Genomic DNA, 128,507 nt, shown 5'->3' with positions numbered 1-128,507 from the left:
GGTTATATTCCATGGTCTGGGTGTGGCTTATGAGAGAGAAAGAGAGAGGGACGCAGAGAAAGACAGAGAGACAGAGATGTGGGAAGAGAAAAGAGACAAGGAAAGAGGGGGAGAAGGAGAGACACACACATACAGAGAGAGAGAGCAACAAAGAGAGAGACAGAGACAGAGAGACAGTTTCCTCATCTGTAAAATGCGGGGGTTGGATTAGATGGCCTCCAAGTTTTTTTCAAGTTCTAAATCCATGATTTTGTAACCTTCCCTTGGCATTAAATTTTAAGCTGTACTCTATAAAAGACACTGATAAAAAGGGCAAAACACTCAGAGATGGCACCCTTAATTAATCCAAGCTTCACCACTCTAATGGCTAATCACAACAGTTTTGCAAACCTTAAGCCTGACTTGAGTTTGTTGTGCAACTCATTATCATTGTACTGACTACTAAAGAATACATTGTATTTCTTGTTTTCTATCACCATCTTTCTTTTGTTTTTTAAAAAAAGTTTTATATTTGCCTCCTCAACTTCTTTCATCAGGTTCATTTCCTTAAATAACCCTCAACTCCAATTGAAACTTTCTTTGTAATAAAACAAAATGAGAAGAAAAAGAATTCTAAAAAAGAATTAGGGGAAGCTAGGTGGTGCAGTGGATAGAGCACCAGCCCTGGAGTCAGAAGGACCTGAGTTCAAATCTTGCCTCAGACACTTAATACTTACTAGCTGTGTGATCTTGGGCAAGTCACTTAACCCCAATTGCCTCACCAAAAAAAAAAAATTAAAAAGTCCCTGCGCTTTTTAAAAAAATTCCACTTACATAAAAAAATCCACCAAAATTACTGGAAACAAGAACCACGTCTGATTATTGTCTACTACTAACTACTGCATACCACATCCACATCTAATCTTTTCTGGGAAGAGGGAAGTGTATTTCCCTAGAAATTTTCCAGATTGTTCATTATATTTCATAATGATTCAGTTGTTTTTTTGATTTATTTTTGTTTACCTTTGTGGAAATTTATTTTGATTTGGGGACCCTACCTTTGGGCTTAGATTAGAAAGCCTTTGGCCCTCAGGTTTTTCTTCTCTGTGTGGGAAGGGCTGGTGCTCCTCCCCCTCTGCTTCAGCTGAGCCAGAAGAGCCCCATGGGCTGTACAAGATGCCAGGTCGGATGGCTGGGGGAAAAAGCCCCAGCTCCCTCTGCCCTAGTGGGATCTATCTGAGAAATCCCGGCCTTGTCCAGGCCAGCCTCTGGTGTAGCCTGTGCAGAGGTCCCTAGGCACACAGCCCCTGCTTTGATTATTTAGTTAAGAGGCTTCTTAATCTTTTGCTTATCAATTTGGGAGCAGTGTGGAAAAATTTTTAAATGGTCTATATTAAGTTAATAGCAGTCAGATAGCCAGTGAGTCAAGAGGCCACAGATTAGTCCTCCAGTCAGATTAGTCCCCTGAAATTAGGCTAAGTCAGTTTAAAATATTTCTACACCTTACTATAGCTATTGTGCATATTGTTCTCCTGGTTTTGCTTTGTGTACTCTTTATCAAGTCATATGAATCTTCCCATGTATCTTTGAATTGCTTCTATTCCTTATGGCACAACAACATCCTGTTACAATCCATACACCATAATTTGTTCAGCCATTCCTTAATTGATGGACATTTCCCCCCACCTTTTTTTTTTCTTTCTTGATATTACAAAGAATGCTATTTTGAATATTTTCTTATCTGTAGAAACTTTTTTCTTGGACATTCTTGGGGAAGGTCATATTTCAATTTCGATTTAATTTTCTTTCTTTCTTCCTTCCTTTCTTCCTTCCTTTCTTCCTTCCTTCCTTTCTTTCTTTCTTTCTTTCTTTCTTTCTTTCTTTCTTTCTTTCTTTCTTTCTTTCTTTCTTTCTTTCTTTCTTTCTTTCTTTCTTTCTTTTTCTCTTTCTTTCTTTCTTTCTTTCTTTCTTTCTTTCTTTCTTTCTTTCTTTCTTTCTTTCTTTCTTTCTTTCTTTCTTTCCTTCTTTCCTTCTTTCTTTTTTGTGAGGCAATTGGGGTTAAGTGACTTGCCTAGGGTTGCACAGCTAGTAAGTGTCTGAGATTGCATTTGAACTCAGGTCCTCCTGACTCCAGGGCTGGTGCTCTATCTACTGCGCCACCTAGCTGCCCCTCGATTTCATTTTCATCAATTAACATTTGTTGAACACATACTGTTTGCAAGCTCTTATAAAATATAGGCTTTAAAATATAGACTATTTAGATTTATACTTTCATAAAATTTCTGAGTTAGATAGGGACCCAAATAATGTACAGTCCAACCTAACACTATTGGCAATCTCATCTTCAGCATTTCCAGTTATCCAGCATTTGCTTGAATTATTCCAGTGATGGAAAACTCATTACTTTACAGTATAGCACATTACATTTAAGGTCAGCTTTGTTTTTGTTTGTTTTAAAGTTCTTCCTTATGTTAAATATGCCATCCCACAGAGCAAAGCTTCTTCTTTTTTTAACCTATTAACTTTTTTTTTTTTGGTGGGGCAATGAGGGTTAAGTGACTTTCCCAGGATCACACAGCTAGTGTCAAGTGTCTGGGGCCAGATTTGAACTCAGGTCCTCCTGAATTCAGGGCTGGTGCTTTAACCATTGTGCCACCTAGCTGCCCCCAGAGCAAAGCTTCTTAAACTGTGGGGTTTGACTCCATATGGGGTTACACAATGTGGGGTCACAAAAATTTGACAACAGTAAAAGATTATGTATACCTATTTTATATACCTACATATCCTGGGTCATGTAAAAATTTCTTGGGTGAAAAGGGGTTTTGAGTCAAAAAAGTTTAAGAAGCCCTGCTCTAGAACCTCATACTATCAACTTTTGCAACTTTTCAGGGGTGGTGGACTATGGAAAGTTAGAGCAAGTAAATTTTTATACAGCCACAAAGACAGACTAGATTTCTCCCCAACAACCTCAGGAAGCTCAAAGTAAACAGACAAGGGTTTTTCTTAAAATTATCTTCTACAGATATAAATTATTCAAGTAGGACTATCTCCCTGGTGGACCTTAAAGAGCTGTCATCTCAAAGTAGTTTTCTTTTAGTAAACTGCTAAAGGCAAATCAATTAAGATGGACATCAGATAACTATCACACTTATCACACCAAGGTAACCAACTTCTTTTTTTTTTATTAACAATAGTTACATGTTAACTAATTAAATGCTATTTTAAATCATTTTGTTAATGTGTATTGTAAGTCTCATGTTTAGCATTTCTTTTATGTGTAGGAATAGGTTACCTGTCCCATACCTAATATCATACGTTGAATAGCTTAACCAAACCAAACCAAACCAAAAAAAACCCTATTGTAATTATTCAGAATATTAGGGAAATGGGATGTTCCGATTGTCAATTCTGGCTTACTGAAGAATTATGTTACCATATACTGTGTATAACATACATTTGTGTTAAAATTACATCCTGAGTCTCCATTCAGTACAACACTCTCTTTTAGTATACCATGAAAGACATCAATCCAAAGCAAAAAGCAGTTACTTAAGATGTCAGAACAGTGAAAGTACTCAAATAGTAGAGTCATTTCTCTGTCCTCATACACAAATGGCTGTCATCTCCCACACCTTCTCAGATGGAAAGATAATACTCACTAGATGGGGAACATGACAGAAATGTTACAGGGAGAAATTTACAAGGAATCAGGAGTCAATTAGTTCCTCTGTGTCCTTTCAGCAGCTAGCACAAAGGTATATTAACTTACAGGGACAGGTCAGAATCTGTTGCTTTCTCTCAGCTAGGCTCTTAAGTCATTAGGATTTTTCTGGGTACTCCTTGGCTTGGGGATGCCACATTAGCACTATCCCACCTACTTCCCTTTCTCATGACACCTCAGGACAATGAACCCAGTTGCTTGCCCATTTCTCCTCTACATCTCCAACTTCTTTCTTTTCTTCCCTACAACTACCTCTTTCCATGTAGTTTCCTAACTCTTTTTTTTTTAAAGTTTCTCAGTTTTTCTACTGTGAGTGAGATTTTTCCATCCCTTAGAAGTAAGTGATTTAACAATGGTAATAATCAGTTCATAGGCTACAAACTGTGATTTAACATGTTTAGGTATTCTTTTATAGCTTAAGCAAATAACAATGGAGTAAGAAAGACAGATATTAGTAGAGCTTATTAATGCTATATTGTAAATTGATCTAGAAACCACAGAACTGATACCCATCAACTGGATTCCAATTGTGGTTAAGTATCTACCAATCAGCTTAAAGGTCAAATACTAAAAATAGTAACTTCTGAGCTGAAAGGCCCCTATAAAGTTAAAGATTGGAACATCAGTATGGTGGGTCAGCTAGACAGACAGATAATGGCAATCATTGTAAACCATTAAAAACCATTATATCATCATCTTTTGTGGAGAAAAAACCAAATCCACTGGCCTAGCCAACTGGATGATGACAGACTAATGGTTTCTTTCTCTCTACTTCATACTTATTGTACTTGGATTGTGTTAATATTGTGGGAGGAGCTTATTGTGTATAAATATCCGTGGATCCTGAGGCTCAGAGTCTTTGGGTCCTAGACCTGAGACCAGCTCTCTCAATAAACCTATTTTCTTCAGCTTGAAGACTTTGGTTTTTCTTTGTTTAACCCTGCGACTTAGAAATTGTTCCAACACTACTAAGAGACCTTAGTTCAGGACTCATATGGACCAGGTTCAGTCCTGGGGATTTCTGACCCTAAAAAGAAGGGATCAGGCTTTTCTCAAACTTCATAACTCATTATGTCTCTTCCCTGAGATAAAATCTCTTAAACAAAGCTGAGTTTTGCCTCATGTTTAGGATCTCCCTAAAAGGAATTAACAGGGTTTCTTTTTGAAAGGTGACTCTTTGTGTAAGTAAATATCATTCTATACATAATTCTATTTATCAGTTCTTTCCATGGATGCAGATAGCATTTTCCTTCATATGAGATATTGCATATTCATCTCAGATCAATACTATCTGAGTAGCAACACAAGATCCATATCTTCTGGCCAGTGAGGCATGTATGGCTCATGTTCTTGGTGGTAGTCATCTCCTCCAAGTAGAGAAGAGTTACTTTAGGACTCTTAAGGTCACTAGGTGTCTACTTTATCCAGAAACATACATACTAAGTTTACCATGTGGTCACCTGTGCTCAGAAAAAGAAAAATAAAGCAGTAAAAGCAGACAGGGACTTGAAGTCAAGTCTCAGGCTCACTTAGGCAAGCACCTACTTTCACTGCCATTTATGTGTAGTCACCATTCCTGCTCTCAGGATAAGGGAGGGGAGAGAAATTTCTCTTCTTCCCATGTCACTCACCTGAATGGAATGCTCTGAGAGAGAGCAGATGTTGGCTGTGTCCCAACAAAGAGGCCAGCTCAAAAAAGAGAGCAGGCTTTCTTCCCTTCCTTATCTAGTTTACTGAAGAGGTCTTCTTCCTGGCTTAGACATTTACTGTTTTTGATGTAGCCTTTTTCCATCATAGGGACTAGGACTAACAAGGAGGTTCTAGTCATGCATGCCTTTTAACAAGGTCCTAGGAAGTGCTCAAATCCAACTCCCTGCTACACATTGGAATTATCTGATACACTATCCAAGCCTAGAGATTTCTAAGTGTGACATTCCCTGCCCATATCATGCATATGCTATTGAATAGTTTTTAGAGAACAAGAATAACAAAAAGTACACATAAACCAAAATCTTACTAAACTAGTACTAATGGACACTTGAATTCAAGAACATATTACTCCAATATTTTACCCAAACCTATCCCATATCTAAACTTCCCAATTTTTATTGGTAGTCCAATAACCCCTTCAGTCATCTATGTTCATAACCTTGGAGTCATTCTTGCTTTTCCCTTTCCCTCAAATTCCATATCCAATTAGTTGTCAGTTCTTATCCAATATACCTCCCAAAACATTTGCTTCTTCACAAATTGTCTTCCATTTCTGGACATATTCTGTCCTCACCTCAGCCTTATAGAATTCTTAAGATTTCTTTCAAGTATAGCCCAGTTATTAATTCCTACATGGCATCTTTCCTGGTCCCTAGTTATAGTATTCTTTACTTCTTGAAATTACATTGAATTACTTTATAATCGGAGCAGTATTTAGTGGACTTCTCAAGACACAGGGGATTTTGATTCTCCATTTTAAATTTGTTCTCAGATTTCAATTCAATCAAATGAAGATACACTTGACTTGGAGTTAGAATACTCAGAAGACCTAATCGAATCCCACTTTTGACATTTATCAGCTGCATGCTCTTTTCAAATCACCTTTCCCCCTTTGACCCTCAGTTTCCTCATCTGTAAAATTAGGGAACTGGATAATATGATCTTTTCAATCCCTTAATATTCTTAGGCTTTGAGCTCTCCCCAACTTGACTACCTAACTAACCGTTTTCTTGATCTTGTGTTCTTCGTGTATGAGTCTTGTCTTCCTGCTAATTTAAGCTCTTCGTGAGCAAGGGAGATCTTCAGATCTAACAGAGTGCTCTATCCACTCCACCTTCCAGAAACAGACACAGCAAATTACTCTAGGATGTTTACTTACGCACATACTTTTTATTACCTAGTAACCCCTCTTTCTTTTTTTGGTGGTGGTGGTGGGGGATAATCTCTCAGAATTTGCAATTTTGCAGGCACCTGCCAAAGTCAAAGCCCACAGGAGGCGCAAATGTTTCTTCAAAGCTAGGGGAAAGTCACACACTGTTAGAAAGCTAAGAAAGGACGCACTAACACTCAAAACCTGAATCTTGCCACATCTTGCCACAGCAACCCCACACGCGAGCCTCAGAGAGGCGACAACGTTTAGGAAAAACATACTCCTAGAGGAGGGCGGGGTAAAACTAGTCTGCCCTCTATTGGCTGTAGCGACAGGGATAGGCCGGGCCTTGCTGACCAATCCACGACTGCGTGTGTGGACACGTGTCTTCACGTTTGGCCTCCGAGGGGGGCGTTGCCGCGCACGCGGTGGTTCTGCTAGTTCCCTTCTCCCCGCTTCCCAGCTATGCTGTCCGCCCTGAGGTCTGGTGTTCGGGTGCTGCTCCCAGGCCGCGCCGCGGCCCCGAGGCTGCGCCCCTACCATGGGGACGCGGTGGCCGCGCTGGGCTCCCAACTCGATACGGGCTCCGCGCTCTACCAGGTAGGCCGGGCGGGGCGAGGGCCGGCCCGGGCCTTGTCGCCGCGCCCCGGGGGTCCTGGCGGCCCCTCCTTCCCTCCAGTCACGGGCCAGCTGGGGAGCCAGCACAGTGATCAGGGCCCCCGGGATCTCCCGGTCTCATTCACTGTGTGGCGTTCCCAGCCTCAGGCCAGGCGTGCACGTCTAAAGTTCCCCTTGTGGGTTGATTTGAGATTCCCTCCCAGTGAACTTCAAACAAACTACGAACAAGCAATAGAAAGCCAACCCCGCACTTGTCCATTCCTAGGGAAGGAATGTAAGGTCTGTTACTTTATATATGACAGGGTGGCAGTGGACAAACCACTTTGCCCCCCCCCCCCCCTCCCCGCTTCCTAATCGGTAACATAATGTACTAGATTTCCCGGCCAAAACACTGAATGTTTCCCCTTGGAAACATTTGCCCCCCCCATCTCTCATCTTTCATTTCTCGTTATATCTTTGCCCTATTTCTTTTCTCTTTTTTTCTCTTTCTCAATCTATCTTTCTCCTTTTCTTCCTCTCTTATCTTTTTCATCTCTACTTATCTATATAGTTATATATCTCCTCTCTTCTCTCCTGTCTCTCTCACTTTATCTGTCTTTATCTTCCTCTATCTCTTTCTTTCTCTTAATTTCATCTTTCTTCTCTCTCAGAATAAACAGACCCTGAAGTGAATTGACTATAGTCACATAACTATTAAATAGCACAGCAGGATTCAGATTTCAAATCTAAGACTCATTATCCATTAATTTCAGCTCCTATAATTGTGTCATATTCATCTGCATATCACCTGTAATGCTTAGTACACTGATTTGCATAGGTAATAAATACCAACTCTTTTTTATAAAGTCCTTTTTTGATGGGATCTGTGATTTCAGTATCAACAGAAGTAATAATAATCATTATAATGATGATAATGATAACTAGCATTTATATAGCACTTTAAAGTTTGCAAAGCACTTTACAAATAATCTCATTTTATCCCCACAACAACCGTGGGAAGTAGTTTCTATTATTAAACATCTGTTCTGTAACCTATAGCCTTTTTTCTTCATGTTTCAATAATTATTTATTTTTAACATTAAAAAATTTTGACTTCCAAATTCTTTCTCTCCCCCCAGTACCTCCCCTAACCATTGAGAAGGCAAGCAATATGATATCAGTTATGCATGTGAAGTGAAAAATATTTCTATATTGGTCAGGTACAACTTACAGTCTTTTTTTTTTTTTGGGTAGGGCAGTGAGGGTTAAGTGACTTTCCCAGGGTCACACAGCTAGTGTCAAGTGTATGAGGTCAGATTTGAACACCATGTTACTGCCCCCCACTAGCTCTCACTTAGCGCTCTATGGTTACAAATCCAATTCAACAAACATTTATTATTCTTTTTTTTTTTTAGTGAGGCAATTGGGGTTAAGTGACTTGCCCAAGGTCACACAGCTAGTAAGTGTTAAGTGTCTGAGGCCGGATTTGAACTCAGGTACTCCTGAATCCAGGGCCGGTGCTCTATCCACTGCGCCACCTAGCTGCCCCAACAAACATTTATTATTAAATACCTACTACTGGGGGCAGCTAGGTGGTGCAGTGGATAAAGCACCGGCCCTGGATTCAGGAAGACCTGAGTTCAAATCCGGCCTCAGACACTTGACACTTACTAGCTGTGTGACCCTGGGCAAACCACTTAATCCTCATCGCCCCTCCCCTCCAAAATAATAAAAAATAAAAAAATGTAAATGCCTACTATTTGGCAAGGTGGGAGACACTGTGGCATAATGGTAGAAAGCTGCCTTTGAATCAGAAAGAATTGGGTTCAAGTCCTGCTTCTGACATATAAATTGGCTTTGTGACCCTAGCCAAATCTCTTGACCTTTGAGTGGCCCAGGGAACTCTAAGACTAAGTTGCAGAGCAGTTAGTTACCTGTTTGCATTGTTAGAGGTGGTTTTTCTCATTAGGAATTCCATATACCAATGAAATCACAAATGTGGACCAAAAAAATGATATGGCAATATGTAGACATATAAGGTGCAAAGACAAAAACAAATCAGTCCCTATTATTAGGAGTTTACATTCTACATGCTGTTGTTTTTAGAGCAAGTTAGAAGGGTCTGCAAGTTTTTGGTGCTTCCAAGGTGGTATGATCTAAGGTGTGAGATTAAAATTGGATATTAGATCATAAATCTCCCTTACTTAACCTTTCCCTTAATTTATCTCCCAGACTAGTAAATGGAAGAAGCTTCTGGTTTTCTAGATAGAGCTTTTATTGTATGGTAGTCATAAGGTGATGTTGATTAGAAGGATAGGAAAGTAGAAATACAATACAAATCGTCTTAAGTCTAGGCTTAGTCTATATTCCGTATAAAACTCACCAAAACCCAAGGCCACCTTTGGGGAGAGAGACCGAGCGCGTGCTGTTAACGGAGAGCCGGGCCGAGTCAAACTCCAGTCCGCGTCTGTCTGTGCAGTGCAGCCAGGAGACCAGCGGAGCAGGAAAAAGGCTAAGTAGGGGAGATTTATGATCTAATACCCAATTTTAATCTCACAGAGGAGAGATATAGTCACCGCTCTCTTGGCCTGTGCTTTAGTATTTATATAGAAAGGGACCTTATCCCCTTGTAGCCACAATTGCTGGTGCTCCTCTTGACCTTGGGACTGAGACCAGGGCATCTTCTCCCTTGTGAGTGATCACAAGCACTGTTTTCTTCTCTGAACTGTGACCAGGGCCCCTGCTTTCTTGTAACCACAAGTGATATCTCTCTTTTTGGCCCTTAGTCACAAATATTAGTGTGCCTCTTCACCCTGGACAGCAAAGAATCCCCTGTAATCTCTTTGTGACCAGTTATCTGACCACCTTATCTTAACCTCATACATCCTCTTGGGCTGGAAAATTGTTTCACTCCAATCTTTTGTTGGTTCTGCTGCTCCAGAATATGATTTTTTTTTGGGGGGGGGCAGGGCAAAGAGGGTTAAGTGACTTGCCCAGGGTCACAAAGTTAGTAAGTGTCAAGTGCCTGAGGCTGGATTTGAACTCAGGTCCTCCTGAATCCAGGGCCAGTGCTTTATCCACTGTGTCACCTAGCTGCCCCCAGCTGCCTTCCAGAATGTGATTTGAGGCATTATTTTTAAGTTGTTTGGAGGGAAGTTTGGGAGAGTTTACATGAGTTCCTGCCTTAACTCTGCCATCTTGGCTTCCTGGAATCATTTATTTCTGTTTGACCTATTCTAATTTTAGGGATTCTATTACTTAGGAAATACTTAATACTTTTTATTCTATCAATGCCTTTAAAAAATAAGAAAAATAAAGAAAGTTAAAAAAATTGCCCTTTAATTTACACTCAGAGTTCATCAGCTTGCTCTCCGGAAGTGGATGGCATTTTTCATTATGAGTTTTTTGGAATTGTTTTAGATTATTGTATTGATCCGAGCCAAAGCTGTGGCATTCTTACCCCTTTTGGGGCTTTCTCTAAGAAACTCTTTATTCTTGTTGCCTCTGGATACAGTCTTCTACTGGCTGCACATGTCTCTGGCTCATCTGTGAGTATACAGGTAGGCTGCTGGCTTGCTTGCCTGTCCTGTCCACTTTAGTTCAGACAGTAATCTTGGCTGTAAGCCCTATATTCAATCCTAGAAGCAATAGGGATCCATTGGAACTGATTGAATAGGAGAGTCATGTGGTCAGATTTGAGCTTAAGGAAAATCATTTTGGTAGCAGTGTGAATAGATTGAGGAAGTGAAGCTTGTGGAAGGAAATGAAAGAAAACATAAAGCTTTCCTGTGGTCAGATCATGACTGTACACCAGGTGGGAATAGGCAGAGATGCCATCTGTTTTCTGAGTTGGTTAATAGGCTTTGTAGGGGTGTCTTATGCAGTTCCTATACAAATAACTTATAGAATAGTTTCTTTCATTAAAAACTTGTTTGCCCTTGTTCTAGTAGCAGCATTTTAATCAGGTAACCTTGTTTAGAAATGGAAAATCACTGAGGGCATTTAATAGTTAAAATGCTAATTGCTCTTTTCTGGGATGTCTTTCCCCCTTTCTTCTCTATATCTAAAAAGTTTGTCTCATCTCAAATATCATCATCTTTATGAAGCCCTTCCACAATAATTCCAACTAGCGATCTTTTCCCTTTTCAAAAGCTCATACCTCTTAGCAACAAAAAGCACTGGACTTTTAAGTAAATAAATGTCTAAGAAATAATCATTTCTAATCTGGAAGAATTAAGTTCAGGTTATTACATTGCCACTAGATATGTGAGCTTTGTCAAACTAGGTACAGTTTCTTTGTAAAATTAGCATAATATTTATATGGTATAAGAGGCAGTATATTGGGTTTTTTTTGAATAGAATTTTATTTTCCAAAATATATGTAAAAACAAATTTTAGCATCAATTAAAAAAAAAAATTGTTCCAACTTCTCTTCCTCCTCCATTTCCACCCCCCACCCACTAGAACTCAAGCATTTCAAAATAAGTTATACATGAGTAGTCATGGAAAACATTCCCACATTAGCTAGGTTGTGAGAGAAAACAGTCAAAAAACTCCCAAAACTTAAGACTGAGGAATTGTCAAAGAGAAAAAAAATTTTTTTTTTAAATGTGTTTCCAGGAGCAGCTAGGTGGTGCAGCGGACAGAGCACCGGCCCTGGAACCAGGAGCACTGGAGCCCAAATCCAGCCCCAGACACCCAACACCCACCAGCCGCATGACCCCGGGCAAGCCACCCAACCCCAATTGAGAGGCAGTATATTGAAATGGATACCAGATTACTGGAGATGAGTGGAGTCAGGCAGACATGGGTTCAGTCTTGCCTTCTAATACTTAAAAGTTGGATAAGGCGTTTTACCTTTGTGCCTTAGATAACTCCCTAGGGTTTGCTTATTAAACATAAAACATAGGCTGTTCCCTCTCCCCTCCCCCCCCCCCAAAAGGTCCTGCTGGTATTAGGTAATACTTGTTCTTCTTACCTCCTGGGGCTTATTCAAAGATCAAATGACTATATATATATACATATATATATATGTATATATATCCCTTTATATCGTTGAAATCTATATTTATTAGTACTTGATTTTATTTATTTTTAAAAAGTTTTATTAATGTCTTTGTTTTTTTATATTATAGTTTCTTCTGGATCCACCTCTTCCCCTTTCTTTTATAGCAAAGGCAGTAGTTAAACAGAACTAACTTGATCCCTACCACCACCAAATAGAAAAGTGTTTCATTGTGTATTCTCTGGGATCAATATTGATTAGTTGATCAGAGTTTAGTTATCTTTTGGTGTTTTTATTTACATAGTTGTGGTCATTTGTATTTATTGTTGTCTTAGTTCTTATTTCATTCTGAATCAGTTCATCCAAATCTTCCTATGTTTCTCTAAATTTTTAGCGTGTCATTTCTTTCTTTCTTTTTTTTGGTGGGGCAATGAGGGTTAAGTGACTTGACCAAGGTCACGCAGCAGCTAGTAAGTATCAAGTGTCTGAGGCAGGATTTGAACTCAGGTCCTTCTGAATCCAGGACCAGTGCTTTATCCACTGTACCACCTAGCTGCCCCCTAGCATGTCATTTCTTATGACAAATAGAATTTTATTAGTATGTCAGTTTGTTCATCTACATCCCAGTTAATGGACACCCACTTTGTTTAGGCTTTTGTTTGTTTGCTTTTGGCTACTACAAAAAATACTGCTATAACTAGATGGTTAATAGGGAATGGCAGGGCCTCAGAATCACAGAATTTCAGAATTGGAAGGAACCTCCAAGGCTGTCTAGTCCAACATATACTTCTTTTTTTTCATAACAGTATTTTATTATTTTCCAGTTACATGGAGAGAGAGTTTTCAACATTTGTTTTTATAAGATTTCTAGTTTCAAATTTTTCTCCTTCCCTTCCCTCCCTCCCCCCTTCCCAAGACAGCAAGTAATCTGATATAGGTTATACATGTAAAATCACATTAAACATATCTCTGCATTAGCCATGCTGTGTAAGAAGAATCAGAGCAAAAGGGAAAAACCTCAAAAAAGAAAAACAAAAAAAGTAGAAATATTATGGTTCAATCCGCATCTAGATTCCATAGTGTTTTTTTTTTCCTGGATTTGGAGAGCATTTTCCATCTTGAGTCCTTTGGACTTATCTTGGACCGTTGTATTGCTGAGAAGAGTCAAGTGTATCACAGTTGATCAACACACAGTGTTGTTGATACTGTGTGCAGTGTTCTCCTGGTTCTGCTCATTTCACTCAGCATCAGTTCATGTAAGTCCTTCCAGGTTTCTCTGCCTGCTCATTGTTTCTTTCTTCCTTTTTTTTTTTTTTTTGGTAAGGCAATTGGGGTTAAATGACTTGCCCAGGGTCACACAGCTAGTAAGTGTCAAGTGTCTGAGGCTGGATTTGAACTCAGGTCCTCCTGACTTCAGGGCTGGTGCTCTATCCACTGCACCACCTAGCTTCCCCTGCTCATCATTTCTTACAGCACAATGGTATTCCATTTATATTCAATATACCATAACTTGTTCAGCCATTCCCCAGTTGATGGGCAGCCCCTCAATTTCCAGTTCCTTGCCACCACAGAAAGAGCAGCTATAGGGGCAGCTAGATGGCGCGGTAGATAGAGCATGAGCCCTGGACTCAGGAGGACCTAAGTTCAAATCTGGCCTCAGACACTTGACACTTACTAGCTGTGTGACCCTGGGCAAGTCACTTAACCCCAATTGCCTCACAAAAGAAAGAAGAAAGAAAGAAAGAAAGAAAGAAAGAAAGAAAGAAAGAAAGAAAGAAAGAAAGAAAGAAAGAAAGAAAGAAAGAGCAGCTATAAATATTTTTGTACATGTGGGTCCTTTTCCCTTTTTTATGATCTGTTTGGGAAAAAGACCTAATAGTGGTATTGCTGGGTCAAAGGGTATGCACAGCTTTATAGCCCTTTGGGCATAGTTCCAAATTGCTCTCCAGAATGGTTGGATCCCAACATATATTTCTAAAACAGTATCTTCTGCAGTCTGCTCAACAAATGGTTAATTAACCTCTTCTGGAAGACATCTAATGCAGGAGGGATTCATTACCATGCAGACAGCTCATTTTTGGAAACTCATTGTTAGGAAGTTTTTCCTAAATCAAGTCTACATTTGTCCCTTTACAACTTTCACTCATTAATAATAGTTCTGCCTTATGGGAGCTATATGATTATCCTTCAGATACTTAAAAAGATAGTTGTCATATCTCTCCCTCTGTCCCTTCTAGCCTCCTGGTTTCTCTTTTTCACGTTAACTTTTGGGTTCCTTCCACCAGCCCCATGGTATTGACTTAAAGCTTTGCTTATCTTATTGCTGCCCAAAATTACTTTAGCATCACATTCTTTTGCATCATAGTGGATTTGTAGACCACTAAAACCTTCAGATCTTTTTTAGGCAAACTCCTTCCCAAATCTTGCCTCCTCTCTCTTCTACTTTTAAAATTGAATTTTTGAATCTGTGTGTAAGACTTTTCATTAATCTCTCTTAAATTCATCTTATTAGATTCAGCTCAGTGTTGTAGCTTTTCAGTTTCATTTTGGTTCCTGACTGTTCCCCAGTTTAGCTCTCTCTCCCAGATTTGAATTATTTGCAAAGGTGATAAGTATGCCATCCCATCTATGTTTTTATTTAAGTCATTGAGAAAAACATTAAACATTCCAGGGCCAAGCCCTGACCCTTGGTGGAGGGCACTCGTGGAGGCCTCTCTGTAAGCTGTCTTGGGATCATTCATAATGACTTTTTGGGTCCAGCCATTGAACCCGCTCAGAATCCATTTAGTTGTAGTTTTGCCTTGCCCACGTCTATATTTTTCTTTCTTTCTTTCTTTTTTTTTTTTTTTGAGGGAGGGGGCAGGGTAGTGAGGGTTAAGTGGCTTCCCAAGGTCACACAGCTAGTGTCAAGTATCTGAGGCTGGATTTGAACTCAGGTCCTCCCGAATCCATGACCGGTGTTTTATCCACTGTGCCACCCAGCTGTCCCTACCATGTCCATATTTTTCAGAAAAATATTATAAGCTATTTTACCAAATGCTATCTTAATGGGTAAATAGAATCTTTAGCATTTACCTGATCTACCAGGTTAGAAATCCTTTTAAAACAAGGACATACATTTAGTTTGGAATGATGTGTTCTTTTTTAAAAAATCTCATTTTAATTAATCTCTTTTGTTGGTACATCACCTAAAAATCTGAATATATCCTTCCCTCCTTTCCTATTCAGAGAGCCATCCATTGTAACAAAGATTAAAAAAGAGGGGGAAAAAGCAGTTCAGCAAAATCATCAATCATCAAATCATCCAGACTTCAATCATGTCTGACAATATTTACAGTATTCTATACCCATAGTCCCCACTTCCTTAAAGAGGGGAGCTTATTTTTTCCATTCTTGTAGGGTCATACTTGGTTGTAATTACACAGTACTCAGTTTCTTTTTTCTTTGTTTTTCCACTTATATTGTTATAGCATTGTATACATTGTTCTTCTGGATTTTCCTATTTTCTTCACTCTGTTAGGCATATAAATTCCATGCTTTTTTGAATACTTTGTTTCTTAGGACTATGCGATATTTAATTATATTCATGTACAACAATTTACTTGGCCAGTCTTTTTCACTTGGGTATCTACTTTGTTTCCAGCTCTTTGCTACCATAAAACAAATATTTCTATTGTTATAAGTATTTTGGTGTATATGGGACGTTTCCTTTATGTGTTTGTCTTTCTTGACATATAACCAACAGTGGGATTTGGATAAAATGGCATGGACATACTAGCTGCTTTATTAGTTACTAATCCCTCTTTTATTATCTTTTTTTTTGTTTTTTTTGGCAGGGCAATGAGGATTAAGTGACTTGCCCAGGGTCACACAGCTATTAAGTGTTAAGTGTCTGAGGCCAGTTTTGATCTCAGGTCCTCTTCAATCCAGGGCTGTTGCTTTATCCCCTGCATCACTTAGCTGCCCCCCCCTCTTTTATTATCTTTGCAAATTAACTGAGAATAAGGTAAACTTCAGAGTTTGTTTTTTTTTTTTTTGGTGAGGCAATTGGGGTTAAGTGACTTGCCCAGGGTCACACAGCTAGTAAGTGTTAAGTGTCTGAGGCCGGATTTGAACTCAGGTACTCCTGACTCCAGGGCCAGTGCTCTATCCACTGCACCACCTAGCTGCCCCAGAGTTGTTTTTAATGAGACTTATTTATTAGGGCAAATTTGCTTTTAATTTTGATTCCACATCCTGTTTATTACACTTCATAAGCATTAAGATGTAGTTAGGTTGGTGACTGGGTCTTTCTGGTGCTAGAAAAAACAAAAGAGTTGCTGTGACAGACTGAAGCACTAATTGTAGAATCATAAAATTTTATTAGATTGTGAGAGGTTTTGTTATCTTGATTATTTAAAATATCTTGATATATTTAAAAAATATAACTATCTTAGAAATATAGCTTAAAATATCTGTCTTAAAAAATTCTCTGCAACCTCTCTTCATGATATATTCCATTAATTTCTAAAAACTATAAAGATTAGTTACTTGAAAAATATTATTTGGATAAATGGAATTTTAAAGCTGGAGTGAACCTAAGAAATCATTTAACTGCAATCCTTTCGTTTTGTGAATATCTCATAGAGGTTAAGTGATTTGGCTAAGGTCAGGTTTCTTAAGAATCAAAGAATCACAGGGGCAGCTAGGTGGTGCAGTGGATAGAGCACTAGTCCTGGATTCAGGAGGACCTGAGTTCAAATTTTGGCCTCAGACACTTGACACTGACTAGCTGTGTGATCCTGGGCAAGTCACTTAACCCTCATTGCCCTGCAAAAAAAAAAAAAAGGAAAAAAAAAGAATCAAAAGATTCCCTTGAGTAAAAGAAGCTGTTTTATCATGGGAGAGAAGTTATAGAAACAGCCCCAGTTTTTTCTCTTTCCTTTCTCAAAAAGGGTGAAATGAGCACATGTAACAAATAGGATACTTCTTTCTCTAACTTTCTGTATAGCACTCTTATCTTAGTAGAAAGGCAAATGTTTTTCTTTGGGCCTTTGTGGGGCTATTAAACCGATAATGGAAACACACTGCTTACCTTTGCCCTTGTTTCATACTTTTGACTGGGCTTGTACTCACTCAAGGATAGGTTTATTTAATCTGTAATTGGTACATACTTCCTACCCCTGAAGCTTCTGTACTTTCTGGCCTCTTGTCCTCTTTGTCCTGCTTTTTAGTCCGGCTCTCTCAACCCTTGGGGACTGATCTTTGCCTTTCTGTGCCCTTGGAAAACTATTTCTGACTCTTCTTCCACCCCCTCACCTCTTGCCTTAATCTTCTGGTGCCTTCCATGGGGCACCGTGGTTTGGTATCAAAAGTGGTGGTCGGAAGACTTAATTTAAGGCCTGTTTCTGAGACTTATTAGTTGGGACTGGTATTGGGAATGACCCTGACAAAACTGTACCTATTTGTTATATGTAAAGTGGGGGTAACATGCCAGCTACTTCACAGTGTATGTGTGATGAAAATATTTTGTTAACCTTTAAAGCACTAAGTACAAGTTGTTTTGTTCTGCTCATTTGACCTGTCTAAGTCCTTGATTAATGTCCGCCTCTCTCTCACACACACACACACACATACACACACACACCACCTTGTAAACTACAGCATGTTTACCAAAGCCTTTTAGCCATATAACTAAATGATAACTTAGCTTAGTACTATAGTAATAGAATGAAATAGAGTGATGTTTCAGGGAGAAAGAAGTGACATGGCTCTTTTGGTTTGCATTTTACTTATTATTAGTGATTTGAAGCATTCTTTCATATGGTTGTTATTATAGTAGTCAGTAATTCTTTTAATGAGTGTTTAGGTAGGTGGAGTAGAGCTAGCATCAGACTTGGAATTAGACCTGAGTTCAAATCCTGCCTCTGACACTTCCTAGTTGTGTAACTTTAAGTCAAATCATTTAAGCTTCAGTTTCTTCATCTGTAAGATGGGCATAATAATAGTGCCTGCCTCAGAGGGTTGTTGTGAGGATCAAATGAATTAACATGTAAAGAACTTAGCAAACCAGTGATGGTGATGATGTCTGCTGCTGCTTCTGCTGCTAGTTCTGTTACCACTACCATTACTACTACAACTGTTATTAAACCTTTGACCATTTATCCATTTCCATATAACTTAAAAATTTTTTTTTCAATCTGTTCTAGGAGAACTATGAACGAATGAAAGCTCTAGTAATTGAACTTCATGAGCGAGCAGAGCATATCAGACTAGGTAAATATAGTGACATTTATTTTATTTTAACATTTAATTTTATGCCTCTATAATTCATCCTGGGAAGATTTGCCAAAGTGATATTCCAGAAGTACAAGTCTGATCATGGTTCTCCCTTGTCCAAAAGTTGAAGTGACTTCCTGTTGTCCCTATGATGAAATTCCTGTTTGACATTTAAAGCCCTTTATAATTTCTCCCTAGATTTACTTTCCAAGTTTATTATGCTGTATGCCCCTTTACAATCTCTATCTTAATCCATCTGCCCTTCTTGTTCTTCCCTGACACTTAACACTCCTTCTCTGTGTGCTTTCTCCTAACCTTTGCTTCTTGTAATCTTCAGCTTCCTTAAAAGCTTAGATGAAGTGCCACTTCCTACATGAGGCTATTCTTGATTTTCTCCAGTTACTAATATTTCTCTCCTCTTCCCAGATAATTTGTACTTTTTAAAATGTTTTGCATTTATTCATCTGGTTACGTGTTGTTTCTGTCAATAGAATGTAAGCTCTTTGTGGGCAGGAACTGTTTTTGATTTTGTTTTTGTATTCCCAATGCCTAGTACAGTGCCTGGCACACTATCAATCAGTCAGTTGATCAACAAACTTTTAAGTGCCTGTTGTATGCCAAATACTTCGCTAGGTGTTGGGGATGCAAACAAAGTTGATGAAATAATCTCTACTCCAATGGAACTTATTTTCTGACAGGTACTTGATAAATGCTTGTTGATTAGTTTATTGGTCAGAAAAGAAATTATAATTTTTTTAAAGGCTGGCCTATTCCTAGGTAGAGTAAGAGGTGTATTTCATGATATAATTTGAAGAGGTGTCTGCCTGCCTCTTTGGTTTACTAGGTTCTTCAACTAGCACCATAAAAGTCCTTATGAGTAACGTGTTGCACTGGAAAGAATGCTATTGGAGGATCTGGGTAACTTGTATTACCTTGGGCACATCATTCCTCTGTGGGCCTCGATGGTCTCATGTGTAAATGAGAGTGTTAGGCTGGATAACTGATAAGGGACATTCCATCTCAAATACTGTGCTTTTATAATCTGTACTTTGGAACAAGTCATCGTCTCCAAAAAACCCCCAAACAAACTGTTAATTTCTTAGGATGGGTCATTAACCTATTAACCTATCCATAGTTTTGCCTTATTATTTGGTCTTTTGGATAGCAACATGGAACTCTCTAGGGGAGAGCACACTTAGTGCATGACCAAGGTGGGTGAGGAACTCTGCAGTCCTAGATGAGAATGGTATTGGTTGCTTTCTAGGTGGACACCAAATTAGGGAAGAAAGATGATCTAATAAGAGGAAGGAGCAAAACATTTTAAAGACTTATACTTTTTGCCCATTGCTGATATGGTTAATGTCCTTAAAATAGTTGTAATTTGTCAACATTTTTTTGGGGAGTTGATAGGGTTGTGGGGTTCCTACTATGTTCTTAGCCTTTTCTGTTTTACTTTGTATTTTTCTTTTTATACACATATAGGACAAGAGATGAAAGTGTAATTTATTTTGGCCTATTTTTTCCCCTTTTCCTATTACTGCAGGGCATGAATTTTCTAATTTCAACAAAAAAACTTTTCCTATTAATTTTTTCTTTCTTTTTAAAAAAATAATAAACATTTTTCTTTAAAAGTTTTGAGTTCCAAATTTTAGGCCTCCTTCCCTCCTTCCCCTCCCCCCTCCCCGAGGCTGTAAGCAATCAGAATTAGGTTATACATAGGCAATTCTGTAAAATATTACCATAGGTTGATTTTTTAAGAAAATAAAGAGAAAAAAAGAAAAAAAAAGAGGTATTAGAAGTATCAGAGTTTCAAGGATTCACTTCAGAATAATGAACTAAAATGTTCTTGTCAAATGGAAAGCCTGGTTAATTGAAAAGGATTGTGAAGAATAGCTAACGTTTTCTCACGTTTTGTTCTCTTCGTTTCTCCCCTTTATTTTTCCGCCCCCAATTTTGTCATTTTTGCCTTTGTTTCTGATTTCTTTTGAATTTTACAGTCTTTAAGTTCCCTTATGTTTCAGCTTTTAGTATTGCTTTTTGGAGAGTATGGAACTTTTTGTAGCTTTATTATTAATAAAGCCTTAAGTACTAAAACTAAGCATATTATTTAATTTCATTTACTGAAGTGCTACACATATATTAATGTATGTTGAATGCTGAATGACCATTTTATGTATCAGTAGTATGGTTGTAGGGAGATCAAAAAAATTCTGGTTATTTTCTGAAAGAGGATTTTTTTTTAGTGGACGCCAGCCATATCACAGACTTTGACATTTATGAAGTTCAAAATTTAAGAAGGCTACTGATTCTTTAGATTTGCTGCCTAATTCTCCTGAACAAAGTTTAGGCTTAGAAGGGGTAATTCTGCCCAGTCATTCAGTTGGCAAACATTTATTAAGCATCACCTGTGTACATTGCCTTCACAGAGTCCAGTCATAATACCTTATCATGGTATGTACGTGAGGTGGAGTTCTCAAAGACTATACCAGCAGAGTGCATGTTCTTTCTTTATTAATTTATTTAAAGTTTTGAGTTCCAAATTCTATCCCTCTCTCATTCCCTGCCTCCCCTACCCCATCCCTGAGATGGTAAGCAATCAGATATAGGTTATACATGAGCAATTATGTAAAACATTACCATTAGAGTGCATATTCTGACATTTTTTACTATGGTACCAAGACTGAGTATAACATGCTATATCTGTTTTCTGAGGACCACTCTAAGTAGATTGACACCTTGAAAGTGAATTCTTTGATCTTAAAAGAAAATCCATTCAGTAAGCATTTAGCAAAATGCCTACTGTATGCAAGGCATTATGCTCTCTCAAGGAGTTTACCTTCTTTTGGAGAGCAATAATGCTTACATAGATCAATCAGTATAAAATATGTACAAACAAATAGGGGAGTAGACATAAGGCCCTGAAAATGTGAAGGGATCAGGAAAGGCACTTGTGTAGGAGGTAGCACTTGTGTTGAGTTTCAAGGGAATGTAGGGATTCTTGGAGGTAAGGCTGAAGAGGGGAGACTTCCAGGAATGGTGAACAGTCTTGTATTCCAGTGGCACAGACATGAGGAATGGAATGTCACGTCTTGGCAATAGCACATAGGCCAGTTGAACTGGAAAGTGTTCAGTGTGTGCAATAAGCCTAAAAAGAGAGGCTAGGAGTCTTTTCGAAGAAGTTTTCAGTGCCAGGGAGGAGTTTGTATTGACTCTTACAGGCAAGAGAGAACCACTGGAGCTTTTTTTTTTTTTTTTTTTAGTGAGGCAATTGGGGTTAAGTGACTTGCCCAGGGTCACACAGCTAGTAAGTGTTAAGTGTCTGAGGCCGGATTTGAACCCAGGCACTCCTGGGTTCCAGCAACTCAATGTACAATTGGAGGACAAATCATATTAGTCTTTATATTCTTGGCACAAGTTAATTCAGAAGACAAAAGAAAGTTATAGTATGGTGGAGGGACAGTTCACAGGCTAGAGAGGTTACTAGCATTATTTTGTTGTGTGTCCAGAGACAGGAAGAAATATCCTTTCATATCTTGGAGTGTTTATGATCAGCATTTGCAAAATTACCACTCCAGGGCCGGTGCTCTATCCACTGCGCCACCTAGCTGCCCACTGGAGCTTCTTGAATTGTGGAATGACATGGATCTGTGCTTTAGGAATATTGCTTTCGGAGTTGAATAGGGAAGGGAAAGACTTGAGGCAGGGAGCTGTTTTGTAATAGTCCAGGTTAGAGCTGATCAGAGTCTGAAATAGGCTTGTATCTGTGAATGGAGAAAAGGGGATGGATAGAAGAGCTGTTATGGTGGTGGAATCAGCAAGACTTAGCAAATGATTGGAGATGAGAAGTGAGGGTGCTGAGGTTGTGAAGTCTGTCTGGTGTTTGTAAGGATGATAGTGCCCTTGATGATAAATTCTTTGATCACCAAGAAATTTTGTTCATTCAATAAGCATTTAGTAAAAATGCTTACTATGTACAAGGCACTGTGCTTTCTCAAAGACTTTACCTTCTCTTGGAAGAAACATTATTTACATAGATCAATCAATACAAAGTATGTACAAACAAAGCTTGGTGTTTGTAAGGGGGATAGTGATAGTACTTTCTTCAGAGATAAGAAGGTTAAGAAGAAGTACACATTTTGAGAGAAAGATGATGAGTTATGTTGAATTGGAGCTGTCTGTGGAACATTCAGTTGGAAATGCCCAATAGGCAATTGCTGATGATGAGGGACCGAAGTTCACAAGAGAGAATAGAGATTGATATGTAGATGTGTAGATCATCTGCCTACAGCTGATAAATGAATCCATGGGAGCTGGTGAGATTTCTAAGGGAGAAAGTATACTTCGAGGAAAGATCATAGGATCATAGATTTAGAGTTGGAAGCGATTCTTTAGAGGCCATCGAGGTCAATCTTCTCATTTTAGAGATGAAGAAACTGAGTCTTGGAAAGGTTAAGTGCTTTGCTTGTTAATGGCAGAACTGAGATGTGAGCTCAGGTTCTCTGACTATTGCTCTGCCTCTCTGGGTAGAACTTTAGTGGGTGAGATGTATGTGATGAGTTGGCAAAAGTGACTGAAGAGGAGCCAGACAGGAGGGAGGAGAAACCAGAGAGAGCAGTGTCACCAAAGCCTATGAAGGATGAGAGCCTGGTTGGCAGTATCAGATGCTACTGAGAAGCCAAGGAGGCTGAGGACCAAGAAAAGGCTATTGGATTTAGTAATTTAAGAGATCATTGGTATCTTTGGAGAGAGGTTTAAGTGTGATAGGTTGGAAGTCAGATATCAAGGGTTTGAGAAGTGAGAGAAGATGAAGTAGAGGCAGTGAATATAGACAGTTTTTTCCTTGGGTTTTGACTTAAAAGAGAAGAAATATAGGACAATATTTTGAGAGCTTGTTGCATCAAGTGAATATGAAATGGGCCTTAGGCCTTTTGTTTCTATAGCAATGTGATAGGATTGCAAAAAAATGTGCTAAGGATTGTGTGATATTTAGACTTTGTATAAACATGAACAAGACTTTTGGTGTCTCAAAAGTGAAGTCACTCTCCAGAGACCAGCAACTCAGTGTACAGTTGGAGGAACCAAATCATATTAGTCTTTATATTCTTGGCACAAGTTAATTCAGAAGACAAAAGAAAGTTATAGTATGGTGGAGGGACAGTTCACAGTCTAGAGAGGTTACTAGCATTATTTTGTTGTGTTTCCAGAGACAGGAAGAAATATCCTTTCATATCTTGGGGTATTTATGATCAGCATTTGCAAGGAACTACCACAAAGTCATTGAAGCTTATCTGTCAACATTTATTCCAAGAGGATGAGGAGGTTGAGAAAATCTTTGAAGGACTTTTTATAAGACTCCAAATTAAATCAACATACACACACATATTTAATTCTCTATGATTTCAGTGCAAAGATATTTATTTACATGGAAAAAAGGTGAAAAATATGTTAGAAAACATGGTTTTCCATGTAATGCAGATATTATAGTTAATTTTTAGAAGTCAGCAGATTATAAGCAAAAGAAATAGTTGCAAGAATCAACCATCCTATTATGTGATATCTTAAGCTTTCAAAAAAGAGCCATTAGGCTTTTATCTAAAGTGTTCATCTGTTTATGTAGTAATACATTAAATATAGATAGTAGCCTACAGTATCTGCTTTGTTATAGGAAGAGGCAATATAGAAGCATAAAGGATAAGATGTTGGACTTGGCATCAGGAAGATTTGGGTTCCCTTTCTTTCTGACACTGGCTGTGTTACCATGGGCCAGTCACTTAAAATCTTTAAGCCTCACCTAATTTTTCTCATTTCAAATTATAGTGCCTGTTTCATAGAGGAGTTGTGAGGGCCAAATGAAAATGTATGTTGAGTGTTTTGCATACCTTAAAGGACTATATATATTCTTATAATGCTAATGAATCATTTGATTGTCATAGGAGGTGGAGAGAAAGCAAGGAAACGACACACATCAAGAGGAAAACTGCTCCCTAGAGAAAGAATTGATAGACTCCTAGATCCAGGGTTAGTATATTTTTAAGTACTAATGCAGACTACCTCTCCTAATTCATATTGTTATTAGAAATAAGTAGCCTTATGGAATAATTGAGAACAAGGACTGTCTTTTGCCATTCTTTGTATCTCCAGCACTTAGTACATTTTTCCTAGCACATACTTGGTGCTTAATTTATTGATTATCTGACTAATTATAGGTGGGATTTCATTTCTATTATAATTGATTTTTTTTTTTTGCGGGCAATGGGGGTTAAGTGACTTGCCCAGGGTCACACAGCTAGTAAGTGTCAAGTGTCTGAGGCTGGATTTGAACTCAGGTACTCCTGAATCCAGGGCCGGTGCTTTATCCACTGCGCCACCTAGCCGCCCTATAATTGATTTTTTAACCAATAAGATTGCAATTCTTGATTTTCATTTGGAAATTTCTTAATAATGTATTAAATGCATATACTTGGAGATAAGTAATAAAGAAAAAATACCTTTTATATTGAAATTTAAAAAATTTATTAGCTTTGTTTAATGACAATAATTTATATAATATCCTTTTCCTCCCTGCAGCTCTCCATTCCTGGAGTTTTCCCAGTTTGCAGGTTACCAATTGTATGATAATGAAGAAGTTCCAGCAGGTGGAATTATTACAGGCATTGGCCGAGTGTCAGGGTAAGGATCTTATGTGTCTTCTGTTGTGCAGCTTGTCATGAAAAAGACTTTTCATATGGCCAAGATGTCTAGGACTTTGCTTTCTGTGTTAGATTTGCTGAATTTATGTTGATTAGAGATTCTTTGTAGGGAGGATTTAGTTTAATCCATCTAAATTCTTTCAAGGTAGTTTGTATCTCCAAATTCCTGTTTCCTTTCTATCTAGTCTGAATTAGCAGTGGAAGACCAGATATACACCCTGCACTTCTGCATTCCGTCTGTCCTCTCTCTAGTCCATCTTCCACAGCTGCCAAATTGCTGATCCTGAAATATAGGACTGATCAGGTTACTCTGCTACTCAGGGATCTTCAGTAGCTCCTTGTCACCTTTAGGATAAAATGCGGATTCCTTTACCATCTGCCTTCATTCTTTAGTTCTAGAATTATTGCACATTATTCCTGCTCACACTTGATGCTTGAGGTAAACTGGCCTGCTTGCTGTTCCTCATGGATGACATTCTATCTTCTGCTACTCCCATTCCTAGAATTCTCTACCATTTGGAACCCCTGGCTCTCTTCAAGGCTCTGGTCACCTTATTAAAGAGGACACTCCTGAGCCACTGTAGTTGTTAATCTACCACAGCATATTCACTGCTTATTTTGTATAGATTTTGTGTTTACATAGCTACAAAAAGCTTGTATCCCCCAATTAGAATATAGGCTGCCTTACTTTGGTCTTTGTATCCCTAGCATTTAGTACAGTGTCCTGCTGCTTCATAAATGCTGGTTGGTTGATGCATCCTTCATCCCATCCCCTGCTGGCTTGTCTTACAGAAAGCCTCCATAGGCATTGCCTCTTTTTTTCTATGATCTTCAATCTCTCCTAGTCTGCTGGCTTCTTCCCTGGTGCCTGTAAACATACCTGAATGTCCTCCATTGTGAGATTAAAATTGGATATTAGATCATAAATCTACCCTACTTAAACTTTCCCTTAATTTATCTCCCAGACTAGTAAATGGAAGAAGCTTCTGGTTTTCTAGATAGAGCTTTTATTGTATGGTAGTCACAAGGTGATGTTGATTAGAAGGATAGGAAAGTAGAAATACAATACAAATCGTCTTAAGTCTAGGCTTAGTCTATATTCCGTATAAAACTCACCAAAAGCGGAAGGCCACCTTTGGGGCGAGAGACCGAGTCAAGCGCATGCTGTTAACGGAGAGCCGGGCAGAGTCAAACTCCAGTCTGCGTCTGTCTGTGCAGCGCAGCCAGGAGACCAGCGGAGCAGGAAAAAAGGCCCAGCTTCTGTTCTCTCCTTGCCTTTTAAGCTTGCACCCCGGAAGTCGAGTGCTCAGCAGGCAATCTGGCCTGCATCGCAGGCGGACTGGTGTGCGTAGCTCATGCTGTTGGTCTCCTCCCCAAAAGGGTGGTCCTAAAAAAAACTGGCGTCTCTCCATTATCTAACCGACTGTTAAAACTTTTTACCACACCATCTGTAAAGAACCTTTACTAGAGCTAAACTCCTAGATCTCTCCTCCCTTTCACAGCCAACTTCTAGGAAAAGCTATCTTCCTTCATTGCTTCCACTTTTTCTTCTCTCACCACCTTCTGTTTGGCTTGCAACTTCATCACTCACTAGAAACTGCTTTCTCCAAAGTTAGCACTGATCTCTCTTTTATTTTTTTCTTTTGGTGAGGAAATTGGAGTTAAGTGACTTGCCCAGGGTTACACAGTTAGCAAATGTCAAGTGTCTGAGGCAGGATTTGAACTCAGGTACTCCTGAATCCAGGGCCGGTGCTTTATCCACTGCACTGCCTAGCTGCTCCCAACCTCTGATCTCTTAATTGCCACATCAGATGGGTGATCAGATTCCAGCCCTTTTCTACATCACTGTAGCATTCAATACTTCTCACTACCTTCTCTTCATGGATACTCCTCTTTAAATTTTTGTGGCACTGTTCTTTCTTGGTTCTCTTCCTAACTGTCCGAGGGTTTCTTCCCAGACTTGTTTGCTATTTGATAATCCATCTAATTTCCCCCTCACTGACTATAGTTGTACCTCAAGGCTCTACTTTGGGTCCTCTTTTCTCTTTATATTCTTGGTAACCTTGTCAGTTCCTATGGATTTCATTATCATTTATAAGCAGATAACTCCAAGATTGATTGATTGATTTATAGATCTATCTATCTATCTATCTATCTATCTATCTATCTATCTATCTATCTATCTATCTATCTATCATCTATTCAGCATTTGTCTCTCATAAGCTCTAGTCTCATATAACAAGTGAGAGAAATTATTATTTTACTGTTACATTAATAACTAATTATTAAATTGGCACCCAGCCTTTTTTCTTTTATTTCCTCATTAAGACCCAGCTCCTGTAAAAAGTAAGTCTATGAAGGACATGACCAATTGAAGAGATTACCCCTAGCCCTCAAAGAAACATGCTCTTCAATCTTGGGTGGGACCCCACCCAACTAGGAGACCTAACTTCTATATAGTGTAAACAGAATCCAGTCTGGGTGAGTTCTCACCCTGGGGAAAGGAGCCCCTGTCTTTGGTCCCCTCCATTAGAGTTTAGGGTGACCCAGCTCATGAAGCAGAAAACCAAGAAGAGTGGTCTGGATGGAGATGGATTCCCCTGTCCAGATTGTTGGAGGCTGCTTCATCTATGACCAAGCCATGTTCTTAGCAGGAGGAGCTGAAGACTTCTAGTTCCCATTAAATGTTCACTAGTCAGGGTTGATTTTCACTTGTTGGGGTATTCCCTTTCTTCTTCTTCTTCTTCTTCTTCTTCTTCTTCTTCTTCTTCTTTTTGGTAGTTTTTATGTTATTTTCCAATTACATGTAAAGACAGTTTTCAACATTAATTTTTGTAAGATTTTGAGTTCCAAATTTTTCTCCCTCTCTCCCTTCCCTCCCTCTTCCCCAAGATGGCAAGCAATCAGATATAGGTAATATATGGAGCATCCGCCCCCCCCCTTTTTTTAAAAGTGAGGCAGTTGGTGTTAAGTGACTTGCCCAGGGTCACACAGCTAGTAAGTGTTAAGTCTGAGGCCGGATTTGAACTCAGGTACTCCTGACTCCAGGGCCAGTGCTCTATCCACTGCGCCACCTAGCTTCCCCGAGCATTCCCTTTCAAAAAGTATTTAAGACTTTCAGGCTCTCTGTGGGTCATCTTTGGTTACTAAGAGAAATGATTAACCAGTAATGTATTGATTGCTGGCTTGATAAATTGATTAATTACCCAGAAACTCTGTGCTAGGTGCTGGTGATACAAATACCAAGAAGGAAAGAATCCTTGTGGTCAAGGAACTTCTGTTCTATTGGAGGAGATAAAGACCTCCATGAATATAAATAGAATAAATATGCCATTCTGGGTCAAGGGGAGGGCCTGCACAAAGGCACTTCATACATAATTATTGAATTAAAATAGACAGTTGTGGTGGGATGGCTTGTAATGATAAAGTGAAATTGGCCTTTTTGCAGAAACCTTTCACATTCTGTTGATATTGTACCTTTCAGAGTGGAATGCATGATTGTTGCTAATGATGCAACTGTCAAAGGTGGGTCCTATTACCCAGTGACCGTGAAAAAACACCTACGTGCCCAAGAAATTGCCTTGCAAAACAGGCTCCCCTGCCTGTATTTAGGTAAGTCAGCATTAGTGGAATCATTTAAATAATGCCCATAAATATAAATAAAAAAAAAAAGGTTCTGATGAAAGAGCTCACATCCCTATATATCCATCAGTGTGGATTTCTGAAACAGTGGCCCAAGGGAGCATGGGGCTTGCTGAATCTGCTCCTCCACAAAGCTTGTTCTGATGTCTTCTTTCCCCGACACCCAACTAAAAACAATTTGTCTTTCCTTTACTCTAATGCAGCACCCTTTATTCCACTTTTTTATTATTTTATAGTTATTTGTGTACATTTCTTCTCCCCTCACTGAGACTTTAACCTTCATGAAGGCAGGGAGTTGGGTAATATTTTTCTTTATATTCCCAACAAAATCCAGCACAGTGCCTTGCACATGGTAGGTACTCATTCTTTTTTTTTTTTTTGGCGGGGCAGTGGGGTTAAGTGACTTGCCCAGGGTCACACAGCTGGTAAATGTCAAGTGTCTGAGGCCGGATTTAAACTCAGGTCCTCCTGAATACAGGACTGGTGCTTTATCCACTGCGCCACCTAGCCGCCCTGTAGGTACTCATTCTTAAAGCCTAATGAGATTTTTTTTTTTTTTTAGTAAGGCAATTGGGGTTAAGTGACTTGCCCAGGGTCACACAGCTAGTAAGTGTCAAGTGTCTGAGGCCAAGATTTGAACTCAGGTACTCCTGAATCCAGGGCTGGTGCTTTTATCCACTGTGCCACCTAGCTGCCCCCAGCCTAATGAGATTTTGCTATTAGTCTACTTAGATGATTGAAAATGCACACAATATCAGATCAGGGTTTTTGTGGATCCCTTCTCAGAATCTTGTTTTAAAATACATAGGATTACAAAGGAAACCAATTGTACTGAAATATAATTACCAGAATATTTTTTTAAAAAATCATGGATTCCAGGGGGCAGCTAGGATGGATAAAGCGCTGACCCTGGATTCAGGAGGACCCGAGTTCAAATCTGGCCTCAGACACTTGACAATTACTAACTGTGTGACCTTGGGCAAGTCACTTAACCCTCATTGCCCTGCCCTCCCCCCCAAATCATGGATTCCAGGTTAATAACCCCTCATCTGAATGCTTAACCAGCCTTAGATTTTAGTATTAAAACTTGATTAAGCAGTATGTTTAGTTTGGCCATGTCATTTATTTCATCAGAACGTATTTGCATAATGATTCCATTCTTTTTTTCACCTTAAATTGTATTTTTTTCCAACAAAGATCTGTCTTCTCTTCCTCTTACCTCTTTTGCCCTTTTACCCACTCCCTTCCACCTTACCCATTGAGAAAGTAAGAAAAACAAAGATCTCTGTTACAAACATGTATCATCAAACAAAACAAATTCATGGATTGACAATGTTCCAGAAAAAGTGCCTCAGTCTGTACTCTGTGTCCATCACCTCTCTATGAAGATTCCATTTTTGAACCCTGTTTCTGATAAGGTGCTAGAAAGAACTTTGGAAGTAAGAACTTCAACTGAAGGTAATAAATATTTTAAGAAAACCAGATCTAGATCATTTGCTGAAGGGAAGAGGGAAGATAACAAGAATTTATTAAGTGCCTACTATGTGCCAAGTCCTTTACCAATATTATATCATTTGATCCTCAAAACAGCTCCTCGAGATAGGTGCTATTTTTATGTCCATTTAACAGTTGAGAAAACAGAGGCAAACAGGTTAAGTGACTTGCCCAAGGTCACAAAGCTCATAAATATCTGAGGCCAGATTTGAACTAAAGTCTTCCTTACTGTAGGCCCAAATAATGAATTCTTATGCCAAAATTTTAAGTCTTTACACTTGTTAAATATAAGGTTACTGTATTTATTTGCTGCTGTAAATTTTATGTCTACTCTGTTTCATTGATCTCCATTTCTATTTCTTAGCCAGTACAAGATACTCTTGATATATTACTGCCTTCTAATATAGTTTAAGCTCTGGTACTGCTAAACCTTTACATTTTTTTCATGACTTTCTTTGATATTCTTGACTTTTTGTTCTTCCAAATGAATTTTTTTATTATTTTTTTTAATTCAGTATAATAGTTTTTTTGTTAATTGGGATAGCATTGAATATGTAAATTAGTTGAGGTAAAATTGTCATTTTTATTATATTGCTTTTGATAAAGTATAACTTTCATTTCTATTAAAAACTCTTGGGGGTGGCTAGGTGGCACAGTGTTTTTAATAGAAATGAAAGTTATACTTTATCAAAAGCTTTTTCAGCATCTATCGATAAAGTCATATGATTTTAAGCTTTTATTATTGATATAAACAATTTTGTTAATAGTTTTCCTTATGTTGAACCATACCTGCATTCCTGGTATAAATCCCACTTGGTCATAATGTATAATCTTTGTAATATATTGTTGTGACTCTCTTACTATCTTTAGTTGATTCAGGAGGTGCAAACTTACCTCAACAAGCAGAAGTATTTCCAGATCGAGATCATTTTGGTCGCATCTTCTATAATCAAGCAATTATGTCTTCTAGAAATATTTCACAGGTAATTTTCTTATTTTTGACATGAACTTAATGATTACAAAACAAACTTTTCAATAAGCAAAGAAGAACAAAATAATTGTATGTGAAACTGTGAACTGTTATGTTTTTTAAAAGTATGTATTGGGGGCAGCTAGATGGCACAGTGGTTAAAGCGCTGGCCCTGGATTCAGGAGGACCTGAGTTCAAATCCGGCCTCAGACACTTGACACTTACTAGCTGTGTGACCCTGGGCAAGTCACTTAACCCCCATTGCCCTGCAAAAAAAACCCCCAAAAACCCAAAACAAAAAGTATGTATTAATTTAACTGAGTAATAACAAAATTGCCTTGTATGTGTACCCTTCTGAAACTTTTGGTTTCTTCTTTGCATTTAAAATTTTTTTATTGATTTTTTTTTTTTTGTATCTCTTGCTATTCACTAATTATTTCTTCCTGCCTCCCCCCTACCCCATAGAAGCCCTCCACTATAATATATATAGTCAAGGAGCAGCTAGATGGCGCAGTGGATAGAGCACCGGCCCTGGAGTCAGGAGAACCTGAGTTCAAATCTGGCCTCAGACACTTAAAACTTACTAGCTGTGTGACCCTGGGCAAGTTACTTAACCCCAATTGCCTCACACACACACAAAAAATATAGTCAAGCAAAAAAAAAAAATCAATATCCCTCTCCGTGTCTGAAAATGAATGTCTCATTCTGCACTCATTTTCCATCATGTCTCTGATGAGAAGTGGGAGGCACGCTTCATCATCAACTAAACATAATTGTGGTCATTGTGTAAATTGTTCTGGTTTTGCTCATTCTATTCTGAATTATTTCTTTCAGATATTTCCAAGTTTCTTTGCTTTACTAATTTTTTTTTGTCATTTCTTAATTCTCAATAATGTCCCATTACATTTATATACCACAATTTGTTTAGCTGTTCCACAATTGCAGTATACTCCTGTAAATTCCAGTTATTTGCCACAACAAAAAATGCTTCTATAAATATTATAGTATATATAGATCCCTTCCATCCATCTTTGACCTCATTGCCAAGTAGTACTTAGTAGTGATCTTGCATTTTCTCTCAAGTAAAATCTAATGCCAAGCCTCTTTCTCTTTGTTATGAATTGGAGAGCACTGTTGGTGGGCATGGGACAGGTCAGATACTGTCTGATGATATCAGTACCATCATGAAACATTTTCAGATACTGCTGTTGGTTAGTTTAATTGAACTACTTTTTTTCCTGTTTTTTAATTCCTTATTAAAAGGGGATGGCTTCCTTAGTATAGGAGGAGAAAAGGATATACTTGGAAATGAAAGTAGAGTAAAAAAACCAATAAACAAATTTTAAAATCTGAAGGTTCTGAGTTTCAACTCCTACTGCTTTATGGAAAAGTGAACATTTCATGCTTCATATGACTTTGCTGATCTGAGACTTGAGCTTAGGGAGACTATATAATTCCATTTCATATCTATTTTTATTTTTTTGGTGGGGAAAATGAGGGTTAAGTGACTTGCCCAGGGTCACACAGCTAATGTCAAATGTCAGAGGCCGGATTTGAACTCAGGTCTTTCTGAATCCACTGCCGGTGTTTTATCCACTGCGCCACCTAGCTGCCCCCTCATATCTATTTTTACTCCCTCAGGTCAGTAAGTATTTATTGTCAAGAAATTCATTTCAAGCTGTATAAAGCTTCCAACTATTTCCCCCATTCTAAGTACTGATCTAAAATATGATACAGAGCACTGACTCTGGGGTCTCAGGAGTTGAGTTCAAACCCTGCTTCTTATGCTTGTGCTCTCTTTGACCTCGGGCAGGTCACTTATACTTCTTAGGCCTCATCTTTAAAATGAAGGAGTTGGACTAGAAGGCTTCCCAAGTCCCTTCTAACTCTGAAATGGAACTTGTTCTCTCTAAAGTTACCAGTGGACTCTTGTCCCATCTGATGACCTTTTCTCAGTTCTCCTTGACCTTTCTTTAGCCTTTGACACTCTTATCACCCTCTCCTCATTGATATTCTCTTTTTTCTAGGTTTTCAGGACATCATTCTCTCCTCCTACCTGTCTGACCATTCCTCCTCTGTCTCTTTTTCTGGATTTTCATCTAGGTTGAGCCTACTAGCTGTGGGTGTTTACCAAGGCTCTGGTCTGGGTCATCTCATCTTCCTTTTCTATACTCTTTCACATAGTGAGTTCATCAGTTCCTAGGGATTCAGTGACCATCTCTATACCAGGGATTCATAGATCTCTTTATCTAGCTTCTTTTTCGACTCTCCAGTCTTGCATCTCCAACTGCTTATAGGATAGCTTATACTGAATGTCCCATAGCCCATTGCAAATGCTTATTGATTGTTGACCAACTTGTTGACTGACATAATTAATCTACCTTGGGGTTTAAGATAGAATTTAAAACACTGGTGCTCTGGAATGTCACTAAGAACTTTTTTTTTGTCCACAAATGAACTTTTGCCTCTTAATGGCAAGAGTCAGTCTTGGGCTCATTTCCTGCCTCTGACAAACTAACTTTGTGCCTGAGAACAGAGCCTCTGTTTTTCATCTTTAAAATGGGTACACTACTGTTGTGGTACCTCTATTATAGGGTTATTTTGAGGATGGTACCTAAAACACTTTTTAATTCTATGATCCTGTTCCTGTTATTTTTTGTTGTTGTTGTTGGTTTTTTTGGCAGGGCAGTGAGGGTTAAGTGACTTGCCTAGGGTCACACAGCTAGTTAAGTGTCAGGTGTCTGAGGCTGGATTTGAACTCAGGTCCTCCTGAATCCAGGGCTGGTGCTTTATTCACTGTGCCACCTAGCTGCTCCTCTGTTCCTGTTATTTTATAGACACTCTAGTCCTTGGATTTATTGTTGGCTCCTTCCTTTGATTTTTGTTTCACAACTACTATTTTTCCTATTTCAGAGTTGCTGTCATCCATAGACTCTAGCTTGGTGGATCATAGGTTCATATATTTTGAGATGCAATCCCCCCTTATTTTTTTATTGTCCAAAATGTTTATTTTGAAGAACTGAAGGGTCTCAGTGATTTGCTCTCCTCATTAAATGATTACAATAAAAAAGTCTTAGAAAAATATGAATAACCAAAATATCAGAAAGAAATTAGGTTAAAAGGCCTTTAAAAAAGACTGGAAGGTCCCACTTACCCTCTTTAGAAAAGAATTGTGGTTCGTGAAAGTAGTATGTTCCTACCACTAGTGAACTGCAGAGAAATATTATTCACTTTACTCTCTTATGTAAGGCAGGCCTTTTGAGCTAAGGGCTTTTTCTAGATGACAGAAGTTATAGATGCCGCTGGAAGATATGGGTGCAAAAATCTGCCATTAAGAATAGGTCTATAAACATGGGAAAAGGAAAATTGGTTCGACTGATAAACACTTGCAGAAGTCAAATCAAGTCCAATACCCCTTTCAAGTTGCAGCTTAGTGAGTCTTTCCCTAGCTTTTGTGGGAAAGAGGTCAAAACGCCTCATAGGATATCTGCTGAACAATGCATCATGGAGGCAAACAGAAGGACACAGATAGATTTAATACCTGTTTTCTTAGATATTAGTAGTGTCCCCATAAAAGGTAAAGGTCCTGTATCATCACTCTATAATTTAAGGACCCTGTGAGCTAAATGATCTGTTACCCTTCTGACACACAACTTGTAGCATTCCTTGGGCTACATATTATTCCAACATTTTATTCACATGGATTTTTAGTCCCCTAGTGACACTGCCAATGGCTACTGTTGCGGGACCATGCTTAGATGTACATTTTTGCCCACCAAAACATGGATGTTCCTAGTACCTATGAAGATCCTACTCTTTCCCCATTTTCTTTCACTCCATCAAAGATTCTCTAATATTTGGAACTAATTCTGGGATGCAAACCTGGGGAATTCCTTCTTGTTCTCATAACATTTGTTTTTTTTTATTCCCTGAAAGGCTCTGTGTCTCCTTGTCCTTTGTAGCCCTAGCTGTTTCTAGAAGACAAATTTGAACAGCAAGCTACATGAAAATCTTTACATAAATTATCAACCCCTTCCCTCCCTGCCCCACCCCAACTTGCACTAATTAGAAACTATAAACCTTGACACCCTAACAGAAGAGTTTCTAGCCTGAAGATGCTGGTAGTAGTTTCCTTTAGTAGAAAGAGATGCTGGATTTGCCACCTGGTAGGTTGAGGACTTTGTTGTGTGAGTGGGGCCTGGGGCCCAACCTGGCCTCATGGTTGTCAGTCTTGAGTTTAGACTCAGTTTGCTTGGCTTGTTCCTCCTTTCCTTTATCACATTTCTCATCATGTTCTTATTTTGAAGATTGTGTATTCTCTGTAGCTCTAAGTTGCAATTTTGTGTCCTCACCTTCACATAAGACAATATGATCCTTGGGCTTGTTTGGATGTGTTAAGGGTGTAGGTAATGGTGATTGGGGACCCAAAGATGTCACTAGTCTTTCCACCAGGGGGATTCAAATGATATCAAGCCTGCGTAGAAGTAGGCTCTTCAAAGATACCACTTCGTTTGCCTCCTGGAGGATTTGACCTTTTGGGTGTATTCTGAGGTTCCTCAGATGCTCCAAAGATATTCGGTGCCGTTCTATTTGGTCTATTTGAAGGAACAACTTTTTCTGGAGTTCCAAAGAGATTGCTTGAGTCTCCTCCAGGGGGTTTCATTACCCTGGAGCTTGGCTTGCTGCCTTCATTCTCCCAACCTTGGAACATGTTGGCAGCGGCTGTGGTGGTGGTAGTGGTTGTGGCAGCCATAGTGGCAGAGGCAGAAGAGCTCCTCTCACAATGCACTGCAGACCAGCTCAGTTCCTGCTACTCCCGCCCCCCCCCCCCAGGGGAGCCACCTGCCAGACCCCAATTATTTTACAAATGACATAATTGAGACCCAGAGTTTAAGTGACTTGTCCAAAGACATATAGGTAGTCAGTAGCAAGGTTCAGACATAGGAAGACAATTTTCTTCTTCCTTGTCACTTTTTAGTTTTAGGGCTCTCTTGAATAAATATGCAAAACTCCAGGAAAATATATATATATATATTTCCTAGACTTTGTTAGATGTACTCCATCCATAGCCAGAGCCTGTTATTTCTGTTATTTGAAAAGTGACTCAGAAATCCAATTCCTGTTGTTCTACATAATTTTCTTAACCTTTCACTGTCCATGGATGATTAAATTTATGTCTAATTACATTTCCCAGTAAACAAAAGCCCTAAATTAAAATCATTTCATAGCTTAGCCAGATATAGTTAGTTACCTATGTGTCAACTATGACCTCTTGTTCAGTAATTTAGTTGTGTCTGACTCTTTGTGACTCTGTGGACCATACTGTCCATGGGGTTTTCTTGGCAAAGATACTGGAGTGGTTTGCCAATTGCTTCTTCGGTGGATTAGACAGAGGTTAAGTGACTTGCCCAGAGTCACACAGCTGGTAAATGTCAGGTCAGATTTGAACTCAGGTCTTCCTGACTCTAGGCCCAGCACTCTATCCCCTGAGCCACCTAGCTGCCCAACTGTGACTTCTACAAAGAGGATTTTTTTACTCTTAGGGTTTTACTTTTTTCTTAAAAGATTAAATAAAAAAAAAAAGATTAAATCAAGCATTCTCAGTGTAGCCAGAAACAAGTAGTAGTATGAGATTAGGCCCTTGCCTATACCAAGTGTTTTGTCTTTTTTAAAAAAAGAAATGTGGCAGTTTGATATCAGCATTTTACTCTTTTAGAGTCTCTATAGAACAGAGCCCATCAGGTTGTTACGATTGAAATATTTGTGCCATTTTAACTTCATCCTTTTCTTTTTTGCCACATTTTAAATTATTTTTAAATTTAATGCATTTATTTTAATTTCTTTTATTCAATTTAGTTTATTCATTACATTATTTGTAATTTAATTTATTTCACATTTACTAATTCTTGAGCTCTCTTTTCCTTCCATGATTATTTCATCTACAGTTAGTATTTATTCATTGAGAAAATATAAAATAAGAAAAAAGTTACTTTGAATTCAGCTTTGATTATTGAATTAAATTTATATTTTCTTAATAAAAACACCTGGATACTTTTTTGTTATTTATTTATTTATTTTTTTACTTAATAATATTTTTCCTAATTACATGTGAAGATAGTTTTCAACTTTCATTTTTATAAGATTTTGATTTCCAAAATTTTCTCTTTCCTTTCCTTCTTCTCTCCTTCCTTTAAGGTAGCAAGCAGTTCGATATAGGTTATACACATACAATCATGTTAAACAAATTTCCACATTAGTCATGTTGTGAAAGAAGAATAAGAACAAAAGGGAAAAACTATGAGAAAGAAAAAACAACAAAAAAGTGAAAATAGAATGTTTCAATCTGCATTCAGACTCCATAGTTCTTTCTCTGGACATGAATAGCATTTTCCATCATGAGGGCTTTTGGAACTGTCTTTGATCATTGTATTGCTGAGAAGAGCTAAGTCTATCATAGTTGATCATCGCACATTATTGTTATTACAGTGTATAATATTCTTCTAGTTATGCTTCACTCAGCATCAATTCACATAAGTCTTTCCAGGTTTTTCTGAAATTCACCTGCTGGTTGTTTCTTATAGCACAGTAGTATTCCATTACATTCATATACCACAACTTGTTCAGCCATTCCCCACTTGATGGGCATCCCCTCAATTTCCAATTCTCTGCCACCACTAAAAGAGTTGCTATAAATATTTTTGTATATATGGGTCCTTTTCCCTTTTTTATGATTTCTTTAGGATTCAGACCTAATAGTGGTATTGCTACATCAAATGGTATATGCACAGTTTGGTTGCCATGTGGGCATAATTCCAAATTGCTCTCCAGAATGGCTGGATCAATTCACAACTCCAGTAACAATGCATTAGTGTTGCAATTTTCCCACATATTCTCCAACATTTATAATTTTCCTTTTTTAAAATCATATTAGCCAATCTGACAGGTGTGAGGTGGTACCTCAAAGTTGTTTTAATTTTCATTCCCCTAATCAGTAGTGATTTAGAGCATTTTTTCATATGACTATAGATAGTAATTTCGTATTTTTCAAAACTGTTTTTATATTATGCCTCTTATCACCCAGTCATTTTCCCAGGGCCTAATTATACAATCCTTTTGGTTCTAAATCTTTTTTGCTGGTCCAAGAAGGATTTTATCTTTGTCAGAGGCTAGAAGAGGAGATGACCATGAAATCAGACTAATTTCATATTTGCAAGAAAATAGGGTGCAAGATTGAGAAGCTGGAAACTGTGAAAAAAGTGTACTCTCAGGATCACATGTAGGTTTTAAAGTTGATATAAAGCCCTCTACCACAAATAATCAAGGTTATTGAACCTTTAGTAGCTGTTGGTTAGTTGGTATCGTAGTATCAATAAAAACTGGACAGCTATTGACTTACTTATTTGGTAGTTAACAGTGTTTTTTGTTTTTTTTTTTTTTTTGCAGTGGATTATCAGATGGTCAGTTGAAAATCAGTTGTCCTAGCTACAGGGTGTACTTTCCAGTGAGTCTGAGTAGGATGCTGGATCTTAAGTGGCTTATCTTTCATGGTATATTCCTCCAGGTGCTCAGAGTTCTTTTTATCTCATATAGCTTCGTGTTATTCTTTTGAATCACTGTTTCCATATTTTCCAAATGGAAAGATTGAGGACAGTTGGGCAAATGTCTTTTGATTCCCAGCCTGTGATTTGTTTTCCTTTGGAGACTATCCTACAACATGGCATATGTTTTTGTAATGCAAACACAACGGGCATATATTTTGTAAGCAACTGGATCTGGATGATAATGGAATGTTTTTTAAAAGACCTTTTCCATACTCAGCTTTCATATGTTTTGTTTTGTATCATATTGTTTTTTTTTATTTAGAATTTTATTTTCTCAAATTACATGTAAAAACAAATTTTGATGTCAATTTTTAAAAACTTTGTGTACTGCTTACTCTTTCTAAGAGGTGCAGTCTCTATCCTAGTATCTTTTTTTTTTTTTACATATAAGGTATTTTATTTTTTCCGTTACATGTAAAGATAGTTCTCAACTTTTGTTTATACAAGCTTTACAATTTCAGATTTTCTACCTCCCTCCCTTCCCTCCCCCCTCCCCTAGACAGCAGGTAATCTGATATAGGTTATATCTATATATCTATATACATATACATATATATATATATCATATTGTTTTTATGGAGGAATTAAACACCTAGGAATACTTCCCATCTCTAATTCTGTTTTCTCTTCTAGTCCAAAACTTCATTGTCTGACTCCTTTTGGAGCTGGTGATGAATGATAATACCCTTGAATTATACAGATCAATTCTTGCCCTTCCACATGTTTTTCTTCCTTTTGTTTCAAGACTTGTACATACCATCTTCTCTTATCACATGACAAGGAGAGGATCCTGAGTCCTGTGTGATGGTGCACCCCAGGTTCACTCAAGATCATGTGAATAAAATGGCCCTGCTCAGCAAGAGCTCTTTTAAGCTCATGTGTGTACTGAGACAAATGAGGGAAATTGTGATTTCAGAGGTAAATTATTATTTTCACCTAATTATTTCTACAGTAACCTAGATTATTTAATATTATACTAGCCATACAAGCAAATAAGATATACAGGTAGGGGTTACTCTTCGGTGCTTAACATACTTTTGTCATGCTGTCATCCTGTTTTATATCTTTTTTCCCTTTCACAGCTTCTCTTGGGAAGAGTCTGTCTTTGTTAGGCTAGCTAGGTGGTGCAGTGGATAGAGCCCTGTCCCTAGAGTCAGGAGGATCTAAGTTCAAATCCAGCCTTAGACTCTTGACACTAGCTATGTGATCCCAGGCAAGTCACTTAATCTGAATTGCCTCAAACATCCAGGGCCATCTCCAGTCATCCTAATCATCCTAATGTATATCTTGCCACTGGTCCCAGATGCCTCTGGAGGAGAGAGTGAGGCTGATGACTTTGCATAGCCTTCCCTCACTCAAATCCAGTTCACTGCAAGTCATGACATCACCTCCTGATGTCGTGGTCCTCTTTGAGAATAAAGGACAAACAACAACAACTACCTTGTTATCTTGTTTTCTCATTTCCAACTTGGCTCTCAACACCTTGACTTGTGACTCCATTATTTGAGTAAAACTGTACTCTTCAAGGTTACCAACTACCTCTTAACTGTTAACTCTTGTGCCTTTTTTTTCTCAGTCCTTGTGCTACTTGACCACTCTTCAGCTTTTGACATCGATGATCTCTTCTTCCTAGACTTCTTGGCTTTTGTGATACTGCTGCTATGTCTTGGCTCTCCTACCTGTCTGATGATGCCCTCTTAGCCTTCATTGTTGGACTACTGCCAGACTACTAAGGCATTTCTAAATTGTCCTGTGTCTTTTCTGCTCTCTTTGTACTCTTCCCCTTGGTAATCTTATCTGCTCCCATAGGTTCAATGATCATTTCTTTTTCTTTTTCTTTTCTTTTCTTTTTTTTTGCAGGGCAATGAGGGTTAAGTGACTTGCCCAGGGTCACACAGCTAGTAAGTGTCATGTGGCTGAATCTGGATTTGAACTCAGGTCCTCCTGAATCCAGGGCTGGTGCTTTATCCACTGTGCCACCTAGCTGCCTCCTCTTTCTTTTTTTTTAAAAATTATTGCTGTTTTGTTTTTTACAAACATTTATAGACTACTACTCCATGAGATCTTTGTCACAAAGTACAATTAAGCAGAACTAAGAATATGGTGACCCTATTTGAAAGAGGATAAAACATTGCACATCTCTAGTATCCTTTCACCATCTTTTTTTTTTTTTTTTTTTGGTGAGGCAATTGGGGTTAAGTGACTTGCCCAGGGTGACACAGTTAGGTAAGTGTCATGTGTCTGAATCTGGATTTGAACTCAGGTCCTCCTGAATCCAGGGCCAGTGCTCTATCCACTGTGCCACCTAGCTGCTCTACCATCTTTTTAATAAAAAAAATGAACAGAAATCTGTTTTCTCTCCCTCCTACACCCTGCCCCATTGGAAAAAAAGGAGGATTTGAATATTATCCTCCTTATGCACTCTCCCTTCTAGTCAAACTGGACTATCAGCTCTTCTGTAGACACAACATCTCCCATGTTCCACCTCTCACATTCATGCCTTTGCACAGGTTGTCTGCTTGACTTTGATTCATTCAGAGCTATGGTGCTACCTACTTTTGATCCCTCAGGTGCTGTGTTCTTTCCCTCTTGAAAAGATTATGTGTTGATTATTTTATACATATTTGGGTATTTACTCCTTATACATGTTATAGTACTCTTATTAGAAAGCAGGCTTTTTGGGGGCAGCTAGATGGCGCAGTGCATAGAGCACTGGCCTTGAAGTCAGGAGGACCTGAGTTCAAATTCGACCTCAGACACTTGACACTTACTAGCTGTGTGACCTTGGGCAAGTCACTTAACCCCCATTGCCCCACCAAAAAAACAAAAGAAAGCAAGCTTTCTTTTGGCAGGGACAGTTTAATTTCTGTATCTGCTATGTATAGCTTGGTGCCATTACATAGTAGATGCTTAATAAGTTTGTTGACTTGAGTGAAATATTCATTTTCTTCTGGTTTTTCCCTTTAATGGCGATAAGGTGGCCTGTAACATTCCCAGCAGCTTAATCTTTTTGCTTTTATATCAGGGGAAGCCTGCTTCTGAGGTGTCCTTTTCCTTTTTCTACTTCTCAGACTCTACTTTGGACTTTCAAGTGTTTTAACTGATGAGGAGGCTGACTTGCACCTCTACTTTGAAATCTATTCTTCAAGTTCTTTGGGCACTACAGTTAGGGAATTGAAAAAGGAAGCTGGACCAGCCTGTGGGTGACTTTGCAAACTTGCCATAAACTGCATAGAGATGGGGCCTCATTCACTAACCTCGCAAATGGCTTTTACCTTAGGGTGAGAGGGCTGTGAGATGAGGTCATGACGAATTTCAGGAATATGACAGTCAATCAAAAACATTCCTCCTTCTCCCTCCTGCCCTCCAATCTTCCCCTCTTCTCCCTTTCTTACACAGAGACATACTCATTCATATACATGTATATATAAATGCATTTTTACTAGTAAAGTAAGTAATTTTTAAGGAGATCAAAAAATGGATATATCTATTTGTGTGTATATGCTATTTAATACAGACATATCTGCTTTTATTTGAAAGTTCCTATTCGGGGTATACTAGCATAGTTACATATGCACACATAAAATTTATCATATAAAAATTATTAGTACGTATATGTGTATATATGCATATGTAGATCTGTACATTTCTGTATGTTCAGAATTAATATTTCACTTAATAGTCTCTCATTTGGGTTGTAGTTTTGCTCCCAGTAGAATGTGTTGTGCTTGGAAGTGTGTTGATATATAGCTATTTGGATTTGGATACAGGCTAAGAATGGTATCTCCTGATTTATTCATGAAAACATTAGGGGATTTTGACTTTCATAGTCCCTATTGCTTCATTTGTGGTGTTTTGGGGATTGGGGAAGGGAAAGAAACTTGCAACAGAAGTGTTTTGGATATAATAGGTGCTTAATATTTATTGAATAAATCCATGTAGTGTTTTTTCCCTTCCATATTCCTGGGCTAGTATAAAACCCCATTTGGGATTTAGGTAAATATGTGATTGACTTATAGGTATGTGACTTAATTTTCATCTTTTGAGTTTGTAAACATTGTCCACCTTACAGATATATTCAGAATTTTTCCTTGAAATGCTTCTAAACAGAGCGTGTTCCCAGTCCTCTTTGGGGGTGTTTGTATACATTTTTATTAAATTCTTTAGTTTTCATCAATTATGAAGTGACATTCTTTTGTTTCTATCTGAGTGATGGGGTATTTTTCTTTTGTCTGGTGTCAAAGCAGAAGAGATTACTTTGACTCCATAGACATAAACACTTTAGGATTATGGGGATTAGAGAAGAAAATGTGTTTTGCAGGACATTTGATGTAGCCTTAGCAATGTGGCTTAATATATATCCTGAAGTATATATTCTAGTAATTTTTCCATTTTTCATTTGTGTAACTTCTCCACCATATGGCAGATCTTACAGGTTTTTCCCTGAGAAAGCATTCAGCTTCCTTTTTTTAGTTTTATTTCTCCTTGCCAGATTATTCCACTTTTGTTTTTCTCTCACTTTTGAAAACTTGCTGACAGTTTTTTCTCTTCTCTCTTTTCCTATTTTTTTTTCAGTTGTCACTTAGCTGTGCTGTGTGTACTTAGTTCTTTTCATCTTTTTTCCCCTCCATAAAGCATTCCCTTTTAGCCTCTTACATCATTTAGGGTAGTTCTCCAAATTTCCCAAATTTTCCTTCTTTTGGGTAATGGAACATTTTGAGCTGAACCTAGTGTTCTAATCTGGAGAATAGGTTGATAGTATGAACTTTTGTACTTTAATTCTACAGACCTTTATTTTTTTTCCTTAACTGAAATGTCTTGACAATTACCAAGCTACATTTCAAAACATGATTTTCTTTTGTACATATTAGAATAAATTGGAGAGGCACCTTTACTCTCATTTGTGATAACTTCTTATGTGGGGGAAAATTCCTGTTGATTTCTCCCACTTAAAATAAGTAATGCTAATTTTTTATTTTTCATATTTGGAATAATATCATCATTGTGGTTTCGTTTTGCAATCTGTCTTACAGATATTTGCATGCCCCAAGGAAGAATAATGGGCATAATAACAAAAAATGTCTTTCCTATGGGTTTTTTTTTTGGATAGCTGTTGTATATTTTGCCTACTGTGGTTAGGTGATTCATCATATTATTAATTTCTACCTCATGCTTATCAGTTAGCCATTCATCTATTCTTTGTGTTATACTAAATGAAACAAGAAGTTTTATATAATAATAATAATTTTGTATTTATAATGTGTCTTATTCAAAGGAACACAAAACATTTGCAAACCACATTTTTTTAGTCTGCCCAGTAAGCCTGCGTTACTACTGTTACTGCTACTAGTTTTAGTTTGCTTTTAAGATGACTAAACTATTTGAGACATAGTTTTGAGGGTTGTTTATTTGCATGGGGAAAATTCCTTATGGGAAAAATAGACCATTTAGCCAAACCACTCTGAAAAAAAGGACAACTGACATTTCCCACCGAATAGTCAAACCAGACCCCTTTCAAAAGACATTCCCTAAAAAACAGCTAGTTTGTTATACCTATCTTTGACAGGAATCAGGGCTGGATCTTTTAATTTCGACAATATGGTACAAGCAACTATTGTTTTTTTTTTTTGTTTTTTTTTTTTGGTGAGGCAATTGGGGTTAAGTGACTTGCCCAGGGTCACAAAGCTGGTTAAGTGTTAAGTGTCTGAGGCGGGATTTCGACTCATGTCCTCCTGAATCCAGGGCCAGTGCTCTATCCACTGCGCCTCCTAGCTGCCCCCCAAGCAACTATTGTTAACCAAAGGTTTGCTGCCTCCCTATGTTGACTTTACTTATATTTTGTTTATTGTTATTTTGATTCTGTTTTCTATTTTCTTCACTCTGCATTAATTTATTCGTCTTTCCATATTTCTCTGAAATTTTTTTGTAATCTTCAAGTAGTCAAAGCAGTTTGCCCCAAAGAACCTGCTTGAATTCACAATTTAATTTAAATATTCCCCTCCCCTAGCCTATCATCAACATACACATTAACTATCAAATTACACCTTTGGCTCCAGCCTAGGGCCATTTCTTAAGGGCTCTCCATAACTTACTTGTTGCAAAGTGGCATTGCAGGGGAGCCTACATTTCAGACCTCCCTCTCAACCTCTCTGCCTCCCATTTCCCTTTTATTAAGCATGCACCCTAAGGACTTACTTTTAGGTAAATATGTATTTCACTTCTTTATGAGAAAAGGCCCTAGCACCTATCCTAGATTACTCTCTCTCCTTTAAACTATCATATTAAAATAATGGCACCTCAAAGTGACCAGTTTTTTTTTCCCATGTCTATTTTGCATACCTTAAGAAAGGTCAGGTATTTAAGTATCTTATCTTCTTAGGTAAGTAATGAAAATGCTCCCATTTTAAAATTGAGGTATAGAGATTGATCAGTATTAGCTTGTTTTGGTCATAGCAACAAATGTGGGGATAATTTTTAGCTTATCACTTCTGATGACACCATTCTGCCTTTTGATTTACCTTTTGTGCTCATATGTTATGATTCTGCAGCTTGTATTTTGCATGTGTTTGGATTTCAGATAGCAGTGGTAATGGGATCCTGTACAGCAGGAGGAGCTTATGTTCCTGCCATGGCTGATGAAAGTATCATTGTTGCCAAGCAGGGTACCATTTTCCTGGCAGGACCCCCCTTGGTAAGTGAACAGTCATTTGTAAGCATCAGACTTATAGTGTTTCACATTTTTGTGCCAAAGGGGAAAAATCTTGGATTTTGCTAGATTGGAAGCTCTCCTGAGTATTTGTCTCAGCACCTAGCACAATGCTTTGTACATTTTAGGCCCATAAATGTTTGCTGAATTGAATCGAAGGCTTGGAAGTTTCATCTTTGTTTTAAACAAATTTATTAGTGACATTTTCCTGAAGGACAGTAGGATTCTTGGTTTTCAGAAGAGTTGGTGGCAGACATACATTTGGAGGCTTACATTTTCATCAGCCATCTGTATCTCCCCATTTGTAAACTCATGTTTTTCAGTGAGTAAGAGGAAATGTTAAAGAAAGGAGTTCATTAACTCTTGGCTTTTATATGAAATAGAGACTTACTGTCCAAAACGGGGAATGTTCAGTTATGGTTGAAATATAATACCTAATTCACCTCATTGGACACAGGCCTGGAATAATTGTGAGTTCTTCTTAAGGTGTCTGAGACTATATTATCTGATGCTGTGAAAGTAAATACAACCAAAATGCACTATGACAGACATTTTTGTTTTTACAGTTGATTTATTCATTTTTTTTTTTGGTGGGGCAGTGAGGGTTAAGTGACTTGCCCAAGGTCACACAGCTAGTGTCAAGTGTCTGAGGTCGGATTTGAACTCAAGTCCTCCTGAATCCAGGGCTGGTGCTTTATCCACTGTGCCACCTAGCTGTCTTAAGACAATACAAAATTTGATAATGGTCTTATTTATCTTTTGAATTTCATTAGTTTACTACTTTTTTATTTAGCATTCCAGTATCTTATCATTATGGTGGTTTATTTTAATTTGAAATGTAGTTGATGAAAATAAATTGCCTGTCTTATGTTCACTTTTATTTCCATGAAGTGTGGGGGCATTTTGTGACATTTAGTCTGGAAAATTGATGAAAAACTGTGGTGACTGATTGCCTTGTGGTAGACCAAAGAGCTGCCCAATAAAAGGGCATAGAGTGGCAATTTCCAAGAAGTTGCTTGAAATTCAAGGGGCCATAGCTGTATACTGGCCTATGACACTGGATGTGTTGGGAGGTATTTGGAGAGGAAAGCAGCAGCCAAATTGTTTTGCTTCCAGAAAATAAATAAGTAATAATCTTTTATACAATATATTTCAGGCAAGAAGGTACAAGGGCTTATTCTTGGAAACAAAATAAGTTTTTTCCTTTCTTTTTGGTGATTTTTAAAAAATGGGGAATAGGATGTGAGAATGGATGCTGAGGACAGGTGAGCTAGAAAGCTCTTGTTGGAAATTTTGTTTCGAGGAGAAGCATGGTGTAGTAGTGGCAAGAATCTTATAGTTTTGGTCTGTGCTTACCACCAACTAGCTGGGTAACCTTGTGTGGAAGGCCCTTAATCATTACTGGCCCCTGTTTTCTAATCTCTAAAATGACTGGGATTGGATTGCAAGGTTCTTTTAAGATGTAACATGCTCTGATGCATTTATTGAGTGCCTACTGTATGTCAAGCATTGTGGTTGGGGGTGGGAATCCAAAACCAAAAGTGAAACAGTCCTTGCCTTTAAGAAGCTTACATGCTCCCTGGGGAAACCACAAATGCACATATAAATGTATACAAAATAAAGGCAAGGTGTATGGAAGGAGAGGTCTCAAGTCATCACTTCAAGAACACTCACTATTTCTTGTTCTAAGTTGACTTTGTAAGGGGTATTGCAGCTGACACAGCTCCAGGATTGATTGCCTGGGCTTGTTTGCAGTCCCTTGGTGAAACAGGTCCTTTGAAACCCCATTTTCAGTGTAATCAGAGACTTTTCTTTGGCAGTAAGTGTGTATAGGTTCCCAGCTCAAATGTCCTGGGAAAAAGAGACAGAGAAGTAGGATATGGGGGAATACAAATGCCCTGGCCTGGCATAGCCTTCTAGCTTTGGGGGAATTTGGAGATTTCCTCTTGCCTCCTGCTGAGGTTAGATTTTGGTTACTACTGGAGCACTATTGATGTTCTGCCAGGAGGTTTCATCCATTCACTTCTGCTGATACCTGGCTTGGAGACTTGACGTGGTCTATGCTTTTCTGCACCTGGGATGACTTTCACCACTCCTGTGACAGGTAACATGCCTCAGCAAGGTACAGTGACTTCTAGTTCCTGATGGCTGTTCCTGTGATGATGCATTAGTTGTTATCTCAGTGGTTCCTGAGAACCTGGGCCAGGTCTGTTCTTGACTTTCCATCTTCTGTCATCATTGGCAAGTTGGGAGGAGGCTGCAAGATAGTTTGTTGTGACACAGGTGCTGGGGGTACTTGCTGATATATTTTCTTGTTGTCACATTAAATTCTTCTTACTTTCGTGTATTTTATGGTACAGTGCTTCGCTCTTTTAAGGTTGAAAACTTGGGGATTTAGGGCTCTTGATGATCAGGGGAATTTTTATAGCATGGAGTAAGAGGAAGCAAAGAGTAGTGGATATAGAGCCAGTCTTGAAGTCAAGAAGACCTGGGTTCAAGTTCTGCCTATGATTTATAGTGGTCTGTTATGCTCAGCAAGTCATTTAACTGCTCAGTACCTGGGACAGCTCTTGGGATTTATAAATTGCAGAATATTTGCCAGTCTGTATTGGGAAGAGAAGTTTCCTCACTAGAAGTAAGGTTAGTTTAAAACAATGATTGGTAGGGGCAGCTCGGTGGTGCAGTGGATAGAGCACCGGTCCTGGAGTCAGGAGGACCTGAGTTCAAATCTGGCCTCAGACACATGACAATTTACTAGCTGTGTACCCCTGGGCAAGTCACTTAACCCCGGTTGCCTCACCAAAAGCAAACAAACAAAAAACAAAACAACAATTGGTGAAATATTACCTGAGGGCCTTGAAGGGGTAAATCTCGGTGGCAAGTGAGAGCACTAGTTGAAAAAACAAACTCGGGGGTGGCTAGGTGGTGCAGTGGATAAAGCACCGGCCCTGGATTTAGGAGTACCTGAGTTCAAATCCGGCCTCAGACACTTAACACTTACTAACTGTGTGACCCTGGGGAAGTCACTTAACCCCAATTGCCTCACCAAAAAAACCTCACAAAAAAAACAACCAAAAAACCCCCCAAAAAACAAACTCAGAAACTGTTCTTAGGGCATCCTTACCCTGAGGACATCACAGTTCTGTCTGAAAAAAACTGAGAGTAGTCATTCAGTAAGTGGGGAAAATTGAGACAAATGCAGCTTTAAAGTACAAGCTTGATAATTTTTAATATGTCAAGCTGATTTCCATTTACAAAGAAAATTATGTAGGCTAGCACTAGGAAATATCCAGGATAAAAGCGAGACATCATGTTAATACACTAAAATAATTCTACTAATAGGTTAATAAAAAAGAAGTTGGTTGCCTGAGTGTGATAAGTTTGTTATCTGATGTCTATTTTAATGGATTTGCCTTTAGCAGTTTACTAGAAGAAAACTACTTTGAGATGACAGCTCTTTAAGGTCCACCAGGGACATAGCCCTACTTGAATAGTTTATATCTGTAGGAGACAGTTTTAAGAAAAACCCTATTCTGTTTACTTTGAGCTTCCTGAGGTTGTTGGGGAGAAATCTAGTCTGTCTTTGTGGTTGTATAAAAATTTACTTGCTCTAACTTTCAGTAGCCCACCAGCACTGAAAAGTTGCAGAAGTTGATAGTTTGAGGTTCTCAACCCCTTTTCACCTGAGAAATTCTTATGCAACCCTGTATAGGTATGTGTAATAGGTATATATAACCTTTTACTGTTGCCAATTTTTCTTGACCCCCATATTTAGTTATGTGACCCCATATGGGGTTGAGACCTATAGTTTAAGAAGCTGGGTTCTGGAGGAATCATCAGCTGTTCTACTATCTTTTAAAAAATCTAACAACATCTGAACTTTTCATTAGTTATTTAAAAATTCTGAATTTAATAGCCATTAATAAATGAACATTGAAAGATGCCAAGAATAGAAAAGAAGATGGTATGAGGGACTGAGCTTCTATCATGTGTTTTTTTTTTTTTAAAGATATGCATTAAGCTTCAGGTAGTCACGAAATTGTTCAACTTATGTCCCCTTTTGTGCTTTTTTCTAATATGTATTAATTTTTAAAATCTATCTTTCAATACCCTGAACTTTTCATTTAGTAGGATGAGTAGTTTGATGTGAATTTTTTTAGTTTTAGCTCTTTACCACTTACTGCACAGCGACCTAAATAGAGCATGCTCAATTAATACTAATGAATGACAGAATCCTTTGATTTTAAAATTCACCTTAATTAGATACCTTCCAAATAAAAAAACCATCCCAACAAACCAATATTACAGTGTATCTGATTGTGTTTATTCCTTTTTGCAGCTTTAAATAACCACACATCTATTTAAATTTGTTAGTGTGTGAACTGAATGTTGCTCAACAGAGAAAATATTGTTTCCAAATTCCTTGGGAAGATGACTAAGAGCACATTTCAGGAGGTACATAATTACATCCTTCCAATTGGATGAATGCTTCATTTTAAAAGCTTTAATGTAGGGATTAATAGAAAATAATTTCTGTGCTAGTATTTTAGATTAATGGTACATTATAATAAAAGCTTCCCCTATTTGAAGAGAACAAAGTAATCAGCTGAAAGAAAGACTAATCAATACCAGTTCTTAAATGATGGAATTGGCATTTAGAACTAAATGACTTTTTTGCCTCATTCCTATTAGGATTCTCAGAGACTAATTAAGTCATTTAAAATTTGTCACCTGGCCTTTCTTTTTATTGCCTAGTTCCAATTATCAGGAGAATAGAGACTTGTATTGGTGAAAGTTCATTGATTTTTGTGTAAACTAGGACATTTTCTCAAACTTTAAGTATTTTACAGAATGGTTCTTTTTGAAGATGTAAATTTATTATAACCACTGAGGAATTAGTGTGGTTAAACTAAATTTATTTAATGCAACTGTTTCCTTCTGCAGAAAAAAAAAATGAGTCAAATAAAAGGAATTGAGATGATGGTTTTGGACATTTGGAGATTGATTTCAGGTTGTTTTTTAGGTAAATTTTAGATCAAATAAAGTATTTCACATTGGGGAATACTTAGGTCAAAAAATAGCCAACTCTTGTTAGTTGAGAGCATTTTTAGTTCAGAGAACTTGGGGTGTCTCTTAATTATTTTTAATTTTGCCTAAAAGGATAAGGTGTTAAATGTAAAGAAACCACACAGATATGTGGTAGGACCAGTAATATAAACATTTGAAACGGATAATGTGGATTTATGAGCCAGATAAATGTTGGGGGAGACCTACTCTTGTCTTCCAGGCAGATTGCCCTTAAACATCTCTGATTAGATGGGTGTTTATTCTATGCTGGCATTTTTTCAAAGGAGAAAATTTACAGCCTCTACCTGGTAACCTTTTTCATTTTTCAAAAAATCTTATCTTTTTTCAGAATTGATCTATGTGTTTTGGGATTCTTGAGCCTTGTGGGAAGGAGGATAAAATTGTACTTGGGTTAGAACACAGTCATCTTGGGAGAACATTTGTATATCCTCATTTATGGGCAAAATCTTTCACTAAAGATGAAATCTTATATATTCAACTACTAATAATCCTTTGCTCTCATAGGTTAAAGCAGCAACTGGTGAAGAGGTATCAGCTGAGGACCTTGGAGGTGCTGACCTACATTGCAGGTGAAACTGAGAGCCCATTTAAAAAAAAATGATCCTGGGGGCAGCTGGGTGGTGCAGTGGATAAAGCAACAGCCCTGGATTCAGGAGGACTTGAGTTCAAATTCGGCCTCAGACACTTGACATTTACTAGCTGTGTGACCCTGGGCAAGTCACTTAACCCCATAGCCCCGCCCCCCCCCCAATGATCCTAAGTACTAGCCCTGACAAAACAGACGGCTGCATGTCTTGTCTCTGATTGTCTGTGTCTAAAGCCAATTCTTCATACTATTAGAACAGCATTTCCAAGGAAATCAGCCTCCTTACTGTAGCCAGAGGGGAAAGAGAAGGGACAGAATACTCTTGTATCTAAAAGGTCCAGTAAACCCTCTCCTGTCCCTGATGCACTTACTTTGTAGGGCATGCAGCTCTTTTAGGAGGTGAGGGAATGAAAGTGGAAAGATAAGCAATGAATAACTTTTAATTGCTGAAGGTTTTTTTGAAAGTGACTTCTTGTGTATATAGTTTTAGTAGCCAAAAGAACTTTTGGGACATCTGACTTTTAAGGGAAACTACTTCAAATTGGTTAGCACTTTATTAGGTAACTTGGGGGCTTTTGAAGAAGCTGAGAAAGTAATCTCTGCTTAAGAGAATTTATGAGTGAATTAGGTAGATAATATGTACATAAATGTCTGAAACAATGAAAGAAAAGTTACAAAGCAATGTGTATCTTTAGGACTTGAAAAGCCATCTAAGTGCCTGGACCTCACTTTTCTCATACCTAAAATTACCAGGTTGGACTCGATAATATGTGGGACCCATTTCAGCTCCAATGTTGTGTAAGTTTGTAATACGTTGCCAAATGGTGCTGAAGGGAACTGTCTGGCCTAAGTGCAGAGTGAGGAAATGATCAGAATGGAGTTAGTTCCAGGGAAGATGTTTTGAAAGAGGTTAAGCCTTGAACTAGATCTTAAAGGAATGAGTACGTTTATTTTGGCAGAGTGGAAACTGAAGAGCATTTCAGGTGAGGGAAAGTTTTCCATCATGAGTCTTTTGGCATTGTCTTGGATCATTGTATTGCTGAGAAGAGCTAAAGTCTATTACATTTGATAATCACACAGTGTTGTTGTTACTGTGTACAACGTTTTCTTGGTTCTGCTTATTTCATTCAGCATCAATTCATCCAAGTCTTTCTAGGTTTTTCTGAAATCTGCCAAAAGTTTGTTGATTGACTGATGGTGTACTTCTACTTATATCTGCCAGCAAGTGATTTGTAATCAAGTTTTTGAGTGTGGTCTAGGTTATAATTCGTTTATTTACCATGTTTTCTGAACAGATAATTAATTAACCAATTTTCAGTCGCTGTCAGAAGCTCCTTGATATTAGAAGATAGAAGATCTTAATTGGTCCAACTTGTCAGTAGCAGTTAAATCTCCTCAAATCTGCCATATTAGATTAATGATCTCTTTCCCCTCCTCAGATCTTTATTGAAAGCATTTTATTTCCCCCAACCACTTGGAATTTGTAACAATATGAGCTGAGCTAAATATATCTCCATTAATATGTAAACTTAGAATTGATCATCTGGTTAATGACTGGGAAAGACATCTAATCCAGAAAGATGTATTTATTCCCATCTCAACTTTTCCCTCCCTGCTTGATTTCTAACCAACTTGTAGTGGGAGAAATTTGAGAGAACAGAGTATCCATCTAACATAAGCATTTTTCATTTCATGGAGGTAAACTCTAATGAAGGAAGCTGAATGTGAATGAGCAGATGATGAACTAAAAAAAAGGTCAGAGAAAAGACATAATACAACTTGACTGCTGTTTCTTTTGGGCTTGTTTATAAGCAGTAGGAAAGGCAGTGGAGAAGGAGAGGTTGAAGGAATGATTGAAAATTAGGGAGAGAGAGGACAAAATCACCGGGACAGTATAGGAGAGGAGACAGGAAGGAATGGAATCAAGAGTACAAGTAGAAGGCTTGGCATTTACAAGTAGAAAGGCTATCTCTTTCTCTAAGACTGGAACAAAAGAGTACAGAAGAGGGAATAACGTGGAAGTGATTTTTCCCTTCAGTGAAGTATTTATTTAGTGAGATTCTCTGTTGAGAGGGAGTGGTGGGGAGCTTGAGTCAAGAAGAAAATGTTTGGAATAGATACTGAGAGAACAGGTATATAACAGCAAGGGCCAAGTTGAGATTATATAACATAAATTTTTAGTGGACTCAACACAGATATATGACTCTCCTCATTAGTGAATGGAAGGAACACTCTAGGGTTGGGATTTGAAAAGAAATGAGGGGCAAGGTAATAAAGGTATTTTGCTGAAAGGTACCATGGACAATGAAATCACATCAATGCTTAACATATATGCACTAGAGGCAGCTAGGTGGTGCAGTGGATATCTCTAAATGGAATGAACCTCAAAGGAGGAGAGATTCCAGGGTGATGGTGGGAGGGGTAGAGTCTAAAAGTAGTAATACAGTTCTGTAAAATGCCTCTTATTCCTCTTGGCCAGTGTGTTTAGAGGCGTCAGTGAAGGCATATCTAGTGGCCAGGTGTGCATTATCTTCCTGGGGCAGAGTCGAGAGAGGAAGCCAGATTTCCATGATTGCAAGGTGATGGAAAGAGCTTGAGAAAGGCAGGTTTAATATGAAAGACAATTTGTTACCCTAGAATATGGGTTCCATAAAGTACAATGGAAAAGAAGGTAGAGTGGGAGAGAATGGGCTGACATGGATGAGTATGAGGGTGGTAGCCAGAGAAAGGCTTTTCCTTCTAAGTAACTGGCAACTCTTAAGGAATACAAGAATAAAAACGGTATTACTTATCACTTGGCAATCACTTTGAAGGTTATTTTTCTTGAGATTTTTGGGTCTGTGTTTTCTTTCACAACATGCCTAATATGGAAATGTTTTACATGAATACACATGTATAACCTATATCAAATGTGGGGGGAGGAAGGAAGATAATTTGGAACTCAAAATTTAAAAAAAATTAATGTTAAAAATTGTTGTTACATGTAATTGGGAAAAATACTAAATTTAAAAAAGAGAGAGAGAGAGAGCTAAGGATGGAAAGGGCCAGAAGTCTCAAGGGTACAATGACAGGAGAAATGGCAAAGTCCTAACGTCACATCAGCAGGACAAATGACAGTTCCTCAGTGTTTGGAGGATATTGAGGGATGTGATATAAGTCAAGGGTGTGTTAGGTTGCAGTGTTAGGGAAGATGGTAATTCCTGGTGGTTCTCCATCTCAATGTAAGAACTAGAGTTGTTGACTACCAAGCTCATTGAAATGGTATGAGCAGCTGCTCTTCCTGCCTAGCTGCCCCATAGGGTTTGGGCTGCTTGGGGTTTGGAAGGCAGGGTAGAGGAAGAGTAAAGGGGAAGAATGTTCCACTGGCCATCCAGCTTCCTTAGACAGGGTCAGTTTTCTGAATCACAGGGGTTTTGAGTGGAGTAGGACAGTACACTGTCACATTCTTTGCAGTAGTGTATCAGGGCTCAGTGGACTATGGAATATAGTCCTATAGTACCTCTTCTGTTTTCCAGGATCTTTAAAAGATCATTGGTAGTGCTTCAGCAGTTTCATCTGCCAGGTTTCCCTCCCCACCCCCCCCTCCCTGCCAGTATTCTGGGATGTAATTTGTCTGTCTGGTGACTTAAATTCATCAAGTGCAGCTAGGTATTATCTTTTGTTCTCTGCATGTTTTGGGTTTCAGTTCCATATTTGCTGTTTTTTTCTTTCTGGTCCAAAGGTTTTTTTTTTTTTAATTGCAGATAAAATAGAACCAAAATGCCATTTGAGTAGTTTTGCCTTCCTTCTCTCACTTGTCTGTTATGATCATCCTATCTACTTTGAGCAGTGTTTCTGTATATTTTTATTTTTTGCCAAGGATAGTTGAAATAACATTTTATTGTCTTCAAAGAATCAATCAGTCAATTAGCATTAGCTCACTTACTCTGTGCCACGTGCTGGGTATAGAGACAAAAGTGAAATAGTTTGCTCTTGGAACTTACAGGTTAGCCAGGGAAGCTGTGCATACATGGGTATCCAAAACAGAGCCATGATGATTTGTGGGGAGGAAGGCTCTAGCAGCTGGAGGATTAGGAATAGTTTCATGCAGTGTTTGAACTAAGCCTTGAAGGAAACTAGAGCCTCCAAGAGGCAGAGGTGAGGAAAGAAGTTCATTCTAGGCATGGGGAACAGATAGTGTAAGGCACGAAAATAAAAGATGAAGTGCTGTGTGTAAGCAACAGTAAGAAGGCCAGTTTGACTGAAACATAGTGTGTGTGAGGGAGAGTAGTGTGTAAGAAGGTTGGAAAGGTAGGGGAAGACAACTTGTGAAGGGATGGAAATGCTAAATACAACAGTTTATATTTGATCCTAGTGGCAATTGGAAACAACTGGAATTTGTTGAGTATAGGTGTCATGAGTAACGAGTGATATGGTCTGCTCAGCCCTTAAAGAACATCATTTTGGCAACTGTGTGGAGTTTGGATTGGCATTGGTAGAGGTGCTCTAGGGACACCAATTAGGAGGCTGTTGCAATAGTGGAGGTTGTGAGAGCCTGAATGAGGGTGGCAGCTGTTTGGGTGGAGAGAAGGGAATGTCGGCAAGAGATGTTGTCAAGGTAGAAATGACAATATTTGGCTACATATTGGATATGTGGGATAAGAAAGAGTGGGGAGTCAAGGATGCCACCAATGTTTTGAACCTAGATGACTGGACCTTAACAGAAATAGGGAAGTACAATTCCTCAGCAGCATCTGCTCATTTCGAGCTTTACTGATCCCTAACGTGGTTCTTACAGGACCTCACCATCCTTAATTATTTGCCCTTGATTTAACCTTCAGTATGTATCCTCCAGAAACTTAAATTGGTTGGTGAGTTCCTTATCTATCCACATTGATCTCTTTAAACAACTCTTCCTTTTCTTCCTCATTGAAATAGTTTTTATCTTTAGAATTTTATTCTTGAGTTTGGATGTTGTGGTTCTTGCTACTGGGGAGGCCAAGGCTGATGGATCACTTGGGTGTTCTGAGATACAGTAGGACTAAAGCCAGTCAGGTATTGACACTAAGTCTAGCATCAATGATGAGCCTTTTGGAGTGGAGGGTCAGTAGGCTTCTGAAGGAGGGAGAAACAGTTCAGATTGGAAAAATGGAGCAAGTTAAAGCTTCCATGCTGATCAGCATTAGGATGAGGCCCATGAGTAGCTTCTGTACTTTAAACTTGGGTAAGATAGGGAAACCCATTCTTTTCTTTCCCCCCTCCGTCCCCCCTCCCCCAAATCATTAACTTCCCAGCTCTCCTGGAGTAACTTACTCTTTGGAATTTTAGGCCATGAGAATTTATGTATCTTGTCTCTAATCCCTTGATATCTGTTCTCCAAAAGCACAGGATGTTTATCAGACAATGTCACTTTTTTTTCTTCCTTTTAACAAATATCTAAAATGAGGTAATCATTTCCCCTCCAAGGTTACTATAATTCCTACTTCAGCAGAGTTCTTTGTTGGTGAGACAGCCGGGTGCTAAAGAGCAATTTCCCTTGTTACTTCTTTTACCTTTTGATGGATAACATGGGTTAGGTATGGTAGCTAGTTTCAGTATGGGGGGGTTAATCTCTCTCTTTCCAGTCCGTCCTTTACATTGCTGCCAAAGTGATAGACCTCAGGTTCAGGTATTACCATGTCTTTCTCATGCCCAAGAGGTTCCAGTGGCTCTCAGTTGCCTCCAGGAAAAATACCAACTTGTCATTTGTTTGGCATTTAGATAGACCATTTGCAACCTGGCCCCAACCCATCTTTCCTGCCTTGTTGTCTATTTCTTTCTTTTACCCACTGTATATTCTTTTTTTGGGGGGGGGGATGGGCGTTAAATGACTTGCCCAGGATCACACAGCTAGTAAGTGTCAAGTGTTTGAAGCCAGATTTGAACTCAGGTTCTCCTGAATCCAGGGTCAGTGCTTTATCCACTGCACTACCTAGCTGCCCCCTACCCACTGTATATTCTAATCAAACAAGCCCACTTGCTATTCTCCATATTGGAAAATCCATCTCCTGTTTCCATACCTTTGCACAGGCTGCTGCAACCCTGCCCCCCTTCCACACCTAGGGTGTACTTCTTCCTCAGCTCTGATTGCCACAGTCCCTGACTACCTTCAAAGCTCAGCTTGTATTACTTGCATCAGCTTGTATGGTGCCTATCCTGATTATCCCAATGATACTTTTCTCTCCCTAAGAAATTAGTTTACATTTGCTTTGTGTTTTGATTTGTCTTTACTTAACCTTTCATATTGTTCATATTGTTTTCCCTAATGGAGTTTTTCATACTGTTCCCTGATGTTCTTTCAGAGGAGGGGTTGTTTTCATTTTTGCTTTTGTATTCTCTTTGCCTGCCACAGTAGTAGGTGCTCAATAAATGCTTATGGGATGAATGTATTTATGTTTTATCTGAGAGGCAATAGGAGGTTATTTCAGGTTCCTGAGCAGTGAAGGGATTTTATGAAGACTTTACTGGGGTGAAGACAAGCACTTGCTGGCTGTGTGCTCTTTGGCAAATATCTGAGTCTGTTTTCCTCATCTTTACGATGTGATAATACTTGCCTACTTCCTTAGGTTTTTGAGATAATGTGTGTGAATTTGGGAAAGCTCTATCTATATAAATGTGTTATTTTAAACATAAAAAAATAGATATGCCATGACTGCTACCTCCACTATCACCACTGCTGTTGTGATTGCCTCTTGTTGAAATGGCTCCAAGCCTTGGGGAGGAGGTATTTTGATGGAGTTCAGTGATATGCTTCTGTTTGGAGGGATGTCCTTTAAAAATGATAGACTGACACTGTCAGATTCCAATGCTTTGAGCCTTGTGTTGTTTCTGTTTCTTCTCTTTAGCTGCATATTTCTGCCTTGTCTTGTCAGTCACCACCCACAGAGAGGGTGACCTAGAGGCTTGGGTGGAAATGCAGAATAAAGCATTTCAGTCTTTCCTTCTTATGATAAGACTGATAAATAGTAGGGAAACTTTACAAAAATGTATTTGACACTTGCATTTGAAAAAGATTTCTTTATACAGTTGTAGTGATTTAGGAATTATGGGTTATTTGTGTGATAATATTGCAGGCACATGTTATAAAACAGCTTGTTAGAGCAGCCATCTCTCAAAAATGTATCACTGGGTTTGACCATTTCTTATAGGTCAGTAGTCATGAGGATTTAGATTTCTGATGAGATGATGGCACTCATAGTATGCAAAATAGAACGAAGCATCCCTTTGTGATGTATTCTTCTTTTCAGCTATGCAGATAGGCTATTTTGTTTTTTTTTGGGGGGAGGGAAGTTGCTATTTCAAGCCTGAGAATGGGTGAGGTACTAATGTGTCAGAAATGACAAACTATAAAAACTGGAACTTCAATGAATAGTTTTAGAATATCACAGTCACCACATTGACATTGAATCTTTAAGCCATTCTATTAAGGCAAAGTGTGATATCTTAATTTCAGCAGAGCATCTTTGGAAGGGTTCCTGTAGTCTCTTGGGGTGCTGAAATTCTTTTTATATATATATATATATATATATATATATATTTGTTTGTTTGTTTATTTAATTATTCATTTAGTGAAGCAGTTGGGGTTAAGTGACTTGCCTAGGGTCACACAGCTAGTAAGTGTTAAGTGTCTGAGGCTGGATTTGAACTCAGGTTCTCCTGACTCCAGGGCCAGTGCTCTATCCACTGCGCCACCTAGTTGCCCCCCGGGTGCTGAAATTCTTGCTGGCATCTTTTACTAGCATTTTTCTTAGTCCCAAGCATAGTTTACTGTAATAGAGATGTGTTTTCTATAACTGGAATTAAAAAAAAATCTTTTAGTCTAAGTAATTGATATCAAGATTTATGTTGGGGGGGGGCAGCTAGGTGGCACAGTGGATAAAGCACCGGCCCTGGATTCAGGAGTACCTGAGTTCAAATCTGGCCTCAGACACTTGACACTTACTAGCTGTGTGACCCTGGGCAAGTCACTCAACCCTCATAGTCCTACAAAAAACAAAAAACAAAAAAAACTAATCATCCCAGTTATCTCAAACATAAATCTTTTTTTTTTTTTTAAATTTTTGGCAGGGCAATGAGGATTGAGTGACTTGCCCACGGTCACACAGCTAGTAAGTGTCAAGTGTCTGAGGCTGGATTTGAACTCAGGTACTCCTGAATCCAGGGCCAGTGCTTTATCCACTACGCCACCTAGCTGCCCCAATGATTAAGTTTTTAAAAAAGTAAACCTGGGTTCAAATGTGGCCTCAGACACTTAACACTTACTAGCTATGTGACCCTGGGCAAGTCACTTAACCCCAATTGTCTCACTAAAAAAAAAAAATAAAACTTGTTGATGCCTTTTATTATTATACCACGTTTGTTTCTGGATATATTATTTTCTCCCCTCCCCCCACCAGGCAAACCATGGGGTCATCAGTTTTTAAAAGCCCCTAAAAACAAAGCAGTGTATTGTAGTACAGAAGGCCCTACAGAGGGAACTTGGATACCAGTCCTTCATCTGTCATTTCTTTTATGATCTTAGAGTAAATTACTTAACTTCTTTGTCTTAATCTTCCCATTGGTTAAGTGGGAGATAGTATTAGTGTGTATAACTGCTAATTTTAGAGTAATTACATAGCACTTTTACTTTCACGTACATTATTCTGTGTAAATTAAGGAGTTGTATTAGGTTAGAAGTTAGGGTAATCTGTCACATTAACCGATTAATCAACAAGTATTTATTAAGCACTTAATATATGTCATGTACTGTGCTAGGAGCTAGATAACAAAGATAAAAAGAAAATAGTCCCGTTCCCCTAGTAACTTATATTCTCTCCCTTGGGTGGTTTGAGTCATGGGGAAGATACTACAGTGAATCCTAAACTTTCATGGGGGTAATAGTCCTAAAAAACAGCACAAAAGTAAAAAGTATGAATGGTGACACATTGAACCTATGAGAAATAGGGATTTAGGATCCAGTGACCACCAAAAACTGTAATCTTTTGCTAGAGATTGCTGAAAATACACTTTTCTGCATACAGTTCTTTATAACAGAACATTAATTCTGATTATATATACTTGTCCTAACTCAGTAACCATGAAATAATCCATTAAATGCTATACATAAAATAAAAATGGTAACATGCAAACAAGTAATTCCCTAGAATTCTCTGACCTTTTGTACTAACATCTCAATTTTAAAAAAAGATTTCAGATAATATTGACAAGGCAATTGGGGTTAAGTGACTTGCCCAGAGTCACACAGCTATTAAGTGTTAAGTGTCTGAGGCTGGATTTGAACTCAGGTACTCCTGACTCCAGGGCCGGTGCTCTATCTACTATGCCACTGAGCTGCCCCTAATATTGACTTCTTATAATATATGAAATTTATAGCACCATAGAAACTGTATAGCAAATTAAATTGTTAAAACTAAAACTTTTTTTAACCTGAATCTTACCTTCCACTGTGTCAGATGGTGGTGTGAGGGCTTTGTACTGGATACTATATTGCTGTAAACCTCTCTGCCTTGGCCACCCTCTGAAAACCAGGGGAGAGATTGGTTGGACTTTAAGTCACTGCTGTCAGTAGGCATTGACACTAGTGAGGTCTCAATATCACTTTAGCGTCCAAAAGATTTGTATTGTGCTTTGGGGGGCATAAATACAATACAAAACATGAGTTTTAAAGTCAAACAATGACAATATACAAGTACATGGGGAGCTCTTTACAGTAGTAGAATGAACAGGAGCGGAAAAGTAGTGGATACCAGCTGCTCCACAAACTTGCATGCATCATGCCTCTCATTCTTTTTTCTTTTTTTTTGGGTGGGGCAGTGAGGGTTAAGTGACTTGCCCAGGGTCACACAGCTAGTAAGGGTCAAGTGTCTGAGGCCAGATTTGAACTCAGGTACTCCAGAATCTAGGGCCAGTGCTTTATCCACTGCGCCATCTAGCTGCCCTGTCATTCTTTTTTCTACTTCAGTTGACTGTAAATATATACAGTTGCCAATGTGAAAGTAAAAATGAGGTTATTAATAAAATTAGGAGAATGCTTATTAAATGCATGAAGTTTGTTATGCAATCTTTATTGCTCATATGGGCACCTTAACTACAAGAATCAAGGCTGTCTCACTAATACAACTTGACCCAACACCATGGACTTTTGTTTCAGCTAACTCTGCTCCTCTCAGTACCCATTCTCTACCCAAAATTTCTGAGGTAACCCTAAGCCATAATAGTTATTTGTCATTTCCTTTTCTATTGTGCACTTCAATATCAGTCCATAATAGTCCACTTTTGGTCTGGGAGGTTTGGGGGTGGGGTAGCTGTAATAGGAACTGAAAAGTCTAGGCAAGTGCAGTAGACCAGGGTCCCTTAAGGATTCTAAGGCTTGGTGATCTTGATCATGTTGGCCTGCTTTGATTCTGAGTACATTGCCTGCAGTATAACCCCTCAGAACCAGCCTGCATTCCAGATCTGTCTTAGGGAGCCATCTTTCTATGCCTCTTAAGTATTCTAGTTCCTCCAGGAACTCTAAACTTATTATAAAATTAACCATGTTCAAAAAACCCCTCCAACTTGACTCTGATTTCATTTATTCCAATGCAAGTATTCAGTTGATCTATCCTTAATTTTGGTACTTCATGTTAGATGGGGAAAGATGTGTTGTAGTAAAATGTATAATTCCTTCTTTCTTTTCTATTGCCACTTTGAATGTATTTTATTCTGTAGAAAGTCTGGAGTAACTGATCACTATGCTTTGGATGACAGTCATGCACTTCATTTGGCAAGAAAAGTTGTGAGGAGTCTAAACTATAATAAGAAATTAGAAGTGAGTATATTTTTTTCTTTAAAAATAAGTTTTATTGATGGCTTTTGTTTCTATAGTAGTCATTTCTGGATAGTAACACCTCTCCCTTCCCCCCCCCCCCCAATAAACAAGCTTTCCCTTGTAACAAAAAGTAGGAAACTCATCTGACACAGTGGCTATATCTGAAAGCGTATGTAACATTTTGCTGTCATAGTCTCCTCTACTGAAAGGAGATTTGGGCCAAGGTTGATTATTACTTTTATTCAAAGCTTGGTTTCCTTTTGTTATGCCTTTCATTTATATTGCTGTAGTATGTTATGATTAGGTAGTTCTACCTTAACCTGTCTGAAAACAAATTGACATTCTAGCCAGAAATTATTTTATTATCTTCTTTAGGTTGTTAGATTGATGACAGCATAAAGCTGTGTTTCTCTTTTTTTGTGTGTGTGTGTGAGGCAATTGGGGTTAAGTGACTTGCCCAGAGTCACACAACTAGTAAGTGTGAAGGGTCTGAGGCTAGATTTGAACTCAGGTACTCCTGAATCCAGGGCCGGTGCCCTATCCACTATGCCATCTAGCTGCCCCCAAAGCTGTGTTTTTCTTTAGGTTCTTTCAGAGTATAGTTCAGATGTCACTTCCTATAGGAAACCTCTCCTCACTCCCCTAGTTATTTGCATTCTTTCTTGAAATCATTTCTGTATTTCATTACTTGTGTACATATTATATTCTCCCAGATTATAAGCTTCTTGAAGGCAGGATGGTTTTAATTTTTATTGGTATGGTATGGTGGTTATGTTATGTTAGTGCCTAATAAGTGTTTGTTGAATTTAATTAAATTGAGCTTTGGTTAATACAACTCTACTCAATTATTGTAGGTGACGATAGAACCTTCTGAAGAGCCTTTATTTCCTCTAGATGAGGTATATGGAATAGTTGGAGATAACCTCAAGAGGAACTTTGATATCCGAGAGGTACGGCTTTTTGTTTTCAGTCACTTTATCTTGCCTGGGCTAGAAGTGCATCAGCCACTCACAGAGTCAATCCCACAGTTGATTGTCATAGAATGATCTGCTCCATTTATAACCTGGTCCCTGATTCTCCTCTCTTTAGGCAGTCTGATGTCCTCCTCCTCCTCCCCTTTTCCCTCCCAAAACTCTTATCTCGGTGACAGACTTAGTGTGGACAGTCTGTAAGGGGAGCCCTGCTGTGGCTCAGGACTTTCATACTCATGTTCTAGCCTCAGCCCGGCACCACCCATAGAAGGGACCACAGGTACCAGGATGCCTGGCCTACGTATGGCTTTAAATTGAAACAGACATGTAATATAACCCGTCTAAATGAATAAAAAGGAAATTCTTATACATCAAAAGACAGGGAAGAATTAAAATGTATTTAAACTTTTTGGCCATTGGTTGGCAGCTTTTCAGGAAGGATCTACAGGAAGGGCACAGTTTTATAATTTGTGTATCATTGTTAAATTTTAAATATCCAGAGAAACAAAAAAAGTCATAGTCATAGTTATTGTATATTTGTGTTTTGTTGGGGACAAGAATAGCTTGTTTTGTTCCTAAGCTGACCTTTAGTTTTCTGTAGACATTGGAGATGGCTTAAGGGTACCTTTATTGTTTTCAAAGGTGATACTTCCCTGCCCCCTGCTCCCCAGTGTTGCTGTTTTGGTAAATAGTTGAAACATCAATCAATGTGCCATTAGAAGAAGTTATATTTTAAACTGTATTACATTTTAGATGTTGCCAAAGCCATAGGTCAATATCTAAATCTTCTGTGATTAGAGATTGATGATTTCCTTCTTTCTTTGTTTCTTTGTTTCTTTCTTGCTTTTGTGGGGCAATGAGGGTTAAGTGACTTGCCCAGGGTCACACAGCTAGTAAGGGTCAAGTGTCTGAGGCCGGATTTGAACTCAGGTCCTCCTGAATCCAGGGTTGGTGCTTTTTCCATTGCGCCACCTAGCTGCCACCTATTGGTGACTTCTAACATGTGCATGAGACCATGGAATATTTAGTATCATCCTTCATTTTTGTAACTGATATAATTTCTTCCATAAAAACATTTTTCCAAAGTCTCTAGATAAATTTACTTTAAAAAGGAATAGAACTAGGCCTGTTTGGAGTGCTTTGCCCTGTGCCCTTGAATGGCTAGTTACCATTCTGATTAAACCCTGGATTTCCTACTCCCATGTCTTTGTTCATGCTGTTCTCCATGGCTGAAATGCCCTCCCTGTGTCCAATCTCCATCTAGTGCAATCCTGTCCTTGCTTCATGGTCTAGTCCAATATTCTGCTTCCTGATTGCAGTCAACCAAAAGTCATCTTTCTGTCCTGTGTCACATTGTTTGTGAACTCATATTCAATTCTGTACCACAGGTCTCTATGTATATTTACCAGAGGTTATATTCCTCAAGAGCAGGGTCAGTTGTCTTTCTTTTATCCTTGTATCTCCCTCAGCATTTTTCACACTGTTTACTGATTAAAAGACCATTTTACTAACATGAAAATGATCACCTAGTTTATCCTTGGACACCACGGTTACCACCACTGTAAAATATATTTTGGCCTAAGCAACGAAGCTCAGGCTAGACTACACCAGATGGAGAATGGTCAAGGGAGAGTATTGCAGCCCTGGAGAAGAGTGTGGTTGAGAGCATGGGAGTGGGAAGAGTTCTGGGTGATATGTCATCCTCTTTTCCTAGAGTGCGGACAATATGAGGGGATGGAGTGGGAATTAGGTCTAGAAATGTTAGTTGAGGTTAGTGCATCCTGGAACTGAGATTGCCTGCTGCACATCTCCAGATAAATGTTTGAGTACTGACTTTTCCTGACAAACAGTGGTGTCCTGGTTCTATTCTTTGTAGGAATAATGATTCTTATTTATGTCAGAGGAAAAGAAGAAGAGTTGGAGCACCTTGAATGTGCAAGATGAAGCTCTGCTGATCAGGCATCTCTCTGGAGGGTGCAGAGAAACAGGGAAAATTACAGCTTTGTTGTGAATCTTTTTTTCATTTTCACTAAAAAATAACCCGAACACAATTTTACAAAATATCTCTGTCATAAAATTTTATCTTTTCTTCTTCTAGGTCATTGCTAGGATTGTGGATGGAAGCAGATTTGAGGAATTTAAGGCCTTCTATGGAGATACCTTAGTCACAGGTATTCATGAGGGTTGAATGTATAGAAATTTCCCTGTTTTGGAGATGAGAAGCAAAACTGAACCTTTAGATTTTCTTCAAGTATCTGAAGTATGATTTGGACTCCAAAGTCACTCTGACAGCATCCTGAGTGTATTTGTCACTCACTGTATTGAAATACCGGAGTCCATATTGTTAATGGATTCAGGAACTATCTGCAGGTAGGTGGCTTTCTGGAAACAGAATAAGGAGGGAGAGGAAGAAAGAGGCTGTGACTGCCTGCCCATCATCAGCATGTGGAATTTGGTACTTCTTAGCTAGTTCTCAGGGGGTACTGATGTGTACGGTAGATAGATTGTGTGCCTTGGGCAATGAACACAATCTGAAAAGCAAATAAAGTATTTCTGAAAGTTGTTTTCAAAGAGTGAAATATTAAATCTGGTTTGTAATATGGAATAATATTTAAATTGGATGTTAGACTCAAAATGACAGAAAACAAATCTTAAATATAATGTTTAAAGCTTGAACCTGATGTAGGTAATAAGAAAATTGCATTTCTCTTTGGAAACTAGGTTAAAGTCAAGGAAGTCTAGATGAAGAAATATTGAGGCTGATATTCCAGGCTAAATCCTAATACTTGCCTACTTTAAGGTAGAGAAAGGGATTCATTCTGAAAGTAAGATTTGAACTTTTTACTTAAATGACTAATCTCTATTAATTTTTGAATAAACAGGTTTTACCAGTGTATTGGCTCAAGCCAGTTTTTGAACAGTACATGCCCTGCTTGCCAAGCAGTCAAAATAACATTCAGAACCCTTTCTTCTTTGCTTTAGGTCACAAGCAATTGGACATGTTCCTCTCAATTTTTGTGGGTTGGAACAAGTTCACAAGGGATTTCTACAATTCTCTTTGGACCATTTATTCTTTTTTCCTCATTTCGTTGCTTTCTTTGGTGAATTTGTCTTGCTGGTTAGAGTAGAGTAGACAGCAAGCCGAGTGTTAGTTATGGATTAGGCTGAGATGTTGGGAATAGAACATCTAGAATAGCCAGCATTTATATTATACTTTAAGGTTTTCCAAGTGCTTTATAATTCTTATTTTATCTTCACAACAACCCTGTAAGATAGATACTATTATCCCCATTTTACAGAAGAGGAAACTAAGACAAATAGAGGTTAAGTGATTTTTCCAGAATCTCAAAGCTAATAAGTATCTGAGGCCAGATTTGAATTTAGGCTTTCCTGACTCCACATCCAGCATTCTTTCCACTGGGCTACCTGGCTAGGTGTAAGTACCAAACTCGTCTTTTATTTTTTAAATTTTTTAAATTTTTCAAATTTTTTTTTAGTGAGGCAATTGGGGTTAAGTGACTTGCCCAGGGTCACACAGCTAGTGAGTGTTAAGTGTCTGAGGTTGGATTTGAACTCAGGTCCTCCTGAATCCAGGACTGGTGATCTATCCACTGCGCCACCTAGCCGCCCCTCGTCTTTTATTTTTATCAAAGTGAAGTAATGTTTATTAAAAACAAATAAAAAATTCACTTCTAATAACGTTAAATCATTAGCAGTTCCCCTCCCCCAAACCAAAACAATCTATGCAGTATTCTGTTTTGCCTATTTATTTAATCATCAGTTTAATTTGATACTCAGTGTTACAGTCTCTTTCCATCTTGGTTTTATACAGCAGAAGTTCTAGATTAATATTGACATTATTATTCATGGTTCTGAAAGCCATAGTACTTGCCAGGCCTTTGGGTCAGCTGCTTCTTTAGGTTTTCAAAATAGCTAACCTTCATCTTCCTGTGTGCGTGCGTGTTTTGTTTTTTAGTTTAGTTTTAGTTTGGTTTTTTGCCTGTAGCAATTCTTTGTAGCAACCTTTGAGCAATATTTTCCCTGCAGTGAATCTCTTCTCAGCTAAATTCCTTTTCTTAGAGTAAATTGGCTTCTTACCCAGCTTGACTTTCCACTAGCTTTTTCAAAACAACCTCTTTAAGCAGGCCATTTGGGTAGGAAAAAACTGTGGTTGGTCATGTAATTGATTAACTTGCTTTCAAGGCAAGTAAATGAAGAGGGTGAATGCAGATTGGCTAAAAGAGCCAGGTTTATTTTAATACCAAACCAACATGGTTTATCTAAATCAGCTATTTAAGAGTTGCTACATGTAAGTAAAACAAATAGATTTTTCCCCCTAGATAATATGACTATTAAAAAACAAACAAAGCTAAAACAGAAAAATTTAAAAAAATCTGGGTAATAGAAATGTGACCTTGACTTTTGTTGGGGCCTAGACCTGTGATTTTATTGGTACAGGGAGTTTCTGGTGAGGAAATTGTAGGAGCTACAGATTTTCACCTTCTCTGCAATTTCTAGTTTTAGAGAATTATGTGAATTACACTGAGAAATTAAGTGATAAGTCCAGGGTTACACAGCAAGTATGTGACAGAGATGAGACTTAAACCTGGTCTTCCTGACTTGAAGGCTATGTCTCTATTTACTACGCCTCAGACACTTAGAAGCTGTGTGACCTTGGGCAAGTCACTTAATCTCTGTTTGCCTAGGAGTCAGCTAGGTGGCTCAGTGATTGGAACCCTGGGTCTGGAGTCAGGAAGACTCTTCTTGATTTCAGATCTGGCCTCAGACACTTTAGTAGCTCTGTGACCCTTGGCAAGTCACTTAACCTCTCTTTGAAGAAGGAAATGGCAAACTATTTCAATATCCTTAGTAAGAAAATCCCATGGTTCATGGGGCCATAAAAAGTTGGACACAACTGAATGACTGAATGACAACAACTATTCCATGCTACCTCTTTCACATTAACTGTACCATTCAGCAGATGTCCATGGGTTTTTTTTTTATCAGAAATAAATGTCACTTTTTTTTTTTTAGGATTTGCTAGAATATTTGGCTACCCAGTGGGAATTATTGGAAACAACGGAGTTCTTTTCTCAGAATCTGCAAAGAAGGTAAGTAATATCTAAAAGATTATCAAGATTTTCTTTCATTTTTAATTTAGTATCACTAACTTTGGTTTCTTTTCTTTTTTTAAATTGCTTTTTTATTCTGAACTTAATATACACCAAATAAAATGAGCACATCTTTATACACGTAGGATACATACAGGCAAAAGGTTTGTATGTAAAACTGCAAATATTTTATGTATTTAAAGTATTTAGTAAATTCCAGAGATAACTTTCAAAGTTATTCTGTTTCTCTTTATCACGTACTTTGAAAGTTAAATGTGGAAGTAAAACAACTTGAAAGAAAAGACATTAAAACATTCTGCTTTCTCATCTCGTTTGGTATCTACTACACCCATGAAAGAACTCAGCAGGTGCATTGGCAAGCAGGATTACTTGGTTGTGTGTATATATTTTAGGGTCACTTTTTAACATGGTTGACACTTAGTATGAAATAGTCAAACCTTCCTGGAACACTGTCTGAAAGAAAATAAACCAGTATACCTGCTGGTTCTTGGGAAGTCCTTACAGAACACTTGAGAGCATAACTGCTATTGAAAGTAGCTGCATTTTCTTTGAATGATATTATTTCCTAATTACATGTAAAAACATTAAAAAAAATTTTTGAGTTCCAAGTTCTCTCCTCTCTCCTCTCCCCCCTCCCTGAGAGGGCAAGCACTTTGATGTAGGTTATATATTTGCAGTGTATCATTGTCATTGTTCAGCTATGTCCAACTATTCATGACCCCATTTGAGGTTTTCTTGGCAAAGATATTGGAGTGTTTTGCCATTTCCTTCTCTAGCTCATTTTACAGATGAAGAAACTGAGACAAACATGGTGGATGACTTCCCCAGGGTCACACAGCTAGTGTCTGAGGCTGGATTTGAGCTCAGGTATACCTGACTCCTGGCCCAGCACTCTATCCACTGTGCCACTTAGCTGCAATGTATTTTCAGCTAGCATAAAGACAACTCGTCTTGCATCACAGCCTCACTCTCTAGTGCTCAGTTGGAGATCAGCTCATATCCAAAATCTTGTTGCTGATACAGATTTCTATGCTCAATTATTGTTCTGGCCTTCTCTGAATTTATAGACTAAAATCCAGTTTTACATTTTGGGGAAGTGGGGGAACAATGGGGATGATGTTGAAGCTGTGGTTTTTAAAAGTGCAGAATGATGTAGTTTAGTCAAAATAGTACTAGCTTTTAAGTCAGAGGACCTGGCTTCATATTTTGCTTTTGACACCTCCCGCTGTGTGAACCTGGACAAGTTACTAAACCTCTCTGGGCCTCCCTCAGTTTTCTCCTCTGTAAGATGAGTGAGTTAGATTTGGTGACTTCTAAGATATCTTCCCAGCACTAGATCTATGATCCTTATTGTGAACAGAATGATTTTTAAAAGGAAAACCAACCCAGTATATAAGTCATCTCTACTTCTTCTAATCTGAGATTTGACTTCTGACTTTCTCACCTTAATATTTACAAAAAGAATCCACATATTTCTATTTTTTGTGCCATTTTTTTCATTCACAGATGGATGAGCAAGCAATTATAAGATAGGATGTTGGTTTACTGATGGAAATAACTCTGATAAGTAACCTATGGCTGTAGTAAAGCATGAGGAATCCTACATTCTATTAGCTGGTTACTGGTTAGCTAGGTAACAAGTGCTAGAATGGCATAACAGAAAGTATTCATCCACAGAACAAAGCATGGTAATCGGTAAATAAATAGACCAGAGAAGGCATTGGAAAAAAGTTTGGAAGGGAATTTGTTTGCTTTAAAAGAGTTTCCAAGGTGGCATATTTTATGGTTGGCCATAATACCTCCAATATCATAGAGTGACCTTTTTTTTTTTTTTTTTTAGTGAGGCAGTTGGGGTTAAGTGACTTGCCCAGGGTCACACAGCTAGTAAGTGTTAAGTGTCTGAGGCCAGATTTGAACTCAGGCCCTCCTGACTCCAGGGCCGGTGCTCTATCCACTGCGCCACCGAGCTGCCCCATAGAGTGACCTTTTTCTCCTGTAGAGGTTATTAGAAGACAGACAAAACACAGTTCTTGTTCTCAAAAGCTTAGAATCAAAGAAGAGTGATAGGAGAGGCACACGAGTGACTATAATAGTGATAGCTCACATCTCTGTAAGGCATTTCACTCACAACAACAACCACAGCTAATGTTAGAGACAGGACTCTAACTTAAGCTTTCTGATCCCAAAGTCTACTTATACAATCTAACGTAGAAAATATGTTAAATGTATGAGAGATATAAACAAAGTATATGAGTTAAGAAAGGAGAAAGATCATTTTTGGTTACTTGAATCAGAGAAAGTGCTGTGGAGGAGCTGGCATTTGAGTTAGGCCTTGAATGATATGTTGGCTTTCAACTGGTAGGAAAAAAAATTTCATGGAGTTTGGGAGGTTTGAGATGTGTTTACAGATCATTGAGTAGTTCAGGTTGATTGGAATGTATAGGGCATGAAAGAATATCAGTTGGGGCTAGAAAGGTAGATTGTGAGGCTTTGAATACTATGCTAAAACTTTTGGATTTTATTTAGTAGGTAGCTTAAAACCATTGGAAGCTTTTGAGCAGAGAAGTTATGTGATGAACTGTATATTAAGAAGATCATTCAGGACTCTGATTAATGCAGTGAACCATCATGAATTCCAAGGACTGATGGTAATCATACCTCCTACCTCTCAGTAGCAATGTGGTAAAACATCGGTATGGTGGATGGAGCACTGGCCCTGGAGTCAGGAGTACCTGAGTTCAAATCCGGCCTCAGACACATAACACTTACTTGCTGTGTGACCCTGGGCAAGTCACTTAACCCCAATTGCCTCACTAAAAAACAAACAAACAAAAAAACCATGGGTATGAAATGAGACATGTATTGTTAGATATAAACAATATGTTATAAGGGTAGTGGAGGAATAATTAGGAAGTAACATTGATGTTTTAAAAAACTATCAACAAAACACAAGGAAGAAAGAGTAATCTAGCATCAATATATAGAATGGGTTAGTAGGAAAAAGATGGAGACAGGAAAGTCAATTAAGAGGCCTTTGCAAATAGCACAGGCCTGAGGTAATGAGGTCCCCAACTAGGATGGAGACAGTGTGAGTGGAGAGAGAGAGGGGATTGTTTTAAGAGATGTTGCTGAAGTAGAATCAATGTAACTTGGCAACTGATTGAATATAGGAGGTGAGGGAGAGTGAGGAATCAGAGATGACTGAGGTTTCAGACCTATGTTAACTATGAGAATATTGGTGCCTTTAACTAATATTGGAGTTAGAAGGAGAAACAGATTTGGGGGGATGGGAGCAGGTGTAATTTTTGAATATGCTGCCAATTTTTCCATATTACTTTAAAATATGGAGGTTATTCCATTAAGGTGATCAAACTTTGGGCATCATGCTTCATAGAGGTTTACTAGGGAGGTCTTTGTATATCATTTGTTGAGATACATGGTTACCTGTGATGGTAGGCACTGTATGTAGAAATGTTCTATAGACCAAGAATGGGTTGTACAGATGAAAAAGCTGGTGATAGTTGGCTCTGTCCAGGTCAGTAACTTGATTGGTTAGTTACAGGGTTTGGGAAACTTCTACCACCTGTTTTTGTATAGCCCACAGTTAAGAATGGTTTTTACATTTTTAACTAAAATTTTATTGTATTTAAAAATGTAAAAACTATTCTTAGCTTGTGGCCAGCTGCAGTATGGGCTAGTTATTTTTACACAAAAACACTCATCTAGCTCTCAACAAAAATATTTTTAAAAATCTCTCTTCTGCATCCATGAACTTTTTTATCTTCAGTAGGACAGATGTCTTTGACTTTATGTCAAAAAGGTGGCTTTAAGAGAGTATAGATGGGGGGCAGCTAGGTGGCACAGTGGATAAAGCACTGACCCTGGATTCAAGAGGACCTGAGTTCAAATCTAGCCTCAGATACTTGATACTTACTAGCTGTGTGATCTTGGTCAAGTCATTTAACCCTCATTGCCCCACAAAAAGAAAGAAAAAAAAAGAGAGAGTATAGATGACTCAGGTCAGTTTCATTAGCAACATCAGAAATAGAGGACAGAGCATGTATCCTACCACTAATGGATCAGTAGCTTTTGGTATAACCATATTGTTATTGATATACTGTTAAATATGCAAGGTGAATTTAATTTTGTCTTTTTCCCTAGGTTGTCCTGTTTTGTTTTGAAGGAAGCATAGTAATATATTTGCAATCATTATTTAATTGTAATTAATTATAATCATAATTAAATGTATTATAATTATATTTTTAAAACCCCTTCTTTTGGTCTCTTCTTACAGGGAACTCACTTTATTCAGTTATGCTGCCAAAGAAAGATTCCTCTTGTGTTTCTTCAGAATATTACTGGTAAGAAAATAACTGTGATTGGTTTTGATGATTTGCTATAGAGTCTTTATTCAAGGAGTAACACTTTCTACCTGAATCTTAGCTACTTTAAGGAATCAACCTGTGTGACTTCTCCTGGCCCTTGTGAGTACCTGAATTGCAAGCATTTAGTAAGCTCCATAGGGACCAGGAATTGTGTCATATGCCCTCAGATACAAAGACAAAAATAAAGCAGTACCTACCCTCAAGGAGTTTTTGTTCTATTGGAGGAGACAACATTTACATAAATATAAATTTACAGGATATAAATGCATCTACCTTTTTGTATATACACTTTTTTTTTTTAGTGAGGCAATTGGGGTTAAATGACTTGCCCAGGGTCACACAGCTAGTAAGTGTTAAGTGTCTGAGGCCAGATTTGAACTCAGGTACTCCTGACTCCAGGGCCGGTGCTCTATCCATTGCGCCACCTAGCTGCCCCCTGTATATACACTTTTAATACATAATAATTATTATGTATACATATATACACATTGCATGTATGTAAGCTGTATATCTATGCACATATAGTATATCTATGTGAATTTGCAGAGTGGAGCGTAGGCAGGAGGGCAAAAACAACTGAGGAGATGAGAACAGGCTTCATGTATACAACACACACGAATACCCAGTGATGGTGCTTCCCTCTCTACAGTCCTACTGAGGCTGCTTTTCTAGTTCCTACATTTTCTCAATAGAAAATCAGCTTCCTTGAGCTAGCGATCCCTCTTGGTGCTTGGTGTGGGGAAGACACTGTGACTCCCAGGGTTGTTGTGAGAATCAAATGAGATAATAATTGTAAAGTGATTAGCACAGTGCCTGGCACATTCTGGCAAGTAATAAAAATGTGTTTCCTTTCTTCTTTCTCTAGGAGTAACTTTTAAGCTTTATTCCATTCATGAGCTATAAAATTAGCCTAATCATGACTGATAAGCTTAAACAGAGCAGTGGGAGAGAAAAAGGAAAAGTAATGCTATCAGTTTTAAATTTCATGAGTCATAATAAAAGAACTACCAGCATCAATCTTTATGGTTCTTAAAAGTGCCCAGAAGTTCCCTAAAGAATATCTGTGAAGGGGGCAGCTAAGTGGCGAAGTGGATAAAACACCAGCCCTGGATTCAGGAGTACCTGAGTTCAAATGCAGCCTCAGACACTTGACACTTACTAGCTGTGTGACCCTAGGCAAGTCACTTAACCCCCATTGCCCTGCAAAAAAAAAAAAAAAAGAATATCTGTGAAAGTCTCTATCTCTTTTGCCATCTTCTAATTAAACCTGATTTTCCTCAAGTATCAGTATTCCAGGTAAATGTCATTATTTAATTTTGTTTTATATTTACTGTTTCTGTTATTAAACAAAAACATTATTGTAAGGTTATCATTTTTCAATGGACATATGCTATCAGCTACAGTGTTATCATTTAAATATTTTTATCTTCATTTAATTTAATTTAACATTCCTTTAAAAATTTTGAATTCCAAATTCTTTCCCTCTCTTTAGCCTCCTTCCTTACCCATTGAGAAGGCAAGCAATATGATGCCCATTATAGATGTGAAATCATGCAAAACATATTTCCATATTAACCATGTTGCCAAAAAAGCAAGAAAAATAAGGACAATGGGAAAAATATGCTTTAATTTGCACTCAAAGTTTCATTAGCTTTCTTTCTGGAGATGGATAGCATTTTTCATCATGAGCCCTTTGGAATTGGCTTGAATCATTGTATTGATCAGAGTAGCTAAGTATTTCACAGTTGATTATTATTACAGTATTGCTTTCCTATGTACAGTGTTTTTCTGGTTCTGCTCACTTCTCTTTGCATCAGTTTATATAATTCTGTCCTTGTTTCTCTGAAACCATACCCCTTTGTTATTCCTTAAAGCACAATAATATTCCATCACAATCACATACCTCAACTTGTCCAGCCACTTCCCAATTTTCATCCTCTCAGTTTTCAATTCTCTGCCACCACAAAAAGAACAGCTTATAAATATTTTTGTATATATGAATCCTTTTTCTTTTTCTTTGATCTCTCTGGGAAACTACGTTGTTTTAATTTTAATTTTAATTAAAATTTTTTTTTTCCTGGAGGGCAATGAGGGTTAAGTGACTTGCCCAGGGTCACACAGCGTCAAGTGTCTGAGGCTGGATTTGAACTCAGGTACTCCTGAATCCAAGGCCAGTGCTTTATCCACTGTGCCACCTAGCTGCCCCCCCATTATTTTAAAAATAATAAACATTTTTATTTATAGTTTTGAGTTCCAATTTTTATCCCTCCTTCCCTTCCTCCCCTCCCCCTGCCTTAGGTGGTAAGCAGTCAGATAATGTAAAACATTACCATATTAGTCATTTTGTGTAAGAAAACTTGAATAAAAGAAAAACATGAAAGAAAGTGAAAAATAGCATGCTTCAGTCTGTGTTCAATCAATATCGGTTCTTTCTTTGGAGGTGAATAGTATGTTTCATACATTATCATTATTATTATTTTTTTTTTGCGGGGCAATTGGGGTTAAATGACTTGCCCAGGGTCACACAGCTAGTAAGTGTTAAGTGTCTGAGGCTGGATTTGAACTCAGATCCTCCTGACTCCAGGGCCAGTGCTCTATCCACTGAGCCAACTAGCTGCCCCTCATACATTATTATTTTTTGTTTGTTTGTTTGTTTTTTGTTTTGTTTTGTTTTGTTTTTTGTGAGGCAATTGGGGTTAAGTGACTTGCCCAGAGTCACACAGCTAGTAAGTGTTAAGTGTCTGAGGTCGGATTTGAACTCAGGTACTCCTGACTCCAGGGCCGATGCTCTATCCACTGCGCCACCTAGCTGCCCCTATACATTATTTTTTAAAGAAGCTTTTACCTAGTACTATATAACCTTATTTCCATTGGAAAGGGAATTCCATATATTGAACAGGTGACTTTAACTCATGAGCTTTTAGAATACAATCTTTTTGTCCAATGGAACTGTTTCAATACTATGAGGAGGATAATTATTCTTTCTTGCCTGCTGTCTATAAGTACATATCTACTGTGTTGCAGTGAATAATACTTAAGTGCTAATAATAAAAGAGTGATTTAGAGGGTGTCTGATGTCACCAGATCTTTCCTTGAGTTTTATATAAAAATAAAAAGTGGCTTACTGTTTTCAGTTTGACTTTGACTCATTCACTGAAAACGTTGGCTTTGTATGTCTCTATAAAACATTCATTTTTATTTCATTAAAGTTTTAAGAGAGCATATTTGAAGGTACAGCTTGTATTTTTAAACTCTGCTAGTGAATACTGGAAATCCCAGACTGACTTGGCATAGTATTTTTCCTCAGACATCATCATTGTACTGTCATCAGGATGAAAATATATGATTGTCCTGACCAAAAAAAAAAAAGGAAATTACTTTTCCAGATTGTTTGAATATCATTTTATATGCCATATATGTGAACTGCTTTGAGTTTATTACAAAACAAATTTGAAATCTATTTTACTCTTCCAAGAGGTCCACAGTTTTTGAATATGAAGTTCAGTAATGTTATATTGGCATTAAATAACATAATAGCATCCCATTTGGTATCTAAAAATAGAAAATTTAGGGGCAGCTAGGCAGCGTAGCAGATAAAGCACCGGCCCTGTATTCAGGAGGATCTGAGTTCAAATTTGGCCTCATACACTTGACACTAGCTGTGTGACCCTGGGCAAGTCACTTAACCCTCATTGCCCTGCCCCCAAAAAAGAAAATTTAGCTCTTGTAATAAATCTCTGTAATAAATAGGGCCAGATATTCATAGTCTATTTTAATGATTCCTATATATTTCGCCTTCAGGTCTCTCACTATTATGATCATCTTCTTCTTTGAAACTGTACATTCAGTACTCTTCAAGTATGGTGCCCAACATAAAGAACAGTGCTCCAAGTATTATCTGTTCAAGGCAAAATTCAGCAGGACTCTTTCTTTCCTCATTCCATGCATGGGGGCCGCTGTTAAGGATGTCCAAAGAAGCATTTGCTTTTGTGGCTGCCATATTACATCATTGAGCAGATAGTCCACTAGAATTCTTGGTTCTTTTATGCTTCTGGAATTGATTTTCTTTAACCCAGATTTAGGACTGTACATCTGTTCTTGTTAAATTTAATCTTATTAGAACCTCATATTTGTACATTTTCTAAATCATTTTGGATCCCTACTCTTTTGTCCATCATATTAGCAGCCCCTCACAACTTTGTGTTATCTGCAGATTTGATAAATGTTGTCATCTCTGACTTAATCCAGTTTTAATCCAATCAGTACTTAAAATGTTGAAAAACATAGGGCCACATGTGGCTCCCCAGGGACGAGAGTTAGCCCCCAGAGTTGAGACCCATTCTTTTATCTCTGTTCTTTGAGCCTAAATCTGCTGTTCTCTAGATCTCTCATACAAGGGTACTAATTGCTTGAGTGCCAGTAAATTAAGGTGTTGATGTGGTTTTATTTTTGATGTATTTGGATTTGGATAATTTAGCTGCAGGAAACCCCATTTAGGCAATCAGTACCCTCAACCCGACAAGGGATTGATTCATGATTTTTTCCCTCTTTCCCATATGGACAAATTCTAGGGGAAATTCAGATTCATGGAACTAAGAAGATTTTGTATAGATTTAGATATAATGATTAGATTTTTATATTTGAAATACTGAGGGTAAGTAAGAAAGGAGAAACCTGAACTGCTTCATTACCATCAAAAAGCCACGCAGAATCTGGTGTAGATTTGACTTACTTAGGGGGATCCTGTAATATCCTAACAAATGAAGAGTAATAAATTCCCTCTCATTAGGGAGAAAACCCTTAAAGAAAACCTGAATGACCATTGAGATCCTCCAGAAGAGCCTCTTGTTTTGGTACAGGGTTGGCCTCAATGGCCCTGAGGGTCTGTGAACTATGAGGGAGGAAGATGAGTGTGTTGAGGATTCGGCCTGCTTTTCCATCTCTTTTTATTCCCCTCTGAGAGAATTAGGCAGTTGAAGAGACTTTCCAAGCTAGCCTCTTCAGTTAAAAAGAGTAGACTGGATTTAGGTGTTAACAAGTGATGGACCAAGTATATTGTCCTGAGGGGTATCTACATTTTTATTTTTATTTTAAAAAATATTTATCTATCTATCAATCTACCTATCAATTAATTAATTAATTTGCGGGGCAATGAGGGTTAAGTGACTTGCCCAGGGTCACACAGCTAGTAAGTGTCAATTGTCTGAGGCCTGATTTGAACTCAGGTCCTCCTGAATCCATGGCCGGTGCTTTACCCACTGAGCCACCTAGCTGCCCCAAGGGTATCTACATTTTTAGAGCAAATTATCACCTAGATTGAACCTCCAGTTGTTCACATGCAGGGGAAGGTACTTGTGAAGCGAATGATCTTTTGGTCCTTCTTACTTATTCTCCTTACCTTTGCTATGGTGGCTATGGCTTTCCCTAGAGTTCAGCAAAAAGAAGTCATTGCTCTATCCATGCTGCCAAAATAATTAGAGTACAAGTTGGACCAGGCTGCTGCCAAGCTCAGACATCTTCAGTGTCTCCTCTGAGATAAAATAGAAATTTTATCCACAATCTGACTCTAGCCTACCTCTCTAAATTGAATACATACTATTGCCCTTTGTGTAATATAAGTGCCAGCCAAAATGGCTTGCTGGCTACTTCCTATACTCAGTATCCATTTCTCCTCTCTGTGCTTTTGCACAGACTGTCTCTCTTTTCTGGAATGCACCCATTACTTATCTGGCCACATAGTTTATCTCCTGTCACTTACCTTCCTCGCTTCCCCTACCCCTTCCTCCCCATCTTCCCTTAGGGTATGCCCAATTCCTAGCTCAGTGCCTGTCACATTGTAGGTGCTTAATTAATGCTTACTGAATTATGTGGCACTACCTTGTTCATAAATTATATCATTCCAAAGTTCTGTTTCTGTCCTTTTACTTAAGGATTTATGGTTGGTAAAGAATATGAAGCTGGAGGAATAGCAAAAGATGGAGCCAAGATGGTGACTGCTGTAGCCTGTGCTAATGTACCTAAAATTACTGTCATCATTGGAGGATCTTATGGAGCTGGAAATTATGGAATGTGTGGCAGAGCATATTCGTAAGTGGGCAAATAGAGAAACAGATTGCTTCTTCCCATTTGTCTGCAGTATGCCCTTTTATTCAAACTGGTTTTTAACATGGACTGATCCTGACATGACATTTGATCAACCAAGCCTGCTGTCTATATTATCATTCGTCAGGAGTAAAGCTGAATATTATATGGAAGAGTTTCCTGAGGCATGTGTTGTTGGCTTTATTTTTAATTAATCACTATTTTCATGCTTTTTAGAGAATGTTTCTTTTATCTCTGTACTAAGTGTAATTTTTGCTATTTTCAGGCCTTTGTTCTGATAATAATGAAATTCGAATTGTTTTAGTTTGATTTGTTAATCTGAATGTAATGTCTCTTGCCTTTTACTTGAAAGTAGAAATATTTATTAGATTGTTGAAAAGGAAATAAAAGGAAGCATTTTAAGATTTATAAGTTGGTTCCATGTACAAGTATAATTTATGCGGTTGGTAAGTAACAGAAAAGCCAACTAAGACTCACTATATTTGATCAAAAAGAATAAATTACCCTACCATTGTTAGGTAGAAGGGAATCTTTTTGTTCTACATTGTTTATACTTAATTACTTTTTTCCTTCAAGTCCAAGATTTCTCTACATGTGGCCAAATGCTCGCATCTCAGTGATGGGTGGAGAACAAGCTGCAAATGTCTTAGCCACAATAGCAAGAGACCAAAAAACAAGAGAGGGAAAGGAGGTAAATACACCTTTTATTTTTCACTCCCTCTAGGGTATATCCTATGGTAATGTTCAATTGCAAAATTTTTAGAATTTCTAAGAAAACGTCAGGAAATTAGAGCATGAAGCATAATAGAGTTTAATTGCATCCTAGTAATTTGCACTTAGTGAGATTTAAATGAATTTAATTGGTATTGTTCCGTTTTGCTTAAAATATTTTCAAGCATGTGAAGAGTAGGAGGGTTCTGCAGTAAATGATGAAAACTGAAGATTTTATTAAGCTTTGAAAGTATGAATAAGGGATGTTGGAAACGTCAGTGGAACCTTACTGACAAACCAAGTAAAAAGTAAAGGTTTCAAAATTGTTTCTTATTTTAATATTTCTATTAGATTCTCCTGGATTTAAAAAAAAATTTATTACTTATGACACTCAAAGTATTGAGTTTTAGAAATAAAAAGTAACATGATTGACTGATGCATGTTTCTGGAACTTCTCAGTCAGAAAGTTTTTTTTTCTCAATAGGTGACTGCCAGAATTGATTTAGCTTCTCTTGTATTTATCTTCTTCTCCTCCCATTCCTCTTCCCCCCTTCCTTCTTCTCTATCTCCTTTCTTCTTTCTCCCCCCTTCCCCTTCTCCTCCCTACTGTGAACACATTCATCACTCGCATTTATGATCACTTTATCCAAGAAGCAGAAAGCCTTCAGGAGGCTTAAATCCAAGATTCTGTGGTTTCAGCTTCATTTAAATAGTGAATCCATTGTTCAGTAATATTAAAGAAAAGCTTTTTTTGAAGAATGATGGAAGAACTCACTTACTAGAGAGTATTTTTTCTTCTAGTCTGTGGCAAATTTTTATCCATCCTCAAAAATTTTACTATGAAAGGTCCTTTATGTCTAAATACTTTAAAAGCAATACAAAACAAACAGAAGAATAGAAAAGCCCTCTATTTAAGAATATTTTTATTCTGAACTTTACAAATACGAAAAAAGAACATTTCCATTTACAAAGTAGAATATAAAGAGTTTACATATAGCTTTTTTTTTGGAGGGGGTTTGGTGAAGCAATTGGGGTTAAGTGACTTGCCCAGGGTCACACAGGTAGTAAGTGTCAAGTGTCTGAGGTCGGATTTGAGCTCAGGTCCTCCTGAATCCGGGGCTGGTGCTTTATCCACTGCACCACCTAGCTGCCCCCTGTTGAACAGGGGCAAGTCACTTAACCCTCATTGTCCTGCCTTCCTCCCTTCCCCCCCCGAAAAAAAAAATAAATTCGACAACAAATGATCTCATTTTTCTTTGAACTTCCTTCTCTCCTCTTCTATACATTTAAAATGGTTCAATGACGTTTTCTTCCTCTTTTTTTGGGGGGGAGCAACACTATCATTAGTTCCTCTTTCTCCTAATTCTACCTCTATTTAAATAAAGTAACCACTTCATCTTTGTAACAAAGTTGCATAGTCAAGCAAAACAAGCACATTTGCCATAATGAAAAATGTTTTTCCTTTAAAACTTTTCTGATTAAAACATTCTTTTTGTTACCAATCTAGTGTAAAAATCAAACTGAGCTAAAAAATTTAGCTAAAGAACTTGAAATTGGAGTTATTAAAATGGGAAGACTACTAGAACCAAGATGGGTGGCATGTAGTTTATGAGCTGCTATTGCTATATGGCATGCATATGTTGCATTATTTATGAATTTTTCTCGTTCTTCTGAGTATTCTGGTTTTTGAAAAGAGATTAGCTACCATTAATTTTTTGTAAGACCTTGCATTAGTGATTGACATTCTTGAAGAATTTTCATTACTTTCAACAGTGTTATAAGTAAGCTCAACTAACAACATTCAGAAATTACTCAAACGTACTAGAGAACATGAATCTCAATTTGAAGATTTGATTAAATCAGATAAATTTAAAGACATTCCACCTCCTAAAAAATAATATTTAATGCTCCTTCTAGAAAGATATTACTTGAAATATAAATGAACACATTGAACTTATGTCTTTTATCAGACAAAAATTATAAAAGCATTTAAAATTATTTTGATTTATTAGAAACATCTACTTTGACTTATAAAGAACTAACTTCAATTAAAAAAAAAGAACTAACTTCATCAAGAATAGTTGGTGGGGGGCAGCTAGGTGGCACAGTGGTTAGAGCACCAGCTCTGGATTCAGGAGGACCTGAGTTCAAATCTGGCCTCAGATACTTGACACTTACTAGCTGTGTGACCCTGGGCAAGTCACTTAACCCCAATTGCCTCACCAAAAAAACCCCAAACAAACAAACAAACAAGAATAGTTGGTGAAAAAAATTGTATCATTTAAGTGAAATTTTAAAACCTGAAATTGATTTGGATTATTTTCAGAATTTTGTACATAATGTAGACTTGACTCCAACAATATTCCAAACCCTACAATTAGACAAAAAGCTCAAAGAATAATTAGCATTATTGCATTTAGGAGTACTGAAGAGTTTTCAGTTTAATGAGGGTGAAAAATAATTTAACAGATCACATATAAGATTTAATATCAATAAATTTATTGGAAAAAGAGTCAGCAGATTTTGATATAACTCCTTTTGTCAAATTGTGGTTAATTTGTAACCATAAACTAGGTACATATACAAGAATTTGGTGAAAATCAATTAAAACATTCTGTGAGAATCAATGGAATTTACAATAAAAATTATTCTAAATTTTACTGTTATTTATTAATTGTGTGCTGGACATCCTTTATACCAGTTAAATTTATAGTAAACGTGTGTGTGTGTGTGTATGTGTATGTGTACATACGTGAGCACCCACACAAATATTTTAGGAGTTGTTAAACATTTATCAGTACACTATTTCCTGTAGTATAAAATTCAAAAGGTGCAGCTTGACTTTTAAAGCCTTTTACTGTCAGGCTCTAGCCTACCTTTCCAGGCTTATTCCCTACTTTGATCCAGTCAGACTGGCCCCCTCATTGTTCCCCAAGCTTGGCTTCCCATCTCCTACTCTTTCCTTTTTGCACGGATTGTCCATCACGTCTGGAATGCACTCCTGCTTAACTTGTACCTTTAATACTTTTTAGCTTCTTTTGAGGCCCTTCCCTCTTTTTTTCATCTTCAAATTATATTGTATTTACTTCTCTATTATTAGTTTGCTGTGCCCTCCAATAGCATATGAGCTCCTTGAGGGTAAGAACGGTTTTGTTTTTCTGTACCTTGCCTCTAACAGAATCCCTTATAGCAGTAACAAGCAGCACTTATGGAAAGCTTTGAGATTTAGTGGGTGCTTTACAATTAATATCTCATTTGATCCTTACAACAACTTTGGGAGGTAGTTGCTGTTATTATTCCCATTTTACAGTTGAGGAAAGTGAGGTAAATAAAGGTTAAGTGATTTACCCAAGGTCACATAGGGAGTAAACATATGAGGCCAGGTGGTTTTTTTTTTTTTTTTGCGGGGCAATGGGGGTTAAGTGACTTGCCTAGGATCACGGAGCTAGCAAGTGTCAAGTGTCTGGGGCCAGATTTGAACTCAGGTCCTGAATCCAAGGCCGGTGCTTTATCCACTGCGCCACCTAGCTGCCCCTTGAGGCCAGATTTTAACTAGATTTTCTGACTCCAGGTCCAGCCTTTCATCCACTGTGTCTGCTAGGCATCTTATAAATAGTAGGCACTTCAAGTATTAATTTCCTGGGAGGGAGGTTATGGGGAACTCGCACTTGGATGGAAAGAGGTCATTGTCATATCTGTTTGCAATCAATCACTACATAAGAGGTTGTGAAAAATTTTAATTTTCAGGAAGTCATGTAGTTATTGTAATTATTGTAGTAATTGTATTATGTAAAGATGTATTCATTCCTTGATAAATACATTGAAATCCTTTATTAAATTAATGAGTGAAAAGGATAAAGTTTTATCATTTTTATTATGTAACTTAGTAAATTTATGTTCTTGTGGATTCACATGAGATTATATTTAGTTCATTTAGAAAACTTTCTAGTGTTTGAGAAATCTTAAGTTTTTGTTATTATTGTGAACCTCGTAGATACTGCAAGGGACTTCTGGCTGTTGACCACATTGCCGACAGGTGAAATTGTTGAATTTCAGATAGTTGATTTTTTTTTAAAGTGAGGCAATTGGGGTTAAGTGACTTGTCCAGGGTCACATAGCTAGTAAGTGTTAAGTGTCTGAGGCTGGATTTGAACTCAGTTACTCCTAATTCCAGGACCATTGCTCTATCTACTGCACCACCTAGATGCCCCTCAGATAGTTGATTTTTAAAAATAACTAGATGTATGATTTCATCAGAGTATTATATAAGTTAAATGATATAAGGGGTTAGTGCATACTAACTTGTTTTTACTTATAATGTGTAGCCCTTTTATTCTTGAGAGTCTTTAAACAGAGACCTCTTACCCTATAGAATCATTGATTGAATGAACCTGAATTCTTTTTTCTTCCAGTTCTCTAGTGAAGATGAAGCTGCTTTAAAAGAGCCTATTATTAAGAGATTTGAAGAAGAAGGAAGTCCTTACTACTCCAGTGCAAGGTATTTGCTTATAAATGGCTATTTTGATAATAGCTTCATAGAGCTTAGCAATCATGGAAATTATACCTTGGCCACAGATATCTAAAAACTATCTTTGGACAACTACCTCTCTCCAATTTCCCAGCCCCCTTTCCAGACCTCTCCTGTAATACGTTTGTATTCTTTCAGTCTGAGGATAGTATGGTGAAAAGATTGCCAACTTTTTAAAGTCAGGGAACCTGTGTTCCACTCCTAGTTCCACTGCTTACTACTTATATGACCTTGGTCAGGTTACTTAATGTCTCTGGACCTCTTCTTCTCCACCTCTTAATCTTTGATCTTTAGTGTGGATGAATCACTGTGGAAATGTCTCCATTAGTTTTTAAAGCCTCCCCTTTCTTTCCAGGTATTTCTGGGTTGCTCAGCATATATCTCCTTCCTTTGCCATAGCTGAGGTAGCAGTTGCATCATGGCCAGCAGTGAAGGAGGGCATCAGACTTGAGTGACTGGGCTCTGCCAAGAATTAGGAAGTTTGAGATTCTAGTCCTTGACTCTTGCTCTGTGGTATAAAGGAAGGATGGAACAAATTATTTGAATTGTTTTCCCCTTAAAATTTGGAATTCTTGGTTGGGTAGAGCCAAGATGGCAGAGAAAAGATAGGGACTTACCTGAGTTTTCCCAAATTCTCCTCCAAACAACTTTAAAATCATGCCTCAAAATGAATTCTGGAGCAGTAGAACTCACAAAAGCATGGGGTGAAAGAATTTTTAAGCCCAAGAGAACCTAGAGGCTTGGCAGGAAAGTTCTGTCTCACTGAGGTGAAAATGGGGCCCAGTTCAGTGCAGGTGATGCCCTGACAAGCTAATAGCAGGCCTTGGGGGCAACTGAATTGACAACAGTGGCTTCTGGAGCTCTTAGCCCACAGATGGTGAGAGGGTTAGACAACTGGTCAAAAGGAGATTTTAGAGGTCTGTTTGGAACTGGGTTAGGACTCTATTGCATTGCCCTTACACAGATCTGTGTTGCCATCCTTGGTCATAGTCCAAGGGCAGGGAGGGTGCACTAGTACACTAAGGCTTTCAGCTGCAGGGGAATGGGGACCCTGGTCACGGTTCCAGGCTAGAAAAGAGTACATGTGATTGCTCATAGACCAGAGCACAGGCCAGCAAAGTAGTAAACACACCTTTCCTTAGATCATACCACCTCAGAAGAGCTAAAATTTTATAAATCCCAAAAACTAGCCCAGAAAAGAGTAGCACAAAAAAACCTTGAAGATTGGGATGCCCCCTCCATCCTGGTAGCAGAGCCCAACTTTAACATCAAGTTAAAAGTCAAGAAGTAGGCTGGAAAAATGAGCAAAAATGACAACAGGAAAAAGGACCTTACCATAGAAAGTTACTTTGTTGACAGGGAAGATCAAAAAACAAATTTAGAAGAATATAACAAAGTCAAAAGAAAAATAGGAATTAGTCTCAGTCCCAAAAAGAATTCCTCAAAGAACTCAGAAAGGATTTTAAAAAATCAAATAAGAGAGGTAGAGGAGGGGCAGCTAGGTGGTGTGGTGGATAGAGCACCGGCCCTGGATTCAGGAGGACCTGAGTTCAAATCCAGCCTCAGACACTTAACAATTACTAGCTGTGTGACCCTGGGCAAGTCACTTAACCCCAATTGCCTCACCAAAAAAAAAGAAAAAGAAAAAGAAAAAAGAGGTAGAGGAAATATTGGGAAAAGAAAGGAGTCATTCAAAAAAATCATGAAAAAAGAGTCAACAGCTTGGTGTAAAGGAGGCAGAAAAACACTGAAGAAAATAACACCTTAAAAACAGAATAGGGGCAGCTAGGTGGTGTAGTGGATAAAGCACTGGCCCTGGATTCAGGAAGACCTGAGTTCAAATCCGGCCTCAGACACTTGACACTTACTAGCTGTGTGACCCTGGGCAAGCCACTTAACCCCCATTGCCCCGCAAACCACCCCCCAAACCCCCCCAAAATCAAAAAACCAAGAAAACCAGAATAGGCCAAATGGAAAAAAAATGTACAAAAATTAACTGGAGAAAAGAACTTCTTAAAAAGTAGAATTGGCCAGATGTAAAAGGAGGTACAAAAGCTTGCTGAAGAAAATAATTCCTTAAAAATTTGAATTGGGCAAGTGGAAGCTCATGACTCCATGAGGCATAAAGAAACAAATAAAATAAAAAGAATGAAAAAAAAATAGAAGAAAATGTGAACTATCTCATTAGAAAAACAACTGACATGGAAAATAGATTGAGGAGAGATCATTTAAGAATTACTGGACTACTTGAAAGCCATGATCAAAAAAGGAGCCTAGATACCATCTTTCAAGAAATTATCAAGGAAAAGTGCCCTGATATCATAGAACCAGAAAGTAAAATAGAAATTGAAAGTATCTACTTCCTTTTTTTTTTTAAGTGAGGCATTTGGGGTTAAGTGACTTGCCCAGGGTCACACAGCTAGTAAGTGTTAAGTGTCTGAGGCCGGATTTGAACTCAGGTCCTCCTGACTCCAGGGCTGGTGCTCTATCCACTGCGCCACCGAGCTGCCCCAAGTATCTGCTTCCTGAAAGAGATTCCAAAATGAAAACTCCTAGGACTGTTATAGCCAAATTTCAGGTCTCCCAGGTGAAGGAGAAAATATTGCAGGCAGCCATAAAGAAAAAAGTAAAATATCGTGAAGCCACAGTCAGGATAGCATAAGATTGATCAGCTTTTACATTAAAGGATAGTGGGACTTGGAATATGATATTCCAGAGAGCAAAGGAATTAGGATTACAACCAAGAATCACCCACCTAGCAAAACTGAATATAATCCTTCAGGGGGAAAAATGGATATTCAGTAAAATAGACCACTTCTGAGCATTCCTGATGAAAAGACTGTAGCTGAATAGAAAATTTGGCATTCAAACCCAAGATTCAAGAGATGTATAAAAAGGTAAAATGAAAGCGAAATCATAAGGGATTTCATAAGGTTAAACATGGGAAGATGATACTTGTAACCCCTAAGAACTTTATCATTATTAGGGCAGTTAGAAGAAGTATACATAGAAGAGATCACAAGTGTGAGTTGAATATGATGGGATAATAACCAAAAAAAAAATAAGGGGTGAGAGAGGAATGCCCTAGGAGAAGGAGGAAGGAAGAGGCAGAATGTGGTAAATTGTCTGAGAATGGGGTAAATTATCTCACATGAAAGAGGCACGAAAGAGCTTTTTCAGTGGAGGGGGAGGTAAGTGAGGGAGGTGCTTAAACCTTACTCTCCTTGTTATTGGCTGAAAGAAGGAATAATATACACGCTCAACTGGGTAAAGAAATCTTTCTTGCCTTACAGGAAAGTAAGGAGGGAAAGGGTATAAGAGAAGGGGTTGGTGGATTGGAAGGGATGGTGTCAGAAGGAAAATACTTTTGAAGATGGATGGAATGAAAGTAAAGAGAAAGAGTAGGATAAATAAGGAGAAAATAGGATGGAGGGAAATACACTAATCATAATTGTGGAAAAAAAGTTTACAGCAAGTTTCTCTGATAAAATATTTTATTTCACAAATATATAGAAAACTGAGTCAAAATTTAAGAGTACAAGCCATTCTCCAATTGATAAATGATCAAACGATATGAACAGGCACTTTTCAGATGAAGTAATCATAGCTATCTATAGTCATGTAAAAATGCTCTAAATCACTATTGATTAGAAAAATGCAGATTAAAACAACTCTGAGATATCACCTCACACCTATCAGAGTGGCTAATATGATGGAAAAGGAAAATGACAAATGTTGGAGAGGATGTAGGAAAATTGAGACAGTAATGCACCATTGGTGGAGTTGTAAGCTGATTCAGCCATTCTGGAGAACAATTTGGGATATAAAATTGTGCATACATTTTGACCCAGCAATACCACTGCTAGGTCTGAATCCCAAAGAGACAAAAAACAAAAAGGAAAAGGACCTATATGTACAAAAATACTTATAGCAGCTCTTTTAGTGGTGTCAAAGAATTGGAAATTGAAGGGATGCCCATCAATTGGGGAAAGCTTGAACAAGGTATGGTGTATTGTGATGGCATATTATTGTGCTATAAGAAATGAAGAGCAGTATACTCAGAAAAATCTGGGAAGACTTGTATGAAATGATGTAGAGTGAAGGGAAGAGAACCAGGAGACCATTGTACACAGTACCAGAAATCTTGTGTGATGATCAGTTGTGAATGACTTAGCTATTATCAGTAATACAGTGATCTAAGACAGTTCTGAAGGACTTATGATGAAAAATGCTGATTGAGTCTGAATGCAGATCAAAGCGTACTTTTTTTAAATTTTATTTTTCTTGGTGTTTTTTGGTCTGTGTTTTCTTTCACAACATGACTAATAGGGAAATATATTTTATATGACTACATATATATAACCTATATGAAATTGCTTGCCTTCTCAGAAGGGGGAAAGGGAAGGAGGGAGGGAAGGAAGAATTTAGAACTCAAAATTTTAAAAAAATGATAATTCTTTTTACATGTAATTGGGAGAAAATAAAATATTAAATAAAAAATTTGAATTCTTTTTACATAACATTACTGATTTCATTTTTATTTTGTCACAGTTTGCATGATAGCTTGGTTAAGTGCTTTATTGAAATCTGTTAACAAGTGTGCCCTTAAATTCAGGAGGTTAATGGTCGAAGTCAATATCTATTTGTCATCATCATTTAATTACCTTATGAAATTACAGCAGTGTTTTCTATTTGTTTCTTACACTTCTTAATGAGGCAATAAATTATCCTTGTCTCTTCCAGTCTAAAGTCAAGGGTCTTGTTATTTTAGGCTTCTTAGCTGCTGAAGGGCTCTAGGAAAGTCTGATTCCAAATATTATGAAGAATGACCTGAGCTCAATGTCTTGTGTTTATCCCTTGGGCAGATGGAAAATGAAAATAACTTTTTACATCTTTTAAAATTAGATTATTCTTTGAGCCAGGCACTTGTGGAGACTTAAAAAGTTCTTTTTATAGGGGTAAAAGGAAAATTCAAAAAACCCAGAAAACTTTAAATTTACAGATTAGATGATTTGGGTGAAAAAGCTTGTTTTTCTTCTTGATTTATCATCAATAAACAACAAGCATAGGTTGAAAATCCCTTTTAGAAAAGAGTATTGTCTTGAATTTAAGAAATCCATATATTCCTCTTTCTTATTCCTACGTGAATATGTCTCTTTATTCTCCCTTATACTGGTCACTGAAGCAGAGAAAGAATATGGGACCCTGAGGTAATAGAGACTTAAGATAAAATTCTTTAGCACAGAACCTAAAGATTGCTTCAAAAGAATTTAAGTATGACTGTAATTCTTTTTCTTTTTACACTTAAGTTTTTATTTTTCTCAATTACATGTACAGACAAAATTTTTAACATTCATTTTAAAAAATTTTGAATTCCATATTCTCTCCTTCCCCCCTCTCCTTGAGTATAGTCAAGCAATTTGATATGTATTATACATGTGCAGTGATACAAAATATTTCCATATTAGCCATGCTGTTAAAGTAAACAGACCCCAAAATCAAGAATAATAAAAATTTTAAAAAGTGTGCTTTGATCTGCATTCAGAAACCATCAGTTCTTTCTTTGGAGGTGGATAGCATTTTTCATCATAAGTTCTTAGGAATTCATGATTGGAATTCTTAAAGACATATGAGTCTTGATTTTTAAAAAAATGGATTACAACCAGAGGAGGGGAATAAAAAATCTCAGAGATTTTTATGGAAATAGACACCCAAAAGACAGTTACAGTCAATTCTGTCACTGTGTCAAGTATCACTAGGTGCTCGTGGCTTGGTGAATTAGGATGAAAGGGAACAGTGCTTTGATAAGCTTTCTTTTCCTGCAGAAATGAAGATAATACAATTTTTCTACCTCAAGCCTTCTGAGGCCTGAGCATTTTTTGTTAGTGATATATTAGTTCCCTGTCCTCTTTAGACTTAGGTTTGAGTAGGAACCTAGTACTGATTGGTTGGTCCTGATCTTTCAGAAAGCTAAAGTTGTTATAGCATACTTAATTCTCCTCAATTCTAATAGGCTTTTCAAGTGGAATGCCAGTTGTCTTCTCTTTAGCTATTTTTCTAATCAAACTTTAATCAAGTATCTTATTAGAAATGCTTACCTGGAGCAGTGTTTATTAATGAACATCATTAACCAACCCTGTTCTCTTTGTGCTATTTTAATTTGCTTATTTCAAAAGGGGAGTTTAATCAATTGCATTCTAACAAATTACATAGGAAGTTTTCTTCTATTTGCTGTTGTTATGTCAGAACCCCCACTTATGAATGTTTTATGAGCCTGGATTTGATTCATGTTCTGTCGATAGAACTGTAATAGGTGAATTAATAATTGATGCTGTGGTCTGATACCGAAGGAAGTTTGTTTAAATAAGAGGAAAACTGTCACTCACTAATAGCCTTTAAAAAGCAATATTTCCCCATCTTTAGTGCTAGACGTTAAAGATTGGTAATAATAAGCAAATATAGCCTCTTTAAAAAGGTCCTTTAAAATAGTGTCAAAAGTTCTGAAAAGCTTTCTCTGTAGTATTAAGAATTTCATTAAGGACCAACAGTTTAAATTATTTTGCAATTAAAGTGTATGTAAACCTATTTTGATAATTTTCATGGTACCTTGCACATGTTATCATGTTAACAATCCTATTGAATAAATGCATGAACAGGTGAATAGTTTTCTGGTCATACTGTCTATATTATTTAGTTTTACACAAATAAAATGAAGGGAATGGAATCTAAAATGCTAAGAGTATGCTCTGGCATTGAATCTAAGGATTAGATTGATAAGAATTGAGATGTGAGTCTAATCTTTAGGCCTTCAATAAATAAAACAGAAATTATCTTCTAATAGTAGTTGCTACAGTGGCAGATCTTCACTTTAGCCAGTTTCAGTTAATAGTTAGCAAACATCTATTAAGCACTCCATATGTACTGGGAACTTGAGGTTACAAAGAAGGCAAAAAGAGTCCCTGCCCTCAAGGAACTCACAGTCTAATGATAGAGATAATATGCAAACAACTATGTACATACAAGATATAAGAAGGATAAATTGAAGGTAATGTCAAGAGTGAAGACTTAGCACTAGCATTAGAATCATAGTTTTGAGCCATCTTTTTTCAATAGCTGTAGATTGCTATGGCACTAAATTTAATTTTCACTGGTTATTCATCTGTTCACTGATAGAAATCCCCATCAGATCTCCTTTGCCAGTCCCCTGTAGTTTCTCCTTTCAAGTGGTAGGTATGTATCATTCTCTGAAAACATTTGTTGAGTGTTGTATGAAGGACAGTACAATTGATAAGAGTGCTAGACCTAGAGTCAAGAAAACTCAACTTTCTGAGTTCAAATTTGTTCTCAGACACTTACTAGCTGGGTGACCCTGGTTAAGTCACTTAACCCTTTTCGTCTCAGTTGCTCATCTGTAGATTGAGCTGGAGAAGGAAACAGCAAACCACTCCGATATCTTTGCCAAGAAAACCCCAAATGGGGTCATGAAGAGTCAGATGCAAGTGAAAAATGACTGACTATAAGGACACTGTCTTAGGTTCTATACATCATTCAAACATGCACGTGTACATACATGCACACATATGCATATACATATTATACAATTTTTTGCATGCACTTACAGAATACATATAGTACAACCAGAAAGTCTTCAATTATTCATTCAACAAATATTTATTAAATACCTACTATGTGTGATATATGTGTGTACACACACATACCCACACCCTCTCATCTCACATGGTGTTTAATAAATATATGTTAAATAGTAAATATCCATATATATGTTATATGTACTTATGCTTTTGTCTAAAAATCCAATTTGATGTCTTTTTCTTTTTCCTTCCCTTTTCCTTGAACTTTTTTTTTTTTTTGGTGAGGCAGTTGGGGTTAAGTGACTTGCCCAGGGTCACACAGCTAGTGTTAAGTGTCTGAGGTCAGATTTGAACTCAGGTCCTCCTGAATCCAGGGCCGGTGCTCTATCCACTGTACCACCCAGCTGCCCCTTCCTTGAACTTTAATATGTTGAATGTATTTCCTTTTTTTTTTTTTAAGTGAGGCAATTGGGGTTAAGTGACTTGCCCAGGGTCACACAGCTAGTAAGTCTGAGGCCAGATTTGAACTCAGGTACTCCTGATTCTAGGGCTGGTGCTCTATCTACTGCACCACCTAGCTGCCCCATATTTCCTTTTTAAATAAAGTTTCATTTTCTAGAATTTCAGCCAGTATCTTTAACTACATGAAATACGAAATTTTATCTAAGCTTCATTTTTCCATCCCTTTTCCATTAAAAAGGGCATTGCCGGGGGCGGCTAGGTGGCGCAGTGGATAAAGCACCGGCCCTGGATTCAGGAGTTCCTGAGTTCAGGTCCGGCCTCAGACACTTGACACTTACGGGCTGTGTGACCTTGGGCAAGTCACTTAACCCCCATTGCCCCGCAAAAACAAAAACAAAAACAAAACAAAACAAAAAAGGGCATTGCCTTCTCTTGGCTTTAAGTTAAGTGAATGCTACTAAAGCAAGCATTTCTGGCTCCATTCCTTGATTGGCTTCCTTCTTCTAAGTGAGATTCTAGACTGAAGTCTCAGGTGAAACAGAATGTATTGTTTCCTTTCCTTGTTTATTCTTACTTTTCTCATGTTATATTTAGTTCATTGCCCTTTAGTAGTGATAAGTAAGAACATCCTATCTGTTAGAAAAAGGGAGAGAGGTAGGGAATGAAAACCGAATCTACAGCAAGTAGATTTAAAAAACAAAATTTGTGTGTGTGTGTTTAAAAATTATAAAGTAGGGGGCGGCTAGGTGGTGCCGTGGATAAAGCACCGGCCCTGGATTCAGGAGTACCTGAGTTCAAATCTGGCCTCAGACACTTGACACTTACTAGCTGTGTGACCCTGGGCAAGTCACTTAACCCCCATTACCCTGCAAAAAAAAAATTATAAAGTATAACAGAACAATACCAAATGAGCAGAAATACAGATAGGGTATAGTAAATCCTCAGAGAATCTCCCTCTTCTCTTCTTGGATTGCTGTTATCTAATTCCTTCTTTGGTTTTAGATACCAATTCCATAATAAACTGCCCTTTGGCCTTTAGATTTAGCCTTGTTGAACTATGATCAGCTTTTCAATTAGTATGAGTTTATGTTAGGCAGCCCCAAAAATGTTAGTTTTAAATTATTTTTGACTAGAAACATTTATTTTTTGGAATTGATAACTAATCTAAGACCACTAAGACTTGTGAGAATAATTTTTCAAAACAAGATGGTTTTCATTTTTTGGGGAAAAACATCTCCTGACCTATTTAAATTCCACTTATTCCTATCAGTTGTCACTTAAATATAAAGTATTTTTTCCCCATCTTGGATCTGTTAAGAACTTCCACTCCAAACAATGCTAGCCTAGTACCTGATAGACAACTCCTCAGACTAATATATGGCTAAATGTATTTGTCAAACTTGTTTGTCTGTGTACCCAACAAGATCATGTGAACATCCACTTATATTACCTGCAGATAGCTGCCTTTTTGAAAATGAGGGCTTTGGTGGAATATTTTGAGAACTATTGTAATGAGTAGTTTCTGTGCCTCATCTTTGTTATTGATTTCTTTGGTGGCTTGGGATGAAATACTTAACATGTATTTCTTTGTTTATCCATCTGCTGAAGACTCCAGGAATTGGTTGCTTACTTTTTTCCCCTTCTAATTACATGTAATAGTGCTATGATGAGTTTTGAACTGAGGGCCTTGAAAAAATCCCTAATAAAGGAATTATTGTGTCAAAGCATAAGACTAATTTTGTAGCTTTCACTAAGCAGTAGGGAGTGCAAAATTGTGGTAATTAATATAATGGAGTACTGTAAAGTAATTTAAGTGGCCAAGTATACAGATTGCAAAGAACTCTGGAAGAATCTTTATGAAATAATGCAGATTGTAAAAAATCACAAAAGAATACACGAACTACAATTAGATGAATAAAGATGAATGAGAATGAATGGATAGAGAATCGTCATGCAGGCATAGGGGCACAAACAGAAAAAAGTATTATGATACTTCATGCATTGAAATGAATTTATTTGTGGGGTTTTTTTTAAGTGAGGCAATTGGGGTTAAGTGACTTGCCCAGGGTCACACAGCTAGTAAGTGTTAAGTGTCTGAGGCCGGATTTGAACTCAGGTACTCCTGACTCCAGGGCCGGTGCTCTATCCACTGTGCCACCTAGCTGCCCCGCGAAATGAATTTAAATGTAAGTTGTTATTAAGCAAGTCTAGTTGATTTGTATTGTGCTTTTAATGAACATTTAATCCTTAAGAAAGAAATGTTCTCCTAGGAATATGACTCAGATTTTTTGATGTTTTACTTAAAACTGCTTACATAGACAGGGAATATGCCACACAGCTACTGACCAGGGAGACGATGTTGGGAAAGTGAGGGCAAGAAAGTCATACCCTTAGTATTATGTGTCAGTCATAGCTTGGGTGATGTGTTCTTATTGATGATACATGATTTCTTCTCTTTTAGGCTGTGGGATGATGGAATTATTGACCCAGCTGATACCAGACTGGTCCTGGGTCTCAGCATTAGTGCAGCCCTCAACGCCCCAATTGAGAAGACCAACTTTGGAGTTTTTAAGATGTAATAGAATTGTAGGATATTTTCCTGTGAGTTTTTACTATACAAATTAGGGGCCTTAAAAGGTCAGACATTTTTAGTATAATGGTGCAATAAAAAATTCAATACCTTTGAATTATTTAAAATACATATACACACACATAAATACACATGTGTACACACACACACACACACACACACACACACACACACACACACACACACACACACACGGTTTTATTTTCAGCCAGACTTTCTTTTAAAAGTATGTTAATGGGGGCAGCTATATGGCACAGTGGATAGAGCACCGGCCCTGGAGTCAGGAGTACCTGAGTTCAAATCCGGCCTCAGACACTTAACACTTACTAGCTGTGTGACCCTGGGCAAGTCACTTAACCCCAATTGCCTCACTAAAAAAAAAAAAAAAGTAAGTTAATGAGGGGCAGCTAGGTGACACAGTGGATAAAGTACCGGCCCTGGATTCAGGAGTACCTGAGTTCAAATCCAGCCGCAGACACTTGACACTTACTAGCTGTGTGACCCTGGGCAAGTCACTTAACCCCCATTGCCCCACACAAAAAAAGAAAAGTTAATGAGTGTGTTTATTCAATGAGTATAAATGTATTTTGAGCTTTCCTTGAGTGGCCTCTCTAGGTCTCAGTTTCACCATTTAATACAGATCACTATATATGAAACCTACTTCTCTCATAGGTATATTGTGAGGATAAATGAAGTAATGTGTTTCATGTTTTTCATAAATCATTCACCTACCACTTACAAACTGTAACTCTGGGCAAGCCACTTGATTTCTCTGGACCTCAGTTTCCTTATGATGGGTTGAACTACATGACCATCATCCCAGGAATAATCAATGATTTAGAAATTATATGTTTTGGGGCAGCTAGATGGCGCAGTGGTTAAAGCACCGGCCCTGGATTCAGGAGGACCTGAGTTCAAATCTGGCCTCAGACACTTGACACTTACTAGCTGTGTGACTGTGGGCAAGTCACTTAACCCCCACTGCCTAAAAAAAAAAAGAAAAGAAAAGAAAAGAAAAAAAAGAAATTATATGTTTTGATTTCTGTGAGAAAGAATAATAATATAAACCAGACATTCTGAAGAGTTATCATTTAAGCCTTTATTCACAGAAATAAATTGTTTCTCTTCTTTGATGATATTTTGAAACTAATAATATGCCATGAAATTTTGATTTTTCTTGGTCACTGTAACTTTATACTTAAGTGATTTTTAAAAATAAAACCTTAACTACAGAATATTTTACCTAATAACATTAATGATATTAAAATATTGCTGTGTGGCACATGTCAAATTCGAATGGATCTGATTGTTAGATTCAAATCAATTTTTCCCTACAAAAGTATATAATTATTACTGAGTATACTGTAATATATCTTCACAATTCAGATGAAGTTTTCATTTTTAGAAGTTGTATAAATTTTAGAGCAACAATATATTTTGAGTGGTATAGGAGAGTTCCAGGGGACTCATGATAGAAGAGGATCTCCAAATCCAGAAAAAAAAAAAAGAACTGTGGAGTATAGATGCTGATTGAACCATACTATTTCTTTTGCTTTTGGTGCTGTTGTTTTTCTATGTTGAGGTTTTTCCTCATTGCTCTGATTCTTCTCTTACAACATGACTAATGCAGAAATATGTTTAATGTTTTATATATATATATATATGTGTGTATATATATATATATATATATATATATATATATATAAAACCTATATCAGATTACCTGCTATCTAGGGGAGGGGGGAGGGGGGGGGAGGGAGGGAGAAAAATCTGAAATTGGAAAGCTTGTATAAACAAATGTTGAGAACTGTCTTTACATGTAACTGGAAAAAAATAAAATACTTTTATCAGAAAAAACAACCAAAACCCAAACCAAAAAAACACCACAATATATTTTGAGAAGTATGTATGTACTCAGTTTCATCATCTATAAAATGAGGATATTAATAACAGGATTATTATTAGGATTGAATTGGTGTATGTAAAGTTTGAAGCACCAAGTAAATGTCATTATTGTTCTTATTATTACACAGTATATTGAGAAGAGCTGGCCCCAGAACCAGGAAGACCTGGACTCAAGTCTGACTTTGATTCATACTGGTTCTGTGATGCTGGGCAAGTTGCCGTAGATGAAGAGTATTTTCTTATTTTGGAGTTCCATATACCAGTGAAGTCACAGGTCTAATTTCTGTCCCTCCAGAATAATCAGGATAGGGATAGAACCTGTGATTTTACTGGCATAGGGAACTAAAAAAATGAGGAAATGCCACTTTATCAATGTAGGCAAATACCCTTTCTGTAATCTGTAGTTTTAGAGAGTTGCCTAGGGTTCCGACAGGTCACATCCAGCATGCATGAGTGGTCTTCCTGGCTACTCTGTGTGTGTAATAGAATATGTGATAAATTTTGCAGCTGCATCAGAAAATGAATTATGATTCAGTCATTTTATTTAACAGGACATTGGGAGATTTGGGTGATACTTTTGCCATGTGTTTACCATCCATTACCTGATATGTCAGACACTTAACATTGTGTCATTATCCAAAGCATAAGGATGTATTCAGTATGTTTTCTTGCAACAATAAACATTTAATAATTTAAACAAAAATATGAGTTCTTAATTCCTTTTATTATAAATGTGAATTTAAAAAATGTATATACACATACAATTTCAGGCATATCAGTATATGAAATGAAATAATTAGGCCATCAATCTAATTTGCACCATCCTCTTCCTGTTTACTTATGGATTAGAAAAAAAAGATGATTTTTTTCTAATTCCCCTGTAGTTTCTCGATTTAGAATTCATTTATCCAAGAGAAAAAATGCTCTGCATTTGTAGAAGCCATTGGTCATTAAAAATGGAGTGACCACTTTGCAAATTTTTTTAACAAATATTTATTGAGCAGTCACTATATCAAAGTATGTCAAGTAGTCCAACCTCTCTAATGGGATGCCATGAGGTTCTCCCTTGAGCCTTGTCTTCTTCAGTATCTTAATCACTGACCTGGAGAGGGGTAGAAAAGTCTTGCTTACCTAGTATGTGGATGACAGAAAGCTGAGATGAATAGCTAATTAATTGGATAACATCACTGGAAGCTAAATATATCTCAGTAGGCTGAAACAAACAATGAAATTTAATAGAGACAAATGAAATGCCCTTGGGTTCAAAATTTCGAGTGCAAACTCTATTCAGAAAGCTGTTGATATGAAAAAAGATTTATTCTCCTAGTATTTGTAAGACCGTCAGCCAAGAGCTACTTCAGTTCTTGGGCTTTGTTAATAGAAGGTAAATGTCTAGAAGAGGAAGATGAAAGTCTTTAATGTGTTTTTAGCCTTGGTCAGACCATGTCTGGCATATTCTGGCTGGGTCTGGGAAATTCATTTTGGAAGGGATGTTGACAAGCTGGAACAGGTCTAGGGCAGGATGACCCTGAATAATGAAGGAACCTCGAAGCAGGCCAAATGAGAATCAATTGAAGGAACTTGAGATGTTTAGCTTGGATAAAAGAAGACAGTAAAGACATGATAGAAATCTTCAAACTCTAAAGAGTTATGTGAAAGAGATTAATCTTACTCTGCTTTGTCTAAGAAGGCAGAACTAGAACTGATCATCTTTAGCTTTTATAATGCATTTTAAGGATTGCAAAATGCTTCACAAATATTATCTCACTTAATCCTCACCACAACTTTGTAAAATGGGTGCTATTTTAATTTCATTTTTACAGATGAAGAAACTGAGCCTGAGAAGTTAAATGACTTGCCCTAGGCCACACAGCTAGTGTCTAATGCAGAATATAAACTTGGGTCTTTCTTCTCAAGTCTAGCACCATCTCCTGCATCACCTAGCTTTCTGATGGGTGGAAGTGATGGGGAGGCAGATTTTGGCACAATATGATTTGACAAGTATTTTAAGCATTTACTATGTGCCAGACACCATGCTAAGTATGGGGGTGCAAAAAAAATGGTCCTCCCTCTCAAGGAGCTCAGATTCTCATGGGAAAACTTTCTAGCAATCAGAATGGTCCATAAGAAATATATATTTTTAAGAGAATGGAAGAAAATGTAAGGTATCTCACTGCAAAACCAACTGACCTGGGAAAGCAGATCAAGGAGAGGAAATGTAAGAATCATTGTACAAATTGAAAGCCACTTGACACTTACTAGCTGTGTGACTCTGGGCAAGTCACTTAACCCCAACCGCCTCACCAAAAAAAAAAGTTGCTACAAATTGAAAGCCATCCCCTCCCACCTCCCATTCCCCTGACCTCCGCTGGCCCCAAATCACATCTCAAGAAATCATAAGAACCAAAGGGCAAAGTAGGTATAGAATACATTATTCTCCTGAAAGAAATCCTAAAATGAAAAGTCCAAGGAATACTATAGCCCAAATACAGGTCCAAAAAAAAAAAATACTGCAAACAGCCAGAAACTAAGAATTTCAGTACTGAAGATCCAGTTAGGATCACACATGTTTTTAGCAACCACCATTATAAAAGAGTGGAGAGCTTAGAATACTATATTCCAGAAGGCAAAGGCTTCCAACCAAAAAAACTAAATAGTAAAACTGAATTTAATTGTATAGGAGGAAAATGGATTTTTTTTTTTTGGTGAGGCAATTGGGGTTTTGGGGTTAAGTGACTTGGCCAGGGTCACACAGCTAGTAAGTGTTAAGTGTCTGAGCCCGGATTTGAACTTAGGTTCTCCTAACTCTAGGGCCGGTGCTCTATCCACTGTGCCACCTAGCTGCCCCGGAAAATGGATTTTTAATGAAATGGAGGACTTCCAAGCATTCCTGATGAAAAACAACAACAGCTGTTTAGAAACTTGGACGTGCAGAGAAACATGTAAACATGCAGGACCAATCATAAGAGACTGAACAAGGATAATGTACTTATGTTGTAATATGAGGAAATGTTTCCCCTCTGAACCCTATCATCAGAAATTATAGAGGGAGTTGAATTAGAAGGTCTGTGAATACTTATTTAACATACTAATGATTTTAAAAGAGGAATGAAGATGGAGGGGGAGAGAAATGACTGAGGGAAGAAAGGGAAAGGAAGATTAGGGAAAATTATCTCACATAATTGGGTGTATGGAAAAAGTTTATACAAACAAGGGTTCCAAGTGACAGTCAAGCCTCTTAGTGGGTCAAAGAATAGGAGAATACACAGAGTTGAGTGCATACATATTTCAGTCTGGGAAATATGAGGAACAGGGAAGAAGGGGGAATTACAGGGAGGGTAAATCAAGGGAGACATTAATCTTAGACAGCAAATCCTGAAGATGTACAAAAATAACTCTTTAAAAGTGACAATTGGAATTTGAAGGGGATGCCCATCAACTGAAGAATGACTGAACAAGTTATGGAGGGTAAATGTGATGGTTTCAGAGCAACTGGGGAAGATTTGTATGAACTGATAAAAATGGGAGTTTTTTTTGTTGATTGAAAAATGTAATAAAGAATTAGAGCTGTCAAAGAAATAGAATGGTCTATTTGGGGAAGGGGGTGGTAGTAAATTCCCTATCAATGAAAGTGTTTAAGTGAAGCTTGAGTGATGACTTGTTGAATATGATTTGGGTTCAACTAGATAACTGTAATGTATGATGGCAAAGATATGATTTTCCCCCTCAGGACTGATTTAGCTGCATTCTAGAGAAATTCTGGTATGTTGTTTCATCATTTTAATTTTCCTTTACATAGTTATTAATTGTTTCTATGATTTGTTCTTTGGCCCACTTATTATTTAAGATTTCATTGTTAAGTCCCTATTTGAATCTGTATCTTTTATTTGTAGTCACTTTTTCTGTTCTTATTACATTATGGTCTGTAATTATTGTATTAATAGTTCTCTGTTTTTTACATTTGTTCATGATATTTGTGTCTTAGTATATGGTCAATTTTTGTAAAAAAATATCCATGTGGTGTCAAGAAATATGTATATTCCTTTGCTGTTTTGTTTAGAAGATCCAATGTCTTTTAATTCTATTTCCTCCCAGAAACTTGTTCAGTTCCATATTTTCCCTTTTGTTTATATTTCTGTTAGATGTATTCAAAACAGCTGGAGGGATATTGAAGTCTCCAGTCACTATTGTGTTTTCTTGAAGCATAGATAAATTTTTCTTTATGAATTTAGAAGTCAAAACATTTGGGGCATATAAATTTATTAATCTTGTTGGTTTGTTACGTTCAGCATAACATAGTTTCCTTGTTTATCCCTTTTTATTTTTTGAATGTTTTTGTTTTATCTGATAGCATGATGGAAATTTCTGCTTTTTAAAGATTTACTTGATACATAATAAATTCACCCCATCTCCATCACTTCAGTTTTATTTTGTGTATGCATTTGCTTTTCAAAATGTATTTCTTGTAAGCAAGAGCTTGTATAGTTTTTTTTTTTTTTAGGCAATGGGGATTAAGTGACTTGCCCAGGGTCACACAGCTAGTAAGTGTCAAGTGTCTGAGGCCGGCTTTGAACTCAGGTACTCCTGAATCCAGGGCCGGTGCTTTAACCACTGCGCCATCTAGCTGCCCCTTGTATAGTTTTTAAAAAGTCCAATTTGTTACTTTTTCATTTTATCAGATTGTTTAATCCATTCACATTTAAAGTTATATAAGGTTTATATTTTCCTTCATCTATCTCTAAAATTGGGTTTTATTCAAGTTATGGTTTTTCCCCTTGTGTGTTATAAACATATTTTGTTCTCTCAGTTACTTTAATTTTTTTTTAAGGTAGCACTGATCCCTTTGGCTTTCTTACTCTTAGCCTTGATCCCCCTCTTTTCATTTGTTACTCTTTTCTCTTTAGTATTTTACATAATAGTTCCTCCATTCTGCTTTTATCTAATTATATATTTCTACCCCCTCTTTTTTCCCTTTAGGTAGATTTCTTCTTCCTTTCCTCCTCTTCAAATAGATTTGTTCTTTTTAAATATGAAAAGGACAAAGGGCTCAGAAATACCTTATGGTGAATTATATTCCTTTGGCAAAAAATTGTGAAAACCCAGAGGACAATTCATCAAGCACTTGAGAAAGCAAACCTAGTTATTGAAGAGAAGCTTTGACATATTCCATTTCTGACTTGGGCCAGTTTGATTCTAGGCAACCCTCTGTCCCTAGAAGATTACCACAAAGGTTATGTTGTTTGTCCTTCATTCTCGAAGAGGACCATGACAGATGGCATGATTTGCAATGAATTAGATTTAAGTAAGGGAGGGCTGTGCAAAGTCACCAGCCTCACTCTTTCCTCTGGAGCCATTTGGGTCCAGTGGCAAGATATTGCATCAGGACATCTGGAGATGGCCCCAGATGTTTTAAAGGCAATTGGGGTTAAATAGTTACTTATTGAGTGACTATTTAATTTTATTACTATTCAATAATTTTACAATTTTACTATTTTACTGTTCAACTATTTTACCTGTGGTAGAGCCTTCTGAGCTCATATTGGTATGGTCAGCCATACCCAGACACACTGTACATTGACCCCAATGTCATTTTGGTCCTCTTTGAGCAGGAAGGACAAATAAGAACAAGAAACACTCTCAGAACAATGCCAATCATTGCAGGTGTCAGAGAGTGCACTGCTCTATGATAGGGCACTTTTCCCCTATCCCAGACTAAATCCTCTTCTGTTGACTTTTTCCCCTAGATTTGCCTGGAAATCTTCTCCTTGGGTCCATGCTCTCCCACTCCCCCTGGTGCCACTTGCCCCCAGGGGTTCCATCTCCCCTCAACCCAGAACAAGTAGACTTTTTAGGCACCCAAACCTCCAAGCCTCATCTTCCTTCACCCATAGGAGCATTCATTAGTGGAACTGCCTTCTACCTGCCAAGTAAAGCCTCCTCCTTTCCTCCCCTTTTTAATCTTTCCCCCCTCCCCCCTCCCCCCTCCCCCCTCCCTCCCTCCCTTACCTCCTCTTCTCAGTTTCTGAAACCAGAGAGGTCACCTACCTCTTTTTGTTAGCCCTTGATTTGACACTAGTGCATCACTCCTTTCTATCACCCTGTTCCCCTTCTCCTCTTTTGTGTACCCTCCCATTGTAATGTAGGACCACAAAAGAAGCATTCACCTATAGATTGAATATCACCAGATTCTGTTCATAATGACCCTTGTCCACATTTTCATTGTTACCTTTCCCAGATTTCCATTTTCCCATCCTGTCTCCTTGTGTATATTTATAAAGAAATTTCTAACTGGTCTTTCTATTATCACTCTGTTACTATTGCTGCCTGCATTTATATACTCTTGTATTCCTGTTGTTTGGGGTGTTTGAGATGCAAGTAATTAATGATTTCTTAAAGAAATCATTGTAGTGTGACAGGATTTTGTTTAACATTTTTTAGTTGATATTCATTAATGATATTGGCTTATGATCTTCTATGTTTTATCTTTCATTGGTTTGAGTATTAGGACTATGTTTTAGAAAAGGACTCTGGTAGGGTGCTTTCTTTTTTAATATTTCCATTTATCTATCTATTTACTCATTCATTCATTCATTTATTCATCTATCTATCTATCTATTTATTTATTTGGTAGGGTGCTTTCCTAATTTTTGAGAATAATTTACAGATTATTGGTACTAATTATTCCCTAAAAATTTGATAAAATTTTCCTGTGAATCTCTCATGACCAGGAATTTTTTTCCTTTGGTAGTTCCTTTGCAGCTAGTTTTATTTCTTTTTCTGAGATTGGAGTATTTAAAATCTTTATCTGGCCTTTTGATAGTTTTGGTATTTTATGTTTTTGAAGACAATTCTCTTTCTTTTGTGTTCTCAGCTTTGTTAGCATATAAGTGCATCTTGTGTTCTTCTTATTTTTATTTCTTTTATTCAACCAGTTCATTTTTTTGTTTTATTGATTTGATTTTTTTGGCCCTTTTTAAAAATAATTAGATAAAGGATTATCAATTGTATTAGTTTTTTCAAAGAACCAACATTTAGTTTTAGTTAATATTTATATGTTTTTTGGCTTTTAATTTATCTATTTGTTCTCCAATTTTTAATATCTTCTCTTGTGTGTTTATCTGTTAACTTTCTAATTTTTTAAAAGTTTTTTTTTTTGGGGGGGGAGCAGGGCAATGAAGGTCAACTGACTTGCCCAGGGTCACACAACTAGTAAGTGTCAAGTGTCTGAGGTCAAATTTGAACTCAGATCCTCCTGACTCCAGGGCTGGTGCTTTATCCACTACACCACCTAGCTGCCTCAAGCTTTCCAATTTTTAAAAAACTACATTGAATTCATTAATTCTCTCTCTTCCTATTTTGTTGTTATGTTTGTAGGAATATGATTTTTCCCCTTGAGAACTGCTTTATAAGCATTTCAGAAATTTTGTGTAGTTGTTTTGTCATTATTATATTAATTTACATAATTATTAATTATTTATATGATTTTTCTTTGATCCTATCATTATTTAGGATTTCATTATTAAATCTCCATTTGGGTCTGCAGTTTTTGTTTGTAGCCTCTGAATCAATGACTATTTTTATTATGCTAAAGTTTATAAAGGATGTATTAACTATTTCTGCCTTTTTACATTTGTTTGCAATATTTCTGTGCCCTATAGTATCAATTTTTCTAAAAGTTCTGTATAGTGCTGAGAAATATATATATATATTCCTTTGCTACCTCATTTAGAAGATGCCTCTTAAATCTAGTTTCTCTAGCAAATTGTTCAATTCCATATTTCCCCTTTTAAAAAAATCTTTCTATTAGACATCTAAAACTGAGAGAGGGATATTGAAGTCTCCTGTCACTATTATCTTATTGTTTATTTCTTGTAGCTCAGTTAATATTTCCTTTATGAAGAAATTTGGAACATATAAATATATAAGTATATAATACTGTATATAATTATTTTCATCATAATTTAGTTTCCTTATTAATCCCTTTTTGTTTTTCAGATGTTTGTTTTTGTTTTGTCAGACAGCATTGTTGCAATTCCTCCTTTTTTGGATTCACTTGATGTGTAGTGATTTTTAAAAATATATTTCTTGTAAGCAATAGATAGCAGGTTTTAAAAAAATCTAATCTGGCACTTTTTCATTTTATTGAATTGTTTATTCTATTCATGTTTAAAGAGTTGTATTTATATTTTCCCATCAGCCTCTAACATTTTTTCAAGTTATGATTCTCACTTCTGCTTCTACAAGCACAGCACTATGTTCCTATAGTTAATTTATTATTATTATTTTAAAAGGCAACCTTATGGGGCAGCTAGGTGGCACAGTGGATAGAGCACCAGCCCTGGAGTCAGGAGGACCTGAGTTCAAATCTGACCTCAGAAACTTAACACTTACTAGCTGTGTGACTCTGGGCAAGTCACTTAACCCTAATTGCCTCACTAAAAAAAAAAAAAAAAAGTGACCTTATTCCCAATTGCTCTCTTCCTCTCACCTGTGATCACCTCTTCCCATTAGTTACCCCTTTCCCTTTGGGGTTTTGCTTATTATTTCCCTTTTCTTCCCTGTTTTTATATGGTTATTTAATTCTTCTCCTCCTTTTCCCCTCTCAGCCAATTCCCCATTCCAATCCTCCCCTTCAAATAGTCCTGTTTATTAGTTTTAAAATTCCAGAATGCTTTTCTCTCATTCTTTATTCTCTCATTAATTATCCATCTTCTCTCTCTTTTATCTAAATCCATCATCCTCTTCAATCTTTGATTTCTGGCCCCTATAGTTTTCTGGTTTCTTTCCATTCGTTGTACTCCTCATGGAATCATAACTTCCAAGGTATCCATTTTGGACTTTTTGCTCTTGGAAGTTTCGGCTACCACCTTGTAGAGCTTGCATGTTGAGGACTCGCCTTTTCCACTGTGCCTCACTCCCAGAACAAAGCTAATTCTTACAGGTAAGAGAGGACATTACTCCATGGTAGAACTCTACACACCCCCATTCCCCACTACATACCTGATGATATAGGCTAGCATTAATCCATACCCTCCACCTGGTTACCTTCCTTTCTTCATTTGTCTTGAAACTTCCTCCCTGAGTCCATGTCTTCCCACTCTCCCAGGTTATGGTTGCTGCAGGTAATTCCAACTTCCCTCTTCCCAAGGTTGGACAATTGACAAATCCCCCCAGACCACACCCAGCACAAAGTCCCTGCTTTCCTTCATGGAACGTCTCTTTTAAAAAATTAATATTTTATTTTTCCAGTTACATGTAAAACCAATTTTAACATTCTTTTTTTTGTGAGGCAGTTGGGGTTAAGTGACTTGCCCAGGGTTACAGAGCTAGTAATTGTTAAGTATCTGAGGCCAGATTTGAACTCAGGTCCTCCTGAATCCAGGGCCAGTGTTCCATCCACTGTGCCACCTAGCCGCCCCCTTAACATTCTTTTAAAAAATTTTGAGGCCTAGATTCTCGCTCTGTCCTTCTTACCCCCCTCATTGAGAAGGCAAGCAATTTGGCATAGATTATACATGGGTAGTGCTCTATCCACTGCACCACCTAGCTGCTCCCTCTTTACAATATCATTGTTATTGTATACATTGTTCTGTTTCTGTTCACTTCACTTTGCATCAGTTCATATACGTCTTACCAAGTTTCTCAGAAACCATGTCCTTCATCATTTCTTACAGCACAGTAGTATCCCATCACATTCATATATCATAGCTTGTTCTTCCATTCCCCAAATGATGGGCATTGCCCTCAGTTTCCAATTCTTTACCACCATAAAAAGAACTATACATATTTTTGTACAAATGGATCCTTTTCCTCTTTCTTTGATCTCTTTGGGGTATAGACCTAGTAGTGGCACTGATGGGTCAAAGGGCATGTACAATTTGATAGCTTTTGGGGCATAGTTCCAAATTGCTTAATAGAATGGTTGGACTAGTTTATATTTCCATCAACAATGTATTAATGGGGGAAGCTAGGTGGTGCAGTGGATAAAGTACTGGCCTTGGATTCAGGAGGACCTGAGTTCAAATCTGGACTCAGACACTTGACACTTACTAGCTGTGTGACCCTGGGCAAGTCACTTAACCCTCATTGCCCTGCAAAACAAACAAAAACCCCCAGCCCCCCAACCCCCCCAACAATATATTAATGTATCAGTTTTCCCACAACTCCTCCAGTATTTGTCATTTTTATTTTTTGTCAACTTTGTCAATCTGATGAGTGTGAGGTAGAACTTCAGAATTGTTTAATTTGTATTTTCAAAATTACTAGTGAGTGATTTAGGGCTGTTACTAAGTGTGGGCTTCCCTCCACAGATGTAGATATGAATAGCTGGTCCTTGAGAATTGATATTAGTGAAAAATTCATTATCCAGGGATCAGTCCAGTAATAAACCTCTCAGATTAGCCAGGCTGGTACTTGGACAACAGACATATAATCAATCTGTCACTAGGCCTGTATCCAAAGCATATCTAACATGTTAGCCCCTTTTAGAATTTATGTTCTGCTGGTCAGGTCTTAAAGAGGCCACTCATAGGACTTTAGTGAGGGGCCTCCCCACAATTACAGTACAATAATTATTAATATTAATGCTGTGTTCAGCAAACATTCCATCCTTAGCTATAAGCTCATCTTTACAAAATATTTTTTTTCAATTAATAAGTATTTTTTTCCTCCCCCTTACCCCAACTGAAAAAAAAAGAAAAACAAAACCCTTCTAACAAATATGCATAATCAAACAAAACAAATTCCTGTACTGGCATCTCATTTTGTACCCTCTGTCTATCACTTCTCTGTTAGAAGGTAGGTAGGAATGCATCATCATTGGTCCTCTGGAATTGTGGTTGGTCACTGAGTTCATCAAAATTCCTGAATATTTCAAAGTTGTTTGTCTTCACAAGATTGTTATAAGTGATTCTCTTGGCTCTGCTATGAGCCCATTATTCTTGTATTTTATGCCAGGGTCCAGAAATCTGAATCCTACTCTCAGATGAGATGAGAGAAGCATGGTGAGCAACAATCTGAAAAAGATCAGAGAGTCTTAGTGGACTGTAAGTTTAAAAGGAGTAGTCAGTGTGATGGGTAACTAAAAAAGCCAATGGGACCTTGGGACCATGTATTAAGAATTTCATGGCTTCCAGGAAGAAGGAAGTGATAGTCCTGACGTTCTCTGTCCTGGTCAAGCTACATCTGGAGTATTGTATTTATTAATAAGAATAACAATAGCTAGCATTTATATAGTGTTTGAGGTTTGCATACTGCTTTACATTTGTTAACTCATCTGATCCTCACAACTTCCTGGTGATGTAGGTGTTATTATTGCACTCATTTTACAGGTGAAGAAACTGAGACAAATAGAGGTCAAGTGGGCTTGCTCAGGGTCACACAGATAGTAAATGTCTGAGGCAGGATTAGAACTCAGGTGTTTCTGACTCCAAGTCTGGCACTCTATCCGCTGTGCCACCTAGATGCTTCTAAAGTGTATGGCTACCTGTGGGGTGTGTTATAGTGGGAATTCCTTTTGGTTATGTTAGAAGATGACTGCTGAGGTTCTTTCCAACTCTGAGTTTTTGTGATTTTTATGACATCATCGTCTTCACTAGGTATTCCTTTCCTGGAGAGGCAGGTTGGTATAATGGATAGAGCTAGCTTGGAGTGAGGAAGACCTGGGCTCAATTCCTGACACATTTTGACTGTGACACTGGACATAGTATGTAACCTCTAAGTCACCCAGGTGCTTCTCTAAGATGACAAGCTTTAGAAAAGGTGCCATTTTGCAAAGGTAGAGAGATACTAAAAAGATCACATCTCTCCTCCTCTTCCCTTCCCTCCCCTCCTTGTCTCTCTATCTCTCTGTCTCTCTCTGTTTATGTCTGTCTCTCTCTCACATACACACACCTCAGTTAAATTGGGTAAGTCATCATTTTCTAAATACATCCTGTTCATTATTCCCACCAGATTTCTATTTGATAAGAAGTAAAATTGTATATTATTAAAGGGTGTTTAGAAATTATTTAAATACTTGCAACAAAGAAAAGTTGTAGGTGTTTAAGTTCTGGTGGTGGCAGTGGCTCCTTTATTCCTTTTGTTGTTCAGTCATGCCCTCTTCTTTGTGACCCCATTTGGGATTTTCTTGGCAAAGATACTGGAGTGGCTTGCCATTTCCATCTCCAACTCATTTTAAAGATGAGGAAACTGAGGCAAACAGGGCTAAGAGATTTGCCCAGCGCCAAACAAGTAGTAAGTGTCTGAGGCCAGGATTTGAACTTAAATCTTCCTGACTCCAGGCCCAACACTCTATCCACTGCGCCATCTAGCTCCCTATTCTATTTTGTATTATAGTTATTTATGTACATTTCTGATCTCTATCCCTTCCACTAGACTGTAAGTTTCCTGAGGGCAAGTACTGTAACTCATTTAACTCAGTACACGAGTGCTGAGAGGCTCAAATGAGGTAATGGAAATAAAGCATTTTGTAAACCTTAAAGTTCTCTATAAATTCTTCTTTTTCTCCTTCTTTTTCTTCTTCTTCTCCTCCTCCTCCCCATTATCATCATCATAATATCATCATCACCATCATCTTACAGCCACCAGGCTTCCAGTCTGAGGATGATTTCATTTCCTGAGCCTTCTACTACAATCTTGTTAAACAATGATTGTAGAGTAAAACAGGAGTGTGTTGGTAAATGTTTTAAAAACTGGGCTCCCCAGGGAAAAAATGCAAACATACTTTTAAGTTTAATCTGCATTATCAGTATTTTCTTACAGTTAGTCAATCAACAAAGCAATAAATCAAGCCCTAATTTGTAGTGACTGCCAATTCCTAAGCTGTAAATGCTCACAGTGAACATTTAATGCTTGGCTGGAGAGCTGACTCCAACACTACGTATGTCTCTCAACACCAGAACAGTGCCTTGCACATGGGAGGTGCTGAATACATAACTGTTGATGGAAAGAGAGCAAGAAAAGGAACCAGAGAAACATTTCTGAGGGGGCCTGGGATCCTTCGGAAACTTATTTTAATAAGATAGCTATTTATTGAATTTGATTTCGGTGCCATCATGCAGAGGCAAGAGATTGAATTAGATGACCTCTTGAGTTAGCCTTATAATATATGATCATATGAGATCGAGTGAGCTTGCTCAGAAGGTTAACAAATGCAAAGAAATTGGAAATGGAAGTACTATGTAGTTCTTTCTTGTATGCTTGCAGATAAATTAGGTTTTGGAACTATTGATGGTATTTTCTTTACTTATCTTGATTTTTCTCTGTCTTTTCAACTTCCTAGCCTGTGAAAGAAATGGAAAATATATTTACTTTGTGAGGTTCGAGGAAACTTGAGTCCTGAAAATGATTTAAGGATGATTATGACCTATGTGCTGTAATTTCAATCTATCATGAAGTGTTGTTTCTTTTTGTTTGGTTTTTTTTTTTGCAGGGCAATGAGGGTTAAGTGACTTGCCTAGGGTCACACAGCTAGTAAGTGTCAAGTGTCTGAGGCTGGATTTGAACTCAAGTCCTCCTCAATCCAAGGCCAGTGCTCTATCCACTGCACCACCTAGCAGCCCCTATCATGAAGTGTGAACAACTCTTCAGCAGTCTGCATAAATTATTTTTTCTTTCTTTTTACTACAGAGACAGCTTGGTGGTGAAGTGAATAGAGTGTCAGCATTGGAGTCAGGAAGACCCAAGTTCAAATCCAGCCTCAGACACATATTAGCTGTGCAACCCTGGCTAAGTGTGATAGATGATTAATTGGACTCCTATTTTATTTCAAACAGTATTAATCAGTTTGATATGATTCCACAGGGGTAGTGATTATAAGTTCTAGTATTAGACCCTATAACCGTGCACTGCAGATAATAAGTTCACTTGCTTAATCATAGGGCACTAACTAGACTACCTTCACCCTTGTTTTTCCTTGTTGTTGTGACCAAGCAAAAGGTTACTCAATTACATGGAAAGTTCCCCAGCTATTTTTGTGGGCCTTCCATTCCTTATCCAACATGGGGAGATGACCATGAGCACATGACCATCAAGTGGCCCAGTTTGCTGGCCTGTGGCCTGCCTGTTGGCCCATCAACTTGTATAGATGTTTTGACATCTGCCTAATCCATGGGCCTATTTATTGGCTTGGTAGGACCTCCTAAAAGTTCAAGATATGTCTGTCAATGTCTGTTTATTAGCCCATTTGTCAACCAATGAGATTCTGTATTTTGTGTAAAAAATGATCCTTGTGGAGGGTCATGGGTAAGGTCCATCAACCAATGTGATTCTGTATTTTTAGTTTGCTTCATCTTTATTATCTGGGTATCAAGCAGTATAAAACTAAGGCCCTGGAAGAAGGGGACATCTCAGATTGTGAGGAAGATCTGAGGTCTACTTCTTTAGAGGGGGCCATGGACGCTTTAATAAAGTGCCATCGACTCAGAGCTTTGCCTCAGGTTTTTTTTTTTTTTTTTTGCAGGGCAATGAGGGTTAAGTGACTTGCCCAGGGTCACACAACTAGTTGTGTCAAGTGTCTGAGGTCCTCCTGAATCCAGGGCCAGTGCTTTATCCACTGCGCCACCTAGCTGCCCCCTCAGTTTCTTTCCAAATGAAAAACAGGAGCCTGCAAGCATACAAGAAATAACTGCATAAAACTTCCATTTCCAATTTCTTTGCATTTGTTAACCTTCTGAGCAAGCTCACTCGATCTCGTATAATCATATATTATAAGGCTAACTCAAGAGGTCATCTAAATCAATCTCTTGCCTCTGCATGATGGCACCGAAATCAAATTCAATAAAGAGCTGACTATCTTATTAAAATAAATTTCCGAAGAATCCCAGGCCCCCTCAGAAATGTTTCTCTTGTTCCTTTTCTTGTCTCTTTCCATCAACAGTTATGTATTCAGCACCTCCCATGTGCAAGGCACTGTTCTGGTGTTGAGAGACATATGTAGTGTTGGAGTCAGCTCTCCAGCCAAGCATTAAATGTTCACTGTGAGCATTTACAACTTAGGAATTGGCAGTCACTACAAATTAGGGCTTGATTTATTGCTTTGTTGATTGACTAAATGTAAGAAGATGCTAATAATGTGGATTAAACTTAAAAGTATGTTTGCATTTTGGTGAGGCAATGGGGGTTAAGTGACTTGCCCAGGGTCACACAGCTAGTAAGAGTTAAGTGTCTGAGGCTGGATTTGAACTCAGGTCCTCCTGACTCCAGGGCCAGTACTCTATCCACTGCGCCACCTAGCCGCCCCTGTATGTTTGCATTTTTTTCCTGGAGAGCCCAGTTGCTAAAACATTTACCAACACACTCCTGTTTTTCTCTACAATCTTTGTTGGGCAATTTTAGACCCCACATAAGTCACTTAACCTCTGTCTTCCTAGGCTTCCTCATTTGCAAAATAGTGATAGCATCTACCTCTAGTGTTATGAGGATTAACAAAATTTGATAAGTTTTTTGCAAACCTTAAAGTGCTATATAAATGCTCTTATCCTCCTCCTCCTCCTCCTTTCTGGCTATGGCATGGTGGAAAAAGCACTGGAATGGGAGTCAGGTGATATAACACCTAACTCTGGCACTGTCCCTAACTGTGGTGACTTTGGGCAAGTCATTTCACTCTTTATTGTTTTTTTTTTTTTTTTTTAGTGAGGCAATTGGGGTTAAGTGACTTGCCCAAGGTCACACAGCTAGTAAGTGTTAAGTGTCTGAGGCCGGATTTGAACTCAGGTCCTCCTGACTCCAGGGTCAGTGCTCTATCCACTGCGCCACCTAGCTGCCCCCATTTCACTCTTTATTTATAAAAGGAGGTCTTAGATTAGGTGGTGTCTGGCCTCCAACAGCCTATATAATTCTGGACAGATTTATGCCTTGGTGATGTTGGCATCCTAATCTGCTTAAGTAGCTACCTATTTCAGCCTTTTCAAGGCAGAGCAAATTTGTTAAAATTTCTCAGTAAATATTTATTGAGGGAAGGCAAATTTATACAGTTGGTTTTTTTCATATAAATATTTTATTTTCCAGTTACATTTAGAGATAATTTTCAACATTTGTTTTTATAAGATTTCTAGTTTCAAATTTTTCTCCATCCCTCCTCCCTCCCCAAGACAGCAAGTAATCTGATATAGGTTATATATATACAATCACATTAAACATATTTATGCATTAGTCATGCAATGAGAGAAGAATCAGAGCAAAAAGGAAAAACCTCAAAAAAGACGAACAACAACAAAAACAATTGAAATAGTATGGTTTGATCTGCATCCAGATTCAACAGTTCTTTTTCTTTTGGATTTGGAGAGCATTTTCCATCATGAGTCCTTTGGAACTATCTTGGACCATTGTATTGCTGAGAAGAATCAAGTCTATTACAGTTGATCAACACACAATGTTGATGATATTGTCATACAGTTGTTTTTCTTGAAAATAAGTGAGCATCAAAAAGGTGTTACAGTATACATATGAAAGACATTGCAGATTTGTTTTTTTGGGTTTTTTTTGGTGAGGCAATTGGGGTTAAGTGACTTGCCCAGGGTCACACAGCTAGTATGTGTCAAGTGTTTGAGGCCGGATTTGAACTCAGGTCCTCCTGAATCCAGGGCCGGTGCTTTATCCACTGTGCCACCTAGCTGCCCCAGATTTTTTTTTTTTTAGTGAGGCAATTGGGGTTAAGTGACTTGCCCAGGGTCACACAGCTAGTAAGTGTTAAGTGTCTGAGGCCGGATTTGAACTCGGATACTCCTGAATCCAGGGCCAGCACTTTAACCACTGTGCCACCTAGCTGCCCCGTGCCCCAGATTTTTTAACCTTATGTTTCAAGTCATATATAGATTCTCTAGACATGGTTCACAGTACAAGGGGAAAAAAAGTCTTTTTTTTTTTTTTGCCTTATACAGGATCAAATGATTTAGAACTTGAAGGGTCTCTTTAAAATCCTGTCATTCATTTTACCCATTTTGTAGATAAGAAAGCTAAGTAAGGTTCAGAAATAAGAAGTTATTTGCCCAGAGTTTTAGACAGGAAAGCTGAGGCCTAGAAAAGTTAACTGAATTGCCCAAGGTCACAGCTAATAAGTAATTTTAACAATAGCTTATGTTAACATAGCATGTTAAAGTTTACAAGCACTTTACATATATTATCTCATTTGATAGCTCTGTTAAGCCAGATAATATGACATTTTGTACATGATGAGTCTGAGGTTCAGAGCAGTTAAATGTCAGAGGCAGGATTTGAACCCTAACCTTGATTCCAGTGCTTTTTATCATTATACATCCATTCTTCATCATGGCAGAATTGGGATTCAGACATAGTCTCTCTCTCTCTCTCTCTTTCAACATTCTTTTCTTTTAAAATTTTGGTTCCAAATTATTTACCTATATGATTATATATACACATTATATATAATATATATACACACATCTATCTATCTATACATACATGCATACACACATCTGTAGCCAAAGCTATACATCTATATCTATATCTATATCAATACCTATATCTGCTTGCTGTCTTGGGGAGGGGGGAGGTAAGGGAGGGAGGGAGAAAAATTTGGAACTCAAAATATTACAAAATGAATGTTGAAAACAATCTTTACATGTAATTGGAAAATAAAATAAAACCAAATTCTTTCCCTCCTTTTGACTCCCTTTCTTACTCATTGAGAAGGTAAGCAATATTATATCAATTATATATGTGAAATAATGTAAAATATATTTCCATATTAGTGATATGTTTTTTTAAAAAGCAAGAAAAATAAAGTGAGAAAATTATACTTCAATTTGCATTCAGGGAGCATCAGTTCTTCCTCTGGAGGTGGGTAGCATTTTTTTCTTCATGAGTCCTTTGGAATTATCTTGGATCATTTTCTTGATCAGAGTAGCTAAGTTGTTCACAGTTGATCATCATTACAACATTACTGTTACTGTGCACAAAATGGTTCTTCTCACTTCACTTTGCATCAGTTCATATAAATCTTGCCATGTTTTGCTGAAAGCACCCTTGCTTGTTATTTCTTAGAGAACAATAGTATTCCATCATAATCATATGCTGCAACTTGTCCGGCCATTACCCAATTGATCAGAATCCCCTTAATTTCCACTTCTTTGTCACCTCAGAAAGAGCTTCTATAGATATTTTTGTACATAGGGTCCTTTTCCTTTGATCTCTTTGGGATACAGAACTAGTAGTGTTATTGGTGTATCAAAGGGTATTCCCAGATTTATAACCCTTTGGGCATAGTTCTAGATTGTTTTCCAGAATGGTTGGATCAGTTCTCTATTCTACCAACAATTCATTAGTGCACTTTCCCCCCTTATCTCCTCCAGCATTTACCATTTCTCATAGGTGTGAGGTGGTACCTCAGAGTAGTTTTAATTTGCCTTTCTCTAATTAATAGCAAACACAGATTTGACTACAACTGCAGTGCTCTTTCCATAGTATCACACTGGACCTCATTACAAAGCCCATGTTCAGTTGGAGAAGTACTCTAGAGGTAAAAATAATGACTAGGGTTTTCATACCCAAAGAGTTTGTTTTTATCCTCAGCTCCACATTCCAGTTACAGATCAGTGACTTGGGGGTGTCCTTCACATCTAGGGAGGAGACTTACCCTTCTCAGCAAGCTAGCAAAGCAATAACTAAAAGACCTCTGCTTTAGGGCAAAAAGTCCAAATTCACAAAAGGTGATGGAAAAAGACAAGAAGAGATGGAAGGAAAAAAAACTCAAGGAAGACTATTTTTAAGTAGTCGTAAATAACTGAAAGCAAGGGATATTTCAATTCCCCAGGACCTTGTTTCAAGCTGTTTCTTTATGCATAGATGCTTCTGCTGTAGTTGTGTAATTGGACTGAACAGAGTACTTATGTCCCTGAGGACTTCTCTCAAATCTTCACTTTCAACAGACCATGACTAACAGAGAAGGAAAAGGTAAATTGAGGATTGCTTACCTGACATGAAAGGTTAATGACTCAAGTCTAAGCCTGAATAAATGCCTCATTGTGGCAATAGTGGGAACTGTATCAAGTATATAAACATCACCTTGTATGTAACTCATATTACAGACCACCATTGTAGGCTTCAAGTTTTCCCTCAGCTTTCAAGAAATGCTTTGGGCTGCTAAATGCCCAGAGCAGAGAGAGTCTGAGACTACTGTTTGTGTATTTCACAGAACAATTGAGGTGACTAATTCTGATTCTTACTAAAGTCCAGCTTGTGATCCAGAGGCAGGTATAGTGGGGAAAAGGACTTGATTTTGATTCAGAAGTCCTGTGTTCAAATCTGAGCTGTGCTATATACAAGTTACCTATCTGGGTCTTGGCTTCCTTATCTATAAAATGAGGGTATTCAACTAGATGATTGTTGAACTCCCAGATCAAATGATTGGGGAAAACCAAAAGAATACTGGGTAAGATTCCTGTGTAATTACTTGCTTCTGGCAAAGTATTTGACAAAATCTCCCATGCTGTCCTTGTGGAAAGACATTTCCTTATAGGCCATGTCAAAATGTGTGTATCTTCTTCTTTTTTTAATTTTTATTTATTTATTTATTTTTTAGTGAGGCAATTGGGGTTAAGTGACTTGCCCAGTGTCACACAGCTAGTAAGTGTTAAATGTCTGAGGCCGGATTTGAACTCAGGTACTCCTGACTCCAGGGCCGGTTCTCTATCCACTTTGCCATCTAGCTGCCCCTGTATCTTCTTCTGCATCTTGAGCCCCTCACCTCCCTGTCAGGTGATGGGTAGCAAATTTCATCAGTGATCCTTTAAAGTCATGTTTGACTGTTGTGTTATTCATAGTTATATCCTATAATCCCATTGTTGCAGTGGTGTGATAGTGTTCTATGCAATTTACTACAAGGGTTTTCTTTTTCTTTTCTTTTCTCATAGGAGGGAGAAAAACATTGGATCCAAAAGACAATTCCTCGCATTCGAGGTCACTGATAGATATTTGTAGAATGGATATGACAGATTCCTTTTTTTAAAAACAGGGCAATTAGGGATAAGTGACTTGCCCAGGATCACACAGCTAGTAAGTGTCAAGTGTCTAAGGCTATATTTGAACTCAGGTCCTCCTGACTCCAGGACTGGTGCTTTATCCACTGTGCCACCTAGCTTCCCCTGACAGATTCCTTCTTTAAAAAATAGTACCAAACAAAACTCTTTCAAAACACAGTACAGCCCAGGCCAGTTTGAAGTTGCCTGCATTTGTCTGATCATTGCTTCTAAACTAATTCTGAGGGGGCAGCTAGGTGGTGCAGTGGATACATCACTGGCCCTGGATTCAAGAGGACCTCAGACACTTTGACGCTTACTAGCTATGTGACCCTGGGCAAGTCACTTAACCCTCATTGCCCCATGTAAGGAATTAATTGTGATTTGGGGTTTCCATGACCCCATCTTTGCTTCATTATGGTCAGACTGAAAAGATGTAATCTTGAAAAGCCCAAGAGAAGATGGGTGTATACTTGAAGAGATTATAGAACAAACAAAAAGAACTCTGATCATATTTGTTATGTATATTAGGTGGGACTGAATAACACAAAGATTATTTATTGAGTCAAAGTATCCAATAAAGTACCTAAGCCCCACCTAGGAGTTCCCCCACACCCACATGGGCCTGGCCAAATTATAATGGGGACAGCCCAGGGGGATATGTTGAACCAATTGGAAACTCAGCATGGATAAGAACCTCCCTTCCTGTGGGAGAGGCAGGAAGGGGAAGAGAGAACTCTGGGAGGAAGGGGGAATAAAGGGAGAGAGAGAGAGAGAGAGAAGAAGTGGTGGTTGACCTTCAGACCAAAACGGGAGACACTGCACAGCTGATTCTCCTTAGAACCACAGATTCCAGGTGGTGGTGAGTTTCTGTTGTTGAAGCAAGGCTGGTTCTTTAGGCCAGCTGAGCTGGAAGCAAGTTTAGGGTTTGAGTTAGTTTTTGTTTGAGCCAAGTTGTTTTGAATAGCTGAGGAAGCAGAGCTTATTCGAGATATCTGGGGGCCTTTTTTACCCTAGAGATTTAGATTCTAACCATCTGGGAAGTGGGACATATTTTTCCCTTTCTCTATCCCCTTTCTCATTGTTCCTGGCTCTATTAACTTCACTTGTGTTGTAAATTTTGTTTCCATTGATAAAACCTGATTTGTTTGTGGAAAAGAGTCTGTTAATCTTCTTTCTTATCAGTCTGAGAGAAATAATTAAAGAAAAGGCAGTTTGGAAGAGAGGAAACTCTGGATCTAGAGGTCTCCCATTATTTTCTGAACCCCAATATTATGGCAAGCCACCCAATTAATTCTCCCCATACTGAATTTGGCTCATATACCCACAAAAAAAACAAACCCCAACCCCCAAAACAACAACAACAACAACAACAAAACAAATAAACTAGTGCTGAAGGAACCCAGTTGGCACCTACCTTTTTATCTATTTCCATTCAACTCTTGTGCTTTGTACAGGATTCCCTATACTTGTGCACAGCAGATTTTGTGACACAGTGTTTACCACTCCTCCTGCTGTCATTGTCAAAGCAGAAAGGGGCCAAGGAGGCCTGGAGGGCATTTAAGATTTTGATGACTAAAGAATTCAACACCACATGGCCAACTAAATGGTGATGAACTTATCTCTTCATAGCTAGACTGGCCCTCAAAAAGCAGACATTGGGGCAGCTAGGTGACGCAGTGGATAGAGCACCAGCCCTGGAGTCAGGAGTACCTGAGTTCAAATCTGGCCTCAGACACTTAACACTTACTAGCTGTGTGACCCTGGGCAAGTCACTTAACCCCAATTGCCTCACTAAAAAAAAAAAAAAAGCAGACATCATCTGCTGTTGGAAACTATTCTTAGTGTTTTTTCCATCATAAGAGAACCTATTGAACTCTTTTTCCTTTAAACTCAAGGAAGAATCACCAAAATCAAAAATTGAATATTCCAAATCTAATGGAGGAAAAGGGTCCATGTTGGTGTTTGGGTCAATCTGAGTGGTTTAATTGCCTGATCATTGCATCAGAGATTGAGAATTGGAAGGGACCTTTGGAGTCATCCCCTCATCTTACCTCACAGAGGTAAAGTGACTTACTCAGGATCACACAGCTAGTAAGTGTCAGGTGTAGGATATGAACCAAGTTTTCCTTCCTTTAAGTTCAGGACTCTGTCCATTATGCATACTACCTCTGAGTTTGATTAAAATGTTATAAATCTCAGACATTTGTTGTGGAGCTGCAATGATCCGTGGAGGCCTAGCATGTTGCAACAGCTGTTTCTTTGGCTGTATGACACGATGAATCTTGATGCTATGCCAAGGATTATTTAATTGCCTATTCAACTAATTTATGTTTATATCAGATTTACATTGACCCTCTCCTCCAGAGAGTTCAAGTTAATGAAAAACTGTGACAAATTTTATTTTAGCTAATTAGGATACAGTTTTAAAATGTCAAAATGATAAAGAACCAAAGAGAGGAGGGAGGACAAAGGATAGACTAGGGAAAAGAGAAGTTCACACAAAAGAAAGAAATAATAGAATTAAGACCTAGAAGGACTGTCAAGAGATCATTTGGTTCAGTCTCCTGCCTGCAGGTAGATAAATACATAAATTGTCAAGGAGGAAAATTATCTTTAACTTCTCAATATATCTAGGAACACAAACTCTCCCTCCTTTGTCTATTGTCATTCTATCTCTCCCTTCCCCTTCTTTCAGTATGTCTCTTTTTCTCAGCCTACCATCTTTCTTTTGAGATCATTCCCACACAATAGACTCATACCCATGCTCTCTAAGTAGACTACTTCTAATTGCCCTAATGATGGTAAAGTTGTTGGGTGTTGCATGTATCATCTTCTCATTTGGGAATACAAAAAGTTTAACCTAATTAAGTTCCTCATAATTTCTCACACATTTACCTTTTTCTGCCTCTCTTGAGTTGTGGGTTTGAATGTCAAATTTTCTATTCGGTTCTGTTTTTTTTTTTCATCACTGAAAGTCCTCTATTTCATTAAAAAAACCATTCCCCCCACCAATAGGCTTATATTCAGTTATTCTGGGTAGATTATTCTTGGTTGTAATTCTAGCTCTTTTGCCCTCTGGAATATCATATTCCAAACCCTCTATTCCTTTAATGGGGTAGCTGCTAAAATTTGTGTGTTCCTGTCTATGGGTTTATGATATTTGAATCATTTCTTTCTGGCTGCTTTCAGTATTTTCTCCTTGACCTGAAACGTCTGGAATTTGGCTATAATATTTCTAGGAGTTTCCATTTTGGGATTTCTTTCAGGAGGCAATTGATGAATTTTTTCAATTTCTATTTTACCCTCAGGTTCTAAGATACCTGGGCAGTTTTCCTTTACAATTCCTTTAAATATAATGTCTATGCTCTTTTTTGAACATGGCTTTTAGGTAGTCAAATAATTCCTAAATTATTTCTCTGTGATTTATTTTTCAGGTCATTTGTTTTTCTGATGAGATACTTCACATTTTATTTTTTCATCCTTTTGATTTTGTTTTATCATTTCTTGATGTCTCATGAAATAATTAGCTTCCAATTGGCCAGTTATAATTTTAAAGAGTTATTTTCTTCTTTTAGAATTTTATTTTTCCCAAATTACATGTAAATACAAATTTTGACATCAATTTTTAAAAAACTTTGTGTTCCAAATTCTTTTCCCCTCTTCCTCCCCCTCCAAGAACTCAAGCAATTCAATGTAAGCTATACATGAGCAGTCCTGCAAGACATTTCCACATTAGCCAGGTTGTGAAAGAAAACAGACATAAAACAAAACCTCAGATAAAGGAACTAACCAAAAAAAAAGACTATGCCTCAGTTTGCATTCAGACACTATCAGATCTCTCTCTGTAGATGGACCACATTTTTCATAAGACCTTCAGAGTTGTCTTGGATCATTGCATTGCTGAAAATAACCAAGTCATTCACAGCAGATCATCTTGTGCTATTGCTGTTATTTTGTATACAGTACATTTCACATTGTATCACCTCATGCAGGTCTTCCCAAGTTTTTCTTTTTTTTTTCTTTTCCCGGGGCAATGAGGGTTAAGTGACTTGCCCAGGGTCACACAGCTAGTAAGTGTCTGAGGCTGGATTTGAACTCAGGTCCTCCTGAATCCAGGGCTGGTGCTTTATCCACTGTGCCACCTAGCTGTCCCCTTTCCAGGTTTTTCTGATAGCATCCTGCTCATCATTTTTTAATAGTAAACTACATTTATATAGTACTTTAAAGAGAGATTTCCTTACAACAAAATCATGAGGTTGATTCTTGAAACTACAGTGTAGATAACATTTATATAGTACCTTAGACCTGACAATGAATTTTCTTCACAGTAGCCCAGCAAAGTACCATAAATTTTATTGTGATGATGATCATCAATCAATCAATCATCCTCATCAGTCAAAACTCATCTTCAATTAATCCTCCTCCTCGTCAATCAGTTCTCATCTTCATCCAATCATCATCAACCCATTAGTCAATCCATCTATCCATCATCATCATCTTACATTACTCTTGCCTCTGCTTCAAATTTTTTTTCACAGTTACTATTGTTAACTGTTTCCTTCCGTACTATTCCCTCCCCTTTGATTTTTATTTTCTTATTTTCTATCTTTTTTCACCCTGTCCCTCCTCAAAAGTGTTTTGCTTCTGACTGCTCCCTCCCCCAATCAGCCCTCCCGTTTTTTACCCTTCCCTCCTTATCCCCTTCCCCTTCTACTTTCCTTCAGGTATGTATATATGTATATAGGTATATAGGTATATATGTGTATGTTATTCTCTCCCTGAGCCAACTCTGATGAGATTAAGGTCTTTGAGCCAATTCTGTTGAGTGTAAAGCTCATCCACTGCCCATCTTAGATGGATTACTCCACCCATTTGGGTGTGTATGTTAATCCCTCCTTGAGTCAACTCTGATGAGACTAAGGTCTTTGAATCTATTCTGATGAGTGTAAAGTTAATTTACTGTTCTGCTTCTCCTCCATCTCTCCTCACACTCCATAAGCCCTTTCCTGTTTATTTCATGCGGGATTTCACTTCATTCTACCTATTCCCTTTCCCCTCCCCCAGTGCATTCCTCTCACCCCTCAATTTTACCCTAATGATGTCATCATGGGGCAGCTAGGTGACACAGTGGACAAAACACCCACCCTGGACCCAGGAGGACCCAAGCCCAAATCCAACCTCAGACACAAGACCCTAACCCACTGCTTGACCCTGGGCATGCCACCCAACCCTGACCACCCCACAAAAAAATAAACAAAAAAAATGCTTTACAGATATCATCCCTTCATAATCAATTCCCACCTGTGCCCTCTGTTTAAATTTATTCCTGTCATCTGACCTAATACTGAGAAAGTTCTTATGAGTTAGAAGTATCATCTTCCCATGTAGGAATATAAATAATTTTAACATCCCTCTTGATTTCTTTTTCCTGTTTACCTTTTTATGCTTTTCTAGGGTCTTGTATTTGAAAGTCAAATTTTCTATTCAGTTCAGGTCTTTTCATCACAAATACCTGAAAGTCCTATTTTTCATCAAAGTCCCATTTTTTCCCCCTGAAAGATTATACTCAGTTTTGCTGGGTTGGTGATTCTTGGTTGTAATCCCAATTCCTTTGCCCTCTGGAATATCATATTCCATTCCCTCCAGTCCTTTAATGTAGAAGCTGCTAGATCTTGTGTTATCCTGGCTGTGGTCCACAGTACTTGAATTGTTTCTTTCTGGCTGCTTGCAATATTTTCTCCTTGACCCGGGAGCTCTGGAATTTGGCTATAATATTCCTGGAAGTTTTCCTTTTGGGATCTCTTTCTGGAGGTGATGGGTGGATTCTTTCAATTTCTATTTTACCTTATGTTTCTAGAATATCAGGGCAATTTCCCTGACAATCTCTTGGAAGATTATGTCTAAGCTCTTGTTTTGATCATGGTTTTCAGGTAGTCCAATAATTTTCAAATTATCTCTCCTGGATCTATTTTACAGGCCAGCCATTTTTCCAAGAAGGTATTTCACATTGTCCTCTATTTTTTTTTATTCATTTGGATTTGCTTTACTGTGTCTTGGTTTCTCATAAAGTTACTAGCTTCCATTTGTTCAATCCTAATTCTTAGGCAATTATTTTCTTCGGAGAGCTTTTCCATTTGGCTTTTCAAGCTGTTGACTTTTTTCTCATGACTTTCCTGCATCATTCTCATTTTTTACTCTACTTCTCTTGCTTTATCTTCAAAGTCCTTTTGAGTGCCTCTATGTCCTGAGACCAATTTTTTGGAGGCTTTGGATGTAGGAGCCCTGATGTTGCTATCCTCTTCTGAGGGTACACCTCAATCTTCCTTGTCACTAAAGAAACTTTCTATGGTCTGCATCTTTCTCTGTCTTCTCATCTTGCCAGCCTTTTACTTGACTTTTAACTCCTTCTTAAAGTGGGGCACTGCTTCCACGTTGTACTTTCCCAAGATTCAGGGGGTCCCAGTTGGTACAGTTTAAAAGAGGCATGTTCTGCACTCACCTGGCCTGTGCTCTGGTATGAAAATAACCCCAGGCCTACTTGGTCTTCAACCAGAAAACAAAATTTTTGTTTTGCTGTGTTGATAGCTCTGGTGAGTCTGTGCTCCTCTCCCACCTGGGTCACCACTACTCAAGGCTGCTTCCTGGTTCCCAGCAGGGGTAAAACAACTGAGTTCCATCTCAGTGCCAGTAGAGACCCCTGTAATCTCCCCCTGGCCAACTACTCAGCCCTCTCACCAATCCGTGAGTTTAGTTCCAGAAGATGCTGGTGTTGCAGGTAATTCAGAGGCTCTGGAGGTCTCTTTCTCTGGTGCAGCCTGCCTGGGGTGGGATCTGTGTTGGCTCGACTTCGGTGTTGGGTTCCACTCCCTCCCCAGCACAGCAGACTCCTCCTGTTGATCTTCTAAGATGTCTTTGTCTGGAAAATAATCTCACCCTGTCCTTTTCTGGGTGATGGTGCTCCAGGTGTTATGGCATTATTTGAAGGGATTTGGGGGAGAATTCCTAAGAGCCACTGCCTGTCCTCCACCATCTTGGCTCTGGTTAGGAAGTCCTTTGAGCAAAAAGTCAAAGAATTATTTTCTTTATTGAGGTTTCATACCTCTTTTATCATTTAACTAATTCTGCCTTTTTTCTTTTTTTTCTTTTATTTATTTTTTTGGTGGGGGCAATGAGGGTTAAGTGACTTGCCCAGGGTCACACAGCTAGTAAGTGTCAAGTGTCTGAATCCAGATTTGAACTCAGATACTCCTGAATCCAGGGCCAGTGCTTTCTCCACTGTGCCACCTAGCTGCCCCCTAATTCTTCTTTTTAAGGAGTAGTTTTCTTCAGTATTTCTTGTGCCTCTCTCTCTCTCTCTCTCACTAAATTGTAAATTCACTTTTCATAATTTTTTGTATTGTTTTCATTTCTTTTCCTAATTTTCCCTTCTTTTCCTCTTATTTGATTAAAATTTTTTTCTCTTTAGCTCTTCTAAAAATTCTTTAAAAAAAAATTTTTTTTTTTTTTTGGTGAGGCAGTTGGGGTTAAGTGACTTGCCCAGGGTCACATAGCTAGTAAGTGTTAAGTGTCTGAGGCCAGATTTGAACTCAGGTCTTCCTGAAGCCAGGGCTGCTGCTCTATCCACTGTGCCACCTAGTTGCCCCTCTTCTAAGAATTCTTGAACTTGTGTCCAATCCTATCTTTTACTTTGAGGCTATGCTTATAGATATTTTCATACTGTTTTTTTTCTTCTGAGTTTTTGTCTTGAGCTTTCCTGTCATCATAGAAGATTTTTATGGTTATGTTCCTTCTTTGTTGTTTGCTCATTTTCCAGGTTATTTCTTGACTTTGAACTTTATGTTAGATTTGGGTTTTCCTCTCCTTTGGGTATGTATTGGCATGTCTCACTGTCTGTCCAAAGTTTCAGGGTTTTTTCCCTGTTGTTTTCACAGCTAGTTATGGGGGTTTCAATGCTACCAAGGTGGTGTAATCTGGGGAGAGGTGTGGTCACTGCTCTTCTTGTCCTTAACCAGTAGGGGCCTCTGCTCTCTTGGGACCACAAGTGCTAGAGATCCTCTCCTCCTGGAACTGTGACTAGGAACTAGGGCCCTTGTTCTCTTGTAATTCAAGTACTTTTCTCTTCCCTGAAACTGTAATCCAGGATTGGACAATAGGCAATGGGCAATGGAATTGAAAATGGCACTCAATATTATGCCCAATGCCAGCACTAGGTCCCCAGTAATCTCCTTCTGACCAGGTTTCCAATCTCCTTTCTATCTACTGCTGCTACTGCTGTTGCCACCACTTCCTTCAAGGTCCACAGCTGGTGTTGCTGCTGTAATCCCAGCCAGCCCCTACTCCAGTAACACAGACCTCTCCTTCCAACCTCCTAAATTATCCTAGGCTGGAAAAATGTCTCACCCTGACCTTTTGTTGGTAATACTATTCTAGAATTTGATGCATTCTTTTAGTTGTTTGGAAAAGAATGTTGGGAGAGTTAAGCTAGAATGATCCCTCTCCTTCACTGTCATGGCTTCCTTTAAAATAATTCCCCCAAATAATTTTTTTTTAGTCTTCTGGGTTATAGTTTATTTTTTCCCATAAAAGTATTTTATTATTTTCCAGTTACATGTAGAGATAGTTTTCAACATTTGTTTTTATAAGATTTCTGGTTCCAAATTTTTTCCCTCCCTCCCCCCCTCCCCAAGACAGCAAGTAATCTGATATAGGTTATATATGTACAATCACATTAAACATATTTCTGCATTAGTCATGCTGTGAAAGAAGAATCAGAGTAAAAAATAAAAAACCTCAAAAAAGAAAAACAAAAAAACATAGAAATAGTATGGTTTGATCTGCATCTAGATTCCATAGTTCTTTTTTTTTTTTTTCTGGATTTGGAGAGGATTTTCCATCTTGAGTCTTTTAGAATTATCTTGGACCATTGTATTGCTGAGAAGAGTCAAGTCTATCACAGTTTATCAATACACAATGTTATTGATACTGTGTACAATGTTCTCTTGGTTCTGCTCATCTCACTCAGCATCAGTTCATATAAGTCCTTCCAGGTTTTTCTGAAATCCTCCTGCTCATCGTTTCTTACAGCACAATAGTATTCTATTACATTCATATACCACAACTTGTTAAGCCATTCCCCAATTGATGGGCATCCCCTCAATTTCCTTTTTAAAACAATTATGCAGTATTTTATTTTCTAATTATAGGTAGAGATAGTTTTCAATATTTGTTTTTTTTGGGTGGGGGGTTGTTTTTTTTTGTTTGTTTTTTGTATTTTTTTTTAGTGAGGCAATTGGGGTTAAGTGACTTGCCCAGGGTCACATAGCTAGTAAGTATCAAGTGTCTGAGGCCTGATTTGAACTCAGGTCCTCCTGACTCCAGGGCCAGTGCTCTATCCACTGTGCCATCTAGCTGCCCCTCAACATTTTTTTAATTTAATTTTTTTTAATTAAGTGAGGCAATTGGGGTTAAGTGACTTGTCCAGGGTCACACAGCTAGTAAGTATCAAGTGTCTGAGGCCGGATTTGAACTCAGGTCCTCCTGACTCCAGGGCTGGTTCTCTATTCACTGCTCCAGCTAGCTGCCCCTCAACATTTGTTTTTATAAGATTACTAGTTTCAAATTTTTTCCCTCCCTTCCCTCCCTCCCCCCATCCCCAAGACAGCAAGTAATCTGATACAGGTTATATATGTACAATAATATTAAACATATTTCTGCATTAGTCATGTTATAGGAGAAGAATCAGAGCAAAAAGGAAAAACCTCAAAAAAGAAAAACAACAGCACCAAAAACAAAAGAAATAGTATGGTTCAACCAGCATCCATATTCCACAGTTTTTTTTTTTTTCTGGATTTGGAGAGCCTTTTCCATCATGAGTCCTTTGGAACTTTCTTATACCATTGTATTGGTGAAAAGAATCTAGTCTATCACAGTTGATAAACACATAATGTTGATGATACTGTGTACAATGTTCTCCTGGTTCTGCTCATCTCACTCATCATCAGTTCATGTAAGTCCTTCCAGGTTTCTCTGAACTCCTCCGGCTCATTGTTTCTTACAGAACAATAGAATTCCATCACATTCATATACCACAACTTGTTCAGCCATTCCCCAATTGATGGGCAGCCCCTCAATTTCCAATTCCTTGCCACCATAAAAAGAGCAGCTAAAAATATTTTTGTACATGTGGGTCCTTTTCCCTTTTTTATGATCTCTTTGGGAAAAATACCTAAATTAAGTGGTATTGCTGGGTCAAAGGGTATGCCCAGCTTTATAGCCCTTTGGCATAGTTCCAAATTGCTCTCTAGAATGGTTGTGTCAGTTCACAGCTCCACCAACAATGCATTAGTGCTCCTATTTTTCCACAGCTTCTCCAACATTTATTATTTTCCTTTTTTGTCATATCATCCAATCTGATAGGTGTCAGGTGGTACCTCAGAGTTGTATTAATTTGCATCTCTAAACAATAGTGATTTAAGAGAAAAAAAAATGAGCTCCCAAACTCATGGCACGATCACTCCAAAAAACATCCAAATAAGGTCATAGGAAAATGCCCGGAGCAGCAAAACTCACAGAAGAATGTGCTGAAATCATCTTCTAACCAAGAAGGGCTTGGAAGGTCAGAAGGAGGGAGCTGCTGTGCTGATACAGGAGTCGGGCCCAACTCCACAGTCACCTTGACACAGATCCAGTCTCAGGAAGTCCTCACCAGAGAAGGAGACCCCCAGAGCCTCTGAATCAGCTGAAGCACCAGTGTTGTCTGGAACTAAGCTCACAGTCTGGTGAGTGGGCTGAGCCCTGGGCAGGGGAGAGACTACAGGGGTCTAGGCTGGTGCTAAGGCAGAACTTGGATTTTACACCTCTACTGAGAACCAGGTGGTAGACTTGAGTAGAAGTGGCCCAGGTGGGGGAGGGGCACAGGCTCGTTGGAGCTAACACCCCACAAAGCTGGTTGATTGGCCAGTTGGTCTGGGGTCATCTAGGACCAGGAAACAGGCCGGGCAAGGGAAGAACCTGATTCTCCTTAAATCATACCACCTGGGACTTCTTAAGCTTGGGATACTGCAGCCTGGAAACAGTGCCCTACTTTAAGGAGCTAAAAGTCAAGTAAAAGAAAGGCAAGATGAGCTGACAGAGAAAGGTTTCTTCAGTAACAAGGAAGACCAAGGGGCACCCTCAGAGGAAGATGTCAACATCAGGGCCCCTATATCTAAAGCTTCCAAGAAAAATACAAATTGGTCTCAGGCCGTAGAGGTGCTCAAAAAGGACTTTGAAGATAAAATTAGAGAGGTAGAGGAAAAAATGGAAAGAGAAATGAGGGTGATGCAGGAAAGACATGAGAAAAAAAGTCAACAGCTTGAAAAGTCAAATGGAAAAGGAGGTACAAAAGCTCTCTGATGAAAATAATTGCCTGAGAATTAGGATTGAACAAATGGAAGCCAGAGACTTTATGAGAAACCAAGACACAATAAAGCAAATCCAAAAGAATAAAAAAATAGAGGGCAATATGAAATATCTTCTGGGAAAAATTGCTGACCTGGAAAATAGGTCCAGGAGAGATAATTTGAAAATTATTGGTCTACCTGAAAACCATGATCAAGGAAGGAGCTTAGACACCATCTTCCAAGATATTCTCAGGGAAAATTGCCCTGAAATTCTAGAAGAAGCAGCTAAAATAGAAACTGAAAGAATCCACTGATCACCTCCAGAAAGAGATCCCAAAAAGAAAACTCCTAGGAATATTATAGCCAAATTCCAGAGCTCTCAGGTCAAGGACAAAATATTGCAAGCTGCCAAAAAGAAAGAATTCAAGTACTGTGGAGCCCCACTAAGGATAGCACAAGATCTAGCAGCTTCTACATTAAAGGACTGGAGGGCATGGAATATGATATTCCAAAGGGAAAAGGAAATGGGATTACAACCAAGAATCACCTAGCCAGCAAAACTCAGCATTATCTTTCAGTGGAAAAAATGGAACTTTAATGAGAAAGAAGACTTTCAGATATTTGTGATGAAAAGACCTGAACTGAATGGCAAATTTGACTTTCAAATACAAGATCCTAGAGAACCATAAAAAAAAAAAAATTGGAGCTGGGGGACATACCTGGGGTAGTGCAGTGGGCAACTGTC

At 37.9% G+C, this 128,507-nt stretch overlaps 1 protein-coding gene and 1 pseudogene across 1 annotated transcript; one reads left to right on the top strand and one right to left on the bottom strand.

Annotated features, from left to right (window-relative positions):
* The first annotated feature begins 6,966 nt into the window (after nucleotides 1-6,966).
* On the top strand, nucleotides 6,967-94,660 carry MCCC2 (methylcrotonyl-CoA carboxylase subunit 2). The gene is made up of 17 exons (XM_043975077.1): nucleotides 6,967-7,160; nucleotides 18,351-18,417; nucleotides 24,354-24,438; nucleotides 24,988-25,089; nucleotides 28,594-28,721; nucleotides 31,116-31,228; nucleotides 45,394-45,507; nucleotides 51,115-51,179; nucleotides 61,925-62,024; nucleotides 62,879-62,974; nucleotides 65,094-65,166; nucleotides 68,030-68,106; nucleotides 72,422-72,488; nucleotides 78,443-78,599; nucleotides 79,191-79,305; nucleotides 83,738-83,823; nucleotides 94,369-94,660. Exons 1-17 carry the CDS (start codon nucleotides 7,026-7,028, stop codon nucleotides 94,484-94,486), a joined length of 1,698 nt encoding a protein of 565 aa, XP_043831012.1. The 5' UTR covers nucleotides 6,967-7,025; the 3' UTR covers nucleotides 94,487-94,660.
* Nucleotides 35,350-35,926, bottom strand: LOC122734328 (annotated as a pseudogene).
* Nucleotides 94,661-128,507: the final 33,847 nt, after the last annotated feature.

This window comes from Dromiciops gliroides, chromosome 1 (assembly GCF_019393635.1).
Source record: "Dromiciops gliroides isolate mDroGli1 chromosome 1, mDroGli1.pri, whole genome shotgun sequence".
NCBI classification, from domain to species: Eukaryota; Metazoa; Chordata; class Mammalia; order Microbiotheria; family Microbiotheriidae; genus Dromiciops; species Dromiciops gliroides.
The sequence above is the reverse complement of the archived record's forward strand: the minus strand, read 5'-3'. Positions and strand labels throughout refer to the sequence as shown.

Excerpts from the sequence above, each read along its gene's own strand:
- MCCC2 (XM_043975077.1), top strand. The coding sequence starts at position 7,026 with ATGCTGTCCGCCCTGAGGTCTGGTGTTCGGGTGCTGCTCCCAGGCCGC. Across the intron at positions 18,418-24,353 it reads AGCAGAGCATATCAGACTAG|GAGGTGGAGAGAAAGCAAGG; the intron begins GTAAATATAGTG and ends TGATTGTCATAG. Across the intron at positions 28,722-31,115 it reads GCTCCCCTGCCTGTATTTAG|TTGATTCAGGAGGTGCAAAC; the intron begins GTAAGTCAGCAT and ends TACTATCTTTAG.